Source organism: Oncorhynchus mykiss, chromosome 2, assembly GCF_013265735.2.
Source record: "Oncorhynchus mykiss isolate Arlee chromosome 2, USDA_OmykA_1.1, whole genome shotgun sequence".
NCBI classification, from domain to species: Eukaryota; Metazoa; Chordata; class Actinopteri; order Salmoniformes; family Salmonidae; genus Oncorhynchus; species Oncorhynchus mykiss.
This window is the reverse complement of record NC_048566.1, coordinates 23,026,238-23,170,416: the sequence shown is the minus strand read 5'-3', so window position 1 is coordinate 23,170,416 and position 144,179 is coordinate 23,026,238. Positions and strand designations below refer to the sequence as shown.

Genomic DNA, 144,179 nt, shown 5'->3' with positions numbered 1-144,179 from the left:
GGAACACTTAAACAACACAATGTAACTCCAAGTCAATCACACTTCTGTGAAATCAAACTGTCCACTTAGGAAGCAACACTGATTGACAATAAATTTCACATGCTGTTGTGCAAATGGAATAGACAACAGGTGGAAATTATAGGCAATTAGCAAGACACCCCCAATAAAGGAGTGGTTCTGCAGGTGGTGACCACAGACCCCTTCTCAGTTCCTATGCTTCCTGGCTGATGTTTTGGTCACTTTTGAATGCTGGCGGTGCTTTCACTCTAGTGGTAGCATGAGATGGAGTCTACAACCCACACAAGTGGCTCAGGTAGTGCAGCTCATCCAGGATGGGACATCAATGCGAGCTGTGGCAAGAAGGTTTGCTGTGTCTGTCAGCGTAGTGTCCAGAGCATGGAGGCGCTACCAGGAGACAAGCCAGTACATCAGGAGACGTGGAGGAGGCCGTAGGAGGGCAACAACCCAGCAGCAGGACCGCTACCTCCGCCTTTGTGCAAGGAGGAGCAGGAGGAGCACTGCCAGAGCCCTGCAAAATGACCTCCAGCAGGCCACAAATGTGCATGTGTCTGCTCAAACGGTCAGAAACAGACTCCATGAGGGTGGTATGAGGGCCCGACGTCCACAGGTGGGGGTTGTGCTTACAGCCCAACACCGTGCAGGGTGTTTGGCATTTGCCAGAGAACACCAAGATTGGCAAATTCGCCACTGGCGCACTGTGCTCTTCACAGATGAAAGCAGGTTCACACTGAGCACATGTGACAGACGTGACAGAGTCTGGAGACGCCGTGGAGAACGTTCTGCTGCCTGCAACATCCTCCAGCATGACCGGTTTGGCAGTGGGTCAGTCATGGTGTGGGGTGGCATTTCTTTGGGGGGCCACACAGCCCTCCATGTGCTTGCCAGAGGTAGACTGACTGCCATTAGGTACCGAGATGAGATCCTCAGACCTCTTGTGAGACCATATGCTGGTGCAGTTGGCCCTGGGTTCCTCCTAATGCAAGACAATGCTAGACCTCATGTGGCTGGAGTGTGTCAGCAGTTCCTGCAAGAGGAAGGCATTGATGCTATGGACTGGCCCGCCCGTTCCCCAGACCTGAATCCGATTGAGCACATCTGGGACATCATGTCTCGCTCTATCCACCAACAGACTGTCCAGGAGTTGGCGGATGCTTTAGTCCAGGTCTGGGAGGAGATCCCTCAGGAGACCATCCGCCACCTCATCGGAGCATGCCCAGGCATTGTAGGGAGGTCATACAGGCACGTGGAGGCCACACACACTACTGAGCCTCATTTTGACTTGTTTAAGGACATTACATCAAAGTTGGATCAGCCCGTAATGTGGTTTTCCACTATAATTTTGAGTACGACTCCAAATCCAGACCTCAATGGGTTGATAAATTTGATTTCCATTGATCATTTTTGTGTGATTTTGTTGTCAGCACATTCAACTATGTAAAGAAAAAAGGATTTAATAAGAATATTTCATTCATTCAGATCTAGGATGCGTAATTTTAGTGTTCCCTTTATTTTTTTGAGCAGTGTATATAGATCCAGTCCATTTAAAAAATTGGAGGCTTCTTACACTTCAGTGTTGTGATGCAAAAATTCAGGCTAAATGCTTGGCGCATAGAATTAAAAAGGTATTGTCAGATATTATACATCCAATCAGACAGGTTTTGTACATGGACCATACATTGGAGATAATATGACAGGTACTGGAAATAATAGAATACTATGAAATATCATAAACCTGGTTTTCATCACTGATTTTGAAAAGGCTATTGATAAAGTACGACTGGAGTTTATATGTAAATGCCTAAAATATTTCAATTTTGGAGAATCTCTAATAAAATGGATTAAAGCTATGTATAGCAACCCTAGGTGTAAAATAGTAAATTACAGAAACATCTCAGAAAGTTTTAAACTGTCAAGAGGAGTAAAACAAGGTTGTCCACTATTGGCATATCTATTTATAAATCCCATCGAAATGTTAGCCATTAAAATTAGATCCAACAATAATATTAACCTTTCTAGCACTAGCGGAACCCCTCGACAACATTCCACTGAAAAGGCAGCGCACAAAATTCAAAAATATTTTTAGAAATATGTAACTTTCACACATTAACAAGTCCAATACAGCAAATGAAAGATAAACATCTTGTTAATCTACCCATCGTGTCCGATTTCAAAAATGCTTTACAGCTAAAGCACAACATATGTTAGCTCACCGCCAAGTCGAAAAAACACACAGCCATTTTTCCAGACAAAGATAGGAGTCACAAAAAGCAGAAATATAGATACAATGAATCACTAACCTTTGATGGTCTTCATCAGATGACACTCATAGGACATCATGTTACACAATACATGTATGTTCGATAATGTGCATATTTATATCCCAAAATCTCAGTTTACATTGGCGCCTTACGTGCAGTAATGTTTTGATTCCAAAACATCCGGTGATTTTGCAGAAATACTCATAATAAACATTGATAAAAGATACTAGTGTTATTTACAGAATTAAAGATAGACTTCTACTTAATGCAACCGCTGTGTCAAATTTCAAAAAAACTTTACGGAAAAAGCATAATCTGAGAACGGCGCTCAGAACCCAAAATAGCCAGAGGAATATCCACCATTTTGGAATCAACAAAGTTAGAAACAACACCATAAATATTCACTTACCTTTGATAATCTTCATCAGAAGGCACTCCCAGGAATCCCAGTTCGACAATAAATGACTGTTTTGTTCCACAAAGTTCATAATTTATGTCCAAATAGCCACTTGTTGTTAGCGTGTTCAGCCCAGTAATCCATCTTCATGAGGCACAGGGACTTCATCCAGACAAAAACTCGAAAAGTTCCATTACAGTCCTTTAGAAACATGTCAAACGATGTATGGAATCAATCGTTAGGATGTTTTTAAAGATTGGCATAAGATACTATTTGAATGGGTGCCTCTGGAATATCTGACATGTACATTGCATTCTAAAACAGAGCAGTTCTACAAAGTATGGAACCTTATCTAAATGACCTAGAACCTGAGGTATCAGCTATTAAGCTGCAAGGATTCTCTTAGAATGGTGGGGATCTATGTATTTCAAAACTACGCTGTACGTTCCATGTGTGGAACCTAACTTCTTGGTTTAAACTGAGCTTTTTTGTCAATTTCTGTTTGTAAGTTTGTTTAAAATGTATGTATTGAGAGACGCAATGATGGGGATGGGGTGAGAGAAGCAGCGAGTGGTGTACGTATGTATGGGTGTCTGTGTGTGTATGTGTGTGTATGTATATACAGTGGGGCAAAAAAGTATTTAGTCAGCCACCAATTGTGCAAGTTCTCCCACTTAAAAAGATGAGAGGCCTGTAATTTTCATCATAGGTACACTTCAACTATGACAGACAAAATGAGAAAAAAAAATGCAGAAAATCACATTGTAGAATTTTTAATAAATTTATTTGCAAAATATGGTGGAAAATAAGTATTTGGTCAATGACAAAAGTTTATCTCAATACTTTGTTATATACCCTTTGTTGGCAATGACAGAGGTCAAACTGTTTCTGTAAGTCTTCACAAGGTTTTCACACACTGTTGCTGGTATTTTGGCCCATTCCTCAATGCAGCTCTCCTCTAGAGCAGTGATGTTTTGGGGCTGTTGCTGGGCATCATGGACTTTCAACTCCCTCCAAAGATTTTCTATGGGGTTGAGATCTGGAGACTGGCTAGGCCACTCCAGGACCTTGAAATGCTTCTTACGAAGCCACTCCTTCGTTGCCCGGGCGGTGTGTTTGGGATCATTGTCATGCTGAAAGACCCATCCACGTTTCATCTTCAATGCCCTTGCTGATGGAAGGAGGTTTTCACTCAAAATCTCACGATACATGGCCCGATTCATTCTTTCCTTTACACGGATCAGTCGTCCTGGTCCCTTTGCAGAAAAACAGCCCTAAAGCATGATGTTTCCACCCCCATGCTTCACAGTAGGTATGGTGTTCTTTGGATGCAACTCAGCATTCTTTGTCCTCCAAACACGACGAGTTGAGTTTTTACCAAAAAGTTATATTTTGGTTTCATCTGACCATATGGCATTCTCCCAATCTTCTTCTGGATCATCCAAATGCTCTCTAGCAAACTTCAGACGGGCCTGGACATGTATTGGCTTAAGCAGAGGGACACGTCTGGCACTGCAGGATTTGAGTCCCTGGCGGCGTAGTGTGTTACTGATGGTAGGCTTTGTTACTTTGGTCCCAGCTCTCGACAGGTCATTCACTAGGTCCCCCCGTGTGGTTCTGGGATTTTTGCTCACCGTTCTTGTGATCATTTTGACCCCACGGGGTGAGATCTTGCGTGGAGCCCCAGATCGAGGGAGATTATCAGTGGTCTTGTATGTCTTCCACTTCCTAATAATTGCTCCCACAGTTGATTTCTTCAAACCAAGCTGCTTACCGATTGCAGATTCAGTCTTTCCAGCCTGGTGCAGGTCTACAATTTTGTTTCTGGTGTCCTTTGACAGCTCTTTGGTCTTGGCCATAGTGAAGTTTGGAGTGTGACTGTTTGATGTTGTGGACAGGTGTCTTTTATACTTGATAACAAGTTCAAACAGGTACCATTAATACAGGTAACGAGTGGAGGACAGAGGAGCCTCTTAAAGAAGAAGTTACAGGTCTGTGAGAGCCAGAAGTCGTGCTTGTTTGTAGGTGACCAAATACTTATTTTTTTCCACCATAATTTACAAATAAATTCATAAAAAATCCTACAATGTGATTTTCTGGAATTGTTTTCTCATTTTGTCTGTCATAGTTGAAGTGTACCTATAAAGAAAATTACAGGCCTCTCTCATCTTTTTAAGAGGGAGAATTTGCACAATTGGTGGCTGACTAAATACTTTTTTGCCCCACTGTATATGTATATGCATGTATATAAACATATATATATATATATATATATATATATACGCAGGTATGTGTAAGTGATTGCTGTTTTTTTTGTCTATGTTGTTGTGGCTCTTAATATGGGTGAAAATTGTGAAATTCCAATAAAAAATACTGTTACAAAATACCCTGTGGGTGTCCTATTTTCATCTTTCAGTGGCTATGCGTTGCATGTATTAGCCTACACAGGATGTGTCTTCATTATTCTATGTATTCTTGGGGAGTGAGAGAGTACACTCAATGGAGAGAACAGTAGAGAATCAGACCAAAGGCCTTGTGTAGGCCTACTATTTTCATACCACCCCTTGGTAGCTCTCATGACCTCTCTGTGTAACATATCTGATGTATTCATATTCTGTACTGTAGTCATATGGTCAAGAAGAAAGCCTGACTTCCATGTGCAGAATGGAGTGGTTTGGGAAATTCCAATTGAAATTAATTTAAAACATTTTTTAGTGTTATTTTAATATTGCAAAATTAACATATTTAAATAGAGTAACAACAAGTGTATAGTATGTTTGACATTGTTGTCCATTGTTTCAATGTCCCAACAGACTCAGAAATGAGACTACAGCTTAAGTTCATTTTGGACAAGTTTTTCCCAATATTCTAAGAGTCAGATGTATTCTTCCAGTTTTCACTTTAGTGTGTACTGCCCTACCAAGCAAAAAGGCAATAACTGTGTGGAACTGAGAAAAAATGTTTTCATTTACCTTGGTTTCACAGTAACCTACTGCAGTTACTGCTAATATGACCCCCATTTTCTCCAAAACACAATACAATAGTGGCAGGATACCACATGAGGAAGCATGTATTTAATGTTGCAAAAATTACATGAACTAATTTTTGACCAAATGAGCAGTTACTGCATTTTTGCTTGGTTGTGCAGTATAGCTGTCCATGATAAACAGAAGTCAATGGTTATTTCCTGGGTAACTCAGGAGTTCTGGTCTTCCACAAAGGCTGGGTTACACATCTCTCCCCTGTTAAGACAGAATCTGCTAGTCTGAGGGCATATGGGCAGGTGGACGTAACGGCTGAAGCTGCTCCTAGCGAGATGCTCCAGCTTGTTCCCGGCACAGCCATGCTTGGGGACCGCCAACAAATCCTCTTCCTGTTTGGCCAGGCAGTCCTCCAGCTTGGCCTTGTCCTCCTTGCGGCTGCCCCAGGACAGCTTCCCAAGAGGGTGGGACATGTGGCCGCTGGACACTCTGTTTCCCATGGGACAGGAGGAGGTTACTGTAGACAGGTAGAGGGGTAGTCTGTGGATCACAGAGCACATGAGATATAGAAGTTAAACACACTGTAATCAGTGTCATGTGAGGAAAAAGGACATATACTGGTGCTAGTTGTTAAACCCACTTACAAATGCTGCCTGCCAACAATTGTACGAATGTGTTGAGGGTGAGATGTCATGAAAACATAATTAAGCCATAAAAACTGCAGCAATGTAATTTCTTACCAGTGGTTTTGCCTCCGTGGTCAGCAACTGATGGAGAAGTGGGTGACTTACTCTGTTTATGGCAGAGGTCCTGTAGTCCTTAGAGAGGTGTGAATGGGCCTCGTCGCCATCAAACAAAAGGTTTCACTCAAATCTATTTAGACAAGATGAATGTATCAATCAGAGGATATCTGATTAGTTGAAACAATACCACTTCGCTTCATCATTGCTGATGAATGCATTTGGCTCTCAATCAATTTAAGATTGGTGGTACAAAATAATGAGGAAAAGCACAGGTATTTCAAAATATGTAACTTATAAACTTGCAAATATTGTAAAATGTAGTGAAAAAATGAGAGAAGGTGATATACACGCAACTGGCAAGTGGCTGACGTGGGGCCCAGCATGATGACTCAATCACGATTTAAGACATTGTTTGGATAGCTGACCATTTGTGGACTATCACAGGGGTCAAACAAACCTTATCTGTGGCAATCTCAAGGAAGGGAGGTTCCCACAGAAGTCCTGGTAGCACGGACACTGTTGGAGCTGTGAATACAGATGAAAACATGAAATCGACAAAATTAATTGAATTGTCATGTTTGGATAGTTTCAAGAGTTCATAAAGAGCTATGCATGTTGATATGTTTTATTGTACTTTATAAACTGGGTGGTTTGAGCCCTGAATGCTCATTGGCCGAAAGCCATGGTACATCAGACTGTATATCACGGGTGTGACAAAACATTTATTTTTACTGCTCTAATTACATTGGTAACTAGTTTATAATTGTAATAAGGCACCTTGGGAGTTTGTGGTATTTTGCCAATATACCACGCTGAGGGCTGTATCCAGGGCCTCTGCGCTGCGTCGTGCATAAAAATATCCCTTAGTCTTGGTATATTGGCCATATACCACACCCCCTCTGGTCTTACTGCTTAAGTGCTATTGATGTATTGTTACAGAGAAACTGTTATTTTGTCTGTCGGATGGCAGATACGTAGCTCATAGAGGCACAGGGGTGTGCTCCTATCATTTCAAATTAGTTGATTAGAATCTGGGTGTGGGTCTGGGTGTTCCTGTCTTTTGTTTTTACTAGCAAGGTGCCAAGAAATGTTAATTGAGGTTGGGAGTAGGTTTCTGCTTGAAATTGGTTAGATTCCTCCAGAGACGCACAAGGCCTCTTGCATTTATTCCCATAATATTGGAGTCAGATTGATGAATGTAGTTTATTATTATATTCAACATCATTTCTACATAATGGCTGGATGATTTCTACACCTAACATTGGTGCATTGGATTCACACTCCTCTTGCTCATCATTCAGAATTCACATAAACATATGTAATACCTTCCGCAAACCAACAGGAGGAGATGTGGTGATTTACAGAGGCCCCCACAACCTGAGAAGAGGAAGACAAGTGGAGACAGCAGCTCATTGGTGACTAATAATTACTTCTGCTTGACCTATATATTCTTTGAGTACTTATAGTTGATTTCTGAAGTTGATTTATGACAACAGATGTGTGTTTTTCCACGCACAGTAGATCAATGTGAAGCAGAGTGTCCCAGTAAGAACATAAACTGTGGTAGAAAAAGGATGAAAAATAACTCAGAAGTAGATTGGGAGATTCAGGAACAAACATTACAGACTATATTAAAAGGAAATGAAACACAGATATTTTTATTTGATCACATTTACACTGTTCATATTTAATCTGATCTGGAGGGTACTTTACTTTACAGTCGTTGTATTCTCCATCTCAAGTACATACAGTATATCTCAATATGGCCTGTTTTGACAAATTACAGTATACTCTATCTGTCTGTACATTCAAGGGGACCACAGAAGCACCGTGCTGGCCTGAGTGTCAGTTACACATAAGTGGATTACAGTTGAAAGGAGCAACACAAAAACAATAATATACTGTATATACGCTTCTCAACTATTACAACTGTATAGCCATTCATATCAGGCTTATTCTGAATCACCCAAGCCATAGATAAATACCAACGTCTCGTAAAAGTCATAACACTAAAGGCTTAACCCAAATAAGAATGTACCATTTTCTTTAGCCTTTAGAATCATAAAGCTAATTAAAGCTAACAAATATAAACAGTCAGCTGTTCTGCTACATTGGGTTAAATTGTTAATATTTTACTGGAACCTTTAACAGACTGAGTACCATGGCTTCTGAGCCAGCTGACTCCCACATGCCTCTACAGAAAACCAGATAAGAGACAACAACAACACCTCTATTGTTTTTTTATATATCCTTTGTATTTAGGGCAAAGTTCTTCTCAGATCTCAGATACCTACTGTAAATGTCAACAGTTAGCCTACAGTACATACCTCCATGTTGCCATATACAGTTGAAGTCGGAAGTTTCCATACACCTGAGCCAAACACTTTTTTTAAAAAATTTATTTTATTATTATTTATTTTTTTTACAATTCCTGACATTTAACACAAGTAAAAAATCCCTGTCTTAGGTCAGTTAGGATCACCACTTTATTTTAAGAATGTGAAATGTCAGAATAATAGTAGAGAGAATGATTTATTTCAGCTTTTATTTCTTTCACCACATTCCCAGTGGGTCAGAAGTTTGTAGGCCTCCTAGCTTGCACACACTTTTTCAGTTCTGCCCACAAATTTTCCATGGGATTGAGGTCAGGGCAATGTGATGGCCACTCCAATACCTTGACTTTGTTGTCCTTAAGCCATTTTGCCACAACTTTGGAAGTATGCTTGGGGTCATTGTCCATTTGGAAGACCCATTTGCGACCCATTTAACTTCTTGACGGATGTCTTGAGATGTTGCTTCAATATATCCACATAATTTTCCTACCTCATGATGCCATCTATTTTGTGAAGTGCACCAGTCCCTCCTGCAGCCTAGCACCCCGACAACATGATGCTGCCGCCCTTGTGCTTCACGGTTGGGATGGTGTTCTTCGGCTTGCAAGCCTCCCCCTTTTTCCTCTAAACATAACGATGGTCATTATGGCCAAACAGTTCTATTTTTGCTTCACCAGACCAGAGGATATTTCTCCAAAAAGTATGATCTTTGTCCCCATGTGCAATTGCAAACCGTAGTCTGGCTTTTTAATGGCGGTTTTGGAGCAGTGGCTTCTTCCTTGCTGAGCAACCTTTCAGGTTATGTCGATATGGGACTCGTTTTTACTGTGGCTATAGATACTTTTGTACCAGTTTCCTCCAGCACCTTCACAAGGTCTATTGCTGTTACTCTGGGATTGATTTGCACTTTTCGCACCAAAGTACGTCTCTAGGAGACCGAACGTGTCTCTTTCCTGAGCGGTATTGCGGCTGCATGGTCCCATGGTGTTTAAACTTGTGTACTATTGTTTGTACAGATGAACGTAGTACCTTCAGGCATTTGGAAATTGCTCCCAATGATGAACCAGACTTGTGGAGGTGTACAATTTTTTTCTGAGGTCTTGGCTGATTTCTTTTGATTTTCCTTGAAGTCAAGCAAAGAGGCACTGAGTTTGAATCTAGGCCTTGAAATACATCCACAGGTACACCTCCAATTGACTCAAATTACATCAATTAGTCTATCAGAAGCTTCTAAAGCCATTACATAATTTTCTGGAATTTTCCAAGCTGTTTAAAGAAACAGGAATTGTGGAATTGGAACTGAAACTGGAATTGTGATACAGTGAATTATAAGTGAAATAATCTGTCTGTAAACAATTGTTGGAAAAATTACTTGTGTCATGCACAAAGTAGATGTCCTAATCGACTTGCCAAAACTATAGTTTGTTAACAAGAAATTCATGGAGTGGTTGAAAAACAAGTTTTAATGCCTAAGCGTAAGTAAAGCTTCCGACTTCAACTGTATCTACTGTAAATGTCTGCAGTAGTCCTACAGTACATACCTCCATGTTGCCATATAGGTGATTGTTGGTGTAGTAGTTTGTGAGGATTTCATTGCTGGTGTCTTTCTGCTCTTTCCTGTGGATAGTTAGGACCACTCTCAGATGCATTCTCTTCAATTGAGAAGACACAAGAGTGAATGTAGGCTAATGGCCTTTAGCAACTCAGCAAGGATTCAAGGTTATGATCACAGACATAGCCACAGGAAGTCGGGTGCTGCAGCACCTCCTGATCAATCAGAATAAATAAACAAATTAAATAATAATAATAATAATACACACTGAACAAACTATATCCAGGCTGTATCACATCCGGCCATGATTGGGAGTCCCATAGGGCGGTGCACAATTGGCCCAGCGTCGTCCGGGTTTGGCCGGGGTATGCCGTCATTGTAAATAAGAATTTGATCTTGACTGACTTGCCTGGTTAAATAAAGGTTAAATTAAAAAATGTGAATGCAACATGTAAAGTGTTAGTCCCATATTTCATGAGCTGAAATAAAAGATCCCAGAAATGTTCCATACACACAAAATAGTTACTTCTCTCAAATGTTGCACACAAATTTGTTTACATCCATGTTAGTGAGCATTTATCCTTTGCCAAGAAAGTCCATCCACTTGACAGGTATGGCATATCCAGAAGCTGATTAAACAGAATAATCATTACACAGGTGCATCTTGTGCTGGGGACAATAAAAGGCCACTCTAAAATGTGCCATTTTTTTGTCACACAACACAATGCCACAGATGTTTCAAGTTTTGGGGGAGCGTGCAATTGTCCTGCTGACTGCAGGAATGTCCACCAGAACTGTTGTCAGATAATTTAATGTTAATTTCTCTACCACAAGTCGCCTTCAAGCCGCAGACCACGTGTAGCCAAGCCAACCCAGGACCTCCACATCCGGCTTCTTCATCTGCAGGATCGTCTGAGACCAGCCACCTGATGAAAGCATTTATTTCCAATGTTCCCTCTAAGCTGTGCACGAGTAGCCCCGAGACTGCCGCTCAGCTTCCCCGGGACTGCCGCTCAGCTTCCCCGGGACTGCCGCACAGAAATATTAGCCCACAGAGAGAGAAGCATGAGATTGAACTTCACTCAACTTTCTAGAGCAGTGGTCACCAACCAGTCGATCGCGATCAACTGGTCGATATTCAAGGCATTCCTAGTTGACCACCCAACATTTCTGTAAAAATAACAACGATAAAGCCTTGTTTTCCTATTTATTTTTATTTGTCTCAGGTTATTGGCGGTAGGTGCACCCAAATCAGCTGCCCTGCATGCCAGGTAGGCGAGCTGTTGCCATTTTGAACCATTTCATTTGTCTGAAGGCACAAACTCTGCCTTCCTGGGGGGCCCAGACAGCAAATTAAGTGCACGAAAGGTCTACTGCTGGCCAATGAGATGGCTCAGATGACGATGTCTGCAGGAAAGTAGCAGGCATTAAAGACAGCTACAGCAAAGTTGATACTGTGAGATTTAAAAAATGTTTCCAACATGACTAGAGAGAGACTACACAGCAAAGACATGCTGTTTTAATAAGTGAGTTCATGTTTCAGTTCTTACTCAGCACTATCAACACTTTGTATTCAACACTTTTATAAGCCATAAAATGTGCATTCTTCCTACCCATACAAAAAAAAGATTGCCGTTTTGAAACTGCAGTAAAAGTGCATAACCTGTAGTCAACTGTAATATTTTGGACACAGTAATTGCAGCATACTGCAGTTCTACTGCACTCTAACTGCAGTTACACAGTGCTCTGACTGCAATCATTTTTCATAAGGGTATTTTCACTCAGCGCCACAAGCACTTTTTTTCCCTTTCATTTTTTTTTTTTTACGTCTCATGGAATGTAGCCCTACATTGAACACCACACATTGGATGCTACTGGAGGCTGAATGATAGAACAGCTATTTCCATGTTAAAATGTTATAGGATGCATTTTCTCCACTGTTTTTGATCGTAAGCCACTTTGCTAGGCCTTTGATATGATCAAATAGCCACAGTAGCCTGTGCTTCAAATGAGTGGTATTGTACAGCTCTACAGTGGATGGTCATCCAACTGGTAATTACTAGTTAAATCGGCCATGAATCCACTTGTGACAAGACGAATGGAAGCTTGTTGTGTGCAACAGGGAAGGGCAATTAAATGCAAGATTCACAAATCATTTTTAAATTGTTAAACATTTCTAGCCTATCTATCTATGGGTAACAGGGTTGCCGTATTATGCTAGACCGGCTCAGTTTTTCACCACAAAACACCCCAAAAATTGCCAAAAGAGTATATCCAGCTCACCTGCTTTTACACTATAATTTAAAAAGGAATAGTTCCACCATATTAAAACGAGAGTCCAGTTCATGTAACAGACAAAGGAATCACTTTTCACATAAAATAAATAATCATCTTCAGAAATAACTTTGTCAAAGCAACAAAATAACTAGGGCTTTACAATGATGGTGAAAACTGAGTAGTTTTGGGGTTACTGGGTTAAAATCGTTCTAGAAGTCATAGGGGCTTCATGGAGGGACATGAATTTTGAAATTTTTGTAGTAATTTAAATGCATGTTAGTGTTTTTGGTTTGTGTCAAGTACAATAAAAATGTATTTTGACTAAATATATTGTAGAGGTGGCAGCCTGTTAGAAGACTTTGAGGCTTTTTGGCCTCACATGAGACGGAATGTCATGCCAGTTAATGTGTTAGGTTGTGTTCTGTAATTAACGGTTCAGCTTGTGCACAGTTCTGCAGTCTTAATGAGACTGACATAAGTGTATGTGATATCAAAGAGCGTGAATCACCCAAGCCATAGATCATTTAAAAAAAGACTTGTAAAAGCCATAACAAAAAGCCACAACCCAAATAAGAATGTACCATTTTCTTTAGCTTTTAGAATCATAAAGTTAATTAAAGCTAACAAATATAAGCAGTCAGCTGTTCTGCTACATTGGTTTAAAATGTTAATATTTTACTGGGACGTTTGACAGACTGAGTATCATGGCCTCTGGGACAGCTGACTCCCACATGGTCCCTGTTGTGTTCATACGTTAGCATAGACTGAATCATCTCAACCAACACACTCATATGGGTCGTCATCCTCTTCAGCCTACAGGAAACCAGAATGGAGAGATCATCATCATCATCATCATCAACACCTCTATTGTTTTTTTTATATCCTTTGTACTTATAGCAAAGTTTGTCATGGAAATTGCAAGATTATGTAATAATGCTTGTATTGCATTATAATGGTTGTTTTATTCGACAGAATAGAGTATTCTGTTAACTATTGTGTGTGTTCTACTGAGGATGGGCCTCTGGGAGATAACACTGACAGAGGAGATTTACGATGTCTTTGGGTGATAAAACCTAAAGAGCATTCCAGAGAACATGAGGTAATGTTTGTGATATACCGTGTGATATACCTCTCTGGAAAACATGAGGTAATGTATAGCACAAACATTACCTCATGTTTTCTGGAATGCTCTTTAGGTTTAAATAAATAAATAATAACACTAACAGCTTTATGAGAAAACAAACATTGAAACCGCTATGATCTGTTTACAGATATTTTAGGGGCTATTTTATACAGAAAATGTGTATAAAACCTGTAAATACGGTATTCACAATTATATTTAATCATGTTTACAGCAGGTTAACAATGATTATATTACACAATTTCTGATATATCACATGCCTTACTTTTATTTCCCTATGCCTCTACTGCCATTCATTCCAATTAGACTGGTTTGAATTTTTCCCTGACCACAATGCTGCCATTTTCATACCGTTCTGGAACTTTGAGGGTTTATGACATAGTCCCTCTAGTAATTTAATAGGATCTCTACGGCTGTGACTAGGTAGATATATTTCACTAATCTGTCCTTTGATATTGATAAAGGTCATTAGTCACTCCCAATTCTAAACACAGTAAAAGTTCCAAGAAGAAATGCTGCATATATCCTATTTTTTTTATATTTAACTTTCATTTAACTAGACTAGTCAGTTAAAAACAAATTCTTATTTACAATGACGACCTACCAAAAGGCAACAGGCCTCCTGCGGGGATGGGATTCAAAATAAAAATAAATGAAATAAAAATATAGGACAAAACACACGTCACGACAAGACAGACAACACAACACTACAAAAAGAGAGGCCTAAGACGACAACATAGCATGGTAGCAACACATGACAACATAGCATGGTCGCAACACAACCTGGCAGCAGCAACACAACATGGCAGCAGCACAACGTGGTAGCACAAAACAGGGTACAAACATTGTTAGGCACAGACAACAGCACAAAGGGAAGAAGGTAGAGACAACAATACATCACACAAAGCAGCCACAACTGTCAGTAAAAATGTCCATGATTGAGTCTTTGAATAAAGAGATTGAGATAAAACTGTCCAGTTTGAGTGTTTGTTGCAGCTCGTTCCAGTCACTAGCTGCAGCGAACTGAAAAGACGAGCGACTCAGGGATGAGTGTGCTTTGGGGACATTTAACAGAATGTGACTGGCGTTGTATGTGGAGGATGAGGGCTGCAGTAGATATCTCAGATAGGGGGAAGTGAAGCCTAAGAGAGTTTTATAAATAAGCAACAACCAGTGGGTCTTGCAACGGGTATACAGAGATGACCAGTTTACAGAAGAGTGTAGAGTGCAGTGATGTGTCCTATAAGGAGCATTGGTGGAAAATCTGATGGCTGAATGGTAAAGCACATCTAGCCACTCGAGAGCACCCTTACCTGCCAATCTATAAATGACATCTCCATAATTTAGCTTGGGTAGGATGGTCATCTGAAACGAGGTTAGTTTGGCAGCTGGGGTGAAAGAGGAGCAATTACGATAGAGGAAACCAAGTCTAGATTTAACTTTAGCTTGCAGCTTTGATATGTGCTGAGAGAAGGACAATGTACTGTCTAGCCATACTCTCAAGTACTTGTATGAGATGACTAGGTTAAGGGCAGAGAAAGCTTGTTAGACACAAAGAAAGCTTTGTTGTAGAGTGTTTAACACAAAACCCGGGGAGGGGCCAGTTGAGTATAAGACTGTATCATCTGCATATAAATGGATGACAGAGTTTCCTACTGCCTGAGCTATGTTGTTGATGTAAATTGAGAAGAGCGTGGGGCCTAGGATCGAGCCTTGGTGGCAGACAGTGGCTGAGACAGCAGATGTTCTGACCTTATACACTGCACTCTTTGAGAGAGGTAGTTAGCCAACCAGGCCAAAGACCCCTCAGAGACACCAATACTCCTTAGCCGGCCCACAAGAATGGAATGGTCTACCGTATCAAAAGCTTTGGCCAAGTCAATAAAAATAGAAGCATAACATTGCTTAGAATCAAGGGCAACGGTGACATCATTGAGGACCTTTAAGGTTGCAGTGACACATCCATAACCTGAGCGGAAACCAGATTGCATACCAGAGAATACTATAGGCATCAAGAAAACCAGTCAGTTAATTATTGACAAGTTTTTCCAAAGCCTTTGATAAACAGGGCAAAATAGAAATAGGCCAATAACTGTTAGGATCAGCATGATCTCCCCCTTTAAATAAAGGACGAACCGTGGCTGCCTTCCAAACAATGGGAACCTGTCTAATTGCATAGTATCTACAGACAGTACATTAAAGATAAAGATTTTCACTGAAAGTACTATTATATTGTTTATTGATTGACTACGGTTTTCCAAATCTTCCAACAGTGCTAATTTTAGAGTTAATTGGAGATAAATGATTTTTCAGCCATTCCTGAACCTGTGACCAGAAATAAGCGACATAGGGGCAATACCAAAATAAGTGATCCAATGATTCTGTTTATTTGCAGAAAAATCTGCAGAGCGGAGATTGTCGTATGCCCCATATATATAACATTCGGTATGCAGGAAGAATTTTGAATAAGAATTTGAATGGAAAAACTTGAATCAAGCGCTGTTTTGCATATCAGTTCATAAACCACGTGCCATGGAATCAGCACATCGAAAATCTCTTCCCAACTATTTTGCAACCTATATGGTGCCGCAGTCAACATTTTGGTCCTCAAATAAAACTTTTTTTCAATTATCTTTTTTGACAGTATTGTTCTTTAATAAAGGCAGACAAACAAGTTCCTTACCTTCTTCTACTTCCACTTGCGTCCTCCATTTTTGCAGTAATTCTGCAATCAGCTTATTGTAATTTTGGGTAGAACAAACATTTCCATATACACTATATATGCAAAAGTATGTGGACACCCCTTCAAATTAGTGGATTTGGCTATTTCAGCCACACCCACTTCTAACAGGTTTATAAAATTGAGCACACAGCTATACAATCTCCATACACAAAGATTTGCAGTAGAATGGCCTTACTTTAGAGCCGAGTGACTTTCAACGTGCAACCGTCATTGGACGCCATCTTTCCAAGTCAGTTTCTGCCCTGCTAGAGCTTCTCCGGAAGCGGCTAGGAGCAACAACGGCTCAGCCGTGAACTGGTGGGCCACACAAGCTCACAGAACAGGACCGCCGAGTGCTGAAGTGCGTAGCACGTAAAAACACTCACTACGGAGTTCCAAATCTCCTCTGGAAGCAACGTCAGGACAATAACTGTTTATCGGGAGCTTCATGAAATGGGTTTCCATGGCCAAGCAGCCACACACAAGCCTAAGATCACCATGCGCGATGCCGAGCATTGGATGGTGTAAAGCTTGCCGCCATTGGAGTCTGGAGCAGTGGAAATGCGTTCTTTGGAGTGATGAATCACGCTTCACCATCTGGCAGTCCGACGGACGAATCTGGGTTTGACAGATGCCAGGTATACGCTACCTGCCCCTTAGTTCCAGTGAAGGGAAATCTTAATGCTACAGTGTACAATGACATTCTAGACGATTCTGTGCTTCTAACTTTGTGGCAACAGTTTTGGGAAGGCCCTTGCCTGTTTCAGCATGACAATGCCCCCATGCAAAAAGCAAGGTCAATAGAGAAATGGTTTGTTGAGATTAGTGTGGAAGACCTTGACTGGCCAGCACAGAGCCCTGACCTCAACACATTGGACAGCTTTGGGAGGAATTGGAATGCTGACTATGAGCCAAGCCTAATCGCCCAACATGGGTGCTGACCTTACTAATGCTCTTGTGGCTGAATGTAAGCAAGTCCCCGCAATAATGTTCCAACATCTAGCGGAAAGCCTTCCCAGAAGAGTGGAGGTTGTTATAGCAGCGAAAGTGGGGACCAACTCATATTAATGCCATGATTTTGGAATGAGATATTCAACTCGTAGGTGTCCACATACTTTTGGTAATGTTTGTTAACTGCACATGTGACATAACTCCACCTTTCCTATTCATAATATCATTAACAAAGACCATTTCTTTGTAAAAAAAAAATGTTTATCAATTAGTATATTTGAATTTAACCATATTATTTGTTATACTATTTGTTGTGCCTTTTCTGGAGGATGAAACTGGAATTGCAACCAGCTTTGTATGGCTTGTTATAGAAAGGGTAATATTTTGAAAAAGGTTCCATTTTCAAGTAAGTGAAAGTGAAAGGTAATCTGGATAAAGGGAAAAGGGCAACGTTTTAACAAGGGGGTGATACATTCTTACTAATCTACTGGAGAACCAGTTCTGGTTTAAGTATAACCTTTGTATGACTGATGCTTTTAGTGAGAAGTTTAATGCATTAATATTGAATAATTTTAGCCCCCCCGAACTCATATTCATTATATAAATAACAAAGAGCTGCAGTCGGTTTTGGAATGGGTGGCAAGTAATACGATAGTACTGTCACGCCCTGATCTGTTTCACCTGTCCTTGTGCTTGTCTCCACCCCCCTCCAGGTGTTGCCCATCTTCCCCACTTATCCCCTGGGTATTTATACCTGTGTTTTCTGTCTGTCCGTGCCAGTTTGTCTTGTTTGTCAACCAAACCAGCATTTTGGTTCACCCCAGTCGCTCTTTTCTTGCCCTCCTGGTTTTTGCCCATTACCTGTCCTGACTCTGAGCCCGCCTGCCTGACCACTCTGCCTGACCCTGCCTGCCGTCCTGTACCTTGGATCCACTACTATGGATTATCGACCCCCTGCCTGCCTTGACCTTTTGTTGGCGTTCCCCGGTTGTTCCAATGAACATTGCTACTTCAACACAGTCTGCACTTGGGTCTTACCTGAAACCTGATAACTACTAAATATTTCAAAAACTTAAAGCATTGTATTTGGGACAAACCATTCACTAAACCCTAAACCTCAACTAAATCTTGAAATGAATATTGTGGATTTTTAAAAATGTATTTATTCGTTGCCTTATTGGAGGGGGAAGGAGGTTGTGAGAATAGTCAGCTCATCTATTCAGTAATTCATATACTTTAATTTACAAAATTCATCTTGTTCATCAATTAGGCATTGGAAATACATTAACACTTTACACATCCAGTGACATATTTAATTGTAAGTATATTTCTGCCATGTTAAAAATGGGATTCAATAGCCTTTTTATGTTGTACAGAATGTTAAAATAATGTGAAAGCTAACAATGCCAATGATTTGAAGCAATGTACAACACTTGCTTAGATTGGCAGATGCCTCACCAAACATCCATGCCTCACTGACTCACAGGGCCTTGAAGAGAGAAGAGGGTGGGTATGTGTAGGGGTTATGGGTGTGGGTTGTGGGTGTGTTTTTTTTATGAGAGCTGTCCCTAAAATAAAATGGCTATAGTGCATTCCACAGGTGGCTGCAGCATTACGCTAGTGGGGGTGGAGGGGTTGGGTTAATCCTACACAATGTGAAGCCCCAAGGGAGTGTCTAACGAAAGGGGCTATTCAATCAAATCCATTATTAATACACACAACAGGTGTATTGTGGAGACTGGGGAGTGGGGAGACTGGGGAGTGGGGAGATGGGGGGTGGACAATGACAGGGAGGCTCCTGTTACGATGGAACTAATAAATATAATGAGGCAATGCCCAGAAGAGGAAAGGGGGGGGAGAAGGGGAGGTAAGGAGGTGAAGGCACGGTGTCTCTCAGTGGAACAGGGCCACAGAGACCATGGATGTCACCAGGAGCAGGAGGCTCAGTCCGATGCTCTGGGCGTTGTTACACAGGTTTCCCTCGCAGCACTTCATGTCAATGCCCATGGTGGGCCCCAGCGCTCCTGACATGTCTCCCACACAGATGCTCTTGGAGGCACATCCTTTCATTGTCATCTTCTCGCCACCCATGTTCACTAGCAGCACACATAAGACAATGTTACTGATATTCTCAAGACTCAATGCTTCAAAGGTTTTTATTTTAAGGCTTTCCCAAACCTTAACTTAACTAATCAGAATAAATGCATAAACCTAAGTTTAACCCTATCCCCAACCTTAGCCCTAACCTTAACCATTGGGAATGAATGCCTAACCTTACATGTTAGTTTAACTTTTAAGGAGTTTCACTGACAGCTAAGATCACCACATGGCGTAATTAAAAGTTCAGGCCATGACGTAATTCTGTTGCTGCAGTTAGGCCACAGGTTGGAGGTTTATTCGGAGATTGGAAAACTTTCAGTGCAGTAAACATTCAATTAAAATACTGTACATCAAGTTTTTACTTGCTCAGGGTAACTGCATGCTATCAGAGACCAGGACTATATAACCACACATAATTTCAAGCACTAATCATCAGAGTTATCATATGTATTATCATACATTTGAGATGTGGAGACTCTGCCACATGGTCTCAGAGCATTTCATATTATTCTGTACGTAAATCTGAGAACTCAAGTTAGTATGAAATGTTCCCTTTCATATAGTATGAATTCATTTGTGGATGTCCCTCATCCATTTTGTATAATATGTTGCAAATTGCAATTCGTACAATATGTTACAAATTGCAATTCGTACAATATGTTACGAATTTTCAAAATGTGCAATATGTTACGAATTTACTAAACATATGATATGTTACAAATTCAAATTTGTTGTTGCTATCATTACCTATGTGGCTAGTTGGCTAATCTTATCTAGCACTAGGGGTTAGGGTTAGGAGTTAGGGCAAAGGTTATCTAAAAGGATTAGGGGAAGGGTTAGTTAACATGCTAAGTAGTTGCTAACTAGCTAAAATGCTAAAGTTGTCAGTGATGAGATACAAACATGCACCCTTTGGGTTGCTAGATGTTCGCATTATATGCCCACCCATCCACTCTGACCAACCACCCTCCTAACGTGTTTGCCTTAAGTAACATTCTATCTGATGTAATTATACCAAACATAACATATTATCCCAATTATGGGTGTCCCGGATTTACGTGTACTATGTTATGTCTAGTCTATGAGATCTGTCAGAGACTAAAGGAAGAGGTTTAGGAATGTAAAGAATGTGCGGATAACGGCGCGCCATTAATCTGACACACTACCTATTGTTGAGATACAGCGGTCCTCGTCTCCCACACAGCTCAGAGCGCTCGTGCAGTCCGTTCCGGTACAGGTGAAGCACTTCTTGCCATTAGGGGTGGTTTTAGTAGTTTCTACAGGATAGATGATTCCACTTTTCACTCCCAGCTCACCACAAACCAAAATAGCTTAATTATATTCCTTATTACAGCCGAATTCAATTATTCCTCTATGTTGAAAAGACTTGGCAGCTGTTAAATCATTTCGCTAAATAAATAATTTGGTTGTATTTCATTTTTAGGTAGACATGCCAATTTAAGAATTGAGTTAAAGTCTAATTCATAAACTCAAACTTTCCTCATAGAACTGTCAATGAAAACAATTCATTTCAACTCAACCTTTCAACATGCTATCAAATCGAATGTTTTAATAGTAGCATTTACTGACGCTACCAGACAATACATTCTCATTGAGATAGTTACCAGGGATGCTTTGGGAGTTGCAGAGGTCTGTATTGCAGCATGTGCTGGCGATCATAGTGCGCATCATTCCAAAATTCACCGATGCAGTGAGACACTGTTCAGGCACGGAGCAAGACTTCAGGTTCACATCGGATAATGTTGTACCACCTGGAAATAGAAAGAATAGGTCGGGACAAGCAAATACAGGTAAAAAAAATGTTTTGTCGTCAGGCTAAAACTTGTGAGCTAAATGAACCTGCCTTTAATTTACCCATATAGGATGTAATCCGCGTGTTTCCACATTGGGTTGGACAGTCAGTCTCCTTGTCCGTGCATGCTCCCGATTCTCCTGGTGTGCACTCAAAGCACTTGAGTGAATATGCTGAGAAGGTGAAAAGTTACAGCATCCCATTACTTGAAATTCCGTTCATAAATTATCAGGGATATAATAGACGAAAATGTGGACACTGTTCTTTGGCTGAAATGCATTTGTCATTCAAAAGGTGAGTTGATCAATGCTGTTGAAGTTAGATGTATTGCATCTTCATTATAGTTCCAAACTGTTGGTTATAGGCTAAACTGAAATTGCAAAAACGTTTAATAATTGCTGAACTTGATCTTCAAAGCAGTAATAAGTAATAAAAAAATATATGGGCTATAGCTATATATATATAAATATATATATATACATATAGATAGATAGATAGATAGATAGATAGATAGATAGACATTTAAAATAAATGATCATCAACATGCAATTCTTACCTTTGGGGAGTAGCAAGCTCACAAGGATGGGTACAATAAGGTACATTTTGACTTGGAGCTGAAGGAGGTGAAATGATTTAGTGTGTGCCAAGTTACAGCATTTATCTGTTATCATTTAGAGGTGTGGTATGTTTGTCGAGAAGCATCCACACTCAGAGCTATCAAAATCCAATGTGTTCAATAATTGAGCTTTGAATACAGTGTTCTGTTGCAAAACATACAATTTGTAGAATGTGGCAATTTTTTGAATTTTCACATTTAGTTTTCTGTGTTTTTACAGCCTGGAATTAGACCGCATTCCCTTTTTACTTTTTCACTGCTCAGTGCTCTGTAAAAACCTTCACAATTTCAAAATAAAAAAATACATGTAAAAAAAATATAATTTTATTTTTGGATAGGCCTCCACCAACTTTGCACACATCTTTCACAATTTCTCAAAGTCAATCAAGTTGTTTGCAGATCATTGCAGTCAAAAATATGACAGCACCATTGTGAATATGATTTTATTCCTTTTTATTTATGCTGTTGTGTTTACTGTTGTTAAATCTATCTTTTGTCATTTGCAACGAGAAAACACTGATTTAATAACAGCAAATAAAACAAGTTAAATTATAGTCACAATGGCGCTATAGGTGACTCAGGAGTTTCCACTGTCTTGTCTGGGTAAGAGACAGTTTTCTTTCAATAAGAAAGTGTGGTTTTGGACTTGTGTTTTGTGTTATAGTCCTGCTAAAAGGAGAAAGTCTCTCCCAGTGTCAGGTCTCAAGCAGACTGGATCAGGCCTAAAGGCGTCAGCATGCTTCAGATCGTCTGGCGGCTAGCCAAAGTTGGCTAGGTGAACCAAATGAGTGTGCTTGCATACTCCAAGACCTTCACTTGAAAAAACAAGAAAAATCAATCAATCAATCAAATGTATTTATAAAGCCCTTCTTACATCAGCTGATGTCACAAAGTGCTGTACAGAAACCCAGCCTAAATCCCCAAGCAGCAAGCAATGCAGGTGTAAAAGCACAGTTGCTAGGAAGAACTCCCTAGAAAGGCCAGAACCTAGGAAGAAACTTAGAGAGGAACCAGGCTATGAGGGGTGGCCAGTCCTCTTCTGGCTGTGCTGGGTGGAGATTGTAACAGAACATGGCCAAGATGTTCAAATGTTCATAGATGACCAGCAGGGTCAAATAATAATAATCACAGTGGTTGTAGAGGGTACAACAGGTCAGCACCTCAGGAGTAAATGTCAGCTGGCTTTTCATAGCCGATCATTCAGAGTATCTCTACCGCTCCTGCTGTCTCTAGAGAGTTTAAAACAGCAGGCCTGGGACAGGTAGCACGTCCAGTGAACAGGTCAGGGTTCCATAGCCGCAGGAAGAAGAGTTGATACTGGAGCAGCAGCACAACCAGGTGGACTGGGGACAGAAAGGAGTCATCAGACCAGTTAGTCTTGAGGCATGGTCCTAGGGCTCAGGTCCTCCGAGAGAGAGAGAAAAAAGAAAGAAAGAAAGAAAGAAAGAAGGAGAGAAAGAGAGAAAGAAAGAAAGAAAGAGAAAGAGAGAGAAAAACAGATAGACTTGAAAGAGCATACTTAAATTCACACAGGACACCGGATAAGACAGAAGAAATACTCCAGATATAACAGACTGACCCTAGCCCCCCGACACAAACTATTGCAGCATAAATACTGGAGGTTGAGACAGGAGGGGTCGGGAGACACTGTGGCCCGCCCGACAACACCCCCGGAGAGGGCCAAACAGGCAGGATATAACCCCACCCACTTTGCCAAAGCACAGCCCCCACACCACTAGAGGGATATCTTCAACCACCAACTAACCATCCTGAGACAAGGCAGAGTATAGCCCATGAAGATCTCCCCCATGGCACAAACCCAAGGGGGGACTCCAACCCAGACAGGAATACCACGTCAGTGACTCAACCCACTCGAGTGACGCACCCCTCCTAGGGAAGGCATGGAAGAGCACCAGTAAGCCAGTGACTCAGCCCCTGTAATAGGGTTTGAGGCAGAGAATCCCAGTGGACACCGTAGCGTACGTGTAGGTATGTACGGCAGGACCAAATCGGAAAGATAAGTAGGAGGAAGCCCATGTAATGCTTAGCAGTAAACCTTGAAATCAGCCCTTGCCTTGACAGGAAGCCAGTGTAGAGAGGCTAGCACTGGAGTAATATGATCAAATAGTTTGGTTCTAGTCAAGACAGTGGTCTAAGGCTGAGTTCAAGCTCAGGCTCTGTCGCAGCTGGCCGTGACCGGGAGGTACATGGGGCAGCGCACAATTGGGAGGGTTTGGCTGGCAGGGATCTCCTTGTCTCATCGCGCACTAGCGACTCCTGTGGCGGGCCGGGCACAATGCGCGCTGACCCGGTCACTAAGTGTACGGTGTTCCCTCTGACACATTGGTGCGGCTGGCTTCCGGGTTGGATGCGCGCTGTGTTAAGAAGCAGTGCGGCTTGGTTGGGTTGTGGACACATGGCTCTCGACCTTCGCCTCTCCCGAGTCCGTACGGGAGTTGTAGCGATGAGACAAGACAGTAACTACTAATAATTGGATGCCACAAAATTGGGGAGAAAAAAGGGGGTCAAAATATATATTTTTTTCTTTCAAAAAAAGATTCTAGCTGCCGTGTTTAGCACTAACTGAAGTATATTTAGTGCTTTATCCGGGTAGCCGGAAAGTAGAGCATTGCAGTAGTCTAACCTAGAAGTGACAAAAGCATGGATACATTTTTCTGCAAAAAAGGGGCAATAGTACTGTTTGTCCATTTTGAAACGCCGTAGTCAGAATTAATCTAACATAACTCAAGAAATCTGTCATTAATGTAAATTATTTCAGAAACTAGGTGTATGTCGCACATCACTACTTCACATGAGAGGCATTTTAAGTTTTTTTTTTTTTTAATCATCAAAATGCGTTTTTTGGCAGAAATATCTTCTGGAACATCATACACAAACATGTATGCCATCTGTATATACAAGTTAAATTACGAGCGTAGTTGGTTTAGCCATGGGAAAAGACGGGAACCTTCCCACTAGCCATGATTGGCTGAGATAATGGGTGGGCTGGACATGCCAAGAGATTAGTTCGGATTGGTCTAAAGCGAAAGAGAACACTGTTGTATAAAACTGGATTACATCTTCAAACTAAGGGCAACCATGGCATCTGTGACAGAGAGGGAGAAGTGTTCATCCATGTAACATTATACGGGTAAGAGAGTCTAACTAGCTAAATTTTGAGATATTATACGTTTCCAGTTTTGTCAGAAAGTTGTTTTCATTGCAAATTAAAGAGTACCATTAGCTAGCTAGCTATCATTAGCTGGGAGGCTGGCTTACTAGCTAAAGTTATGTGCATGATCTGTGTAGTAATGGTATTCGTATCTCAAAGTCATTTGCATTGCTAGTTATAGCCTACTGTTAGCTAGCTACCTAACATTGAACATTGGCATTATGGTTAATTGTTTAGCTAGCTAGCTACATGTCTAAACAATGCAATAAACCATTTCACTGTACCGTTTACACCTTCTAACAAGCTAGAAACTAACCAAAACATTGTTTAGAAAGTTGCTTTTAGTTGCCTGGTTCGCTAGATTGACATATACTGAATTCATTTTTAAATGGATGGGTTTATTCGTGTTTGCATCAGTTATTCTATTTTAGACCCCCAGGCTGCTGATGTCATGCAGCCTGTCAATTTTGTAATTATACAATAATTACAACGACAAGTTTGATGTTGGACGACAATAGAATGTTCATGATGTCTCTGTGATAACTGTATACAGACATGTTGATAGAAGTAGTATAAACCATTCTTGATCTTAAAATCTTTGGTTGTACACTAACATACTCACTGTTTGGTTCAGTATTTCTCAATAAAAAAAAAAGAATGAAAATGAGTGGAGAGATTTAGAGGGTTACTCAATGAAGTGTTGTGTTGGCTTTGCCCCAAATGTAACACTTTGTATTTTGGCTTTTTTGCAGTACTAAGTGCCTTGCTGCAAACATGCTTTGGAATGGGTTTCTCAGCACAGGCTTTCACTCTGTCATACAGGCCAGTGTGAAGCGACTGCGATATTGTTGATTCATCCAAATGCAGTTTGGCGTTTTTTGTCATGAATCCTGTTCTGGAGACAGCTCTACATAGTGGTCACTTGCTGGCACCCCAACTTTAACCCTAACCACACAACTAACCCTAATGCCTAACCACATGTACAGTATTACCTCGACTAACCTGTACCCCCACACATTGACTCGGTACAGGTGCCCATTGTATATATAGCCTCGTTATTGTTATTTTTATTGTTTTACTTTTTTTTGTACCTTAGTTTATTTAGTAAATATTTTCTTAACTGCTGGTTTAAGGGCTTGTAGGTAAGCATTTCACGGTAAGGTCTACCTGTTGTATTCGGCGCATGTGACAAACAGCATTTGATTTGACTACTAACTACTACTAAATTAAGACCAACAAGCAAGTTATTTACAATATAAGACATTTTGACAGAACACAGACTTGAATTGTATGAATATGCATGGCATGAGACTGATGGATTTGTTTACTGTGTTCTACTGTTTTCTTAGTTATTTGCTTCTTGCCTTTTTCTGATAAGAGAGACATTTGGACAGGAGTTCATGTTGACCTGACGAGCAATGAGGAGGATGGCCTGCAAAACGGCAAACCAGTGTGGCTTTGTCAAGAAATACAGAGCTGCTCATAGAGGGACCATAGCTAATTGGCGAGCCACACCACACAGATCATGTCTGGGGACTTTTCGTCAAGGCAACATAGATCCCATGGGCCCCTCCACACTATAGCAGCCCTTTAACCCTAATTGAGATTCGCCATGGGCAAAGCTGGATGACTCATGTCATCTCTCCCCCTTAACCCATGTATGCAGGTAAGAACCACATTCAAAATTCAAAGATGAATGAAAGTATTTTCAAAAGAAACAAGCAGAGTACATGCAGGAGTCATCCAGCTTGGCCCAGGTTGCCTCCATGGGGGTTACTTTAGTTTCAGGCCCTGCTTAGACTAAAATTAAATCACATTTTTTTATACCTTGGAATGTTTACTTACAAGCCCTTGACCAACAATGCAGTTCAAGAAATAGAGCAGCAGTATGAAAACAAAAGGGGGGTGGGGTCAATGTAAATAGGCCGGGTGACCATTTGATTCATTGTTCAGCAGTCTTATGGCTTGGGGATAGAAGCTGTTAAGGAGCCTTTTGGACTTAGACGTGGCGCTCCGGTACCGCTTGCCGTGCGATAGCAGAGAGAAAAGTCTATGACTTGGGTGACTGGAGTCTTTGACTATTTTTGGGGTCTTCCTCTGACACCGCCTAGTATATAGGTCCTGGACGGCAGGAAGCTCGGCCCCAGTGATGTACTGGGCATACGCACTACCCTCTGTAGCACCTTGTGGTCGGATGCCATACCAAAATTGAATACAATTTTATTGGTCACATACACATGGTTAGCAGATGTTAATGAGAGTGTAGCGAAATGCTTGTGCTTCTAGTTCCGACAGTGCAGTAATATTGTTGAAGAAAAGGCAATATTTTTACATCCATTCTCAGAACATTTTAAAAACTTTGAACGGTCAGGAAACATATGGCTTCATTCCCAGAACCAATTGGAAACAAAAAACGTACATTCCCACAACTTCCAAGGAACCAAATGTGCTAGCTGGGAAGTGCCTGGCCACAAACAAGATGCATGCTTTAGAATGGGTTTTTCAGTACATGCTTTCACTGTTTTCACTCTGTCTTACAGGCCAGGTTAGCGTTTTTTGTCATGAATCTTGTTCTGGAGGCAGCTCTGCATATTGGTCACTTGCTGGCACCCCAAATTTAACCCTAACCACACCCTAACCTTAAATTAAGACCAAAAAGCACATTTTGGTTTTCATGAATGTTTACAATATAGCCAATTTTTTACCCCTTTTTCTCCCCAATTTCGTGGTATCCAATTGTTTTTAGTAGCTACTATCTTGTCTCATCGCTACAACTCCCGTACGGGCTCGGGAGAGACAAAGGTTGAAAGTCATGGGTCCGATACACAACCCAACCAAGCCGCACTGCTTCTTAACACAGCTCGCATCCAACCCGGAAGCCAGCCGCACCAATGTGTCGGAGGAAACACTGTGCACCTGGCAACCTTGGTTAGCACGCACTGCGCCCAGCCCACCACAGGAGTCGCTGGTGCGCGATGAGACAAGGATTTCCCTACCGGCCAAACCCTCCCTAACCCGGACGACGCTAGGCCAATTGTGCGTCGCCCCACGGACCACCCGGTCGCAGCCGGTTACGACAGAGCCTGGGCGCGAAACCAGAGTCTCTGGTGGCGCAGCTGGCGCTGCAGTACAGCGCCCTTAACCACTGTGCCACCCGGGAGGCCATCAATATAGCCAATTTTGACTGTGCAGCTGGCCCATGTTGCCGAAATAGCTCAGTTCTGCCTCAAGGAGAATACTCATGATATAAAATACAGTATATACCTGCTATCCAGACACAGTTTAGTTTCTCCAACCTCAGCGATAGTAGCTGTGACAAAATGAGCATCTGTGTTTAATTACATCTTTTTAGATGATACTGTACCAGAAAGCCAAAGAATGGGTTTGAGAAGGAAATTATCAGGGCTGGATACAACCCAAAATAATTATTGAATGTCAATCTTATGGAGGAAGTCAGGAAAGCTGTTGAGAACGCAAGAGTAGCAGCAAGCAAAGCAACATGAAATGAGGGGCTTCCTAATGAGGCACTAGTTTCCTAATTTACTGCCAGTTCTATTGTCAAAATGGTATCCGCATAATCACTGCTTTCAGTGTACGCACCCAAAATTTCCTCTCCCTCTACAGTGTATACATTCTCTTTAGCCTACTTTGAGTGCTGACATCTTGTCTTTGTCTGGTGGCCAGGTGTGTGTTATTTTTGCCTCATATTGACCCAATCAAAGCCATTTCCTTTGTCTCCATGCGTCAGACCTGCTGTTTACAGTATCTCTCGCTCTGGTTTGTGGTCTGCACATCTATGCCAACCTACATCTGGTTCTTGTAACTGTTTGTGCCCGTGGTCTGCATACCCGTCTCCCTGAGCATGAATAGGCCCATGTATGGACACCAAGCCCCCATAGGGTGTTTGCCTTGTGCCTAGAGGCTGACAGCTGTTCATCATCCAGACAGGAAACAGTGGCAAGTCTAGTGACGACTGCAGAAGGAAATATGTCCAACAGATCAACAGTGACATTGAAACCAATGTAAATTGATATTTCAAAGTATTTAAAGGTCCAATGCAGCCATTTTCTCTCAATATCAAATCATTTCTGGATTGTTTTCAATTAAAATTGTTAAAAATACATTTGTATTTATTTTTATTTTTTATTTCACCTTTATTTAACCAGGTAGGCCAGTTGAGAACAAGTTCTCATTTGCAACTGCGACCTGGCCAAGATAAAGCAAAGCAGTGCGACAAAAAACAACAGAGTTACATATGGGATAAACAAACATACAGTCAATAACACACTAGAAAATCTGTATACAGTGTGTGCAAATGAAGCAAGGAGGTAGCGCAATAAATAGGCCATAGTGGCAAAATAATTACAACTTAACAATTTACACTGGAGTGATAGAAGTGCAGATGAGGATGTGCAAGTTGAAATACTGGTGTGCAAAAGAGCAGAAAAATAACAATAATAAAAAATATGGGGATGAGGTAGGTAGTTGGTTGGATGGACTATTTACAGATTGGCTGTGTACAGCTGCAGTGATCTGTAAGCTGCTCTGACAGCCGATGCTTGAAGTTATTGAGGAAGATATGAGTCTCCAACTTCAGTTGCTGCTGAAGAAAAGCAGGCCCAAACCATGATGCTGCCACCACCATGTTTGACAGTGGGGATGGTGTGTTCAGCTGTGTTGCTTTTACGCCAAACATAACGTTTTGCATTGTTGCCAAAAAGTTCAATTTTGGTTTCATCTGACCAGAGCACCTTCTTCCACATGTTTGGTGTGTCTCCCAGGTGGCTTGTGGCAAACTTTAAACAACACTTTTTATGGATATCTTTAAGAAATGGCTTTCTTCTCACTCTTCCATAAAGGCCAGATTTGTGCAATATACGACTGATTGTTGTCCTATGGACAGAGTCTCCCAACTCAGCTGTAGATCTCTGCAGTTCATCCAGAATGATCATGGGCCTCTTGGCTGCATCTCTGATCAGTCTTCTCCTTGTATGAGCTGAAAGTTTAGAGGGACGGCCAGGTCTTGGTAGATTTGCAGTGGTCTGATACTCCTTCCATTTCAATATTATTGCTTGCACAGTGCTCCTTGGGATGTTTAAAGCTTGGGAAATCTTTTTGTATCCAAATCCGGCTTTAAACTTCTTCACAACAGTATCTCGGACCTGCCTGGTGTGTTCCTTTTAACAGACCTCTGAGACTATCACAGTGCAGGTGCATTTATACGGAGACTTGATTACACACAGGTGGATTGTATTTATCATCATTAGTCATTTAGGTCAACATTGGATCATTCAGAGATCCTCACTGAACTTCTGGAGAGAGTTTGCTGCACTGAAAGTAAAGGGGCTGAATAATTTTGCACGCCCAATTTTTCAGTTTTTGATTTGTTAAAAAAGTTTGAAATATCCAATAAATGTCGTTCCACTTCATGATTGTGTCACACTTGTTGTTGATTCTTCACAAAAAAATACAGTTTTATATCTTTATGTTTGAAGCCTGAAATGTGGCAAAAGGTCGCAAAGTTCAAGGGGGCCGACTACTTTCGCAAGGCACTGTACATAAATGTCAAATATTTTTTTAATCAAACCCATTATCCTGGCGTTGCGCCATGCTCTACCAACACAAAGACCAAAATGCTTCAAGCACCTGGTGGAAAGGTGCTCTATAAATCCAATTCACTGTTGTTATTATCATCTACCTGTTCCTGGGCACGTCAGGAATGTGTTGTTCCATGTTCTGATTGGGAGCTATTCCATGAGAAGATGCACCTGACAATCTCAATCCTCTCCCTAAACCAAGCCCTGTTTCAGAAGTATCAACGTGCGATGCCCGTTCATTTATCTTTATAATAAGAAAGTCTGCACATGTCATATTCTTCTCCCAAGTGCTTCAATTTGACCTGCACCTGGTACAAGGTGCTCCTCCCGAACGTTAAGGACCTTCTTTCTCTATTCATATAATTTATTGTTTGCAACAGGGTGTGCCTATCGCTCACACTGACTTCTAGTATTGGTACATGACACATGATCCAATCCCTGCTGACTAACGGGTGCTGGTCTTGTAAGTGCCCTTTATACTTTTCAATAACTTAAACTAACAGTGTGGTCTCCATGTTCCTAAGACTTATAGCTAAAAGTATTGAACTTGTCTCAAATATATCTGTTCAGACACAAACCTGTCTTCTCTAATGGGGGAAGATTTCTGCAGTTTCACAATAAATTGAGTTTTCCCTTCTGTTCTTGATCCAACAAGGATCATTGATGTTTAGTATATTCTAATAATATTTCTCCCAGAGATGGTATGAGGACTCAGGAAATCTGACGGCCCATGTAATCAAACAACAATGATGTTATTTGTCTGGACAAAAAAATGAAGTGAATTTAAACACTTAACCCTAGTTGTTCCTGTAAGTCACTCTGGATAAGAGTGTCAGCTAAATGACTGAAATGTACATTTAATTTGTCCAATAGAACAGAATTTAACAGACTGATACAATGTTTTTCCTATGATTGCAACAATGTCATTGGGGTGTCTGGCAAAGCACACCAATTTTGCACATCCTTGCATCCTAATGAGTGATGAGGGGACAAAGAAATGGGACAGGAAGCCAAATAACACAAAGAACACTTTGCCCTTGAACTGAAGCTAATATGTCAAATATTTACAAATGATTTACATTTGATTTGGTTGGTGATATTAGTTTGTCACACTCCTGTTTTTACTTTCATTTACTCTGCAAATGAGTTGTTAAGTTTCTATTCCTTCAGTTACATTTTCAGTCAACCTCAAACCTCATGTGATTGGCCCTACTTTTTGAATTGATAAACCCTGACCACTTTCCTTTCTTTCCTTGTGTGGTCTATAACCCACATGTTATTAAGATTCTGTTTCTCTCAGTTATGTTTTGTGTCATGAGCCTATTTCACAACTTCCTGCAATAAATAGCGGGCTCTGTCTGTGTTGCTCCTATTTGTTATTGTTTGATTCCGGGAAAACGATCTGGATCCCAGTCAGAGGAACTCACTGCCGATACCTGAGGGCGTTTTTTACAGTTTTTTCCTCGTGTAATAGACACCTTAGGGAAATTGGCTGCTCTGTGGTTGCGTGAGAATGAAAAGATTTTTCAAAGCCTATTACCCTGACAGTGCTAAATTCACCTTTTCATAATCATTCCAAGTTCATTAACCCACATTTAATACTGCCCTGTCATTATTACAGCATATTTACATTTACCAAAAAAGCAGATAGACTAGGGATCTTGTTTTTGAATAGAAATTAATTAAAGTAAAAAATATTGACTGAACAATAAATCAAATGAAATGTTATCGGTCACATACACATGATTAGCAATGTTAATGTGAGTGTAGCGAAATGCTTGTGCTTCTAGTTCCGACAGTGCAGTAATAGCTAACAAGCAATCTAACAATTCCACAACTACTACCTACTGTCATACACACAAATATAAGTAAAGGGATGGAATAAGAATATATACATATAAATGTATGGATAAGCGATGACCGAGCAGCATAGGCAAGATGCAATAGATGGTATAAAATACAGTATATACATATGAGATGAGTACTGCAAGATATGTAAACATTATTAAAGTGGCATTATTAAAATGACTAGTGATCCATTTATTAAAGTAGCCAATGATTTAAAGTCTATGTAGGCAGCAGCCTCTCTGTGTTAGTGATGGATGTTTAACAGTCTGACGACCTTGAGATAGGTGAGATAGATGTTAACAATACTGTTATTAAGAAGGTTAAAAATAACCACTGAAATGATTGGGGTCTTATGTCCATAGCCACAGTAAGTAGGGGTGCTGCTGCAACCCCTGAAAAATAAAAATAAAATATTTTTCTGAAAAGTAGTGTACTGGGACTTTAGTAGTCCTGTATTAGCGGACCAATATAGCCGTCTGCAGCGCAGGCAACATTTCCAGAAAATTCAAATTAAAGGTACACTAAATTCAAATGGATGGCTTTAGATAAATGTACCCAAAACCCTATTGAATGTAAACTCCATGAGCAACTCTGATGGCCAGCAAGTGGGAGGGTTTTCAGGTGTTTAATTAAATTGATTCAGTGCACACAAGGGAACCACACCTGCAAAGCTCATTATGCATAAAGTAAGTCTGAATACTAACTACTGAGAAGTGCGTAGGGCTGATTGAAGTGGATTTAACAAGTGACATCAATGAGGGATCATAGCCTTCACCTAGCTAGATTCACCTGGTCAGTCTGTCGGGGAAAGAGCAGATGTTCCCTACAGTGTATGTAGACACTGGTGTGGTGCTGTTATAGAATAAAGCCTAATGTTAAAAAGTAGCTCTTGAAAGACAAAGAAAACAATATTTTTAGGGGTGATGTCATTATGTCCAGCTGTTTTCATCAATAAGATAGTTCAATGGAAACTCACCCTAGCAGACAATTGTCGCATCTATTTTCTATGCAAACTTTCTAAATGTCGACCCCAAAAAATAAATCACTGGACAAGTTAATGGAAACATAGTTACTGTTGTGGTTGTACATGTATTGATTTTATTTGTTTGAGTATCATGGTGTGGAGTCTCCTCAGGTGTTACTCATCTCCATTTACAGTACCTCGCTATGATTTCCCCAAGCTGGGGGAGACGATGGAGAAGGAACTTCCATTCCCAACATGAAAATCAACCAGAGGAAGAAAGAGGCTCTCCAAGCCAACATATGGAGATCAGCTCTTGTATCTGGCTGTTGCAGCAATACAGTACCAATTTCAGGTCTCTCCTTTAGTGTAGATATAACCATCTTGGTAAGGGAGATCAGAATGTACTATCAGGCTTTTGGTCTTAATAATGAGTCTCTGCAGAGCCTTGCTGATGAGCATGTGTGCCAGTGGAGGAGCTGAAAGCAGTCCTGAAGTCCCCTCTGAACAAGGAGATGAGACAATACGCATCAAGACTCTGACCAAGGCATCTGGGCCAACATCGATGGTGGATGAGTACTTCTTGAGTACCATTCCAGTCTTGGGCTCCATAAGGTATGTCTTATGGCACCACCACATGCTGAAGATCTGTCTGAAGATGCACAAAATTTACTGAAGAAGACTCTGAAGGATGATGATGGAGAATGTCAGAGACTGTTTTGATTGTGTTTATCAAGATCGAGGGATGTTTTTTCATAAGTGCCATTTATTATATAAGGAAAATGTATATTGCCCAAAAATATACATGAAATTCCTTTTGCATATCCATACCAATTTAATCTCTATAACCTACAGCATGAAATCTATTCTTTTTTAAAAGGATTCTATCACCACCATGACAGTCAGATGATTGCATAATCCTAAAATGTTTTTTTTGCTTCTGGATTTGAAACAAATCCTAGTTAATACTTAATATTACTTGCCTGAAATGTAAAGGAGGTGGTTTACACAGGATTTTATACTCTTTCAGAATGTTCTTACAATATTCTTATGTTATTACATCAGAAGAAGGGAGAAATAACAGAGTATATCGGTTTAATGTTAATGATTACATCATATTTGTATAAATTCTTGTAAAGTTGCAGAAGTGTCTAGTCCTGAATCTCAGCTCCATCTTTACATAATAAACAAATCAAAACATTTCAGGTGAACAGGTAACAAATACTTTAGACAATCACACATTTTGAAATAAAAATGAAGCACCGCTGTATGCTTCAAGTAAATATTACTTTCACCATTTGCATCATGTTAGTCAGAATGTATCTTTCAAAGTCAGTCATTTTCTGTACCATCTGAATCTAACACTTAGCAGGGTTATTTACTGTCACATTGACACCTGAATCTGATCAGCTGTCCCCTTTTCTCCCTCTGTTACAAAGACACCAAAGTTGAACTATCTGTAGCTCCATGAGATGAGATGAGATGGACCTCTCCTCAACATCAAGCACCTCATATCACCACTGACTGAACCTGTAAGCCCAATAGTACTGGCACTGTCCATCTTCAGACCCACCTCACTCTGTCTCTTCTGGTCCTCATGTAGGACAGGGACATCCATTTCCTCCAGTATATTCATAACAACAGGTTGACATTGTTGCTAGGCCTGTAGACGACTGTATTCAGACAGGGCTGAGGACTTCTTCACCCCGTCCCAGATGCGAGCTGCATAGTGAAACCTGTCACAACATAACAGTCAAACATATTTTCGAGTACAGTTTTGCCTAATTTCCAGCTAATCACAAAATGTATACAGTGAGTGACAGACACGCCAACACTTGTGTCCCTCTGTGCTTCCCTTACCAGTTCTTCTCTGTGAGAATGGTGTGTGACAGCTGACAGCGGGACATGGCCAGGATTTGGCTGCGGAGCTTGGAGACCTGAGAGGAGAAGGTGGGGTGTCCTCTGTAGCCCGGGAGGAGAGAGAAGAGGGGGGCGGCCCCGGACCCTAGAACAAAACACCAAGACACAGACATGGGGAATCAGTATCACAAAGGAATGAGAGAGGAGAACATCCACAAATATAGACAGAAGTGTGTGAAAACTAAGACATGGTATTTGCTCTGACCTGCTTTGGTTAGAGCGTCCTCCCCCTCATTCTCCATGAGGGGCAGCAGGAACATGTTGACCTCTGTTTCCAGGTAGTCGCGGTCCAGGCCAGGGAAAATGTTACAGTCCAGCATGGACAACGTGCCTGCATATAGAAACCAGAACATGCTAACTAAACCCATGTCTGCACACTTTATGGGGCTTTTTAATGACATTTGTCACTGCTTTACACTTCTCACCCTTCAAAAACATGCACGTGCAGGAATCCTAATATAGAAACAACACAATAGTATAGTGTTTAAATATGTGAAAGTTGTGATAAGCCTGTTGGTACATCCTCTCCAGTCTAACCTTTGTATTTCAGATGGGAGTGGGCCATCAGCTTGTCCACTGCCATATGCATCTTCTTCAGGTTTCTGGGACAGAACTCATCACGACTAGATTTGTTCTGCAGGAACACTAGACAACAGAACAATACATTATTGAGCGTTCAGTACACTGAGCCGGAACTAGAGTGTGTGTGCGTCTGTTTCTGCGTCTGTCACCTATGTGAGGGTAGTACTCTGATCCCTCTTCGTTGCCAGAAGAACCAGTGCTGTCGTGGCTGGCTGAGGGGGTGGAGGGCTTCAACATCTCTGCTGTCTGGAGGAACCTGGTCAGAGACAATATCATCATCACCACAGAGACACTTCATACAACCTGGTCAGAATATTCACACAGCACAACAACAACATGAATATGATATCAGAACATTCCCAATGGTGTGACAGGACACGAGGTTGTAAAACATTTCCCCAAAAATATTTCCATGGTGATGAGTGGAAAAGGTAATGCCACAGGCAAAATACACTCAGACACGGAACACCACCCTCCAATAATGATCCTACCCGCCCTGATTTGAAAACCCCATGATAAGCATTAGTGAATCAGTGCTAATGGACTCTTTTTTTCCAGACAGGTGGGGTGGTTACCTGTAGAGGTTGATGTCAGTGAACCAGTCTTGAATCACAATGACCACGTGGCACACTGTGAACAGGAAGGCAGTGATCTGAAGAGACTGATTCAAAAAGAGCAGAGGTGAAAGAGTGATTTATAACACCTTAAGAGAACAGTAGAACTTACAAGCCGACTTCAACATACAGTATGGGAACACGTTATGCAAACAGACAGATGTTTTAAGACTCAATCCTAAAACTGGATCAGATTAGACAGGAAGTAGCTCTCCTTTAGAGCCCCCGTTGCCCAGTGCCCCCTGCTGGCCCCTCACTGACCTGCATCTCCACATAGGTGTGAGGGAGGTTGTACTCTGGAGGCAGCTTGCGGTCGTTGTTGATGAGGTGATCCAAAATGGAGGGGCTGAGAATGGGCTGGAAAAACACACAGGGAAGAGGAACACATTGGTATAGAACATAATTTTGGAGCAAGAGGAATGGTACATGAATAAATACCAAATTAGAGATACAGCAAATTGCCTTAACCGCTGATGCTTTAATCTGACCTGTGTGTCCAAGAAGATTACTCTTTCCTGGGTAATGTAGAAGTCAATACCAGTGCTCTGGTTCCCTCCTCTCTCTTTGATCTCCTGAGTCTGAGCCCTGAACACATAGCCCCTACACAAACACACAGATACAACCATCTGTTACCGTTTACTTTCATATTGAATTACATTCGTTTAGACTATAACAATATACAACACAATATTCCCTGTCTTTATAGATGGAAAGAGCTCCATGTAAGGAGGTGCCAATAGAACAATACCTTTGGTCTTCTTCAGGTGCGTTGGCAGACAGGAGAGACATGATGGTGGATTTCCCTGTTCCCTGCAGGCCAATGACTCCCACTACCAACATGTCTGTCTGGTCCCTTAGGTACTGTAACACAGGACAACACAACATGTCTGTCTGGCTCAGTGTTCCTGAGCCAGACAGATGTGTAGCAGTGGGGAAAAAGGTCGCAGTGGAGGGGGTTAAGAGGTGGGTCCGGATCTCCCCGGAAAATGTTTGTGTTGAAGGACTGAGAAGCACATTTCTTGTGATTTTTTTAAAAAGCCCATTCTTCTCCAAAATGAATGAAAATAACATTATGCTGACACCATCTAAATGATCCTTTCCACCTTCAGAAGTGAGCCCAATAATATATTGGTACAATTATTTTAATATATTGGACCATGCATGGTCAATATTATCAGGTATGGTATTAGCGATAAGCATTATCACCTGTAGCCCAACCAAAAAAAGGCATAGCGTCTAGAAATAAATTGGCTGAAGCATGGTGTCACGACCTGCATTTACCCTATTGAGCTAATCATTAGCTAGATCCCAAAACTTCTTTAGGCTAGGGAGTGTTATTTTCACGTCCGGATGAAAAGCGTGCCCAAAGTAAACTACCTATACTCAGGCCCAGAAGCTAGGATATGCATATTATTAGTAGATTTGGATAGAAAACACTCTGAAGTTTCTAACACCGATTTAATGATGTCTGTGAGTATAACAGAACTTATTTGGCAGGCGAAACCCAGAGGACAAACCATCCAGGATTTTTATTTTTATTTTTTTGAGGTCACTCTTTTCAATGGGTTTTCTATGGTGATCTGGATTTCTAAGGAACTGCTTGCAGTTCCTATCGCTTCCACTGGATGTCAACAGTCTTTAGAAATTGGTTGATGTTTTTCCTTTGTGTAATGAAGAAGTAAGGCAGTTCAGAATGAGGGTCAAATGAAGTGAACTGTTTGTTAGTGTACACTTTGTTTTTGTCCGGTATTGAACACAGTTTATCCCGTCTTAAATTGTATTGATTATTTACGTAAGAAAATACCTAAAGTTGTATTAGGAAAGTTGTTTGAAATGTTTGGACAAAGATTACAGGTAACTTATGAGAGATTTTGTAGTCATTTTGCGCATCTTGGAACTGGTGTTTTTCTGGATGAAACGTGCCAAATAAATGGACATTTTGGATATATAACGACGGAATTAATCTAACAAAAGGACCATTTGTGATGTTTATGGGACATATTGGAGAGCCAACAGAAGAAGCTCGTCAAAGGTAAGGCATGAATTATATCTTTATTTCTGAGGTTTGTGTCGCGCCTGGCGGGTTGAAATATGATTGTTGTATGTTTGTATGATGGGGTGCGATCCTCAGATAATCGCATGGTTTCCTTCGCCGTAAAGCCCTTTTGAAATCTGACATGTTGGCTGGATTAACAAGTGTACGCCGATACCGATTATTGGAGGACCAAAAAAAGCTGATATTGATTAGTCAGACGATTTTTATTTATATATATATTTGTAATAATCACAATTACAACAATACTGAAGGAACACTTATTTTAACTTAATATAATGCATCAATAAAATCAATTTAGTCTCAAACAAAATGTTGGAGAAGAAAGTAAAAGTGCAATAAGAAGTTAAGAAGGGTAAGAAGTTTTAGGTTGTAGTTATAGGTCTATTTCTCTCTATACCATTTGTATTTCATATATCTTTGACTATTGGATGTTCTTATAGGCACTATAGTATTGCCAGTCTAATCTCGGGAGTTGATAGGCTTGAAGTAATAAACAGCTCAATGCTTGAAGCACAGCGAAGAGCTGCAGGAAAAAGTAGGAAAGTGCGTTTTGAATGAATGCTTATGAGCCTGCTGCTGCCTACCACCGCTCAGTCAGACTGCTCTATCAAATATCAAATCATAGACAATTAAAATAACACACAGAAATACGAGCCTTAGGTCATTAATATGATCAAATCCAGAAACGATAATTTCGAAAACAAAACGTTTATTCTTTCAGTGAAATACGGAACCGTTCAGTATTTTATCTAATGGGCGGCATCCCTAAGTCTAAATATTGCTGTTACATTGCACAACCTTCAATGTTATGTCATAATTATGTTCAATTCTGGCAAATTAATTACAGTCTTTGTTAGGAAGAAATGGTCTTCACAGAATTCGCAACGAGCCAGGCGGCCCAAACTGCTGCATATACCCTGACTCTGCTTACACAGAACGCAAGATAAGTGACACAATTTCCTTAGTTAAAAGAATATAAATATTCTTATGCATGTTTAAAAATATATACTTGTGTATTGATTTTAAAGAAAGGCATTGATGTTTATGGTTAGGTACACCTTGGTGCAACAACAGTGCTTTTTTGCGAATGGCTTGTTAAATCGTCACCCGTTTGGCGAGGTAGTAAATTAACAGGCACCGCATCGTTTATATGCAACGCAGGACAAGCTAGATAAACTAGTAATATCATCAACCATGTAGTTAACTAGTGATTATGTTAAGATTTATTGTTTTTTTATAAGTTAAGTTTAATGCTAGCTAGCAACTTACCTTGGCTCCTTACTGCACTCGCGTAACAGGTAGTCAGCCTGCCATGCAGTCTCCTCGTGGAGTGCAATGTAATCGGCCATAATCGGTGTCCAAAAATGTTGATTACCGATTGTTATGAAAACTTGAAATCGGCCATTCCGATTAATCGGTCGACCTCTAATGGTGTTGTCTGGTTTTTCTATTCATTTATTTTGCAAAGGAAAAGTTCATGTGGACTGTCCTAGCATCTTCAAAGTGCCACAGCTAAATGACTGCAGCAGAAACACTGATCTGGTCCCTTAGATACTGTAATGCAGGACAATAAATCTGTTACACAACATGGAACATGTTGCCTGTCTACAGATATGTCACACATGTGTATGGCATGACAACAATAATCAGAAGAGCTTTACCTCCATGGCGCTGTCACACCAGTTCATCTGATCGTCCACCAGCTTGATGCTGTGCTTCATCTTCTCAGGGGGGACGAGCTTGGTCTGGCCAATCACAGCTGTAAGTAATGTGCATGTGTTAGAGATTGTATTCACTGCTACAGTAAATAAACACTTATGATGGCTAGGGTAATGCTGATGACCAGTATTGACTCACGGTCGACAGCACCGCTGGAAGCAGCTGCTCCCATGCCTCTGTTTTGGATCTGGTAGACAGGTTGGGTAGGGCGCTGGCCCTCCCTCTCTAGCTTTGAGGCCCCAGAGCCAGAGGCCGGGGAAGCCACCTCAGGAGGGGTCCCTGGTTTCCCCCCGTCCTCCCTGGACTTGATGAGCATGATGGGCTTCTCCAGGGCCTGGCCTCCACTGGTGGGTACACTCTGGGAAGGCTTGGACTGAATCAAAACAAGAGCCAATGCATTATACTTGTTGTATTTACTGCCAAGAACCATGCATCTGAATTCATTAAAACCTTTAGTCAGCTTACAGACAACAACCTTCAGTAAGAGCATCTCTTTTTACCCGTTCTCCAGGGGGTTTGGCCAGGATGATGGGGGTCTTCTGAAGGAGTGGTCCTGGAGGCTCCTCACTGCCATCCTTCAAAGACCAGATGACAACTACAATAAACTAAGGTAGCCCATATAGATAATTTTCCCACATAGGAAAGCCTTGCACTCTTGTCCTTACCCTGCGTTCTCTGGGGACATATTCCCGATCTCGACTGGGACCAGAGAGGTTTTGCCCCGGGGGACCCACATCCCTGTCTCGGCGTCGCCTTCTCCTCCTTCCCTGTCCGTACATGCCAGGTTGACTGTGGCCAGATTCTGACATGTTGCACACTGTGGTCAACTGTCAAAATAACACAGGAACAGATAGCTACAACATCAGTTCAAATGTAATGCATTCTGATCTACTGAAATGCAGTGGCTAGCTACAGTAACATATTTGGGTGGAATGGATCTGAGGAGTGGCTCTTTTCATACTTCAGGGTTCTTAAAAGCGGAAGTAGCTGCAGGTGGGTAGGCGCACTTCCGGCAACAGAAATGCCAATGGCGGAATTGCGAAACATACGTTTTTGTAGTGTCCCGCAGTGCTCAAATTCCAAACATAAACAGACATATTTCCCCGAACAATGATGAACTGAAGTAGTAGTGTGGGCAGGAAATTAAGATACGTCGAGGAAGAACATACGGTATATTTGCAGCTTACATTTCAACCCTAGCGAATATCTTCCTACGTCAGACCGCAAGGGTCTGAAGCCGGGGGCTGTTCCTAGACATTTTCAATGGAAGGACTATCATCCCGCAACTACCTGAATATAAAAGGGCAAATGCTCGTCTTGGAGTTGATGTTCGAGAAACCGAGAACCAGGAGCCGGACACTTAACTGCTCTTGTGTTGCTGGCGACCACGACTATGCGAAACCTCCTCCTCTTGTTAACGTTAAGTGGTGAATGTCTATTATTAGCTAAATCAACTCGCTGTCCAGGTAAAGTGGACGGGAACATTTTAAATATAAGATATATATACACTACATGAACAAACCATAGAAATTACGATAGTTTTAGCCGGGGAAATTGCAATGATTGAATGAACGCCACTAGTCTTTCCAGGCCAACGACGCATATATTTAAAACACGTTCACTCGTCTTTCATTTTACAATACATATAGCTATTTCGTTAACACTTACATTGTGCGATTAATTTGGTTTTCAAGAAGGATTAGCTAAATGCTTTCCAGATAGAATCCACAAAACGGAAACAAAATCAGATGGTAACGCTGAAGTACAGCTCTCAAATTCTTTCGTTGGGAAACGAAGCCAGCTGCATAGGTTCCGGGCAGTTCAACGTGGTTTTGCTGCACGACAGGGGTCTTATTCATTACACCAATACGATAGTTTTTATTTGATATATTCAAGTAGGTAGGTGCTAGGTCCCGTCCCGTTTCGTTTGCTCTGTTTTCTTCCCTTTGGTTTTCAAACGGTAAACGCTTTCCGTTGCAAGACGTAATGAATACACCCCATAATTCCATGTTTTGTACACCGATTGGAGTTCCAACATTTTGTAAATGCAGTGTAAAATGTAGCACCGTTCATGTAGTTCAGGCATACTTTTAGCTAATCATGTTATATATATATATATATATATATAACAGACCTGGCATGCAGGAGAAACATGGTGTCACAACAATTTCAGATGGATTTTGAAATGTCCTCTAAATGAACCTAGAATAAATCATGTGAATTGGCTTCAGTGCACAGATTTCAAACCATACATGCATGTGTAATGAGCCTGTGCCATAAAAACCTTGTTATTTTGTTGTAGAGGGTTAATATACAATATTTAGTCTTATTTACATATACAATATTTAGTCTTATTTAAATATAAATATTTAGTCTTACACCCTGGTAAAAATATCAAAACTGTATTCCTCCGACTCGTCAGGAAAGCATGTAGTTTATTAGGCTACAGATTACATTAATTATGATGAACTTCAGAGTGGTGAAGTGCATGGTAGTGCATCTGTAGAGTTGAAAATTAGATGGAAACCCATTTAACTTGTATTTTTTTATTCAGAAAATGGGAATTTAACAGCAAATTGTATTTTTACGCACAGTATTTTATCTGCAACAAATACATTTGGTGGGAAAATGCGCACATTGTTTTTATGCGGATTTTGGAATATTCACATGATAATCTGTCACCAATTGGATGGAAACCTAGCTAGTGATGCAAAACTGAAGAAATAATAATCAAATAGAACCACGTGCATTTTTGTAGGCCTATATGGTATGATATCATGATCTAGTGCAGGAAGGTTTTATGACTATGTAATTGTCATTAGATTGTGCCATTAGGTTGTAGAGAAGATAAGTGTCCTACACATAACCTAAAAATAGTAATTTAGCTACTTAACAACAATATCGTCCTATTGTTACTAATTTAAATTCCTCACTTAGCTAATACAATAGTCCTAATAATATAATAAGTTGAAATGGCATCACATTCAAATCCTCAATTATTGTATGCCCTTATGGACAGGGGTTACATTATGGTAAACAAAGGTACAGTGTGTAGTTTCTACAGCAGTCTTTCAACTTGCAATAGAAGTATGTGTAGCCTAATTATGAATGTGTTTGTTTATTTGTTAGTTTTTTTGTAAATGTGTGGAATTCGTTTAAATAAAATATGAATTCTGGGAGTTGTAGTATAGCGTTTAGAAAGATGGCCACTGGTGCATACTGGGAGCTGTAGGCTTCACACTGACTCCACCCATTCCTGTTAAAACAGGAAATAGAGAATAAATGATGGAAGCCAAAGAAGGGATCATTAACGTTTTAAAAATGACTTAATAAAAGGTAATGTTTTTTGAAATGTTGCTACAGTTATGTACAATTCGTAGTAGGTGTTAGCTAGGCAATTTAAGTAATTTAAATGAATGAATCATTGTCAATTTCGCACGTGCACCAAACCAACGACATTATCGAATGGGGGAACGCGTTCTCTATTGATAACAACAACGTTGAGCGCGTCATTGCTTTGGAGAAAAATTGTTACGTCATCCTCACATTTGAGAATTAGCTTGTACGTTAGTGAGCGATGTAGCTACACACCTGTGTAGTTTAGAGTACATCATTGGAATAACAACTTGTTGTATCATATCTTGTTATGGGTGTATTCTTGACGCTATTCTGTTGCAAAACGTTTCGTAAACGGAAGCAAACGAAACGGGTGGGACTTACCTGCATTTGTCCAATTTGCAATTGTTTGGACTAGTGATGACACCCTAGGTTGTCTGAATAAAAACATTTGATGATAACTTGTGAAATAGCAATCTGCGTTTCCCAGCTAACGGTAACGTTAGTACTAGCAGATCGGAATAGGCGACAGTTCCAAGTAGCTAGTAACGTTAGTGTTTAGCTGTACAATATAATGGAAGTTAGCAACCCGCTTGGTCAATATTAGCAACGTTTTGCAGAAACTGAAATTAGTACTAATATTTTGCCCTTGAGAGTTGAACTATCACAGTAATACCGAAGATACTGGTAACTAACCCTTCTTCTATCTGTGATACAGTAGTAGCAAGTTATTCTGACTTAATTCATGTCACTATATCATCTGTGTGTCTGTGTGTGGATTTCTGTTTGCTTACTTTGTGTCACTCAAAATGTAGGGAGCCAGTATATGGTTGCTATGGAGATGGCTGCTGAAGACATAGTGATTCAGGAGACCCTGGGGGCAGAGGTGGAGCTACTGGAGGATATGAACAAAGCCCACAAGCAGAGTCCACCGGTGAGTTGTTTAAACAGAGCTGATACAGGCCAGAGACATTAGTTATCAATGATATCCTATCAGTGTTCACAGTGGTATGTCATCCATCCCAAATGATGTACAGCGGGAGAGTACATATCATTTTGATAGGTGTCAATTTAGATACTGATTAGTTGGATGAATTTTTCATTATTTACATTTTTAAACCAAATTCCCTTTTGGTCAATTCAGTCTGGCATGGAAATGGAATTGGCTCTGTATCCCTCTTGAATGGATCCCTATCTATACTTCTCTCTTTCCTCTCTCAATGCCTTCTCCATCAGCTGCCTTGTTATTTTTTCTTTTTCTTTTCTCCTCTGCAGGACAGGGAACACTCTGAAAATCCCAACTTTATTTCTACTCCTGTACACTTGGTACTTTTGATATGTTTTTCTTTATGTGGACTATTAAAGGAGACGTTCACTCTTTTGAAATAAATCTGTATTTTGGATGTAAATGACATGTTATTGAAGTTCCCAGACATTTCTTTTTGCGATTTCACTTGTTTTTGGGAAGTGTACCCCAACAGCGATATACTTCCTCATACTCGTTTAGCAGTTACAAGGGCATTATAAAACGTGAACAAAGGCTCCAAAAACACTCAAGTACATATTTTTAGAAACAGCAACTCTCTCAGTATAGTGATGCAGGTCTTTAGATATTCTACACATGAAATTGTGTGATCCAAACTTTATCCGCACCGTTATATTCCATTTTGTGTGACTCAAGTGATACTTCTCTGTGTAACCCATGATACTTTTCCATGTGTGTATGTGCAGGCTACATGGAGAAGTGGCACAGATGGATAGGGGAAACTGCTCGAGTCGCACGAAACGTTGGTAGCCATGAAGTGCTTTTAAAGGCTGGTCATGGCTCACATCAATATTATCCTCCCGGATACCCTAGACCCACTCCAATTCGCATAGCGCCCCAACAGATCCACAGATGACACAATCTCAATCGCACTCCACACTGCCCTTTCTCACCTGGGCAAAAGGAACACCTATGTGAGAATGCTGTTCATTGACTACAGCTCGGCGTTCAACACCATAGTGCCCACGAAGCTCATCACTAAGCTAAGGACCCTGGGACTAAACACCTTCCTCTGCAACTGGATCCTGGACTTCCTGACGGGCCGCCCCCAGGTGGTAAGGGTAGGCAACAACACATCTTCCACGCTGATCCTCAACACAGGGGCCCCTCCGGGGTGTGTACTTAGTCCCCTCCTGTACTCCCTGTTCACCCACGACTGCGTGGCCAAACACAACTCCAACTCCATCATTACGTTTGCAGACGACAAAACAGTGGTAAGCCTAATCACCGACAACGATGAGACGGCCAATAGGGAGGAGGTCAGAGAACTGGCAGTGTGGTGCCAGGACAACAACCTCTCCCTCAGTGTGAGCAAGACAAAGGAGCTGATCATGGACAACATACAGGAAAAGCCGGGCCGAACATGCCCCCATTAACATCAACGAGGCTGTAGTGGAGCGGGTCAAGAGTTTCAAGTTCCTTAGTGGTGTCCACTTCACCAACAAACTATAATGGTCCAAACATACCAAGACAATCATGAAGAGGGCACAACAACACATTTTCCCCTTCAGGAGACTGAAAAGATTTGGCATGGGTCCCCAGATCTTCAAAAGGTTCAACAGCTGCACCATCGAGAGTATCTTGACTTAGGTGCATCACCGCCTGGTATGGCAACTGCTCGACAAAGGCGCTACAGAGGGTAGTGCGTATGCCCCAGTACACCACTGGGGCCAAGCTTCCTGCCATCCAGGACCTATATAATCGGTGGTGTCAGAGGAAAGCCCATAAAATTGTCAGACTCCAGTCACCCAAGTTATAGACTGTTTTCACTGCTACCGCACGGCAAGCGGTGCCGGAGCTCCAAGTCTAGAACCAAAAGGCTCCTCAACAGCTTCTACCCCCAAGCCATAAGACTGCTGAACAATTAATCAAATGGCCACCAGACTATTTACATTGTTGTGTTCAGCGATTGTGACAGATAAAGTTTGATTTGATAAAGGTGTGATTAAAGTTCGGAATGACAGAATATCATGTGTATTGCTGGTGGGGTAAGTTTCTCAAAAACAAGTGAAATCTCAGTGTCTGCATACTTCAATAAAATGCCATTTACATCCAAAATACAGAACTTATCCTTTTAATAAATTGATTAAGAAAAACTACTCTGGCTGTTAGGCTTTGAATATGCTGTTTCCAATGCTCTATTTATTGACATTCACTAGTCCCTGCGTCATATGTAAGCAATTGGCAAACAATAATATATTTGTGGTCAGTCAATAGTCATCACTTTGTAAACTATTGATTGATTAATTTACTCACTTTGTCTCTAATAAGTCATTTTGCTGTGAATTGCAGGAGATCCCCAGGTTTTCTGTGCCACGCCCGTTCTCCATGCCAGAGGACTCGAGTGACGATGACTGTGACCTGTCAGGGGACAGCATCTCTGCTTACGGCATGCATTCCATGGAGCTGGGGGGAAAGTGCTGGGAATGTGGCGTGCAATTCAAGCCTGGCCAGGAGTTGATCGAACACTTTGAGAGCCACAGGTCCAAGGTCTCAACGTCCTGCAACATCTGTCAGGTGACTTTCAGTCGCACAGTATCACTGGCTATGCACCTAGTCAACGCACACCCAAACTCAGTCCTCCATTGCAGTAACTGCCAGCTGTTTTTCAGCAACTTGTGGGATCTCAACAAGCACATTGGAATACACTTGTTCACCGAGTTGTTAAATACACCCCTTGAGGACATCTCAAATAAGGACTTGAATAGCAGTGAAGAGACTTTAAATGGACAGTATACTCTACCTTCAGCCTTGGCCGTCAAACATGAGGACAACTCAAATGATGTCTTGAATGGCAGTGAGGAAACTTTAAAGGGACATTATACTGTACCTTCAGTGGTGGCTCTTGACCATGAGGACACCTCAAATGATGGCTTCAATGGCAGTGAGGAGACTTTAAATGCACAGTGTACTCTACCTTCAGCAGTGACCCTAGACCATACGTATAGCATGGAAAGCGATGGGAGAATGACAAAGACCAGACATAGGCTGGAGGAGGAGGAAGATGTCAAACCAGACCCTTCCACTCTGACCCTAGGCCCCTCCATTCTGACTCCCTCACTGAGGATCCGTGTCAAACTGGAGAGAGGGGTTGAGGTTGATGGCGCCCCCCTCCAGTCGGATGAGGGTATCAGCGATGGAGAGGGGAGTGAACATAGCGAAGACACTGAGAGTGCAGGAGGAACAGACAACGACAGGTTAACAGAGAGCAGCGGAGAAACTGATATCGATGAGGAGGACATCAGGCTGAGTGAAGAAGAGCAGGAGGAAGTTAAAAGCAAACGGGAGGATAGGAAGAATGACATCCAGAGCGAAAAAGAGGACGAGGATGCTGAGATGCTTATTGACCAAGAGGGTGAGCCCTCCTCGTCTGAGCGGGAGTCAGAATTTGACCCAGAAGAGTTATCAGATTCTGACTCGGGGTCCAGCAGCACTGGGGAATCCAGTGGGTCTTCTTACACTCCTGTGCGCACACGGAAAGCCAAGACCCGGCCATCCCGGACTAAGCAGCCCCAGACCAAGTTGTCCCAGGTCAAGCCTTATTATTGCATCTATTGCACCAAAGGACCGTATCATAATATGGACTTTCATGTGAAGACCTGCAATATGAAGGACTTTCAATGCTCTTTATGCCAAGCCGTCTTCCCTACCGAGATGGCCATGTTGGACCATGAGGTTCGGACTCACTCTGAAGCCATATCGGGCCAAATGTACACCTGTGAGTTCTGCCGTCAGGTCTTCCCCGATCTGGCCATCTACAAAAACCACAACTGTCCTAAAAAAAACACATCCCCCCCATATGTCCCTGATCCCACTACGTGTATCCATTGTGGAACAGGGCCATTCACTAATATGGATGTCCATTTGAGAGGCTGCAGTTGGAAAGGTCTTACATGCACTGAGTGCAGGGTACTCTTCCATAATAGGAAGGCCCTGCAGAACCATAACGTTTCAGTTCACGGACAGCTTTCCACTATGTGTGCTGTTTGCGGCAGAGGGCCATTCACTGATATGGACTTCCATTTGAGGAGCTGCTCTAGGGATTGGTCCTTCCAATGCTCTGAGTGCAAAGTCCAATTTCCTTCAGAGAAATCCCTGGTGGACCATAATCTTCAATATCACAGTGCCACATCAAAGACCTCTGACCAAGGTGTCTGTGTTTATTGCGGCAGTGGACCATTCACTAGTCTGGACATCCACATGAGGACCTGCTCTAAACAGAAGGGCTTAAAATGCTCTGTGTGCAAAGTTTTTTTTCCTACTGAATCAGTCCTGGCTGATCATATGGTTTGCTATCATAGCACCCCATATCATGTCCATAGCACCCCATACCAAGTCCAGAGCATCCCATACCAAGTCCAGAGCACAGACTCAGAGACCCCTGAAGGTACCTGTCTCTATTGTGGCAGAGGTCCATTCACTAGTCTGGATATCCACTTGAGGACCTGCTCTGGGAAGAAGGGCTTCAAATGCTTTGTTTGCAACGTTTTCTTTCCTACAGAGACAGCCCTGGCCGACCATAAGGTTCTCTTTCACAGTATCCCATCAGAGACCCCTGACAAAGGTACCTGTGACCATTGTGGCAAGGGGCCATTCACTAATCTGGACAACCACATGAAGACCTGCTCTAAGAGGAAGTGCATCCAATGTTCTGTGTGCAAGTTTTTCTTTCCTAGTGATGTTCTGGCCAACCATATGATTTCCTATCACAGTACCAAATCCCGAGTTCAGAGCCCAGTCACAGAGACGCCTGACAAAGGTGCCTGTGTCCATTGCGGCAGAGGGCCCTTCACTAGTCTGGAACATCACATGAAGTACTGCAATAAGCAGAAGGGCATCCAATGCGTTATGTGTAAAGCTTACTTTCTTACTGAGGGCAGTCTGGTGGACCATATTGTTTTGGCCCACGCTGACAAGCTGGTCACCCAAGCTGGTGGGTCCTCCGCTACGACTTTCACCTTCGTACCCATGGCTATCTCTACAACCTCAGGCCGGCAGAGCCCCAGTAGCTCCACCCTGATGTGTTGCAGTAGTGGAAATAAGGAGCTGAAACGACTGCCCCCAGTCCCTGTGGCTGATCAGGGCCTCAATGCAGTTGGACCGCTAACAGCTGCTGGACAGTCTACTGTGTCTCTGCCTAGAGTGATGCTGTCTACCACCTCCTCTTCCCAGCCAGCTGTTCCTGTGGTGGCCACCTTGCTCTTTGACAACACTGGTGGTGGTGGTCCAGTGAAAATGGCCAGGCTGGTCCCAGTGGCCCCACAGACCAACCCTCCCAAACCTCAGGTCACGGCACCCACGCAGACTAACACAGCAAAGCCCCTTGGGCAGTTCTCTAACCTTCTGCAACAGACTGTCCATCAGGCAAAATCTGTCCAACAGCAGACACCCAGGCCCATTGCCCTAGCCATGGACCCTATCAGATCCCCCACCACCCCATCCCCTAGACCTGTCTCAGCCTCTGCCCCGGGGAAAATCACCATGATCCACCTCTCACCTGTCCATACCCCCCCTCTAGCGCAGTCTTCCCCCCTTACCCATGCCTTTGCCCCAGCCCCTCTAAGCATCATGTGGATGTTTGTGAATAGAAGTAAGGAGCTGGCCCTGGAGAAACGCATGAAGATGAGCTGGCGCTCCAAGTGCACCTACACCTGCCGCCAGTGCGGCGCCGTCTCGCAGCAGCCCTCGCTCAGTGTGAAGCACCGCTACCTCCATCGGGGCTCCCGGCGGTACCGCTGCACCTGTGGTAGGTCGTTCCTGCGGCGGCTGCACCTCCTGCGCCACTACCTCCAGCACGCCCAGGCCACCCGCTACATATGCACTGCCTGCGGGGAGACCTTTGACGGGGCAAAGTGCCTCGCACAGCACATGGTTGGAGCTTCCAACACGACTCGATGTCCAGGTGACAGCATAACTTTGAAGTTGAGGAAAGAGTGCCGGATGCCCTTCTCCTGTCACTGTGGGCAGGTGTTTTGTAGGCCCGCTGCTTTTCTCTGGCACAAACTGAAAAACACCCAAAGGACTTAACACTGAAATGGGCCCACAGCAGGGCCCTATTCAAAGCAGTGGTTTTTCCATGGCTCACACAGACAGGCAAGCCTATCATTTACTATGCTTAGGGATAGAAGAGGACAATGCAGTTTGTGGACTTGTTTGACTTTTTTCACTGTGAATGAAAGATGATTCCTTATAAAATAATCTATGTATGTATTGGTTTAAAATGTGTTTTCACTTCCACTAAAACATTGTTTTTACCAAAAATACAATCATATTAAAATGATATATTTGACTTGAGTTGTCTTTGTAAGAGGTCATAGGTTATTTGTACATTAGAAGACTAAAGCATTATCATTAATTCGGTTCCATGAGATGGCAATATTATTATAAGTAGGTTATGATTTAGCTGGTGGAACCATACTCATTCAAAAACTTCCAATCACCAATGGCTTTTAATTGTCAGGAAGACCAGAAAATGTATTTACAATGCATGGTTTTATCATGGGCAAAAGAAAACCTATAAACGTTTCACTTCACATTGTTTTTGCAGAATCTAAAAAAACAAAATATATATTTTTAAGAATTACATATCTTCACTCCAGTTAATGAAAATGCAGAAGTCCAGTTTAAATACAACCATGGGAATAGTTGTCCCCACAAGGTGCTTGATTTAGTAATGCCCCAGATTACCAGCCTTACCATTGGGGCTGGAGAACAAGTACAATTTGTTGATTCACAAAGTGAATAACATAAATTATGCAAATAAGACAATGCTGTGCCACTGACCCATATTTCCCCATTCACACTTGAGTGCAACATGTATTGACAGCTGTGTTCTAAAAATGCACCCTCATTTAAAGACTGGCCACTTGTAATACTACCTGTGTAGTAAGTATAATTTGGCTGTTACTAGTCCAAAACAATCCATGTCACACAAGTATTGTTTGGTAAAAGATTTCAAAAGTATTCAGATTGTGATGATGTATTACCCATAGGCTGCCACAGAGACCCAAGAATATGATGTCGTTTGACATTCATTCATGTCTATGACTGGTGTGTGATTGTCATGCATGTACATATCCTCTGGGGGGAGCTGTCACATCAGAATTAGAATAACAGTGAGTAATGTCTCCATGTACTTTATGCAGGTTGACGTTTATTGTCGTGAGTCTTGCCCTGGAGGCAGAACTGAGCGGTTTTCCCCTAGATGGGGCAGCTGCAAAGTCGAAATTGCTATATTGTAAAAATTCATGAAAACAAAAATTTGGTTAGGCATGTTTAGCAGTGTGGTTAGGTTTGAAATCAGATTTTATGACTGTGGCTGTCCCAGATAGTGACCACTCTGCAGAGCTGCCTCCAGTACATGAGTCGTCCCAATAAATATCAGCCTGCGTACTTTATTAGGCTATGCCACTTGTCTCTTGATCTTTATGAGAACAGCTTAACTATGTAAACTGACTGCTTCCCCATACAATCATCCTTAAGACAACAATATATGTCAGGCCTTAACCGTCTAGATTAGTTCTTTATGCGAAAGTCTACTTTGGTAACTCCACAGTACCTTAGGGAGTGTTTGAGTGTTGAGTCATGGCAACTGACTAGCAGTTTATCCCTCTGACTGAGGCCGTGTGAAGAGAAATTGTTTTATTTCCTAATCTAACAAAATGGAGAGGATTAGAACAGTTAGAGAACAGAGATGTGTATTTTATAAGAGACCAGCAGCTCTCTCTAGTAATAAGGCAGTTGTCTCATACACTGGTGCCTCTGAGGATGTCACCGCTTTATACTTCCTGTTAGGAAAAATGTGTGGAATAACCATTGTGTTTTACTTGTGGAAAAATGTATAATTGAAAGACGCTTTGAGGAAGGCTGTCAATACTGAGTGGCATTCAAAGAAATGTCCCTCACATTTAAAAACGCTGTTTAAACCTCTTGTTCCATAGGAACCAGTCATTATGTTTAGGAGCCTCCAATGTAACTTGTAATACTAATAGCAGGAGTTAGGGGACATACTTTACAGAGCCATCAGTGGGTGAACCCATAGAGCCCCTCCCTCTGAGATGACACAAACTACAGAACCAGAGGCCGTGTTACTGGAGTTCTTGAGATTGTTAACGCAATACTTTGTACATTAAACACATCTGATAAAAATACACCAGTCATCTATATCAGACCCCGCTGTAGTAAAATGAAGTCCTTTTTCTTTTTTGTCTTTACAAGTACGAGTCTTTGTGTAGGGTCCATTCAGCCGCTGGGTCAGAAGACGATGCCAGCCTTGGTCCTGGCAGTAGTCCAAGTGGTGCCGCAGGTCAAATGTTAAATGCAGCTTTGGGGGGGAAGAGGATTCCCATCCCAGTCTGATGGAAATTACAGAAGGCTGGTAGCATCCATCTTTAGTCTTTGGGAAAGGCCTGCAGCGAGTGTGGTTCACCCAACCACACAGCCACGAGTCACCTGTAGAGAGAGAGAGAATAATTAGAATCTACAGTACAGATTATTCTCAAGCATGTTCATATCAAGTTTTGTTGTGAAAGTTAAAGGTGCTAGACTTTTGTCTTTTTTTTTGCATTGTAATGTCAGAAAATGTCCATAATATTTCTGTCACTAATAGTGAAATGATAGTGTTTCACACTATTACTTACCCACCAGTGTTGTGATTGGCAGGGATATTCGCCTATTAATTTCTACTGCCGGAGCAGCATCTGTTGTCACACTGTGAAAGCTGTTCTGACTTTGTGGATGTGTTATCGAGTTGACACTTCAGTTTATGTGAGAAAACAAGCACTGAATAGTGTAGAGAGTCATTGTACCATCTAAACGCTGTGAAATATATTTTCAATAATAAAAAAAAAAACATTTTTATAGCTGTTTAAAGCTGGTGGACCAAAACCGAAAGTAACAGCTGTAAAAACAATTCTTTTTTTGTTATTGAAAATATATTTCTCAGCGATTTCACAGCAATTTAGTACAATGATTCCTTACACTATTAAGTGCTTGTTTTCTCACATAAACGGAAAATGCAACCAGGAAATGACAGAGCGATTTCCACTAGATAACAGCCAGCCACAAAGTCAGAACAGCTTTGACAACAGATGCCGCTCTGGCTGGAGAAATCAATAGGTGAATATCACAGCCAATCACAACACTGGCGGATAAATAATACTGTGAAACTATCATTCCACAATTAGCGCCAGATACGGTATATTATGGACATTTTCAGAAATTACATTGGGAAAAAATCTATTTAAAAAACCTATGTGTTGCACCTTTTAAGGCCTACTGTAAAAACTGCTTAGGCTGTGAAATGGTCTAATCTCAGGGTTGTGTTTGAATTGTGGTTGTCTTACCTATACCTGATATACAGTAACGGTTGTGGTTGTGTTAGCTGTAGCTGATAGGAGTTCTGTATTTGTATTTATTAAGGATCCCCATTACATCGCAAAAAATAAAACACTACATCATACAACACATTATTACACCACTACTCTACCACTACATTCAGTATCTACAATACAAAATGGATAATACCACAATACAACAACATTACAATGTATGTGTGTCTGTGTGTGCATCTCTTTACAGTCCAGGTTGTTCCATAAGGTGTAGTTTTATCTGTTTTTCAAATCAGATTTTTACTGCTTACATGAGTTACTTGATGTGGAATAGAGTTCCATGTAGTCATGGCTTTATCGGTGTCTGTTCTGGACATGGGGACTGTGAAGAGACCACTAGTGGTATGTCTTGTGGGGTATGCATGGGTGTCTGAGCTGTGTGCTAGTCGTTTGAACAGACTGCTTGGCGCTTTCATCATGTCAATACCTCGCACAAAGACTAGTGCTAGTGATGCAGTCAATGTCTCCTCTACTTTGAGCCAGGAGAGATTGACATGCATGCTATTGATGTTAGCTCTCTGTCTACATTTAAGGACCAGCCATGCTGCTCTGTTCTGGGGAAACTAATTTGCCAAATGTCCCTCTTTGTAGCACTTTACCATATGACTGTGCAGTAGTCCAGCTGCAACAAAACTAGGGCCTGTAGGACTTGTTATGTTGGTAGCGATGTCAAGAAAGCAGAGCAGAGTGTTATTACGGACAGACCTCTCCCCATTTTAGCTATCGTTGCATCAATATGTTTTTACCATAATCCAGTTTATAATCCAGGACAGTTTATAATCCAGGATTACACAAAGCAGTTTAGTCTCCTCAATTTGCTCAATTTCCACATTATTCATTACAATATTAAGTTGAAGTTTAGGGTTTAGTGAATGGTTAGTCCCATATACAATGCTTTAAGTTTTTGAAATATTTACTAGCTTATTACTTGTCACCCATTCTAAAAACTGACAGCAAGTCTTTGTTATGTGTTGCAGTGATTTCACTTGCTGTGGTAGCTGATTTGTATGATGTTGAGTCATCAGCATACATAGACACATAGGCTTTACTCAGTGCCAGTGGCAGGTCATTAGTAAAGATTGAAAAAAGTAAGGGGCCTAGACAGCTGCCCTGGGGAATGCCTGACTCTACCTGGATTATGTAGGAGAGGCTTCCATTAAAGAACACCCTCTGTGTTCTGTTAGACAAGTAATAATACATCCACAATATAGCAGAGGATGTAAAGCCATAACACATACATTTCAGCCACAGATTATGATTGATAATGTCAAAAGCTGCACTGAAGTCAGACAAAACAGCTCCCACAGTTTTCTTATTATCAGCCAATCGTCAGTCATTTGCTGTACATGCTGAATGCTCTTCCCCATAAGCGTGATGAAAGTCAGTTGTTAATATGTTTACTGTGAAATAGCATATATCTAGTCAAACATAATTTTTTCCAAAAGTTTACTAAGGGTTGGTAGCAGGTTGACTGGTTGGCTGTTTGAACCAGTAAAGGGAGCTTTGCTATTCTTGGGTATCATAATTACTTTTGCTTCCCTCCTGGCCTGAGGGCACACGCTTTCCTGTAGGCTTAGATTGAAGAGATGGCAAATAGGAGTGGCAATATTGTCCGCCATCATTCTCAGTAATTTTCCATCCAAGTTGTCAGTCCCAGGTGGTTTGTCATTGTTGATAGACAACAATACTTTTTTCCCCTCATCCACACTCACTTTACATAATTCAAAATTAAATTGTTTGTCCTTCATAATTTAGTCAGTTATGCGTGAATGTGTAGGTGCAGAGTTTGTTGTTGGCATGTCATGCCTACAATTGCTAATCTTGCCATGAAAAATCCATTAAAGTAGTTGGCAATATCAGTGGGTTTTGTGATGAATTGATTCAATGAAGGATGGAGCTGAGTTCAGCTTTTTGTCCAAAATGTCATTTATGGTGCTCCAAAGCCTTTTTACCATCATCCTTTATATCATTTAGCTTTGTTTCATAGTACATTTTTTTGTGTTTTTGTTTCGTTAAGTAGAATTTTTTATTTTATTTAACCTTAATTTAATTAGGCAAGTCAGTTAAGAACAAATGACGGCCTGGCCAAAGGCCTCCTGCTGGGACGTAGGCTGGGATTAAAAATAAAAATATAGGACAAAACACACATCACGACAAGAGAGACAACACAACACCACATAAAGAGAGACCGAAGACAACAACACATCATGGCAGAAACACTGGACAACAACACATGACAACAACACTCAATTTACAGTAAGTTTGCCAACCGGCTGTGCAGCCAAACTTATTTGCCATTCCTTTTGCCTCATCCCTCTCAACCGGGGATTTAACAGTTTATACATTCATTTTCCTAATGGGTGCATGCTTATTAGTACAGTGCCTTGCAAAAGTATTCATATTTTGTTGCATTACAACCTGTAATTTAAATCGATTTTTATTTGAATTTCATGTAATGGGCATACACAAAATAGTCCAAATTGGTGAAGTGAAATTAAAAAATGTACTTTTTTCAAAACGTTCTAAAAAATAAAAAACGGAAAAGTGGTGCGTGCATATGTATTCACCCATTGCTATGAAGCCCATAAATATGATCTGGTGCAACCAATTACCTTCAGAAGTCACATAATTAGTTAAATAAAGTCCACATATGTGCAATTTAAGTGTCACATGATCTGCCATATGATCTCAGTATATCTACACTTGTTCTGAAAGGGGCACCACCAAGCAAGCGGCACCATGAAGCCCAGGGAGCTCTCCAAACAGGTCAGGGACAAAGTTGTGACATACAGATCAGGGTTGGGTTATAAAAAATATCAGAAACTTTGAACATCCCACAGAGCACCATTAAATCCATTATTAAAAAATGGAAAGAATATGGCACCACAACAAACCTGCCAAGAGAGGGCCGCCCGCCAAAACTCCCAGACCAGGCAAGGAGGGCATTAATCAGAGAGGCAACAACGATACCAAAGATAACCCTGAAGGAGTTGCAAAGCTCCACAGCAGAACCAACACTTATCATCACCCCGAGAACCACATCCCCACAGGGAAGCATGCTGGTGGCAACATCATGCAGTGGGGATGTTTTTCATCGGCAGGGAGTGGGAAACTGGTAAGATTTGAAGGAATGATGGATGGTGCTAAATACAGGGAAATTCTTGAGGGAAACCTGTTTCAGTCTTCCAGAGATTTGAGACTGGGATGGAGGGGGGGGGGGGGGGGGGGGGTTGAATAGTAATGCCTGCTCAAGTTTTCTGTTGTTTTTATCTTATTTCGGTAAAAAATATTTTGCATCTTCAAAGTTGTAGGCATGTTGTGTAAATCAAATGATACAAACCCCCCAAGAATACATTTTAATTCCAGGTTGTAAGGCAACTTGGCAATAGGAAAAATGCCAAGGGGGGTGAAAACATTCGCAAGCCACTGTAAGTGGAATAAGCAATTTCAGAAATTCATCAAGTGCAACATCAGGTTGCTCCTCATTGCACACGACAAACCAGCAAATATTATTTACATCTTCATCATAGGAGTCACTACAAAACCTTGGTATCACTATATCTCTTATGCACTATATTAGGCCCAGCCTTTGGAATTTTGGTTTTCCTACATGTAGCTTCTGTATTATGATCACTATATCTGATGGATGTGTAGATTTCTGCAGCATTAGTAAAGATGTGATTAATACATGTGGATAATATCATTCCTATGCTGTTTGTAAATACAGTGTTAGGTTGATTGATAACCTGAACCAGCTTGCATGCACTTGTTATAGTTTGAGGCTTTTTCTTGAGTGGACAGCTTGGTGAAAGCCTGTCAATATTTAGGTCACCTAGAAAATATACCTCTCTGTTGATATCATATACATTTTCAAGCATTTCACACATATTGTCCAGATACTGACTGTTAGCACTTGGTTGGATTGTGGTTGGGTTAACTGTACCTGATATACAGTATGTGATGTGGTTGTGTTAGCTATACCTGACCTCAGGGTTGGGGTTGTGTTAGCTATACCTGATCTCAGGGTTGGGGTTGTGTTAGCTACACCTGATCTCAGGGTTGGGGTTGTGTTAACTACACCTGATCTCAGGTTTGGGTTTGTGTTAGCTATACCTGATATCAGGGTTGGGGTTGTGTTAGCTATACCTGATCTCAGGGTTGGGGTTGTGTTAGCTATACCTGATCTCAGGGTTGGGGTTGTGTTAGCTATACCTGATCTCAGGGTTGGGGTTGTGTTAGCTATACCTGATCTCAGGGTTGGGGTTGTGTTAGCTGTACCTGATCTCAGGGTTGGGGTTCTGTTAGCTATACTTGATCTTGGGGTTGTGTTAGCTGTACCTGATCTCAGGGTTGTGTTAGCTATACCTGATCTCAGGGTTGGGGTTGTGTTAGCTGTACCTGATCGCAGGGTTGGGGTTCTGTTAGCTATACCTGATCTTGGTTTTGTGTAAGCTGTACCTGATCTCAGGGTTGTGTTAGCTATACCTGATCTCATGGTTGGGGTTGTGTTAGCTATACCTGATCTCAGGGTTGGGGTTGTGTTAGCTGTACCTGATCTCAGGGTTGGGGTTGTGTTAGCTGTAACTGATCTCAGGGATGGGGTTGTGTTAGCTATACCTGATCTCAGGGTTGGGGTTGTGTTAGATATACCTGATTTCAGGGTTGGGGTTGTGTTAGCTATACTTGATCTCAGGGTTGGGGTTGTGTTAACTATACCTGATCTCAGCGTTGGGGTTGTGTTGGCTGTACCTGATTTCAGGGTTGCGGTAGCGCAGGGCCTGTGCCAGCAGCTCAGAGGTCTGTTGGAAGCAGTGGCCCAGCTCATCTAACTTCTGCTCCATGGAGATGATGCGCTGCTCCAGCTCCCGGTAAGAGTTGTTCCAGTTGGCACTCAAGTCGCACATAATCATCTGCATCTGTTCACCATCAATCAACCAACCAAACAAACAACCAAACATGATCATCTGCATCTGTTCACCATCAACCAAACAAACAAACAAACAAACAAACAAACAACCAAACATGATCATCTGTTCACCATCAATCAACCAAACAACCAAACATGATCATCTGTTCACCATAAATCAACCAACCAACCAACCAAATAAACAACTAAACATGATCATCTGCATATGTTCACCATCAATCAAACAACCAAACAAACAAACAACCAAACATGATCGTCTGTTCACCATCAGTCAACCAAACAAACAATCATACAGACAATTAATCCATTTATCCAATGCTTGTTGTTTTGTGCTTCTTATAGTTTTTTGTCATAACAACACAAGCATGCCTAACAAAATCCAGACATGGAATTCAGATAAACCCAGACTTAACCCCGGATGAGCTGAGGGTGACAGTGGCAACTATCTTGGGGGAAACAACTCCCTAGGGTAGTTATAACATTGAGGGGAACCACATACGTCACATGTACATATCTCCCTCCTAAAAACTGTCTCCTGTGACCGTTTCTTTCTCATAAATTGGCTCCTGTGTTTGATATACATATGAGCTGGACTTGCACAAATATATCAATCAATTTCATTAATAAAAATGCTCACAACCCATTAACTACAGCCACTTTCTTTAGTTGTGCATTCTTTGCCAGGTATACTGCCCATTAGCTAAAAAGCTCTGAGTCTAGGATTACATCACAGAGTGACTTGAACCTTCTGCTAAACCTCATGGTCGTTTTATAGAGTTTTATGTGTCTTTTACAGACATTTTATGTGTCTCAACACCTATTAATAAATTACACAGCAACTTTAATATACTGGATAATGGTCTGTGTAAGAGTGTGGTTATTACCTGGATCTGGGTTATCCTGCGCGTGGTGTGTGTGTTTGTGTGTGTGTCAAACATGTCGACACAGTTCTGCCGTGAGTTGTTCTAACCTACTGTATGGTGTGGTTGGTTTACCTTGGGCAGGTCGACCATCTCACTGGCGTAATCTCTCAGCTTCCTTTGTTTAAGGCGCAGGTGCCGGAATCTGTCCAAAACAGACAAAGGACATAGCAACATCTTAGTATGATAACAGTGTGATAGAGACCTTAAATAAATGCCTGGGCCTGAAGTAAAAAACAGTCTTCACTGCCACCAGTACACATTACAGTATGTATATAAATCTGACTGGGTAGTGTGTGCACTGTAGAGGGTCCCCTTCACTGAACAAACACAACACCCCTTACACTAACAATTACACAATCCCTTGGCTTTGAGAATAGCTGAGGTACATAATAAACAGTTGCTTCAGGCTTAAAGCGGCAATCAGCAATAGAAACAATAACATAGCATCCTCCCTGCCCCTGTTTCTGTAAAAAGCTAAGGGATGGAGCTGGAGAAATGAAACCACTCACATTCATAGACAGAGCTATGGGTGCAAGAACTGACCATCCATGCTATCAAAATTATAGTTTTACCTATGTTTTGAGGCTATATAGTGTTTGTTTACATTTACATTGTTTAAAAACATTGGATTAGAACAAGCTTATATGTTGGGTTCTGACCAGGGTTGGTTGTCACACTTTGTACTCTTGTGTGTATTTCTCAGCACTAGTATATCTTACAAGATTATTTTTCAATGTTCAGAGAAAGACCAAGGTCTTCGGTTGAAATGGGGACCCTTTTTATCCTCATATTTATTCTAACATGGAGTTCTAAGCCATCAAACACACTCTGTCCACTTGTGACAACCAGCCCCATGTTTGCGGGGTTGGATACAATGTTTGCTAGAAGTTTATTCATTTTCTAACAGGAAATTAAGCAGTATAGCATACAGTCTTACAAATAGCCTTTCCTTGATTGAACGATATTCCTGTCAAAATTCAGAATTTTATGTCGTGAGAATAACATATGACATTCTGAGTAAATGTGTATGTAAGTTTAGTTCATTAGGATCCCCATTAGCTACTGCACATGCAGCAGCTACTCTTCCTGAGGTCCACATAAAACTGACAAATACATGACAAAGTACAGAACAGTTGCCCTCAGGACCACCTCAATTTGTTCGTGCATGGACTCTACAAGGTATCAAAAGCATTCCACAGGGATTCTGGCCCATGTTGACTCCAGTACTTCCCACACTTGTGTCAAGTTGGCTGGATGTCCTTTGTGTGGCGGACCATTCTTGATACCCAAGGGAAACTGTTGAGCGTGAAAAACCCAGCAGCGCTGCAGTTCTTGACACAAACTGATGTGTCTGGCACCTACTACCATACCCTGTTCAAAGGCACTTAAACCTTTTATCTTGCCCATTCACCTTCTGAATGGCACACATCCATGTCTTAGTTGTATCAAGGTTAAAAATCCTTCTTTAACCTGTCTCCTCCCCTTCATCTATACTGATTGAAGTGGATTTAACAGACATCAATAAGGGATCATAGCTTTCAACTGGATTCACCTGGTCAGTCTATGCCATGGAAAGAGCAGGTGTTCTTAATGTTTGTATACGCAGTGTATATTCATATTCTTATATACAGTACAGTTAAATCAGATCTTTAGAAAGAGGAGAGGTGCTGTGACACAGTACTGTATGTTTATTAGTAATGGTGGCAGAGCATTCCATGATGACATGGCGCTATACATAACTAAGCAACGCATAAAATCTGTTTTTGGTTTGGGTACCGTGAATAAAACCCATAATGGCGTGTCTAGTGGGCAATGTGTATTTTTCAAGTGTATGCAAAGAGATTATACAAGTGGTTAGGCATATTGTAACATACACCTTTCTTAAAAAGACTTAAAGAGAAGTAGTCAATTTCTCCTCAACCCTCAACCATGAGACTACCATGCATGTTGTTGATGTTAGTTCTGTGTGTGCAGTTAAGGGCAAGGCACACTGCTTTGTTTTGAGCCAGCTGCAGCTTTGTTAAGTCTTTCTTTGCTGAACCTGACCATATCACCGGACAGTAATTAAGACTGGACAAGATCAGAGCCTGAACAACTAGTACAGTTGCTCTTTGTGTCAAAAACGCAGAACATCTTTTTATAACAACTTTGTCAATATGACTTGACCTTGATACCAGACCATCCAATGTTACTCCTAGGATGTTAGCTTCTTCAACTTGTTCAATGGTCACATCCTTTACGCACAAATCCATTTAATGTTTAGGTCTAAGAGAATGTTTTAACCAAATATAATGCTTTTTGTTTTAGATGCATTTAAGGCCAGTTTATTATTAATTACCCATTCTGACTGTAACTCCTTGCTAAGAGTCTCAGTGAGCTCACTGGTTGTAGGTGCTGATGTGTAGAGGTTGCATTCTTGTAAACAATAGAGAATAGTAACGGCCCAAGGCAACTGCCATGATGGATACCGCACTGTGCATATCTGATGTTAGAGAAGCTTCCATTAAAGAATAGTCTCTGAGTTCTATTTGATTAGTAACTCTCCAACCATGTGATGGCAGGTGATGTAAACCCATAACACTTTTTTTCAATATGAATTATGATCAATAACATCAAAGGCTGCACTGAAATCTAACAATACAGCTCCAACTATCATCTTACTATCCATTTATTTTAGCCAATCATCAGTCATCTTAGTCAGTGCAGTACAAATCGAGTGCCCTTCCCTATATGCACAATGAAAGTCAGTAGTTAACTTGTTCTTTGAAAAATAGCATTGTATTTGTTTAAACAATTTTATCCATCCGTTTACTAAGAACGGGCATCAAACTGATTGGGTGGCTGTTACAGCCAGCAAAGGTTGGTTTGCTATTTTTAGGTACTGGAATGACTTTAGCTTCCTTCCACGCCTGTGGACACACACTCCTTTAGGCTTTGGTTAAAGACATGGCAAATAGGAGTGGCAATACAGTCTGATACCATTCTCTATAGTTTCCCATCTAGGTTGTCTATACCTGGTGGCTTATCCTTTTTGATGGAAACCAATAGTTTTCCACCTCTTCCACACAAACCTGACCAAATTCAAAGCAATCATTCTCTTTCATAATTAGATCTTCAATACAATGGTATGATGGTTCACTGTTCAATGTTGTCATTTCACTTCTCAGTTTGTCCACTTCACCAGTGAAATAGTCATTGAAATGATTGGCGATATCAAAAGGTTTTGTCAGAAATGACGCATGAACTTCAATGAAAATGTTTTTTCTGCCCATAATATAATTTAAGGTACAAATACTTTTTCTGTGGGTGTGTGTTAGAAATGACAACGAAGGGAGAGAGACAACGAAGGGAGCTCTTTATATCACAAGCACAAAAGAGCTTGGGATTTTATAACGGAGCTGATAGTGACAACCTACTTAATATTCCATGTGACAACCATACCCAACAGTTATCACATGACTTGACCTAGGAACTCATAAATAGGTTTGAAATATAGCTCTCCCTTTCCTATTTTCAACAAGCATAATTGTTCAAGCATTTACAAAGAAAACACCTTTTATAAAATCTTTTTTTTAAAACTTTAATCTATGAAAAACATAGACATAAATTGACCAGGTGGATGAGTTATTTCAAAGAATTCACACATTTTAACCTTAAATAGACAGTGTATTACACAGCACCATTGACATTGGGAGTAATTAGCACTGTGACAACCAACCTGTGAGACAACCAACCCCAGTCTTCCCTACATATCATTCATTTATAAGTCCAAAAATGGATGTAGCAACTGCAGGTTGACCCTTTAAGTTTACCATGTTTGGCTCTTAGATACTGTCAATAACTCAACATCCAGGAGCCCTGCTTTGTGTTCGGGATGGGTAGATTAGAGAAATGTCTGTTGCTCCAACGTTATCAACGTTTAAATTTTGATTCTAAGTTGGATGAAACCAGAACTGCCCCAGAAAAACAGAAACCAATTTTACAGGGAACTTCCATCAAGTACTCATGTGCACTAAAATGTTCTAGTGGGGATGCCAGAGCCAAAGAACCGATGCATAAAAGCGTGAAAAAGTAAAAACAAAATTAGTCTCTAAATAGTCTCTTAACTGTTTGGCTCTGTCTCCATTCCAAGGTGCTGGAAGTTCCTCCTCATGCTTTCTTTCCACCATGTATTTATAGTGGGTCTGCTAACTGTACAACAGGAAATGTAACCCCTCCACCCTTACGGGCATACTCTCTCTCTCCCACACACATACACACACATGGACACACACACACTATTATGAAGTCCTGCTGCCTGATAATGACTCACACATTCACACGTCGAAGCTTCCTAGTTTCCTATTTGTTAGGATCTCCTGTGAAAGAGGTCAGGCAACCCCACACCTCACTCCACTTGTTATTAGCAGGAAGGCTAGAATACATATTGTCAAACAACATGGATGAACAACAATGAAAGTAGACATGAGGAAGCAGGCAGAGGATGTCAAAGTTCCCAAGTGCTATTATGGCGAAGGAGCAGTTGTGAATTGACTTCACGTGATAGAAGTTCCTTCCTCTGAATTCTGTGTTAAATAAATGTTTCACTTTTTGTGAGATGACCATTGTCCAGTTATTTTAGTCACGAGAGCTTTTGTAAGAGTGAGACTATGTTTTCTCTGTACTCGATTCTAAATTCAAACTGTACTATTGTCAGTGAGTGTATCCATTTGATTGATGTCTAAAGTCGATTTGACATAGTGGCATAATCTTTTACCAAGGGTGTGGAGTACCAAGCTTGTTTTGCTGGACCGTAGCATCCAAACAAAATAGACTCAGCTATGGTGTTGACAAAGAGTTAATAACCCATAAAACCAGCACAACACACACACACACACACGGACACACACACACACACACACACACACACACACACACACACACACACACACACACACACGCACACACGCAAGATATTGAGATTATTGATTGAACTTTATTGTGCATGTGCAGCATCTCCACGACCCCACACATGACTCAAGTTCACAGATATACACACTATTATGAAGTCCTGCTGCCTGATAATGACTCACACATTCACATGTTTAAGCTTCCTAGTTTCCTATTTATTAGGATCTCCTGTGAAAGAGGTCAGGCAAACCCACACCTCACTCCACTTGTTATTAGCAGGAAGGCTAGAATACATTGTCAAACAACATGGATGAACAACAATGAAAGTAGACATGAGGAAGCAGGCAGAGGATGTCAAAGTTCCCAAGTGCTATTATGGAGAAGGAGCTGTCATTCAGATTTATTTTTCTGTCAAACACAAGCAGTTTTTTGTTAACTTTTCCGGTGTTTCTTAGTTGTGAATTGACTTCACGTGATGGAAGTTGCTTCTTCTGAATTCTGTTAAATAAATGTTTCACTGTTTGTGAGATGACCATTGTCCAGTTCTTTTAGTCACGAGAGCTTTTCTGAAAGTGAGACTATGTTGTATGCTTACTCTATTCTAAACTCAAACTTTACTATTGTCAGTGTATCTATTTGATTGAAGTCTAAATTTTACATAGTGGCCTAATCTTTTACCAAGGGGGTGGAGTACCAAACTTGTTTTGCTGGACCGTAGCATCCAAACAAAATAGACTCAGTTCAGTGTTGACAAAGAATTTATGAACCATAAAACCATCACAACACACACACACACACACACACACACACACACACACTTTAGACGGCTTAGTGTTCTGAATGGTCTCTAAATGTATTGCTATTCTTCTGTTCTCCAGTGTTCCTGCAGAACAAATCTAGTCGAGATGAGTTGTGTCCCAGAAACCTGAAGAAGATGCATATAGCAGTGGACAAACTGATGGCCAGCTCCCATCTGAAATACAAAGGTTAAACTGTGATGAGGACTTACACTCTGATGGCCTCCAGTAGGCACCTCTGGTGTCTGCGGTGCTCTCCACTGTTGCCCTTGGTCAGGTTGGTGCGGTGCAGCAGCCAACACTCCCTCAGCACGTTGGCAGCAGCATGGCGGATCTGGGACAGACAGAGCACCAACATCTAGACCCAGTCAATAAAACCTGCAGCCCTAACGTGTACGTGTGTGACACACACTCCTTTGTACAGCATGACTGTCACAGCTGGAGATAAGAGTATATGGAACTGTGATGCATTAAGCTAACACTCATGTTTATAAAAGGATTAAGTTATAAAGAATTACCACACTAACTGGAAGGATGACAGCATGTCATAGCATGGTTTCATCTTGGGGGCATGTTTATATCATGGTGCCATCTTGGGGACATGTTTATATCATGGTTTCATCTTGGGGGCATGTTTATATCATGGTTTCATCTTGGGGGCATGTTTATATCATGGTGCCATTTTGGGGACATGTTTATATCATGGTGCCATCTTGGGAACATGTTTATATCATGGTGTCATCATGGGAGCATGTTAATATCATGGTGCCATCTTGGGGACATGTTTATATCATGGTGCCATCTTGGGGACATGTTTATATCATGGTGTCATCTTGAGAGCATGTTTATATCATGGTGTCGTCATGGGAGCATGTTAATATCATGGTGCCATCTTGGGGGCATGTTTATATCATGGTGCCATCATGGGAGCATGTCATAGCATTGTTTCATCTTGGGGGCATGTTTATATCATGGTGCCATCTTGGGGACATGTTTATATCATGGTGCCATCTTGGGAACATGTTTATATCATGGTGTCATCATGGGAGCATGTTAATATCATGGTGCCATCTTGGGGACATGTTTATATCATGGTGCCATCTTGGGGACATGTTTATATCATGGTGTCATCTTGTGAGCATGTTTATATCATGGTGTCATCATGGGAGCATGTTAATATCATGGTGCCACCTTGGGGACATGTTTATATCATGGTGCCATCTTGGGAACATGTTTATATCATGGTGTCATCATGGGAGCATGTTAATATCATGGTGCCATCTTGGGGACATGTTTATATCATGGTGCCATCTTGGGGACATGTTTATATCATGGTGTCATCTTGAGAGTATGTTTATATCATGTTGCCATCATGGGAGCATGATAATATAATGGAGCCATCTTGGGGACATGTTTATATCATGGTGCCATCTTGGGGACATGTTTATATCATGTTGCCATCATGGGAGCATGATAATATCATGGAGCCATCTTGGGAGCTTGTTTATATCATGGTGCCATCTTGAGAGCATGTTTATATCATGGTGCCATCTTGGGAGCATGTTTATATCATGGTGCCATCTTGGGAGCATATTTATATCATGGTGCCATCTTGGGAGCATGTTTATATCATGGTGCCATCTTGAGAGCATGTTTATATCATGGTGCCATCTTGGGAGCATGTTTATATCATGGTGCCATCTTGGGAGCATATTTATATCATGGTGCCATCTTGGGAGCATGTTTATATCATGGTGCCATCTTGGGAGCATGTTGGGAGCATGTTTATATCATGGTGCCATCTTGTGAGCATGTTTATATCATGGTCCCATCTTGGGAGCATGTTTATATCATGGTGCCATCTTGGGAGCATGTTTATATCATGGTGCCATCTTGGGAGCATATTTATTTGCTGATTAAACTGCTGTTATGAATTGAGAGGCAGTCCATGGTTAACGTTGATGAAAACAATGTTGCCTTGTGCAGAACTGGGTCAGGCGGGATGGGCTGTACACTAATGTTTGCTACATGCAGGGATAGCTAAAAACGTAAACGGATGGACATGTACCCGTCATACAGGGAATAATATTTGAGGATGTGAATAGGCATCAGTGGGCCATATGTCGGTTACGGAAACATATTCCTCTTGTTTCTCTTTGATTCTATTAGTGTCTGCTCTCCTTCCTGACGAGGACACTGTAACTGCCTATCTGAGCCTGGTGAAGTCACTCCAGCCGGGCCTTGTCTTGTGTTGTCCTGTGTGTGAGGTTGTTATTGGGGGCCGTCAGGGGCCATGCCCAGATGTCTTTCCTTATTCTTCCTGTCAACGTAAATCAGGGCAATGACGAACAGCTCCGCAGGGACGCACACACACACACCAAACAACTACAAACAGACGTAAGGATGCACCCAGTGAGAGGATGTGTTCAGTGCCAGGGAGGAAGCAGTTACATCCTCAGCAGACCTATAACCTCACATCCTCACACTGACAACACACTGCAGCCTGTAGCCAGGTGTAGCCTACACCCTACACTGCCAACGTAGCGCTCAGCTAATGCTCAGTCAGGTCAGTGGATTTCAGAGAATCCTGCCATACACTACTTACATATTCGAGAATGATGGATATTTGGAAATGGATATGGAAATCATGCTTGCATCTTCCGTTGTGCTCGTTTATTTTCAGGTTGTTGATTTTCCTTCCCGGCGATAAGCAAGCAGATGGATCCTGTCTGAGGCTTCAACATGAAGTAACCCCTCAACAACATACACTCGCTCACTGTGTCCTCATTTGAGGCAGTGAGTATATACACATACACAACACACACATCATCTTATCCAGTTTCCAGTCGGTACGAGCACCTCGTCCTGGACTGACACAAATCCCTTTCCTGACAGGGACACTATTGTTTCCTCTTTTTGACGCCTTTTGGAGGCTATTAAGAGATTGGCGGGCCCCACCTCACAAGCCCCCCCCCCCTCCCCCCAGTCCTTTTCCCACACTATCCTGTCCTCTGGAATGCCCTATTTAAGGAAACAAATTATATTATAAAAAGACTCCAAAATCATATGCAGAAAATATCTCTGCATCCACCCAGGAGGCCTCATCTGTTGTGTCAAGGGTTTTGTTTTTCTTGTGAGACCGAGGGAACCTTTGAAGGGAGCTGGCTGCTTCCGGTTATCAATGCAGGACAGTGGTTTGGATCTTCACAGTATGTTTTTCTTATCATTCAGTTATTGGAAATATGGGGATAAATGACTCCTTGAACGAAGAGACACTCACAACATGTTTGTTCATTATTGTCATTATAGAGCCAGGTATTTCTACTGACCCTGTGACCACCTGACCAGGAAAAACTCCCAACCCTTGTAAAGGTTAGAATTAGGGCCCAGAGTTTTCCTGACTAGTTGGACACATGGGATATGGAAAAACTCTGGTGCAGTCGTTCTCCTCGTCTCACCCGTTTGGAGATCTGGATGTCCATCATGAAGAAGTGCACATGTTTCTCTCCTTTGTTCAGCGCCAGCTTCTTGGTCATGACGGCCACCAGCATGGCGGTACAGGCCACACCCTGAGGACAGACATACAGACAGTCACACCACCGTCACCATGATTACCACCACCGCTGTTTGTCATCCTCCTCGTGTCCCTTTGTGACCCGTAAGAGCGGGAGTCAGAGTCGGAATTAACAAAATGATCATGTCAACATTCAAAATTAGCCCTATAGCTTCAGGTCTGCTTGGCTAACATCAAGATAGACACCGCAATTCCTTTTCAAGAGGTTATTAAATAGTTGTGACTTGCTATAACTTGTACAAATATGGTGGGCCTATTTTGCCTATTTCGCCAAATAATACTAGTTACACTGAATTGACCTTATGTTTATGTGAGAGTGAAATTGTTAATCATATGCCACTGTGCCACTGATATAGTAGTATGGTTTACTCTGAGAATAGCATTGTGCTATTGCTGGATAGGGAACAACTAAGTGCTGACGAATGCTCAGGAACCGCACAGGGTGAATCAGAGTGACTTGGCACTAAAAGTGACTATATTTCAGTGTGGTACAATAGTCTCAACACACTAATTCTTACTTTGAAATCGTAGACTACACCTCTAACCTATGGGGGAGATATAACATACAGTTGAAGTCGGAGGTTTACATAAGCCTTAGACAAGTACAATTAAACTCAGTTTTTCACAATTCCTGACATTTAATCCATGTAAAAAATGTCCTGTCTTAAGTCAGTTGAGATCACCAGTTTATTTTAAGAATTGGAAATGTCAGAATAATAGTAGAGATAATTATTTATTTCAGCTTTTATTTCTTTCATCACATTCCCAGTAGGTCAGAAGTTTACATACACACAATTAGTATTTGGTAGCATTGCCTTTAAATTGTTTAACTTGGGTCAAATGTTTTGGGTAGCCTTCCACAAGCTTCCCACAATAAGTTGGGTGAATTTTGGCCCATTCCTCCTGACAGAGCTGGTGTAACTGAGTCAAGTTTGTAGGCCTCCTTGCTCGCACACGCTTTTTCAGTTCTGACCACAAATTTTCTATTGGATTGAGGTCACGGCTTTGTGATAGCCACTCCAATACTTTGACTTTGTTGTCCTTAAGCTATTTTGCCACAACTTTGGAAGTATGCTTGGGGTCAATGTCCATTTGGAAGACGCATTTGCGACCAAGCTTTAACTTCCTTCTGCTCAGCAAGGCTTCTTCCTTGCTGAGCGGCCTTTCAGGTTATGTCGATATAGGACTCGTTTCTCACATTGGATATACTGTAGATACTTTTGTACCCGTTTCCTCCGGCATCTTCACAAGGTCCTTTGCTGTTGTTCTGGGATTGATTTGCACTTTTTGCACCAAAGTACGTTCGTCTCTAGGAGACGGAACACGTCTCCTTCCTGCGCGATATGACGGCTGCATGGTCCCATGGTGTTTATACTTGCGCACTATTGTTTGTACAGATGAACGTGGTACCTTCAGGCATTTGGAAATTGCTCCTAAGGATGAACAACACTTGTGGAGGTCTACAATTTTTGGTTGACTGATTTCTTTGGATTTTCCCATGATGTTAAGCAAAGGGAGTTTGAAGGTAGGCCTTGAAATACATCCACAGGTACACCTCAAATTGACTCAAATGATGTCAATTAGCCAATCAGAAGCTTCTAAAGCCATGACATCATTTTCTGTCATTTTCCAAGCTGTTTAAAGGCACAGTCAACTTAGTGTATGTAAACTTCTGACCCATTGGAATTGTGATACTGTGAATTATAAGTGACATAATCTGTCTGTAAACAATTGTTGGAAAAATGACTTGTGTCATGCACAATGTAGATGTCCTAACCGACTTGCCAAAACTATAGTTTGTTAACAAGAAATGTGTGGAGTGCTTGAAAAAACTAGTTTTAATGACTCCAACCTAAGTGTATGTAAACTTCTGACTGTAGTTAATTTACCATTGAGTGCAATTTTCTATCAATATGTACTGTAATTGCACAAAGCTCACAGTTGTACCAATGTGTATCTACCTACACTGTAATTGCATTGTACCTGCCAGTGTAATTACTGTGAAAATACAGTATATGGTTTTAGAGACACAGTGTAATCATATCATTTAAAGATTAGACTGGTTTGAAAATGAAAACTGATTTTTACCTGTTTTCCTTCCCTTGTTTGCATTAGTAAAAGAGAGAGAGAGATAAAAGTCTGATAAAGAAGAACAATCATATTAGCATGCACGCATAGGCTCACAATGAAACACAGGTTACAGTCTGGACACAGAGATAATGCTAAGAGTCATTCAGATGGATGAATCACAAATCCTGCGCTAGTCCCCTGTCCTCTCCTAAGAGCTTCCTAACATCAACCAACCCACTCACTGGTATTGGGAGGGGCATGGGCATGACTAGAACCAAAGATTCCGTGTGAATCTGTCCGAGTGTAATCTGGGAATTTTGAGAGACACAACATCCTTCCCAGGGATCCATTCACACCCCACTGATAGGATGTGTGGTGAGCACGTTGCTCTGCTCACCTCCCCAACACAGCTGGGGCACTACCAGAGAGGCAGGCTAGCCCAGGATAGAGGTGTTGAGCCTAGGGGTCCTTGACAGCCAAGAGCTACAGGTGTGAGTACTGCTTCACTCATTGTCCAAGAGAGCTGCCCTGTTGGGAGTAGGAAACATTTTTCTTCCAAGTCATGGGCACAGGTTGGCACGCCCTCCTGTTCCAGTGGTGCCAAAGGCTATAAACTACCTAAAAATGGAAATGGTGGAAAGTTTCCCCTTAAAAAAAGGGGAAAGCTTATATAAACAAGGGGAGAGGGAGAGAAAGAGGAGTGAAGGATCATTTTCCACTGTGTCAGGGAGGTGTCTCAGCCTGGCTCTCAGCGCCCCTCTGTCGGTCTTGTGACTCTCCGTCGCTTATCTGTTCGGATCGGAAACGGGCAGATCTGAGGTGAGGAAGAGAGCCAAGTCCTTACAGCCCAACAAGCAGAAAACACCCAGATACCTCCCTCCCTCTCCCTCTCTCCCTGTACTAGTCACATGGCCCTAAACCCTTCGAAGTGCAAGATCCTGTTGGTAACATGTATGAGAAACCTGTCCCTGCATGTCCCCTTATGAAAAATGGGAAAAACCTGCAAGTCTGTGAAAGTGTGAAATTCCTTGGAGTCATTGTGCAAAACATTCTGCAGTGGGACGAACAAATCGATTCTATGATTCGTAAGGGAAGTAAAAAGTTGTTCTTCCTACGTCAACTTAAAATATTTAACTTTCCACAAATGGACCTGGTCGCCATCTACGTTCAACCCTGCCTAGAGTATACCGCAACAGCTTGGGACAGCTTCTTGACTCAAGCCCTCTCTGAGCAACTCAAGCCCATACAGAAGTGTGTTTGCAGAACCATCCCTGGCACGGCATATCCTGGAAACAACAATGCTCTGTCACTATCACTGCCCTCACTTCATGAGAGAAGAGTGAAACTGTGCCTGGACTTTGCTTTCTCCCTGTTCAAGTCCCCCTTCAGAGACTTGATACCTGCCTGCCGAGGACAAGTGTCAGACAGATCCACCTTCTCTCTATTCCACATGCCAGGACTGAGAGATATAAAAGTCGCCCATTCCATACCTATATACAGTACCAGTCAAAAGTTTGGACACACCTACTCATTCCAGGGTTTCTTTATTTGTACTATTTTCTGCATTGTAGAATAATAGTGAAGACATCCAAACTGTGAAATAACACATATGGAATCATGTAGTAACCAAAAAAGTGTTAAACCAATCAAATTATATTTTATATTTGAGATTCTTCAAAGAAGCCACCCTTTGCCTTGATGACAGCTTTGCACACTCTTGGCATTCTCTCAGCTTCATGAAGTAGTCACCTGGAATGCATTTCAATTAACCCTTGTGTTGTCTTCAGGGTAAAATAATGACCCGCCGGTATGTAACAGCAGAGAAAACGCCCTAAATTATATTTTTTCAACTTGAAATTGTATGACTTTTCCTAGAGTGACCCCAACATTAGAAAAAGTGAAACATCACCTTTGTTCATATTCCCATGTGAGCTTTACACCACCAGGGTACAAAGATTGTCTTAGGGTCATTTTAGACCCGGCAGTTATAAAATCATTTACAAACCACACACACACACACACACACACACACACACACACACACACATACACACACACACACACACACACACACACACACACACGCAAGATATTGAGATTATTGATTGAACTTTATTGTGCATGTGCAGCATCTCCACGACCCCACACATGACTCAAGTTCACAGACAAAATAAATAAAAAATCAGACAAAATAAAACAAAATTTCAGACAAAATAAAAATGTCTTGAAAGCATTGTCTACTAATGGGGAATACAGTCAGAGGCAATAAAGGTAGTGCAGTTGACAGTCCCCCCAGTTCTCTCTCTTCGTGCCATGACTGCACGGTTCAGTGCCCAACAGGTCGTAGATCAGATTTATTCAGATGTCCAGGAGGAACAAGAGAACAAGAAGAAGATGAGGAAGAAGAAGAAATCCCCTAAGCTGACAGACATTTTTTGTCAAAGAAGAAGCAAAATAACATGGTCCTTGTCACCATATGACAACCAGGGCAGGATGGCAGCACAAAATGTCATAAGGATGACCACAGGGCCCACAAGACATGCAGTTTCTCATGCCCAGGACATCGCCTCAACATTCTACATGTTCATCACACCAGCCATCGAAAAAATCATCCTGGAGATGACAAATTTGGAGGGATGAGATTGACCTGTGTTCCTACATAGGGCTGATAATCTCAGCGGGTGTGTATAGATCCCGAGGTGAGGCTACATGAAGTCTCTTGGCAGAGAGTGGAAAGGTGATTTTCCGTGCCAAAGTCTTTCACACTTTCTCAAGAATGCTACGATTTGATAACCATTAGTCAAGACCTGCAAGACGTGTGAGAGACAAACTGGCGGCCATACGAGAGGTCTGGGAGAAGTGGGTGAAGCGTCCGCCATACCTCTACAACCCTGGGCCAGTGGATGAGTAACACTGAAGTAACAGTGGATGAGCAACTGATTCCATTCAGAGGTAAACTTGTATTTTCATATCTGTAATGTAAGTGATTTTCACTGTTCATTTTATTATGTATTGCTGTAATATCATTAATGTATGTGATTGTTTTCTGTGACACTGATTCTAATTACTGATAGTGATCTCTTTTGTCAAAAGGTCGCTGCCCTTTCCGGCAGTATCTGCCCAGCAAGCCAGCAAAGTACGGCATCAAGATATGGGTGGCCTGTGACGCACAATCCAGCTACGCTTGGAAGATGCAAGTCTACACAGGGAAGCCGACCAGTGGAGGCTCGGAGAAGAACCAGGGGATGCGGTTGATGTGACCGACATACTGAGGCGGCACAATCTCAAGTGTGACAATTTCTTCACCTCGTATGAACTCAGCCAGCATCTCCTGAAGAGGAAGATCACCATGGTTGGCACAGTTAGAAAGAACAAGACTGAGCTCCCCCCTGCACTCCTCACAACAAGGGGGAGAGAGGCCTTCTCATCAAAGTTTGCCTTCAACCCCACCACCACTCTAGTTTCTTACCTCCCAAAGAGGAACAAGAATGTGGTCTTCCTGAGCATACTGCACAAAACGGCTGAGATCAGTGATAGTGAGGACAGGAAGCCAGCCATCATCCTAGACTACAACCACAACAAAGGAGGCTTGGACAACCTGTACAAGGTGATTGGAACTTACAACTGCAGGAGGATGACAGCCCGCTGGCCCCTGGTCATCTTCCATAACATCATTGATGTGTCCTCATACAATGCCTGTGATATGGAACAAGATCAACCTTACCTGGATGCCTGATAAGCAGAACAAGAGGAGGGTGTTCCTGAAGCACAGGGAAAGGCACTTGTAACACCACACATTCAAGGAAGGGAACGCTTCCCCTGCACAGCAGCCTCTGCAGCGCTTGTGAAAGCTGTTCAGGGGGCTGAATCTTGTCCTGATCCACCTGAGGCTGCAGCTGAGGCAGGCAAGAGGAGGAGATGCCAATTCTGACCCCAAAGAAGGACTGTAAAATAAATACTATGTGCTGCACATGTGAGAAATACATCTGCAAAGTCCATGCACACACACACTTGCATACTGTCCTACATGTGCTAATTAGAGTTGATTGATTTTTGTACTTCACGGTTTTGTTTTGTATTTATTATTTTATTCTTATTTATTGTTGTTGTTTATACACCTCGTGGGTGGGGGCAATGGTTCAAAAAAAATGGGAGAAGACTAGTATTACAGTATACAAGAATATATCACTATGTTGCCAAAAAATGTCAAGGCTGCTATTGTTTCCCTTCAGTAAAATCCATTCAAACTACTTTCTGCAAATTTCTGATACTTTCTTAGGCTTTACAAGTGCTATCTCTTGCAAAAAAAATGTTTTACACCTATGCAGTACCTTTAGGAATAATAATAATAATAATAACAAACCTCTACTTTAGTAAAGAAAACAATTATGACAGGTGTGTTGTAATAAAAATGTGTGGTGTCCACTGATTATATGCAGTCTTTCTGCATTGGGAAGAGAGAAAACCCCGATATTTACAAAGTTTGTGATGAATGGCAGGTTGTTTCTTCATGCAAAATAGATTTGGGGTTTAAAATTCAATTAAGCTGCTTTATTTTAGGGGTAATTTGTTACTCTTAGGACAAGTGGAGTATACAAACAAATCAAAACATATTATATTATTCAAAGTAGCCAGCCTTTGCCTTGATGACAGCTTTGCACACTCTTGGCATTCTCTCAACCAGCTTAATGAGATAGTCACATGGAATGCATTTCAATTAACAGGTGTGCCTTAACAGGGGTGGTATTCAGAAGATAGCCCTATTTGGTAAAAGACCAAGAACAGCTCAAATAAGCAAAGAGAAACGACAGTCCATCATTACTTTAAGACATGAAGGTCAGTCAATGCGGAACATTTTAAGAACTTTGAAAGTTTCTTCAAGTGCAGTGGCAAAAACCATCAAGCACTATGATGAAACTGGCTCTCATGAGGACCGATAAGCCATCCCATCTGCTTAGTAGTACTATCATTTATTTTTCAACAGGACAACAATGACCCAAAACACACATCCAGGCTGTGTAAGGGCTATTTGACCAAGAAGGAGAGTGATGGAGTGCTTCATCATATGACCTGGCCTCCACAATCACCCGACCTCAACCCAATTGAGATGGTTTGGGAAGAGTTGGACTGCAGATTTAAGGAAAAGCCGCCAACAAGTGCTCAGCATATGTGGGAACTCCTTCAAGACTGTTGGAAAAGCAATCCAGCTGAAGCTGGTTGAGAGAATGCCAAACGTGTGCAAACTTGTCATCAAGGCAAAGGGTAGCTACTTTGAAGAATCACAAATATAAAATATATTTAGATTTGTTTAACACTTTTTTGGTTACTACATGATTCCATATGTGTTATTTCATAGTTTGGATATATTCACTATTATTATACAATGCAGAAAATAGTACAAATAAAGAAACCCTGGAATGAGTAGGTGTGTCCAAACTTGACTGGTACTGTAGAAAATAGTAAGAATAAATAAAAATATTCTTCCATTGTAAAAACCTATCAAATCTTTGTACTCAGCATCAACCTACTTAATTGAGATATTGGCCTATATTCTTACTGGTGAGGGTCCATTGTCTTGTGAACAATGGCAGTTGAATATGACAATATATCATATTGAAACTCCTTTGTTCTTTTCTATGACAGAACAAGACCTGAAGTGTATTATTTAATGTCATTTCCATGGCATCCAGACTGCTTGAACATAAGAGTTACAGCACTTTCACAAATTTCAAATATGTTTACAGTGTTTCAAATGAGCTTTTTTTCTACTGCGTGTACCTTTCTTACCAGTGGGTGTAACCAAAGTGTTTGAGTCACAGACATAACAATACATGAGTCAATAACCACACTGCTTTCGTCGTTCGACAAGAGAAAGGTCATATGTTATCATGTAGAGCACATTGGGGCTGCATTCTGTAAGAAACGTGCTATAAAAATAAAGTTCAATACTATCAGTGCCTGTACTCTTTGAGTTCACCCATAAAACCAGTAAACTCACTGTAACCTTTCACATCTCCCCCTCCCCTCTGCTCAATGCCAAGACATCTACTCCAATGTGTGTGTGTGTGTGTGTGTGTGTGTGTGTGTGTGTGTGTGTGTGTGTGTGTGTGTGTGTGTGTGTGTGTGTGTGTGTGTGTGTGTGTGTGTGTGTGTGTGTCACTTCTCTGACCCATTACTCAACACCCCTTATCTCAGAGGTGTGTGAACAACCAAGACATTGTCAGGTATTCTTCCCTGAACATGTCATATACAAGCTGATAGTGGGGAACACGATAATACAAATACTATCACAGTGGTACAATAGTGTTAAATTCATTTTCAGAATAGAATAGAAAAGCTTCAATATGAAAACTACAGCTACTGTACTTTAAGACATCATAGCATGCACTGGCAACACACAGGGGGCACATGCTGTAATGTAGGAAATTGTAAGCATGCCATAATGGAAAATAATATAGAAAGAGGCCAAGACAAGAGAGATCGATGGGAGTAGCGACAGGCAAACAATGAGTCAGCAGCAACAGTACTGTACATGGCGTGCTCTCTGCATGTACCCAGCAACTAACCGCCAGCATCAAAGTCAAAATTGGGACTGGGTGGCACCAAGCACCACTGTATTTCTACTCTAAGTAAATCACTTTCTGCAGCCACTTCAACGTAATAGGTACTTACAAAACAACCAACTCAAGAGCACTGACTAGTGTTTCAATTTCCCTCTATTCTTCTTCATTTGATCACCCTGTTGCAGAATAACCTACCTGCAATGCAGTGTGTCTGAGGTTTAAAAAGGCTTCTGAAGTTTGTAATTTCCACCTTGAAATTTCAGACATGATTTTCCCTTACAAAAAATGTATCAACCCCTACAAAAATATCCATTAATTAACTAAAATCCATTTCGTAATTCACATTTCCTGTTGCTGCAGGATTATTGCCCTGCTGTAGCAAACTGGCTCAAATTTTGATCATACATCTGTACACCTGCAGAGACATGAAGCCATGTACAGTACATGTATATTATTTAGCCTGTCTACTTTACAGTAATGTTCTGCTTTAAAAAGCCATTGTAACCTTTAAGAAACAAGCTTTATCATGCTTTGACACTCAGGCTAGAAACTTTATTTTCCCTATCTCTCCATTCTCCCCTCCCCATATAGTTACCATGACTCCATATAGTTACCATGACTCCGGTGAAGAGGCACACCACTTTTCCACAGCTGGTTTTGGGGGACACGTCCCCGTATCCCACTGTGAGGAAGGTGATGGCAATGAGCCAGAGAGCCGTGTCCATACGACCAGTCTGCTCCTGTGTCTGCCTGTAGAGGGCCACACACCCTGGGGTCACTCACTACATACACAGATACATATGTCTTACATGAAGATATTCATAGATTTTATCGATATTATATAGACATTACATTACTAACAAGATCAGACCAATAGGTAAAACAAAAACAGAGATATATTAAGTTGTCAAATTTGATTGTCAAGAACTCCAGTCATTTTATTGTGTAACTATTTTTTCTATATTTTTTTTAACTTTTGTTTATTTAGTAAATATTTTCTTGACTCTATTTTCTTAAAACTGCATTGTTGGTTAAGGGCTTGCAAGGAAGGATTTCACTCTAAGGTTGTATTCGACGCAGGTGACAAATAAAATTTGATTCAATTTGTTTTGAGATTTAGAATCTTTATGGGCATCCAAAGATCAAAGTGTTGTAGTTACAGTTAGACTGTGAGCATCTGTTTATCTGTCAGTGGCTGTGGGGTCAAGGAAGGACCTGTTTCAATTCCAGAAAAGAGAAAATGGAAGTTGAATTGTCTGGACAGATGGTGAAATTGACTCAAAAATGTATGACTTTTGTAAGTTGTTGTTTTCTCAGAATCTATTTCAAAACTATTCCAATTCAATTTTCATCTTAAGTCTTCTATTGCCTACAGGGAAGTTATAACGCATTATACCTGTCGGGTGTTACTCAGAAGTCTTACAATCTGTCAATCATCAGATCGTATAACCAAAATGTCAGTTTGTTTAACATGCAGCTTGATTAACTAACACGTTTGATTTTCTCTATGTAACTGAGATCTAAGAATCCCATCCCATTGTAAGTTCAGCCTTAACAAATGACCTCACATTGGCCACAAGCAGACTTCAGAGGCCTAGGATGGTATGTGTTGGCTCGCAATGAAGAGTAATTTTTCGGAGTAACTCAACAGAAAACTATCAACTTTGAATCTGTTATTAGACATCCTTTCTGAATGGGAACTCAAATTGACCATCAATATTTGAAGTAGAGTGAGCAATTGATTGCCCCAGTCTGTTTGTAATAAACTTTGTAGGGATGTGTGTGTACGTGTGCGTGTTTCTGTGCTGGCAGTAGTAATGTGTTATATTTAGATTTTTAGCAAACTATTTTCATCTCTCACTGTGTGTCCTCTTTTTCTGTTCTGTCTATCACACAGACGTCTGTCTGTGCCTGTGTATCTCAAACAGGAGATTGTGTGCGAGTCATGCAGTGTGTGTGTGCATGCATGTGCATGTGAGTGTGAGCATGCGTGTGAGCATGAGTGTGTGCCTGCGTGTGTGCGCCCCTCCACCCTACCTCTCACAAAGCGTGAGCATCCAGGAGGCGATGAGCCAGAACAAGAAGATGAACACCATCAGCGTGCGCGCCGGGTACTTGTTCATCAGCACCTTGAGCACGAAGCGGAACGTGAAGTTGATGTTGTTGAGCGAGCCGATACTCCTATAGGAGGCACTGAGCAGCACCTTGCTGTGCAGTAGGATCGTCCTGTGGACCAGGTACAGCCTGAGGAACATCAGTGCCGACAGTAGCAGCTCTGTGTCCAACAGCGCCTCCCCGTGGCGGGAGGACACACACAGCGGCGCCGAGTTGGAGGAGTTGACCTCTACCCCCTCCCTGGCGATGGGCGCAGGGACACCCACCTCCCAGTAGGTGCCCACGGGATGGATGGCACAGACCAGCAGCTCCAGGGAGATGCCCAGCACCCTGCGGCTTGTCATGGCGATGCGCCAGTCCACCTGGTTGTGGTCAATGATGAAGAGCTGGAGAAAAAGTGAGGGGTCGGAACAGGGGCGACAGGGGAGATAGAAGGGGATGAGGGCGATTGGAAGAGCCAGAGGGATAAGGAGAGTTAGAGGGAGAGAGGGGGAAAGAGAGTGAAAGATAAATAAAAAGAGAAAGAGAGAGAAATTGCAAGAGGGAAAGGGATTGAGTGGGAGAGCGAGAGAGAAGTAGGAAAAGAAAATGGAAAATTGTTCATTTGATTTGAATCATTAAGTAAATGCTGATGATTAACTATATGTGGGAATAGGAAGAACAGCAACGACAGAAACATGATGCCAAGGCAAACAAAGTCCCACCCAAGCAGATACGGAGGCAGTGAAAGTCAAGATTGTGGGGGTTGTAGGCGACACAAGCCCTCTCTGACTCACAAGTCTTAGATTCTAAATATAATCCTGTCTGATCCTAGTCTGACATGACACAACTCCAAGAAATCACTTTATTATATCACTAAGGAAAACGAAAACCAAATCCCGCGCTGGCCAAAACCTCCAATTCTTGTCGTTTTGAGGTTTCTTCGTAACTCTTGATATTTGAAACTGCCGTAAGCATATTAGAACACTCAGTTCGTAGTCTTGTTGCCCTTGACTGACTTTCCCATTGCCCAATCACCAACCAGTTCCTGCAGCAGAGGGGGAACTTCAGTCACACTCTTCCCCTTGATATTGCCACACCCTTCCCTTGATATTGCCACACCCTTCCCTAATTGTTGCCACACCTTCCCTTAATATTGTCACACCCTTCCCAAGATATTGACACACCTTCCCTTGATATTGCCACACCTTCCCTTAAAATTGGCTCGCCTGAAGCTTGTTGGTGAAAGTTAATTTCCTTACCTTTCACCTGTGTTTATAGAAATTCAACTGTACCTCCATCTCCTGTGTTCTTATAGACCAACCTCAAAATACAGTCCTTGACCAACCAACCCTAACCAGTTTTTATGATCGGGCTATCGTGGTGGAAAGGACAACAATGGAGTACAGATTCCCAGCTGACTGAGGGCTCATCTTCAGATAGAGAATGAGGGAGATTACACATCAAATCAGGTGGATGGAAACGAAGAAACCATCCATCCCAGTCCCACTCCAAGCCTCATTTCAGAAATGGATTGGTCCAAAACTCTACAATTACCTATTCATATGAGCTCAAGCCTAAACTCCAGTTCCTTGTGCTCTACCTTCATTCCCAGCCTCAACTACATTACCCTTTCAGTCTACAACTCCACCTCCACTGCAGTACCCTTTTAGACTCCACCTCCATTTCCACTGCATTACCCTTTCAGACTACAACTCCATCTCCACTACAGTACCCTTTCAGACTACAACTCCATCTCCACTACAGTACCCTTTCAGACTACAACTCCATCTCCACTACAGTACCCTTTCAGACTACAACTCCATCTCCACTGCAGTACCCTTTCAGACTACAACTCCATCTCCACTGCAGTACCCTTTCAGACTACAACTCCATCTCCACTACAGTACCCTTTTAGACTACAACTCCCATCTCCACTACAGTACCCTTTTAGATTCCAACTCCATCTCCACTGCATTACCCTTTCAGACTACAACTCCCATCTCCACTACAGTACCCTTTCAGACTACAACTCCATCTCCACTACAGTACCCTTTTAGATTCCAACTCCATCTCCACTGCATTACCCTTTCAGACTACAACTCCATCTCCACTACAGTACCCTTTTAGATTCCAACTCCATCTCCACTGCATTACCCTTTCAGACTACAACTCCCATCTCCACTACAGAACCATTTCAGACTACAACTCCATCTCCATTGCAGTACCCTTTCAGACTACAACTCCCATCTCCACTACAGTACCCTTTCAGACTACAACTCCATCTCCACTACAGTACCCTTTCAGACTACAACTCCATCTCCACTACAGAACCCTTTCAGACTACAACACCATCTCCACTACAGTACCCTTTCATACTACAACTCCCATCTCCACTACAGTACCCTTTCAGACTACAACTCCCATCTCCATTGCAGTACCTTGTGCAGTCCCATATCTAACTTACTAATGGTAAGTTTGTCAGGTCTGCAGTAGTCAATGGAGTCACCCTAGCTCCAGTCCCAGGGACCAGCCAGGCTCCTGTGTAAGGTTACCCTGTGCCCCCTAACACAGAAGACCCAGTACCTCCAGTGGTCAGTGGGTCAGTACCTAAAGAGGCAAGCTGACCTCACACTGTGGCTGGTGGCCCATTCCAGTTCCTGTGGACAATGGCCAACACCTCCACCAGTGGCCATCAAGCAAACACCTCCACCAGTGGCCATTAAATCAACACCTCCACCAGTGGCCATCGAATCAACACCTCCACTAATGGCCATCGAGACAACACCTCCACCAGTGGCCATCGAATCAACACCTCCACTAATGGCCATCGAGTCAACACCTCCACCAGTGGCCGTCGAGTCAACACCACTAATGGCCATTGAGTCAACAACACCACCAATGGCCATCGAGTCAACACCTCCACCTGTGGCCATCAAATCAACATCTCCACCAGTGGCAATTGAGTCAACACCTCCACCTGTGGCCATCGAGTCAATACCTCCATTTGCCATCATTTAATTTTAGCGAATCACACAACGGCAAGGCATGGCTCTGTGCTTGTGATGTGCTAGTGTATTGGGGAGGGTTAGGGGGAAGTTGTTGTGGGAGATTATTGGTTGGTAGATTAAGACAATTAAGCCATTGCCTATACGCCGGGAGTTTATTTTTATTGGCTAACGAAGGCCAAGTTTGACGCGTTGGTCCACCATACTCTTACCTTATTTGGGCAGAAGTGTTTGGACATTTTATTAATCTGTGGCTAATCCGTGTGGCATTCTGACAAACATTACAGTTCATTTCAGTTCTTTGTTGGTACAAGTTATTTTCCTTGTCTTTTATCTTTGGGAACGTTTATAGAACTTCAACTGTACCTCCATCTCATGTGTTCTCATAGACACACCACCTGGGTAGCCCACACCCACACCACCAGCAAGCCAACGTAAAAAAATACTGTCAATGGTGTGCGTACTGGAAGCGGAGTCAGTTGCAGGAGAGCAGAGAGTTGTGAACAGGCGAACACTTTATTTAGGCAGGAGAAACCAACAGAAGGACGCCACTGCGTCGAAACCTCCATCCAATATGCCAAAGTGCAAAAATGCGCAAACAATCACAATAATAATGTACATACATACCTCGTGAATAATATATATCACGGAAAACGCACACCAGAAACAGCGCGTCAAAAATGACACGTAACACGAAACAATCACACACAAAGACATGAGGGGGAACAGAGGAATAAATACATGCAGTGTGATTGGGGAATGAAAACCAGATGTGCAGGGAACAAGACAAAACTAATGGTTAAATGAAAAATGGAGTGTCGATGGCTAGCAAGCCGGTGACGACGACCGCCGAACAAGGAGAGGAGCCGACTTCGGCGGAAGTCATGACAAATACAGTCTATTACCAACCAATCTTAACCCTGCATTTTTACAATTAGAAAGTCTTGTTCTTATTTGTACATTGTTGTTATACAGTATTTACCGGTAAGCAAATACAATTGCCTTGAACATTTTGGAGATTTACAAAGAATTATACATTTTCAATTCCTGTGTGTAAACACTACGCACCTGTGAGCCTTATTAAAAGTATATCGCACACAGCAGAATGAAAAGAGGCCCCCCGGTAATGCAAATGATCTGCCACCAATGAAGAGGGCTCTTTATATGTAACTGAAAGGGGAGGGAGTAAGTGCTACTCATACTGGAATTTATCCAAGCCAGAAGCTGGGCCTGTCACTCTACAAGCAGGGCCATCGGAACCCAATGGGAATGGGAGCTGGTAAGAGGCTTAGGGTTGGAGATCATTTAGAGACAGGTGATGATATTGACAGCCCATACCCATGGGAACGTGTGTTTAGATACTCACTAGCGCCAGGGGACCCCAGCCACATATCGCTCTCTCCGCCTGCACACCGTCCTGAACACTGCTTACATGATGATTAAGAGGGGTATGTCCATTTTCCTCTTCCTATTTTTTCTTTCTATGCTTCATTTCTCTGATAATGTCCTTCTCTTTTCTGTGTTTTTTTGAGAGTGAGAAAGGTTAACGCTAGGTTGCGCTGCCCGGCATGTTTTGTTTTCAGCCTAAATTGGGCTGCCCAATGCACAGCCCAAAAACGAGAACCTCCACCCATGCTTGAAACCTCATCTCCCTTATCTCCCCACAGCACTTGCGCAGAGCACCCCCTCCTCTCAGATAGGCCTACCCATGGATGTCAACCTAACAGGCGTTTAAAGAAGGGGCAGTGTGCCCTGAAAACCCTTCTGGCTGCCTACCCTTTTGTCTAAAAACGTAATCATATACTGCACTGAGTAGTACATAAAATATATCTACTTCTGCACAGTCTTCACACTTGCACTAAACCTGTTTATCATGTTACCCTGTTGACTTCTATACTGACCCTGTACCCTGTTGACTTCTATACTGAGCAGTAAGGACATGGAATGACTGTCTTAACATATTGAATTTCAGTGTCTTCACCAAAGTCCTGGCACCTAGTGCATTGACAAGGTATTACAGAGCAGGGATGAAAATAAGACGACCACAGAGAACTGTACAAATCTCAGTGGATTCGAGTTTCATCAGGGGGAACGTGCATGTGAGTGTGTGTAAGCCACTGCATGGTTATTTACTAAGAAGTCCTGCTGACAGTATGTGTGTGTCCTCAAGATATCATCAAGTTGCATCAGAGTTTTTTGTCACCAATCGATGAACGAACCAACGGCTGAATTTTGGTAGGACCGCCACACAATTTGAGCAATTCACTTCCAGATCAAGAAGAAGTATCAAAACAAAAAACACCTTGCCGCCCTGCCACCATAGGCAGGACCAAAAAATGCAGCCCCCCACAAAACTAGAATAGTCCCAGTAAGCAAAATGATGTTTAAAATATATATTTTCCAGATGTTGAAGTTAGGTTTAATTTAGGTTCTGAATGCAAGGTGAAAATGTATTTTCCATATGTTTAAAATACACATTTTCCAGGACGTTGAAATCAGGTTCATTTTCGGTTCTGAATGAAAGTTGGAAAAAATGATTTACCAAAACCAATGTCCGTGGATGTGGAAATCAAGGCCGGTCCGGAACTGCACCAAAACATTATACTTGCACGGCCGGCCCGCTCATTAGGCAGGACTACTGCACCAAAAAAAGACGTCCACAAGGCTAATCAATTTGGCTATTTAAGCTCTGAATATCAGCTACCCAACTTCATCAGGAGTTAGCTCGAGACGATTTGCAATGTGTTTACCCAGCAGGAAATGCAGAAGGATTTTATTTTTTGCTATGATCAGCTTGTCAAAAAATGACTGATACAAACTTGAAACCACTGATCATGACAATTGGGTGAAACTCCTGGACAACAGTTGTGATTGTCCGTTCCATATTGTCCATTTTACTTTGACCTGTCTTGTTTTTAGGATATGTTGTTTGTTAACATGACAGCGCATTTCTTATATGATTGAGCGCCATTTAGGTTAGGCTATTTGATCGGAAAAACCTGCATGATGTAAAATGTGTCTGTCTCTTTACATTATCATACATTTTATCTCTAGCCTGTAGGCTACAGCAAAGGTCATACTCTTTTTACAGTAACCTATATCTGCTACATGATTTATGTTCGATTTTTGACCAAATGTTGGTGGAGCGCTGCAGCGATGTGTCTCTCCAACAGCACCCTGGAGAGGCACGCTGGGAATAGACAAGCAAGATGTTTCGCATCCCTGCCTTTGACAAAGTGAGCACTGCTTATCAAAGGGAGGCATCATCCCTCACCTAAAAAGCCCATATGCCACTGGTTGAGAGAAATTGTAATTGTTTTTAGGCAGAATTATGTGAGGTTTTATGTGTTGTTGTTGGAGGTGCGTCTTAGACAGTTTAGCTCAGAAAATGCCGCCCTCGTCAATCATTAGGCAGGATTAGTCCTGGCTAATGAGCGGGCCGGCCATGCAAGTAGCATTCATAAAGGAGAGAAGCACCTTTAACAGTATGTGATTTAATGTAAGCCCTTTCTTCAACTCCTCCGTCCAAAGAGTAACTAACACAGTTCCCTCCAAGGCTGCACAGTCAGTAATGGGGTCAGAGGTCAGAGAGAACATACACTCACCCTGATGTCCTTATAATGGAAGGCTACGATGAGAATCAGAAGACACCCAGTGGACATGCTGATGGAGCAGTTGATGATAAAGGCATAGCGGGAGCCCTGGGGAGGAAGAGGAGGACAGACAAGATAAAGACATTAAAGGGAGGTTTAAAGTTATTCCAACAGTGCTTCTGTTTTCAATTATTTTCCATTTAGCGTTTTCCAGTAGCAGTGTGTTATTGTCAGTGGAATGCTCTGACCTTCAGCCTCCGCTGGACACGCACACTGATTTGGTGACAACTTTATAATGTGTGAGATACACATGCACCCTCACGAACACACGCACACACTTGGGCGGCATATGATAAAGTCGGCCTATTGACCTGGCATGATATGAAGTATTGACTTCAAGTGGACCACCAGGTCGTGCAACCAAATAAGATGAGTGTAGACCTACAAAGCTCTTAGCTGATGCATTAAAACGATCTTTATAAACTAGCAGAGCCGGCCCTAGCCACTAAGCGGCATAAGCGAACGCTTAGGGCCCCGCGCCTGCTAGGGTGTCCCCGACCCCCAAAAAGTATAGTTTTTTTGTTTAGTGGTTATTTTAGAAACTCAGTCAGGGTCTCAACTTACTGTTGAGAGTTAGAATAGTAGAATACACAAAGTGCAATTTCAAAATTTGGTTGTGCATAAGTAGTTTTTGTAGTTCTTGTTATGACTGAGACTCACTCAATTAGCACGTCGGCTAACTTTTTGCATATTGGTCTAGCCAGCTATATAAACTAGTAATCGTGTAATCATGGTTGAATTACCCAGGGGCCCTGATTTCGAGGGGACTCCCATTGATTTTGTTATTCGCTCTCAGTCAGATATCATATTAACACATAAATCTAACATTTATCTCCTCCCTATAGCAAAATGAGTACAATTGCATGAAATCTGTTTTAAAATGGCTAAATCTTCTCTCCGCCCCATGGCAAAATGGGTAGGATTGCATGAAATTAGTTATAAAATTGCTAAATATTCTCTCCACCCTATGGCGGAATGCCACTTAGGGCCCCAAAAAGGCTAGGGCCGGCTCTGTAAGCCAGTTACTAACCAAGTGAGAGGTGACATGCTATCCAAGGGGCCTAAATCAGTTTATCAACTTTATCAAAACCTAAAGATCATGGTATATTTAGTTAGATGAAAGAAAAAGAAACAGGATTTGGCTTCTGTAGCTATGAGCATAGCCGCTGGAAGTGGGGGTGCTGAGGGTGTTGCAGCACCCCCTGAAAAATCAGAATTAACAAAAAAATATGAATACAAATAAAAATAAAATGTGAAAACTTAAAAACATATTTTCACAAAATAAATACTACTATTAGCGGACCGATATTGACATCTGTAGCAATGGGCATACATTTTTTTTTCAGTATCTCCACTTTGGGGGGAAAAAAGGTAGTTGTATGATTGAGAACAGTATCTTGTTGGATTCAATAGTTGCAATTGTAAGAGTTGTTGCCTTGTCTTTTTCTCTGCGATTGTCATTCTAATAGAATCCAGAAAGAACAATACCCTGTCATCAAACATTTCCATCACCATGAAGAAAAACAATGTGCAATACAGTAATTTAGACATACAGACATCAAGTGGTTTATGATGATGTGATGTGATGATGGTGCTTTGTTGGTAGAACATAGCGCTTGTAAGGCTTGGGTTGTGAGTTCAATTCCCACAGGAGACCAGTACGAAAATGTATGCACTCACTACTGTAAATTGCTCTGGTTAAGATCGTCTACTGAAATGTAAAATGAATTAATAGGCCGTTTCAATTTACACATAGAAATAAGTTGCATTTGCAGAGTATTTCAAGAAACTGGAAAACATATATCAAACAAGTATTTTTATATTCCACAAGTACAATATTATCAGATTAACTGTTTTGTACAGATAATTATCAGACTAAAGTTACAAATGCTGGTAAACACTCAAATACAAATAGATTTAGTTTAAATATTTTCACAAAAGTAGTGCACTGGGCCTTTACTAGTCCTGTATTAGCAGACCTTCAGCGCGAGCATACTACTTCCCGCGAATTATGCAATGATATGTCAACACATCTGATAAGTAGGCTATGAGTGTCTTCATAATTGACTCTGTGAGTAACTATCACTTGACTTCACTGTACTTGAAACGATCGTCTCGACAATAGGCTAAGTGATAAAAGGTGTGCTGTTTATTGCGATGACGTCCACGCAGGCAACTGATGTAACCTCGATGAAAGTTTTAACGGGGAGTTAATTTAATGATGGGTGGTTGGAGTTTACAGTCTAAAAGATATAATTGCAATTTTCAAGACAACGTTAGGGAAACTTCAACGCAGAAAGGTGGTATGGTGTGACGTGCGTTGGCAACGTTGATTGTTTTCCACAATTTCACTTGTAGCATCTGCATCATGTCTAATTTTATCCCAAGCCTAATTGGACTCCATTATTAGACCTCTATCACATGGAGACCACAGCACGTTGCTTGCTTCCAGTGTCTAAATTTGTTTTGTAATATTTTCCCTTTGGAAACAGAGTAATTTCAAGCCTTTTTGAAACGACCTAATTTGTAGTAACTGTAACACTGGTTGTTTATCCAGGCCTTGGACATACAGAAAGGCCACCCAAGACCAATGCAGGCCAGAATCCATCCCAACAGCCTTTAGACAGACGCTGTGAGTAGATTATGTGAGTAGAGCCAGAAACATTCATCATAATTCTGAATTAATTATTAAAAGAAAGAAAACCCTGCTGTTGATCACTTTTGATAAGGTCTAGTTGATTTGCAACAATATCCCTGGTGTGCTGTGTTCCGTGACAATGGCACACCCAAACAGCTGTTAGGCCGTCGTTTGTTTTGTTTTTACAGTCACAACATGATGATGTTGTATTTGCTTTACTATAGAAACACATCCTCTTGGCACACAGTCAAACCTGACGCCATATAACTTGGGAAAACACCGAGCAGATTAGCGGATGCAACTAACTAGATGGTCACACTCCAAGATCCCTTTCTGCCTTATCAGTCTGGCATGCTGACCCAAAGACCTTGACAATCAGCCCAGCCTCAGCCCAGCCCCCCTTCTCCAGGAAAGGTGAAACTCTTGCATTATTCAAACAGTCTCTAATGAAACACAAATGATGTGGAAAGATCCAAAATGACCGTGGGCAACCTGAGAAACACTAGCTGTGAAGGGAAACAAATGTGGAAAAAGTACCACAAATAGCACATTTTCCTCATCCTGCATAACCTGGTTTCCAAGGGAAAGTATCCTTAAATACACTGTCATGCAGAGAGGGTATACCAGGCATCTGAGCATCCAGTTATCTCACTCATTATGTAGCCATGCATTTACAAAAATAATAGTTTGGCAAACTCAATTGGTTTTCAAAATCAAGATAATGTTTAGGGGAAAATGCATGGAAATGCCTGCCCGGGTAATTGCCAGATACATCAGCATATGGAGCTGTTTGCAACATCAACTTCCTACAGGCCCAGGCTCACACTGCGTGTCAGCCTAGTTGGAAATCAATATTTGATCAATCATGACAATCATATTAATCAAACAAACAGATTGGATCTCCTTTTACTGAAATCAGCCTGATTTAAACAGTCTGCCTGCTGCACTCAGCAGTTTTCACTTCATTTGCCTTGGGATCATTACATGGAGGATTTAGGTCAGCTGGACATGGGCTATAGCTTGCTCATCTAGCTGTAATTACCTCTAAGTATAGGGACCTCAGATTGGATCTCCTTTCACTGAACGGCCTGGCAGGTATAACCAGCCTGAATGATTGTTTCACTCTATTGTTTTCGCTTCACTTGATAAGAGAAAGTGAATTGAAAAATTGGCGAGTGGAGTGGTCAGGCTGGTTACACCAGGGTAGGAAACACCTACCTTATAGTGTTAAGGTGGTCTGACATTTGGTTGCATCATGGGTGAGTTGCTGAGAGTCTCTTTTCTACTTATGGACCTGGCACGTATATTCTAGAACTTCAGTGGGACGGAGTTAAAAACTGCTTGATTGTGTGGACTGGTGTTGTTATCCACCCTAATCTGTATGTTGATGTGAAGAGACGGCAGTACCAAGCAGTGGTTCTGGAAATGGGTTCATAATCAGAAGGTCACCGGGTTTAAATCCCAGGTATGGGTTATGCTATTGTTCTGTGATGCAAGTCATGCTTGTTTAACGGGTCTGTTAATCAAGGAAATGGTTAAGACAACAATTAGACACGCCGTTCCGTTCTCTTCCTATGAATGGACTGGATATAGTATTTCTGTACATTGATTAATTTAAGGACTTTGTGGTAGAGCTACAGGGCACATAAAGGTTGATAATAGCATTCATGATCTTTATGTTGTATCAACAGCACCTGTTTTCTGTCCGTCTGACTGACCACATCATGTCAAATCACTTAAAGATTTTGGCAATGAGACCCTTTCTACTTCCCCAGAGCATGCTAGCAGTTACCCATAGACTTCCAGTCATTGCGCTAATGCTAGTTAGCATTGGCTCGTGAAACTACATCCAACTTCCTTCCTACTAGACACAGAGACATAAAAATGGCATCCAAAAGTTCATCTGACTGTGGGGAAGTAGAGAACAGGCCTCATTGCCAAAATCCCAAAGTATCTCTTTAACATGTTAATTATCCATGCAGAGGTTGATATTCATTCTCCACAAAAGGGGGGTGACATTCACTCATAAAAAAAGCACAAATATTGGTCAGTAGGTCTGTGACCTATTCTTAGATAGACTCTTTTTCTTGAGCAGCCTGGTCAGAGTACTAGGGCTATACACAGGATATCTGGTTCCTTGAGATAGTTGCTACTATTCAATGAATTTCTGTGGTGGCCTGGCCAGCAGTAGGTCAGTTGATTCCTACAGGTTTCAGTTGTATTACATGCTGCTGTTGAGGCTTGCGTTGCTGGTCATTTGATCACTTGTCAGGTGGGGACAAGGTATTGAACCCTAAAGAGGTCTGTAGAGCACCAAACCAACATGGTCCCTGTGCCATCCCTGTGGTGTCAAACAGGTGTAGTTAACGATTAGGTAGAGAATCCATCTAATTTATTTTACTTATTACAAGGACAACCTTGGTGTTCTCACCACTAGCCTAATCAACAGTAATTTGCTAATCATGATGGTATTTGCTGTTCTAAGGGAATCATATATTGTGAGCTTTCCAAATACAATGTACCACTGACTTTACTCTCGCTTTCTCTGGCACGTAGCAATGACAGGTCAACAAGTGTCTTAGACTAAATCACTTTTTTGGCACATGATAACTTGTCTCTTCATTAATCAAAATATGTGAGCTGAGAAATTATGAATCTGTTAAATATCCATAATGGCCTGTGCAAAGTGGCAATAGTGGCATATGTATGACACCTGTCTTTGATCCACTGAATGTTATCTTTCTGAGGGAAGCCTTGTACTTCAAGTTCACTGTCTGATCTTAACATTTTTAAATAGAAACAGCTCTTTCAGTTCCTCTTGAGTGTTCACACTCAACTTGAGTGTTGCAAGACTATTGTGTCGGTCCACTTTATTTCACTGAAACTAAAAACCTTCAGCAAACAACTTTAATAGCCAGGGATTTGTTATACTTTCCTTGATAAATTAGTTAGCATTGTTATATTTTAACAGTCTTGTTGAAAGTGAATTTTACGGAATGTGACGTGACCAAAATGACTTACTGGTTGGTAAATCAACGGGCACAGCTCCGCGTGCAGTATCATGAGCAGTGTCCCAAGCAGCGCGGTGCCCAGAGCCCAAGCGCACAGACGCTTTTTGTCCTCCAATAAAACCTTTCTATCTCGCAATCTATAAAGATTGCCCCCCTCGATTTGAGGCATACGCTTCCCAGGGTGGGACAGCGGTACAGATATCTCAGTCATGTCACCGCCGTTTCTGTTGATCACTCCATCGCAATTGTCAACTTTGGAGTTGAGGTGCAAATTTCGGGTTGTCATCTCCATGTCGCGTTGGCGTCGGCTGTGTCCGCTCTCCGTGTTTTCGTCCTCTGATGCCTCGTCCTCTCCCTGTCCAGCCTCCCCTCCGTCCGTGCTCTTCCCCGGATTGCGGGAAGGTATACCACGATGGGCCAACTGTGTCCCAGGTCCTCCTCCTCCTCCTCTCTGTGGATCATGAAAGTAGCGGAATAAGGACTGTAAAACTAACTGTACGCGCTCACCTGAACACGAACAGCGAACACCTCCACTAGCGGCATGGGATAAGCGCACCAATGATAGTTGACTATTGCGCTGTTCTTATTTGCAAGGGTTATGAGGTGAGAGGGCGCCATAAAAAGTATATCTCTCTCTCTTTCTTTCGCTCTCTGTGTGTGTGTGTGTGTGTGTGTGTGTGCACGGTGGTGGAAAAAGTACCCAATTGGCGTACTTGAGTAAAATAATATAGATACCTTAATAGAAAGTTACTCAAGTAAGTGAGTCACCCAGTAAAATACTACTTGAGTAAACGTCTAAAAGTATTTGGTTCTAAATATACTTAAGTATCAAAAGTAAATGTAATTACTAAAATATAATTAAGTATCAAAAGTAAAAGTAAATAATTTCAAATTCCTTCTTTTAAAGCAGATGGCACAATTTTCTTGTTTTTAAAATATATGGATAGCCAGGGGCACAGTCCAACACTCAGACATAATTTACAAAATATGCATTTGTTTTTAGTGAGTCAGCCAGATCAGAGGCAGTAGGGATTTTCCTGTCCTGCTAAGAATTCAAAATGTAACAAGTACTTTTGGGTGTCAGGTAAAATGTATGGAGTAAAAAGTGCATTATTTTCTTGTGAAGTAAAAGTTGTAAAAAAGATAAATAGTAAAGTACAGATACTACATAAGTAGTACTTTAAAGTATTTTTACTTAAGTACTTTACACCACTGTGTGTGTGTGTGTGTTTGGCTGGTCTCGCATATGTAGGCTAGCCTACTCATTGGATAATTATAGAGGTTGGTAATTGCATAAGATACAGGATGTAAGGGTTTTATGACAGGATGATCAAATATGATAATTTCAGATGGTGAGGGTCAATCACCAATTCAGTTGAATAACTATTTTAGCGTGTCGCTCTCTTTTTTTAAATCCCATTTTGATTGGCTTTTCACTGATGTGTCCCATTTAATTACAATACTGATAAAAACATATATTTAAACAAATCCAGCAATCCCTGTCGAAACAAATTGGTTTAACAATACCACAATACTGTGTGCTCCCAAAATGCTATTCTGTAGCCTTCTAGAATGAATTAATACATTTTGGCATTATCAATTGCAAATAAGCTGTCACATAGGCCGCCAATAACAAGCACATTATAGACTAGTACTGTTGTTATTTACCTGTGTATTGACATGGTGAGCCTATTCTCAAACGACACTTTCACAGTTCCAGGGTGACCTCTGGTGGATAAAGGAGTAGTGTGTTTATTGAGATAAAGGGCCAACGTTATACAGTATGTAGCCAACTATTTATTGTCAGACCCACATTTATATGAGAGGGATTTTCAGTCTCTCTTGAATAAAACTGCATTGTTATTATTTTACAATTAATAAATGTCCCGTGGAATGTAGACGTCATCTCATAATTTTTTTATTTTGTTTTGTACTGTTCTCAGATGTCTCAACCACTAAACTCTAGAGATCTTTATCTCTCCCCAACAAACTGATGCAATAAGTGACATTTAGATAACAACCCCCCTCCTTCACCAGACATTTAAATAACATTCCTCAAAATGCCTTGAGCTATAGTGTAGAAAGTGCCCCACCTCCATACACACACACTCAATCCCCATCACCCCCACACAACCTCTCACACCATTTCCTAGGTTCTGTGCCTGGGAGGAACAGCGTCATGACCTTGGGCCATGTGACGCACCCCACACGGATCCTTCCGACAGGGTATCCTGTGCTGGGCTGCTGCTGACGACAGTGTCACTTCTCTCACGGCTCTAAGTGACTGGTTGACCGCCTCAGAGTGGCTTTCTGCTGGACCTGACCTGGTCTCTGTATCAAGACCAGACCTGGTATCTGTAACAGGACCTGACCTGGTCTCTGTATCAGTGTCCAGGAGAGGTTGTGAAAACAGGGTTATGGTTAATTGGTGGAGACTGATTTGATAAATACTGGGCCCAAGGCCAACATAATAAACTATATATACAAAAGTATGTGGACACCCTTTCAAAAATGTGTGGATTCATTCAAGGTTTTTCTTTATTTTGACTATTTTCTACATTGTAAAATAATAGTGATCAAGACATCAATATTATTAAATAACACATATGGAATCATGTAGTAACCAAAAAAGTGTTAAACAAATCAAAATATATTTGAGATTCTTCAAAGTAGCCACTCTTTGCCTTGATGACATCTTTGCTGGAATTTCTTTCCTTAACGTGTTTGAGATCAGTTGTGTTGTGACAAGGTAGGGGTGGTATACAGAAGATAGCCCTATTTGGTAAAAGACCAAGTCCGTATTATGGCAAGAACAGCTCAAATAAGCAAAGAGAAATTACAGTCCACCATTATTTTAAGACATGAAGGTCAGTCAATCTGTAACATTTCAAGAACTTTGAAAGTTTCTTCAAGTGCAGTCCCAGAAACCATCAAGCGCTATGATGAAGCCGGCTCTCATGAGGATTGCCACAGGCAAGGAGGACCCAGAGTTACCTCTGCTGCAGAGGATAAGTTCATTAGAGTTACGTGTAAAAAACGTCTGTCCTTGATTGCAACACTCACTACCGAGTTACAAACTGCCTCTGGAAGCAACTTCAGCATAAGAACTGTTCGTCGGGAGCGTCATGAAATGGGTTTCTGTGGCTGAGCAGCCGCACACAAGCCTAAGATCACCATGCGTAATGCCAAGCTTCGGCTGGAGTGGTGTAAAGCTCACCGCCATTGGACTCTGGAGCAGTGGAAACGTATTCTCTTGAGTGATGAATCATGCTTCACCATCTGGCAGTCCGACGGACAAATCTGGGTTTGGCGGATGCCAGGAGAACGCTGCCTGCCCCAATGCTAGTGCCAACTATACAGTTTGCTGGAGGAGGAATAATGGACTGGGACTGTTTTTCATGGTTCCGGCTAGGGCTCTAAGTTCCAGTGAAGGAAAATCTTAACGCTATAGCGTACAATGAAATTCTTCCAACTTTGTGGCTACAGATTGGGAAAGGCCTTTTCCTGTTTCAGCATGACAATGCCGGTGTGGATGAACTTTGAAGAGATGGCTCCGGAGGGGATGGCTGCCGTTTTATTGGCTCTTAACCAACCATGCTATTTTGTTTGTTTTTTCACATTGTTACTTATTTTGTACATAATGTTGCTGCTAGTGGCCGGGGACTTTAATATAGGGAAACTTAAATCAGTTTTAACTAATCAGCATGTTAAATGTGCAACCAGAGGGGAAGAAAACTCTAGAACACCTTTACTCCACACACAGAGACGCGTACAAAGCTCTCTCTCGCTCTCCATTTGGCAAATCTGACCATAATTCTATCCTCCTGATTCCTGCTTACAAGCTAAAATTAAAGCAGGAAGCACCAGTGATCGGTCTATAAAAAAGTGGTCAGATGAAGCAGATGCTAAACTACAGGACTGTTTTGCTATCACCGACCGGAATATGTTCTGGGATTCTTCCGATGGCATTGAGGAGTACAGTAAGTGCATCGAGGACGTCGTCCCCACAGTGACTGTACGTACATACCCCAACCAGAAGCCATGAACTACAGGTAACATTCGCACTGAGCAAAGGGTAGTGCTGCCGCTTTCAAGGAGCGGGACTCTAACCCGGAAGCTTATAAGAAATTCCGCTTTGCCCTCCGACAAATCATCAAACAGAGAAAGTGTCAAAACAGGACTAAGATCGAGTCGTACTACACCGGCTCTGAAGCTCGTCGGATGTGGCAGGGCTTGCACACTATAACAGACTACAAAGGGAAGCACAGCCCAGTGACACAAATTTACCAGACGAGATAAATAACTTCTATGCTCGCTTTGAGGCAAGTAACACTGAAACATGCATGAGAGCATCAGCTGTTCTGGTCGACTGTGTGATCACGCTCTCCATAGCCGATGTAAGACCTTTAAACAGGTCAACATTCGCAAGGCCGCAGGGCCAGACGGATTCCCAGGACGTGCACTCCGAGCATGCGCTGACCAACTGGCAAGTGTCTTCACTGACATTTTCAACCTCTCCCTGTCTGAGTCTGTAATACCAACATGTTTCAAACAGACCACTATACTCCCTGTGCCAAAGCACACTAAGGTAACCTGCCTAAATGACTACCGACCCCGTATCACTCAGGTCTGTAGCCATGAAATGCTTTGAAAGGCTGGTCATGGCTCACATCAACACCATTATCCCAGAAACCCTAGACCCACTCCAATTTGCATGCCGCAGCAACAGATCCACAGATGATGCAATCTCTATTGCACTCCACACTGCCCTTTCACACCTGGACAAAAGGAACACCTATGTGAGAATGCTATTAATTGACTACAGCTCAGCGTTCAAAACCATAGTGCCCTCAAAGCTCATCAGTAAGCTAAGGACCCTGGGACTAAACACCTCCCTCTGCAACTGGATCCTGGACTTCCTGACGGGCCGCCCCCAGGTGGTAAGGGTAGGTATCAACACATCCGCCACGCTGATCCTCAGCACGGGGGCCCCTCAGGGGTGCGTGCTCAGTTCCCTCCTTTACTCCCTGTTCACTCATGACTGCACGGCCAGGCACGGCCAGGTTCCATTCTGGGTTGGAGCCCATTTTGCCATTCACTCCCATTTTGCCATACGCTGCCTAAAGGCGGCACAGCCATCTCCGAAACATCTGTCTCCAGGATTAAGTACGGCCTCGGATCTCTGCCGCCACGTATCATGACCTCCTAGAGGTTTTCAGCAAGGCTCGTGCTACCTCCCTTCCTCCACATCGTCCCTACGATTGTGCTATTGACCTACTCCCGGGCATCATACCGCCTCGAGGTCAGCTATATTCCCTGTCCGGACCTGATACCAAGGCCATGGAGGAGTACATCGAGGACTCACTGGCTGTTGGGAGCATTCACCCTTCTGCCTCTCCTGCCGGCGCCGGATTCATCTTTGTGGGGAAAAAGGACAAGAACCTGCGCCCATGTATTGATTATATGGGTTTCAATGATATTACGATAAAAGATCTGTACCCTATACCACTCCTCTCGCGCACCAGTGACTCCTGTGGCGGGCCGGGCGCAGTGCTAACCAAGGTTGCCAGGTGCACGGTGTAGCCTCTGACACATTGGTGCGGCTGGATTCCGGGTTGGATGCGCGCTGTGTTTAGAAGCAGTGCGGCTGGTTGGGTTGTGTATTGGAGGACGCATGACAGTCAACCTTCGTCTCTCCCGAGCCTGTATGGGAGTTGTAGCGATGAGACAAGATACTACAACAATTGGAAACCACAAAATTGGGGAGAAAAAGGGCTAAAAAAAAAGATACAAATGTTTTTTTTTAAAAGAGATCACTCACCAATTTTGAGTTTGCTATTCACAAGAAACATTGCCTGATGTGAACCATGCCTCGAACAAAACAGATCTCTAAGATTAAGAGTTGTTGACTTGCATAAAGCTGGAAAGGGTTACAAAAGTATCTCTAAAAGCCTTGATGCCCATCAATCAACGGTAAGACAAATTGTCTATAAATTGAGAAATTTCAGCACTGTTGCTACTTTCCCTAGGAGTGGCCATCCTGCAAAGATGACTGCAAGAGCACAGCACATAATGCTCAATGAGGTTAAGAAGAATCCTAGAGTGTCAGCTAAAGACTTACAGAAATCTCTGGAACATGCTAACATCTCTGTTGACGAGTCTACGATACGTAAAACACTAAACAAGAATGGTGTTCATGGGAGGACACCACGGAAGAAGCCACTGCTGTCCAAAAAAACCATTGCTGCAAGACTTACATTTGAAGTCGAAGTTTATACACCTCAGTCAAATACATTTAAACTCTGTTTTTCACAATTCTGACATTTAATCAGAGTAAAAATTCCCTGTCTTACGTCGGTTAGGATCACCACTTTATTTGAAGAATGTGAAATGTCAGGATAATAGTAGAAAGTGTGATTTATTTCAGCTTTTATTTCTTTCATCACATTCCCAGTGGGTCAGAAGTTTACATACACTCAATTAATATTTGGTAGCATTGCCTTTAAATTGTTAAACTTGGGTCAAACGTTTTGGGTAGCCTTCCACAAGCTTCCCACAATGAGTTGGGTGAATTTTGTCCCATTCCCCCTGACAGAGTTGGTGTAACTGAGTCAGGTTTGTAGGCCTCCTTGCTCGCACATGCTTTTTCAGATCTGCCCACAAATTTTCTATAGGATTGAGGTCAGGGGATGGCCACTCCAATACGTTGACTTTGTTGTCCTTAAGCCATTTTGCCACAACTTTTGAAGTATGCTTGGGGTCAATGTCCACTTGGAAGACCCATTTGCGACCAAGCTTTAACTTCATGACTGATGTCTTGAGATGTTGCTTCAATATATCCACAGAATTTTCAATTCTTCATGATGCCATCTATTTTGTGAAGTGCACCAGTCCCTCCTGCAGCAAATCACCCCCACAACAGGATGCTGCCACCCCGTACTTCACGGTTTGGACGGTGTTCTACAGCTTGCAAGCCTCCCCCTTTTTCATCCAAACACAACAATGGTCATTATGGCCAAACAGTTCTATTTTTGTTTCATCAGACCAGAGGACCAGAGGATTCTCCAAAAAGTACGATCTTTGTCCCCATGTGCAGTTGCAAACCGTAGTCTGGCTTTTTTATAGCGGTTTTGGAGCAGTGGCTTCTTCCTTGCTGAGCGGCCTTTCAGGTTATGTTGATATAGAACTTGTTTTACTGTGGATATAGATACTTGTGTACCTATTTCCTCTAGCATCTTCACAAGGTCCTTTGTTGTTGTTCTGGCATTGATTTGCACTTTTCGCACCAAAGTACGTTAATCTCTAGGAGACAGAGCCCGTCTCCTTCCTGAGCGGTATGACGGCTGTGTGGTCCCATGGTGTTTATACTGTTCAGATGAACGTGGTACCTTCAGGTGTTTGGAAATTGCTCCCAAGGATGAACCAGACTTGTGGAGGTCTACAATTGTTTTCTGAGGTCTTGGCTGATTTTCCCATGATGTCAAGCATAGAGGCACTGAGTTTGAAGGTAGGCCTTGACATGTATCCACAGGTACACCTTCAATTGACTCAAATGATGTCAATTAGCCTATCAGAAGCTTCTAAAGCCTTGACATAATTTTCTGGAATTTTCCAAGCTGTTTAAAGGCACAGTCAACTTAGTGTATGTAAACGTCTGACCCACTGAAATTGTGATACAGTGAATTATAAGTGAAATAATCTTTCCGTAAACAATTGTGGGAAATATTACTTGTTATGCACAAAGTAGATGTCCTAACCAACTTGCCAAAACTATAGTTTGTTAAAAAGAAATTTGTGGAGTGGTTGTAAAATGAGTTTTAATGATTCCAACCTAAGTGTATGTAAACTTCCGACTTCAACTGTAAGTTTGCAAAAGTGCATCTGGATGTTCCACAGCGCTACTGGCAAAATATTCTGTGGACAGATGAAACTACAGTTGAGTTGTTTGGAAGGAACACACAACACAGTGTGGAGGAAAAACCTCATCAAGACATTTTGCAGGAGAATGTAAGGCTATCTGTCCGCTATCTGTCCGCCAGTTGAAGCTCAACAGAAGTTGGGTGATGCAACAGGACAACGACCCAAAACACATAAGTAAATCATCAACAGAAGAATATACGCCTTCTGGAGTGGCCCAGTCCTGACCTCAACCCGATTGAAATGCATGACCTCGAGAGCAGTTCACACCAGACATCCCAAGAATATTGCTGAACTGAAACAGTTTTGTAAAGAGAAATGGTCCAAAATTCCTCCTGACCTTTGTGCAGGTCTGATCCGCAACTACGGAAAATGTTTGGTTGAGGTTATTGCAGCCAAAGGAGGGTCAACCAGTTATTAAATCCAAGGGTGAACCCTGCACTGTGATTGTTTACACGGTCTGTTCAATACATGAACACGTATAATTGTTTGTGTGTTATTAGTGTATTGTTGTGACCTAGATGAATTTCAGATCAAATTTTGTGACCAATTTATGCAGGAATCCAGGTAATTCCAAATGTTTCACATACTTTCTTACCCCTGTACATATTCTCTCAATATACTACAGTATACACAAGGTAACAGATTGCAAAAACACAGTTTGATTTTAGAAATCGGTTGATTTAATGTTATGTGCTGACAAGACAGAGAGATAAGTATAAAAACTGACACAGCTTAACATAAACATTAGCATGACCAATTGTCTATCAGATACAGTAATAATCGTGTGAACAGAGTACTGCTCTGTACTCAGAAGACGTGAAAAGGCAGTTCATAACATTGAATAAATATGCATCCAGAGCAGATCAATGGGCCAATAAAAGTTTGTATAAAAATAGAGAATATAAGTATTAAGTTATGAAAACACCTATTCATATTAAAGCTAAACATTTGGATCACCCAAGCATTTTTCATTTCCAGTAAATAAAACTATTTACAGTAAATCCATGGAAGACTGATTACACAGGAGTGAATACAGTTCAGTTCAGACCCATTTTATCCCAGCAATCACTCAATCACATTTATTTATAAAGCCCTTTTTACATCAGCAGATGTCACAAAGTGCTATACAGAAATGCAGCCTAAAACCCCTAACAGCAATCAATGCAGCACGGTGCCTAGGAAAAACTCCCTAGAACAGCAGGAACCTAGGAAGAAACCTAGAGAGGAACCAGGCTCTGAGGGTTGGCCAGTCCTCTTCTGGCTGTGCCGGGTGGAGATTATAAGAGTACATCGCCATTAAGGACAGATTGTTCTTCAATCTGGCCTAAAGCAGACTAAAGATTTCTAAAAAAGGAAATTATAAACAAATAACTATTAAAATTATACATGCACCAACACTACAAACTTTATCAAGATATATAAAATAGAGAATATACATAAATATGCGTGGAATTTGACTTTACAACAAAGTGTTGGTACCACCCATAGGTGGAAAAATAAATGACAACAAATTCCAAAAAACAAATGTGGTTGATAATTACTATTTCTTAATAGGTTACAGTATGTACAAAAAGCTTCTGGTTGGTCTGTTAATTATTATAAAATAGAGAGAGGTCTGTACTTGACAGATAACAATCACAGTCCAATTAACTACCAGGTAGAAACAAAAAACAGATGTGTTTTTAGGCCCAGCAGGACCATGATTGGGCAGCCCTGGCCTATATCCTACAGTGCACATTCACCATTTTGATGCTTCATAGAGGTGACAGATGAAAAGGTAGTCTATAATATTTAAAAAATATATATAAAACCATCAAAAAAGCTTAGGCTTTCAGCTTATTGCTGAGGATTCCTGAGATGTTATGAGCACCCAATGAAGGAATACCCCTCTAATCAGGCACTGATTTAAACCTAGGACACCAGGTGGGTGTAATTCCTTATCAGGTAGAAAAGAAAGCCAGCAGGCTCCGGACCTCGCGGGGTAATACCACTGGAATACAGTATCACACTAAACTAGTCAATATGCAACAGACTGTCTAGCAGGCCTACTCTAGACACTTCAGCAATATGAATAGACTACTTTTAATCAGCGGATTACCCTAAACCAAAACACACTGGCAACCCTTAGGGAAGTGCCTGTAGCAATATTTGCTAAATGCCTGTTTTAGTATATTCCTTGTTTACGTCAGTGGCAATTCTACCTAAGAAAGTTACATAGAGGAAATCCCCAAAACTGATTTTCACCAAAAATAAGAAAAAGAAGTGTACAGCAATTAAAAAATGATAATGAAACAAGATGTGCTCCCCGCTAACCCTTCAAATATTTTGTCAAACTATCTTAACTGCGCCTCACCCACACCTTCAAAAACCTGCATAGACCCATCGTGATTGGCTCATAGGTACCTCTCCCTCTCCAACCAGTTGGTTTAGCTCTTCACAGCCCCCCATGGCTGCAGAGTGGCATAAGGCATGATGAACTGCGGGGGTGGCTGGGGCAAGACGTAGTAGCCGAACGCTGGGGGAGGCGGAGGCGCGTATATTGTGGTGAGGAACACAGGACCCTTCTTCTTGTACGTTGTGGGCCACACAGGGGCAGGGTGGTAGTAGTACTGCTGAGAGGTGGGCTGGAGCTGGAGAGAGAGCGAACAGAGGGAGAGAAAGATCTTAGATAGGATTCTGATTATAATTCATCTTCATATCAATAATCAGATAGTACTTAGAGAGCACTTCTTCTGTATGTGTAGGATCTGGTGCTACGTGAATCCACGTGTCCACAGTGCTACATTGCGGATGTCAGAGAGAGAGATGTGGTACCACATTAACCACTCTGGGGTAGGGGGCAGTATTTTGACATCCGGATGAAAAGCGTGCCCAATGTAAATTGCCTGTTACTCAGGCCCGGAAGCTAGGATATGCATATAATCGGTACATTTGGATAGAAAACATTCTAAAGTTTCAAAACTGTTAAAGTAATGTCTATGAGTATAACATAACTGATATGGCAGGCGAAACCCAGAGGACAAACCATCCCAAAACAACAATTTTCAGCTTACCACTATTTTTAATGGCTAGTATTTTAATAATAAGGCCAAATCCTCCCATATTGCAGTTTCTAGGGCTTCCACTAGACTAGTCTTTAGAAAGAGTTTCAGGCTGGTTTTTGGAAAAAATTGTAGTTTTTCTAGGTGGCTCCCATTTTGGCTGTAGTGTTTCCAAGCTCGTGGAGGAAAGGGCGTTCTTTCTTATTTATCTCCGGTAAGGAACATACTATTCTTCGTCTTAAATTGTATCGTTTATTTGCGTATTAGGACACCTAAGGTTTGATTATAAACGTTGTTTGACTTGTTTGGAAAAGTTTATTAGTAACGTTTGGGATTCATTTTGTATGCACTTTGATGGAGGGAAACTGAGTGGATAATTGACTGAAGCGTGCCAGCTAAACAGAGTTTTTATGGATATAAAGAAGGACATTATCGAACAAAAGGGCCATTTGTGGTGTAACTGGGACCTTTTGAAGTGCCAACAGAAGAAGATCATCAAAGGTAATGCATTTTTTATATCGCTATTTCTGACTTTTGTGTCGCACCTGCCTGGTTGAAATATGTTTTTCATGCTTCTGTATGCGGGGCTCTGTCTTCAGATAATCGCATGGTTTGCTTTCGTCGTAAAGCCTTTTTGAAATCTGACACAGCGGCTGGATTAACAAGAAGTTAAGCTTTACTTTGATGTATAAAACATATATATTTTCAAGAATGTTAAATATTTGAATTGAGCATTTTTGAATTTCGAGCTCTACAATTTCAGGGACGCTACCGTCCCACGTACCCTAGAGAGGTTAAGGTAATGTAGATTAACAGAAAAGTTCTTACCAGTGTTTTGGTGACCTTCTGTTGAGCATGCTCCACCCTGAACCTGTCCCGAACCCTGGGCATCATGGCAATCACACAAGGTATGCCCTCCACCTTCTCTTTCTTTCCCTCCTTCTCTTTCTTCTTCTCCTCATCTTTTCTTCCCACCGTCTCTCCATCCTTCCCCTCGTCCTCTGTGTCTGTGTCGCTGGAGATAGTAGAGCCACAGTCAGACGAGGTGGCGGAGTGGTAGTCGGACGTATCCAGGTCGACATCTTTGTCTCCTTTCACATCTTCCTCTTCTCCTTCTTTGAAACGAGCTACTGTGAAGTACCTGCAGTTCTCCCCTGACCTGTGAGAGAGGAAAGAGAATACATTAGTTTCTGTAACAAAACCTATAGACAACCTTGTAGCCCTTTCCTGCAGTCAAATGTCCTAGTGGCTTCATGGGTGGAATGTTATTAATATTTTTCATAATCAAAAAAGCCGCCACAAATTGGGTGTTTTTTTAATATTTCAGTCTTCTGTGATGTATATAAAGTCTAATATTGGGATGCAAACTCTAAATTGAATAGATTTCAACTCTATATCTGATTTGGAACAGGTGTCTTATTTTTTTAAGCCCATAACCATGTGTGTGAGGTGTATACTTTTGTTTCACAATAGATTTGTTTAAGATTACCAAGAAACACTCTGTGTGACCCTGATTTAGTCCACTGAAGTAAAAGGTTGAAGGGTGCAACAGTTTCACTTGTATCAACCCATCTCACTTGGGATCATTTCCTCACTGTAGTTGGTCTCACCCTCCTCCTACCGTAACTTGATGAGTCATCACATAGTGGGCAGGTTCGTACAACACATGCATCATGATGATAAATATGGTACCTCCAGAGAGCTGACTGTATGACTGTACAATGAATGATGAATGAAAGCCTTCCTCTGCCTTCTGTCTCTGAGACTGAGTATGTCACTGTCTCACTGTGTGTGTACGTCTGTGCACGTGTGAGTAACATAGTGTGACTCACCGTGCGCACACCTCCAGTGGGTCGATCCACAGCGCAATCTCACATGGGAGGCCCAGCTCACTGAGTTTGAGCTTGCTCTCCTCACACGCCTTCAGCACCTCCTCATCACACGGCACCCCCTCGCTTACCCTGATGCACCTAAGAGGGGTCAAAGGGCAGAAATCTGTTCACCTGTACCAGTAAACTTATCCTCATATTTTTGTCTTCTCAGAGACATCCAAATGACATAACAACCCAGTTACTTCCCTTCTTTAATATTTCACTTCCCTTGTTGTTTACCTGAATGCCTGTCCTTTGTTGGGGTTGTCGGGGTACCAGTGGTCTTTGAATTTGTTGACCAGAAGTTGCCGCAGCTTTTCAGCAAAAGCGTCAGCTTTGGTGCCATCCAAGCCACCCTGCTCCACGGCTAGGAGCCTCAGGAAATTCACCCCGGCGTTGACCTCTCTCTTCATCGTTTCTGTGAGGAAATAGGTGCAGAAAACATTAGTCTATCCTGTAAAGCTACTCAACTAATTTAGAAGATTTGAACCAACTGTACAGCATGGGGGAAAATATTCCAAAACTACAGCGTGTGTACAATTCACAAGCCACCACCACTATCAACAAAATTATTTTCTCAGTTTCTCAAACCCTAGTATAGCCCTATTTCACAGTCTACCTTTCAATCTAATGTAGGGCAGGAGGAAGTCAGCTCCTCGGATAAGACCACTTCCTAGAGTATTTAGCCACTGTGTGCTTTCTATTATCATTACCTTCAGACCACACTAGAGGTATATGTTCAATGTACGCAAGTCAGACTGGCCTTCTGTTGTTGAAACAAACTGGGAGCCAAAGGTCGTAATTTGTATACAGGCAAACAAGATGCAAAAAGACTCATAGGCCATGTTGGCCTATGAATATGTCACATGCTTAAAACGTGTCAGATTCAGGAACAGACCAAAGGTACAGTATGTGCCTTCTGATCAATTCAGTCTGTTTCTTCTCAATAGTGCCAGACAGTGTCAGATTGACACAGGGGAGAAGGTACAGTACAACCCCTGCCTACAGTACAGGTCAAAGAAGTGTAATGTTTGCCAGCTTAGCAGAAACACTGAGCCAGTGTAGCTGATTAGCCATCATGAAACTACGTATGTGAGGAGTGCAAGTGTGTTGACTTCCTGCTCTGGTTTAGTCGAGGTGCGAGGGTTAATTGTTGTTGTTAGTGTAGACCTGACATACAGAGAGAGTCAGGGAGAATCTGGTTGCATCAGCTTGAGGAAGGCGTGACAATTATATTCCACCTTAAGCATCTTCCCGGAGGTGACAGACTTTGTCTGGTGACAGGGTAATGACTGTATGTGTGTGTGGTCGTTGAAATTATTAGGAAACAACATTGATTCAACCAGTATTGTCCCAGTGGGGTAGGTTCAGTGAGCTTATACAGTTTGTAACCACATTGTAACTTATATTCATTACATTATTACTTCACAATATTGCTTTCAGATGCTTTTGATGATCACATAGTACTCTGATTGTATCTTAGTGAATAACAGAATGCATTTTTCATTAGGACTCTACCAGTACACGGTCACAATTCCTTGAAGAACTCAGTGTGCCTCAGGATGTTATGTCGAAACTCTCTCCCTCTATCTCTCTTTCACATAAACACACGCAGACAGACACAGATGCACACTACAAACAGTAACCTCAGTCTGAAGACAACTCTCTACACCCAGCTGACGATGGTTTTTCAGCTAGGATTTCCTGTTTCAGATTGCTGGCATAACTGAAAAGCATTTGCAGGTGGTGCCTCTAGTCTGCACTCTTAAACTGCCTCGTCCCACCGCCGGTGGAAAGAAAGACTGATAGATAGGCAACAGGATATTTACAGGGGGGGGGGGTGACAGAATGGTATTCCTTTTTACCTTAGGGGTGGGTGTACAGAAGAAGGGTAGACTATTTGGTTATATGTGATCCCGTCTAAAAATGTGACATGGACCAATTTCAATGGACTGAAAAGCCCCAAAAACCCAATAGGAATGTCAGTGAGACGTGGCTGATGTAATGACCTTAATTTGAGCGAGTTTGCTACAGCAGGAAAATAATCCTGCATCAACAGGAAATGTGAATTATTATGTGGATTATAATTAATGTATGTTTCTGTAGGGGTTGATACATTTTCTGTAAGGGAAAATCAAGTCTGAAATTTAAAGTGGAAACTATAAACTTCAGAAGCCTTTTTAAACCTCAAAAACACTAAGTTTAAAATGTCCTGTAGTGCAGAACAGTTCTCCTGCAACAGGGTGACCAAATGAAGATCCTACATCTTTGCAGAAATACAGTAACAGCCTGTTACAGACAGACTATCGACTCATCACATTGTTCTGACTGATTAGTTCCCAGTCTGACCACTTCTCTAACTTCACAGACACATAATGTCTTTCAGTCTAATAATATCAACCACAACTATCGCCACATGTTTGTTATTTTTCAGACTGCACAGAAACATATGATCTTAATTTGGCCTGTATTGTCACAGCAAGATAATCCTGCAGCGACTGGATTGGAACGTTTAGTCCATAATGTTGGTCGATCGGTGGTTCGGCTATTAGCTGACCGAAGGTAGGCTACATGAAAAGTATAATATTGTTAATATAACTGTGTGTTAGTGTGCTCCTCTGTATTTCCTGCGGTGCATTTCAGCAACAACAGAGTGATCAAATTAAGATTCTACAACGGTAGAGCCATTTCTCAAAAGTGTAACTAACAGACACATATTTTGTCCACTGCTGTACATCACTGAGGACATTGAGAGGCAAATTGAGAGACATGAGCATCTCTGAACTTGGTAATGTAGGTCTTGTGCAGTATCTAGGCCAGGGCATGCAATGGTGAGGGTTATCAGGTCAACAGGTGGTGAGAAGTTTAATTCTGTGCGATGCTCCACTCCACTCTGCAGTCTAGTGTGAAACCTCTTACAGCTCAGAGAGCTGAACTCATGTTAGATAATGGCCCAGTCATTCCGGCGCCGACAGAGATGGCCGCCTCGCTTCGCGTTCCTAGGAAACTATGCAGTTTTTTGTTTTTTTACGTGTTATTTCTTACATTAGTACCCCAGGTCATCTTAGGTTTCATTACATACAGTCGAGAAGAACTACTGAATATAAGATCAGCATCAACTCACCATCAGTACGACCAAGAATATGTTTTTCGCGACGCGGATCCTGTGTTCTGCCTTACAAACAGGACAACGGAGTGGATCCTATGCAGCGACCCAAAAAAACGACTCCGAAAGAGAGGGAAACGAGGCGGTCTTCTGGTCAGACTCCGGAGACGGGCACAGCGCGCACCACTCCCTAGCATTCTTCTTGCCAATGTCCAGTCTCTTGACAACAAGGTTGATGAAATCCGAGCAAGGGTAGCATTCCAGAGGGACATCAGAGACTGTAACGTTCTTTGCTTCATGGAAACGTGGCTTACTGGAGAGACGCAATCCGAAGCGGTGCAGCCAACAGGTTTCTCCACGCATCGCGCAGACAGGAAAAAACATCTTTCTGGTAAAAAGAGGGGCGGGGGCGTATGCCTTATGACTAACGTGACATGGTGCGATGAAAGAAACATACAGGAACTCAAATCCTTCTGTTCACCTGATTTAGAATTCCTCACAATCAAATGTAGACCGCATTATCTACCAAGAGAATTCTCTTCGATTATAATCACAGCCGTATATATCCCCCCCCAAGCAGACACATCGATGGCTCTGAACGAACTTTATTTAACTCTCTGCAAACTGGAAACAATTTATCCGGAGGCTGCATTCATTGTAGCTGGGGATTTTAACAAGGCTAATCTGAAAACAAGACTCCCCAAATTTTATCAGCATATCGATTGCGCAACCAGGGGAGGAAAGACCTTGGACCATTGTTACTCTAACTTCCGCGACGCATATAAGGCCCTGCCCCGCCCCCCTTTCGGAAAAGCTGACCACGACTCCATTTTGTTGATCCCTGCCTACAGACAGAAACTAAAACAAGAGGCTCCCACGCTGAGGTCTGTCCAACGCTGGTCCGACCAAGCTGACTCCACACTCCAAGACTGCTTCCATCACGTGGACTGGGAGATGTTTCGTATTGCGTCAGATAACAACATTGACGAATACGCTGATTCGGTGTGCGAGTTCATTAGAACGTGCGTTGAAGATGTCGTTCCCATAGCAACGATTAAAACATTCCCTAACCAGAAACCGTGGATTGATGGCAGCATTCGTGTGAAACTGAAAGCGCGAACCACTGCTTTTAATCAGGGCAAGGTGTCTGGTAACATGACCGAATACAAACAGTGCAGCTATTCCCTCCGCAAGGCTATCAAACAAGCTAAGCGCCAGTACAGAGACAAAGTAGAATCTCAATTCAACGGCTCAGACACAAGAGGCATGTGGCAGGGTCTACAGTCAATCACGGACTACAGGAAGAAACCCAGCCCAGTCACGGACCAGGATGTCTTGCTCCCAGGCAGACTAAATAACTTTTTTGCCCGCTTTGAGGACAATACAGTGCCACTGACACGGCCTGCAACGAAAACATGCGGTCTCTCCTTCACTGCAGCCGAGGTGAGTAAGACATTTAAACGTGTTAACCCTCGCAAGGCTGCAGGCCCAGATGGCATCCCCAGCCGCGCCCTCAGAGCATGCGCAGACCAGCTGGCCGGTGTGTTTACGGACATATTCAATCAATCCCTATACCAGTCTGCTGTTCCCACATGCTTCAAGAGGGCCACCATTGTTCCTGTTCCCAAGAAAGCTAAGGTAACTGAGCTAAATGACCTACGCCCCGTAGCACTCACATCCGTCATCATGAAGTGCTTTGAGAGACTAGTCAAGGACCATATCACCTCCACCCTACCTGACACCCTAGACCCACTCCAATTTGCTTACCGCCCAAATAGGTCCACAGACGATGCAATCTCAACCACACTGCACACTGCCCTAACCCATCTGGACAAGAGGAATACCTATGTGAGAATGCTGTTCATCGACTACAGCTCGGCATTCAACACCATAGTACCCTCCAAGCTCGTCATCAAGCTCGAGACCCTGGGTCTCGACCCCGCCCTGTGCAACTGGGTACTGGACTTCCTGACGGGCCGCCCCCAGGTGGTGAGGGTAGGCAACAACATCTCCTCCCCGCTGATCCTCAACACTGGGGCCCCACAAGGTTGCGTTCTGAGCCCTCTCCTGTACTCCCTGTTCACCCACGACTGCGTGGCCACGCACGCCTCCAACTCAATCATCAAGTTTGCGGACGACACAACAGTGGTAGGCTTGATTACCAACAACGATGAGACGGCCTACAGGGAGGAGGTGAGGGCCCTCGGAGTGTGGTGTCAGGAAAACAACCTCACACTCAACGTCAACAAAACTAAGGAGATGATTGTGGACTTCAGGAAACAGCAGAGGGAACACCCCCCTATCCACATCGATGGAACAGTAGTGGAGAGGGTAGCAAGTTTTAAGTTCCTCGGCATACACATCACAGACAAACTGAATTGGTCCACTCACACAGACAGCATCGTGAAGAAGGCGCAGCAGCGCCTCTTCAACCTCAGGAGGCTGAAGAAATTCGGCTTGTCACCAAAAGCACTCACAAACTTCTACAGATGCACAATCGAGAGCATCCTGGCGGGCTGTATCACCGCCTGGTATGGCAACTGCACCGCCCTCAACCGTAAGGCTCTCCAGAGGGTAGTGAGGTCTGCACAACGCATCACCGGGGGCAAACTACCTGCCCTCCAGGACACCTACACCACCCGATGTCACAGGAAGGCCATAAAGATCATCAAGGACATCAACCACCCGAGCCACTGCCTGTTCACCCCGCTATCATCCAGAAGGCGAGGTCAGTACAGGTGCATCAAAGCTGGGACCGAGAGACTGAAAAACAGCTTCTATCTCAAGGCCATCAGACTGTTAAACAGCCACCACTAACACTGAGTGGCTGCTGCCAACACACTGACACTGACTCAACTCCAGCCACTTTAATAATGGGAATTGATGGGAAATGATGTAAATATATCACTAGCCACTTTAAACAATGCTACCTTATATAAATGTTACTTACCCTACATTATTCATCTCATACGCATACGTATATACTGTACTCTATATCATCGACGGTATCCTTATGTAATACATGTATCACTAGCCACTTTATACTATACTATGCCACTTTGTTTACATACTCATCTCATTGTACATACTGTACCCGATACCATCTACTGTATCTTGCCTATGCTGCTCTGTACCATCACTCATTCATATATCCTTATGTACATATTCTTTATCCCCTTACACTGTGTACAAGACAGTAGTTTTGGAATTGTTAGTTAGATTACTTGTTATTACTGCATTGTCGGAACTAGAAGCACAAGCATTTCGCTACACTCGCATTAACATCTGCTAACCATGTGTATGTGACAAATAAAATTTGATTTGATTTGATTTGATTTGATTTTTTACTGGTTGCCTCATCTGTCATCATAAACTTTGCATATTAAAGTGCCATTATCGCTGTCATGACTAAATCATTCACCACCTTATTTAGACTGGATTGATGTGGACGTTGCTCATGATTAGATTAGAATATGTTAGGACCACTGAGACCAGAATTAAACATCTTCCTGTCTATAAATGCCATTTTTTCAGTTAAAAAATGTAATGCCATGAACAAATCTGCATTCTGCTAAGACCCTCATCTATGTCCTAGATCTGTATGTCCTAGATCGGTGGTTCCCAAACTTTTTATAGTCCCGTACCCCTTCAAACATTCAACCTCCAGCTTAGTACCCCCTCTAGTCAGCGCACTCTCAAATGTTGTTTTTTGCCGTCATTGTAAGCCTGCCACACACACACTATACGATACAGTCATTAAACATAAGAATGACTAAGTTTTTGCCACAACCCGGATCGTGGGAAGTGACAAAGAGCTCTTATAGGACCAGGGCACAAATAATAATATGAGAATAATCTACAATTTGGCTCTTTATCTAACCATCTTACATATAAAACCTTATTTGTTCATCGAAAATGGTGAGTAACTCACCACAGGTTAATGAGAAGGGTATGCTTGAAAGGATGCACATAACTCTGCAATGTTGGGTTGTATTGGAGAGAGTCTCAGTCTCAAATCATTTTCCACACACAGTCTGTGCCATTATTTAGTTTTCATGTTAGTGACGGTCGAGAATCCACTTTCATATAGGTACAAGTTAAAAAATAATTTCCAGAGTATAAATCCAGTAATGTACACACCAATGGTGGCACTTTAACTGGGGAGGGCAGGCTCATAGTAATTGCTGGAACAGAATTAATGGAATGTTTGATACCATTCCATTCGTTATTATGAGCCGTCCTCCCCTCACCAGCCTGCTCTGGTACACACACGGTTAAAATAATACGTTTTGAGAAAATTGTGTTTTTTAAACACAACTGAAAACTTCAAGGAGTTGGTCTGATGTGACGTTATTGGCATCCTCTCTTGCTTGAGGGAAAATAGAGGACAATAGAGGACATCAACCACCCGAGCCACGGCCTGTTCACCCTGCTATCATCCAGATGGCAAGGTCAGTACAGGTGCAGCAAAGGTGGGACCGAGAGACTGAAAAACAGCTTCTATCTCAAGGCCATCAGACTGTTAAATAGCCACCACTAGCTGGCTACCACCCAGTTACGCAACCCTGCACCCTAGAGGCTGCTGCCCTATGTACATAGACATGGAACCACTGGTCACTTTAATAATGTTAGCATACTGTTTTACTCATTTCATATGTATATACTGTATTCTGTATATACTGTATTCTAGTCAATGCCACTTTGACATTGCTCATCCTAATATTTATATATTTTTAAATTCCATTGTTTTACTTTTAGACTTGTGTGCATTGTTGTGAACTGTTAGATACTACAGCACTGTTGGAGCTAGGAACACAAGCTTTTCACCCACAATGACATCTGCTAAATATGTGTATGTGATCAATATAATTTTATTTGAAGATGAAATACCCCCCCCCCCCCTTGTTTAATGTCAAGATAAACCTGGACCTCTTATTGAGATGTGCCTTTTGTAATAAATTAGGTGATAAAGAGGTGAAAATGAACCTGGTTGTGTCTTTAAGTCAAGTCAGATCTGTAGGTAAATTGCATTTACAAGCAGATCAACCGTTCCAGAAGCAGAGTCTTTGAGTGACAGGACACTGTGGCCCATTGCCTCTAACAGACAAAGCAGTAAGACTGAGGTGTTGGTATTGCAGCAACCCCTGTATTGATCTTTGTGTAAAGACCGAGACATGACCTCTCTACAGCCCAATAACAACATACATGTCAGTCCATGTTGTGCAAGGGTGAGAAAGTTGACATGGTGTCCCAATAATCTGAACCAGTCCACCTAGCCTAACAGTTCCATAACTTATATAATAAAATGAGTGAACACTGGCAGTGAGAAGCTTCAGTGTTATAATTGCTGTCTGTATTTCTTTGAGACCAGTTAATTAATATCTGTTGTTGTGTAATATGGCTGCTTGGAATATTATGGTTATAGCACAGTAATGTTATAGCAGCATATACAATACATTAGATTGTTGGCCCATGCCATGTGGTGAGTCTTGTTGATAGCAAGTTCATGTAAATTGCAAGAAAACAGCTGAAACTTCAGATCTAAAAGAGTGGATTTGAGTGTCCTATAGCCCGGCCACGTGCTTCCTGAGCCCATGGAAAGAGTCCACACTGCAGAGATTGGATACATTGTAACACTTGAACTCAAGTGATTGCTATAATGTAACTTGTGAAGAACATTAAATGGTTATCATTTAGAGATCACACATCCTATAGGCTACACGTCAAACAGATTTCAGATTGGGTTTTCCGTTCAGCCGTGTTTTTTGTAATTTTCCGCGTTGTGGTGGCGACTTTGTTTTTACCTCGTTCGAAAACATTGAACAGGGGAGTGGGTTCTCAATGCGGAAATTCCCCCATGTAATTGGAAATTCAAAACGTTTACTTGAATAGATTCTGCGTTTATCCTAAAGAATAAGTTTACATTGTTTAAAATATACAAACTTCAATAATATTCCGATTTGGGAATAAAAAAGCTAACAACAATTAAACTAGGCTACAATTAAATTATTACATGCTACAAGGATTGACTTGGTGAGTAGGCTGTTGTAATTGCTGTAATTTCTAGTCATTAAGCAACATTTTCCCAAAATAATAAATACATTTACAACGTTTGTAATAACCAAACAATTACCAAGTTATTTAAATCACACGTGAAAAGATCCTACATTTGTTTACAAAATTATGTTTCAATCACATCAAAAGGTTGACTTACAAATATGGTAAACTTCTCAATATTTCTCCCTTACCTGTATAATAACAGCAGTATTTTAAATATCCAGTACAATGACAATTGTCTCTATTTCCTCTCTATATTGCTGTGATCAGACCACTTGTATAGTTATCGGCACATGTTGCTTCCTTGTTCTCTTTAGTACAGTCAAAGCGATCCACGTTCCTGGTTTTGCGTTGGTCTTTGGGAATATCTCAATTGCCTTCTCCTCGCGTCCTCTCGCGCTCGTCTTTTCTCAAAACCCATTGGATGAAAAAGCAAGAGGTCCCGCCCCTCTGACCCTCTCCTCCAATGGGTTTTGATAAAGAGACGAGGAGAGAGGACGCGAGGTATCTGCAATTGAGGTTTTCCATCTGTTGCGTAGGAGGATCTGGTGCAAGCGAGACGTAACACCGTCAATATGACTCACTTCCTGGTTCAGTGCTATGAGCAATATGCTGACTCCCTTTTACTACACCTTGAGACTTCCACTACAGACCATATATGGTAAGCCCGGGTGAACTGAGGGTCTTCTACTATCATAGGCTATCATTCAAAAACATGTAAGGATGAAATGTAATTCTTACCATGTTATAACGTTATTATAGTACTAACCAATTATTATTTATATTGATGAATAGTAGGCCTAACAACATTTGGCTTGTAAGAATACTACAACAACAGCCCCTTAATGTAAAATGTCAGTCTACTCAACTTGAAATCCATCTGTGATAAGCTTCCATGTTCATTTCAAAGTTATTTTGACCCTATGTAAGTGTGAATGTAGTGACTTCCTAGGCCTGCATGTTGGTACCATCAGTCGTCTCTGACAACCAGATGACCCAATGATCACTCGGCTACACAGCTGATGCCTCCCGGACTCTTCACTAACACGACTAGAAGCCACTACTTCGTCGGATTCCTGCCGTAAGCTCTGGACCTTTGCATCGGATCATTGCAACTAGCTAGCTGCTACTGAGTGGCTATAGTGGCTAACGCCCTTGTCCCGAAGCTAGCACCAGTTAGCCTTGAGCCAGGCGCATCTCCCGGCTAGCAAACTAAATTACTCCAGCTACCTCTTTTGCCAATTGGCCTGGACCCTTTGTCGACACGGAGCCCCGCAGATCCATCACTACTGGTCTGCCGATGTAATTCCATCCGATGTGCCCTCAACCTGCCTTTGTCGGACGTCGATGAAGACGCTTCTGCTAGCCACGGCCTGCTCACTTTATGAACGCTGTGTCTCACGGTTGCTGGCGTAGTAACGACTTCCCTGTTTCATCTATTGCTGTTCACCTGGCTACATAGCTGATGCCTGCTGACTGTTCCAAGAATCACGGTACACCATTTTGCTTGTTTTGTTTATCTGTCGGCCCCAGCCTCGAACTCAGGCCCTGTGTGTAGTTAACTGACCCTCTCTGCCCATTCATCGCCATTTTACCTGTTGTTGTTGTCTAAGACAGCTAGTGCTGTCTTACCCGTTGTCTTAGGTAGCTCCCAATCAACACCTGTGATTGCTTTATGCCTCACTTTGTCTCTCTCTAATGTCAATATGCTTTGTATACTGTTGTTTAGGGTAAGTATCATTGTTTCATTTTACTGCGGAGCCCCTAGCCCCACTCAACATGCCTCAGATACCTCTTTTGTCCCACCTCCCGCACATGGGGTGACCTCACCTAGCATAACTAATGCCTCCAGAGATGCAACCTCTCTTATCATCACTCAATGCCTAGGTTTCTCTCCACTGTACCCACACCATACCATACCCCTGTCTGTACATTATGCCCTGAATCTATTCTACCATGCCCAGAAATCTTCTCCTTCTATTGTCTGTCCCCAACGCACTAGGCGACCAGTTTTGATAGCCTTTAGCTGTAGCATCCTACTCCTCCTCTGTTCCTCTGGGTGATGTCGAGGTTAACCCAGGCCCTGTGTGTCCCCAGGCACTCTCATTTGTTCACTTCTGTAACCGGAAAAGCCTTGATTTCATGCATGTTAACATCAGAAGCCTTCTCCCTAAGTTTGTTTTACTCACTGCTTTAGCACACTACGCCAACCCTGATGTCCTTGCCATGTCTGAATCCTGGATTAGGAAGGCCAACAAAAATTCTGAGATTTCCATCCCCAACTACAAATTTTCCATCAAGATAGAACTGCCAAAGGGGGAGGAGTTAGCCTGCAAAGTTCTGTCATACTTTCCAGGTCTATGCCCAAACATTTCGAGCTTGTAATTTAAAAAAGTGTATCTCTCCAGAAATAAGTATTTCACTGTTGCCAACTGTTATACACCACCCTCAGCTCCCAGCTGTGTCCTGAACACCATACAGTTGAAGTCGGAAGTTTACATAGACCTTAGACAAATACATTTAAACTCAGTTTTTCACAATTCCTGACATTTAATCGTAAAAATTCCCTGTCTTAGGTCAGTTAGGATCACCACTTTATTTTAAGAATGTGAAATGTCAGAATAATAGTAAAGAGAATGATTCATTTCAGCTTTTATTTCTTTCATCACATTCCTGGGTCAGAAGTTTACATACACTCAATTAGTATTTGGTAACATTGCCTTTAAATTGTTTAACTTGGGTCAAACGTTTCGGGTAGCCTTCCACAAGCTTCCCACAATAATTTGGGTTCATTTTGGCCCATTCCTCCTGACAGAGCTGGTGTAACTGAGTCAGGTTTTTAGGCCTCCTTGCTTGCACACACTTTTTCAGTTCTGCCCACACATTTTCTATAGGATTGAGTTCACGGCTTTGTGATGCCCACTCCAATACTTTGACTTGTTGTCCTTAAGCCATTTTGCCACAACTTTTGAAGTATGCTTGGGGTCAATGTCCATTTGGAAGACCCATTTGCGACCAAGCTTTAACTTCCTGACTGAAGTCTTGAGATGTTGCTTCAATATATCCACATCATTTTCCATCCTCATGCTGCCATCTATTTTGTGAAGTGCACCAGTCCCTCCTGCAACAAAGCACCCCAACAACATGATGCTGCCCTCCCCATGCTTCATGGTTGGGATGGTGTTCTTCATCTTGCAAGCATCCCTCTTTTTCCTCCAAACAGAACGGTGGTCATTATGACTGAACAGTTCTATTTTTGTTTCATCAGACCAGAGGACATTTCTCCAAAAAGTACGATCTTTGTCCCCATGTGCAGTTGCAAACCGTAGTCTGGCTTTCTTATGGCGGTTTTGGAGCAGTGGCTTCTTCCTTGCTGAGCGGCCTTTCAGGTTATGTCGACATAGGACTCATTTCTCCCCCCTCCTCAAAGGGGGGGACACTCTAGACCCAAACTGTTACAGACCTACAGGGGGGCAAACAAATATTTAGTCAGCCACCAATTGTGCAAGTTCTCCCACTTAAAAAGATGAGAGAGGCCTGTAATTTTCATCATAGGTACACTTCAACTGTGAAGACTTACAGAAAACGTTTGACCTCTGTCATTGCCAACAAAGGGTTTATAACAAAGTATTGAGATAAACTTTTGTTATTGACCAACTACTTATTTTCCACCATAATTTGCAAATAAATTCATTAAAAATACTACAATGTGATTTTCTGCATTTTTTCCCCCTCATTTTGTCTGTCATAGTTGAAGTGTACCTATGATGAAAATTACAGGCCTCTCATCTTTTTAAGTGGGAGAACTTGCAATATTGGTGGCTGACTAAATACTGTATACACTGTATATCCATCCTGCCCTGCCTTTCTAAAATCACTGACCATTTCGAATCCCACCGTACCTTCTCCGCTGTGCAATCCGGTTTCCGAGCTGGTCACGGGTGCACCACAGCCACGCTCAAGGTCCTAAACGATATCATAACCACCATCGATAAAAGACAGTACTGTGCAGCTGTCTTCATCGACCTGGCCAAGGCTTTCGACTCAAAAGTCAATCACCGTATTCTTATCGGCAGACTCAACAGACCAACTACTTCTCAGATAGAGTTCAGTGTGTCAAATCGGAGGGCCTGTTGTCCGGACCTCTGGCAGTCTCTATGTGGGTACCACAGGGTTCAATTCTCGGGCTGACTCTTTTCTCTGTATATATCAATGATGTCGCTCTTGCTGCGGGTGATTCCTTGATCCACCTCTACGCAGACGACACCATTCTGTATACATCTGGCCCTTCTTTGGACACTGTGCTAACAAACCTCCAAATGAGCTTCAATGCCAAACAACACTCCTTCCGTGGCCTCCAACTGCTCTTAAATGCTAGTAAAACTAAATGCATGCTCTTCACCCGATCGCTGCCCGCACCCGCCCGCCCGACTAGCATCACTACTCTGGACGGTTCTGACTTAGAATATGTTTACAACTACAAATTCCTACACTGTAAACTCTCCTTCCAGACTCATATTAAGCATCTCCAATCCAAAATTAAATCTAGAATTGACTTCCTATTTTGCAACAAAGCATCCTTCACTCACGCTGCCAAGCATACCCTCATAAAACTGACTATCCTACCGATCCTCATCTTCAGCGATGTCATTTACAAAATAGCCTCCAACATTCTACTTAGACTGCATCCAATTTGCTATCACAGTGCCATCCGTTTTGTCACCAAAGCCCCATATACCACCCACCACTGCGACCTGTATGCTCTCGGCGGCTGGCCCTCGCTACATATTCGTCGCCAGACCCACTGGCTCCAGGTCGTCTATAAGTCTATAAGTCTTTTGCACGCCCAATTTTTCAGTTTTTGATTTGTTAAAAAAGTTTGAAATATCCAATAAATGTCGTTCCACTTCATGATTGTGTCCCACTTGTTGTTGATTCTTCACAAAAAAAATACAGTTTTATATCTTTATGTTTGAAGCCTGAAATGTGGCAAAAGGTCGCAAAGTTCAAGGGGGCCGAATACTTTCGCAAGGCACTGTATATCTCTGTCACACCCTGACCTTAGAGAGCCTTTTTATGTCTCTATTTGGTTTGGTCAGTGTTTGATGTGGGGTGGGCATTCTATGTTCTTTACTTCTAGGTTTTGTATTTCTATGTTTTGCCCGGGTATGGTTCTCAATCAGGGACAGCTGTCTATCGTTGTCTCTGATTGGGAATCATTCTTAGGCAGCCTTTTCCACCTGTGTTTGTGGGTGATTATTTTCTGTTTTGTGTTTCTGCACCTGACAGAACTGTTCGTTGTCGTTTTGCTCGTTGTTATTTTGTTCAAGGATTTTGACAATAAATCATGAACACTTACCATGCTGCGCTTTGGTCCACTTCTTCCACCAACGACAAGAGTCGTGACAATCCCACTGGTCATCCCCAAAGCCAACACCCCCTTTGGCCGCCTTTCCTTCCAGTTCTCTGCTGCCAATGACTGGAACAAATTGCAAAAATCACTGACGTTGGAGACTTATATCCCCCTCACTAACTTTAAGCATCAGCTATCTGAGCAGGTTAACGATCGCTGAAGCTGTACATAGCCCATCTGTAAATAGCCCACCCAACTACCTACCTCATCCCCATATTGTTTTTATTAACTTTTTTGCTCTTTTGCCCACCACTATTTCTACTTGCACATCATCTGCACATCTATCAATTCAGTGTTAATTTGCTAACTTGTAATTACTTCACTACTATGGCCTATTTATTGCCTTACCTCCTTACTCCATTTTCACACACTGTATGTAGATTTTTCTATTGTATTATTGATTGAACTTTTGTTTTTCCTATGTAACTGTCACGTCCTGACCTTAGTTCCTTTTTTATGTCTCTGTTTTAGTTTGGTCAGGGCGTGAGTTGGGGTGGGCATTCTATGTTGTGTATTCTAGGTTTTGTATTTCTGTGTATGGTATGGTTCTCAATCAGGGACAGCTGTCTATCGTTGTCTCTGATTGAGAACCATACTTAGGCAGCCTGTTTTCCCACTATGGGTTGTGGGTAGTTGTTTTCTGTGTCTGTGTTTTACCATACAGAACTGTTTCGGTTTTCATTGATTTCGCTTGTTCTTTTGTATTCAGTGTTCGGTTATATTTCATTAAAATATGGACACTTACCACGCTGCGCATTGGTCTGATCTTTCCTACTCCTCTTCAGAAGAGGAGGAAAACCGTTACAGTAACTCTGTGTTGTTTTTTGTCGCACTGCTTTGCTTTATCTTGGCCAGGTTGCAGTTGTAAATGAGAACTTGTTCTCAACTGGCCTACCGGGTTAAATAAAGGTGAAATAAATAAATAAAAATGGAGAGGAACCGGACACAGACTGTTGAGATCCAGCCACAGTGCTCTCAAGCAGGTGAATGTGGATGAAATATATATAATATAGCATTTATAAAGGTAAATGACTGTGATATAAAGCATATATTATAAATAATAATAATAATTTATTATTAAACTTCTATAGCGCTTTTCATAACAGAAAGACATCTCAAAAGCAAAAAAACAAACAATCAATACATCATGAGTAACCTAGCTATAGCTAGCTTTGTCAAGCAATACATCATCATGGGTAACCTAGCTATAGCTAGCTTTGTCAAGCAATACATAATGAGTAACCTAGCTATAACTAGCTTTGTCAAGCAATACATCATCATGGGTAACCTAGCTATAGCTAGCTTTGTCAAGCAATACATCATGAGTAACCTAGCTATAGCTAGCTTTGTCAAGCAATACATCATCATGGATAACCTAGCTAGCTAGGTCAACCAATAGAGGTCAAGTCTTTGAGCGCATGCATCCTCCAAAAATGTAGAGGGTCAGTTCATGGCTTGATCAGCTTAATGTGGTTAGGGAGAGTTTTGTTGAGATGGAGTCTGATGATGATCTTGTAGAGGGCTACTCTGGGAACCAGCCTGAGTCATGTAGCTACTGGACTTCTCCTCCTTCACAATATGTGGCACCCACTTGGGTGATGCCTTAGCAGCTCTAGGCGACAGAAAGTTTACCACACGGTTCAGAGTGGTAGCCAGTCGTCCTCACAACGAGCCCTCTGCCTCAGCACTGCTTTCCTCCACTGCATTTCCTTTTCCTCTCAAGCTTCAGGTGACTCCTCAATTGATGTTTTGCATTTCAACACTGGAACTCAAGTCATTGCTATAATGTAACTTGTGAAGAACATTGAGGTATTTAATGAAATGGTTATCATTTAGAGATCGCACATCTTGAAGTCTACACGTCAAACAAATTTCAGATTGGGTTTTCCTTTCAGCTCGTGATGTTGTCATTTTCTACATTTTGGTGCCGACATTCTCATATACCTCAAGCATTATTGACTCCTCAATTTATGTTTTCAAAAGATCAGGCACCAGCGGCCAGGTGAAACAAAAAAAGCTGGTACAATGTCCAGATGCATCATTCAAAGAAAAGCATTATTAGTTAGCTAGCTAGCTAGCCTAGACAAAAAAAGTTGACTTGTCAGTCTCTCTGCAAATCTGTAAGTCTGTTGGTAAAAACCACCAGATATATGCAAAATATGTTGATGTTATAAAACATGTAACAGCTGATTAAAAAACAACATAAAACAAAATATACTGTACCTGTCAAAGGTTTGGACACAACTATACATTCAAGGATTTTTTATTTATATTTACTATTTTCTACAATGTATAATAATAGTGAAGACATTAAAACTATGAAATAACACATATGGAATCATGTAGTAACCAAAAAAGTGTTAAAACAAATCAAAATATATTTTTGATTTTAGATTCTTCAAAGTAGCCACCCTTTGCCATGATGACAGCTTGGCATCTCATCCAGCTTCATGAAGGAAATCCCACAGGCCAGGTCATATGATGCAACACTCCATCACTCTCCTTCTTGGTCAAATAGTCCTTACACAGCCTGGAGGTGAGTTGGGTCATTGTCCTGTTGAAAAACAAATGATAGTCCCACTAAGCCCAAACCAGATGGGATTGCGTATCGCTGCAGAGTGCTGTGGTAGCCATGCTGGTTAAGTGTGCCTTGAATTCTAAATAAATCACAGACAGTGTCACCAGAAAAGCATCCCCACACCATCACACCTCTTCCTCCATGCTTCACGGTGGTAACCACACATGCGAAGATCATCCTTTCACCTACTCTATGTCTCACAGAGGAACCAAAAATCTCTAATTTGGACCCATCAGGCCAAAGGACAGATTTCCAACGGTCTATTGTCCATTGCTCGTGTTTCTTGGCCCAAGCAAGTCTCTACTTATTATTGGTGTCCTTTAATAGTGGTTTCTTTGCAGCTATTTGACCTTGAAGGCATGATTCATGCAGTCTCCTCTGAACACTTGATGTTGAGATGTGTCTGTGAAGCATTTATTTGGGCTGCAATTTCGGAGGTTGGTGGCTCTAATGAACTTATCCTCTACATCAGTGGTAACTCTGGGTCTTCCTTTCCTGTGGCGGTCCTCATAAGAGCCAGTTTCATCATAGTGCTTGATGGTTTTTGCGACTGCACTTGAAGAAACTTTAAAAGTTTTTGAAATGTTTCTTATGGACTGACCTTCATGTCTTAAAGTAATGATGGACTGTCGTTTCTCTTTGCTTATTTGAGCTTTTCTTGCCATAATATGGACTTGGTATTTTACAGAATAGGGCTATCTTCTGTGTACCACCCCTACCTTGTCACAACAAAACTGATTGTCTCAAACGCATTAAGAAGGAAAGAACTTTTAACTTTTAACAAGGCACACCTGTTAATTGAAATGCATTCCATGTGACTATCTCATTAAGCTGGTTGAGAGAATGCCAAGAGTGTGCAAAGCTGTCATCTAGGCAAAGGCTGGCTACTTTGAATAATATAATACGTTTTGATTTTTTTAACACTTTTTTGGTTACTACATGATTCCATGTGCTATTTAATAGTTTTGATGTCTTCACTATTATTCTGCAATATAGAAAATAGTAAAAATAAAGAAAAACCCTTGAATGAGTAGGTACGTCCAAACTTTGACTGGTACTGTACGTACAAATGTACAGGAACTCTGTGCTTAGGCTGCTGCTAGGGCGCCATGGCGACTAATGAACTGCTGCGACCTATTGGTCCTAACTGCTGGAGCTGTGGGTCTGATTTCTGATTGAAGAAATACAGGCTAAACTCTCTAACTTTCTCTTTGACCAGCAGAGGGCAGGCTGGTCTGTTTCTCATGTTCCATTCTCTCTCTCTCCGTCACTATTTCTCTCTCTCTCTCGTATCTAATTCCGAGTTCTAATCCCCCCCCTCCCCCCCACACACACACACACACACTTAATCTCTTCACATTCAAATTCTAGGGTGGCTCAGCGGCTAAGAAGGTGACGTCACCTTAGCAGGATCTGGCCAGAGAACAGTGTGTTAGATTGCTGTCTGGTCTCTCCTTCACTCTCTCACCCCCCTGCTTCCCTCCCTCCATTGGATCATAGTCCCTGTTCCAGATGCCAAGTCAAGTGGAAATGATCGCAGAGAGAGAGAAATGGAGAGAGGGAAGGTGGGATGGGAGAATGAGAAAGAGAGAGGATAAAGATATTGTAGGGTCACTGTGGTCTGTCGAGAGTGTATCTGTTGGAATATTAATTAACGACAAAAGGAATATTTAACAAAGTCTCTCTCTCACTCTCTCTCCTTCTCCCCTCTGCTATCTTCCCTCGGCTCTCTGCATCTCTGTTTCTCTCTCTCCCCATACATTTTCTTAGCCTACGTCTCAGTGGGCCATTCCGGTCATTGACGGCAAGACTGATTGCATTTTTTTCTCAATGCTTATAAACAAGCAATTCATTTGACCAAAGAGCCACGAATCGTTTGGCTTCCTGCTCCAATCAGGACTGACAGAGAGTGTTGAAAGCCAAGACTGGTCTGGCTCCTTAGAGCTCTTAGAGTAAGGCCCTCCACATACCTAAAAGGAGAGGTGGGGATTCAAGAGAGACAAAGTAAGGTGAAGTTCACTCAACTACGTTTAGGCATCTCATACATTGTTATACATTTGACACATGGTACCAGGGGTGTAGGAACGGGTGGGCCTGGGTATTCACACACATGTATGTATATATATATATATATAATATATATTTTTTTTTTATGATCTACTTGTCATTGTTCCAAACAGGACATTATTTATTTTTTACCCAAGCACTGTACTTGAGTTGGGCAGGAGCTCACCAGAACTGGGTACCGGCATCTTTTCTTCTGCTTGAGTTCCTGCACCTCCTATAGAATATTATCTCAAAAGTATTGAGGAGTTCCTGCACTTAATTATAAATGGTACCGGCACCTATTTCAGTCCAAGTCAAGCACTGGCCTAAACATGCATGCACCATCAACAAAAACTTATTTTTTTGTCTCATACACACATTTAGCAGATGTTATTGCAGGTGTAGCAAAATGCTTTTGTTCCTAGCTCCAACAGTGCAGTAATGTCTAACAATACACTGAAATCTAAAACGTAAAAGAATGGAATTAAGAAATATAGAAATATTAGGACAGACAATGTCGGAGTCCGGAGTATAAATATATATGTATGTGTATGTAATGGGATGTATAGACAATATGGACAGTATATGGATAGAATATGTAGTACAGGCCGTGACCGGGAGGTCCGTGGGGCGACGCACAATTGGCCTAGCGTCGTCCGGGTTAGTGAGGGTTTGGCCGGTAGGGATATCCTTGTCTCATCACGCACCAGCGACTCCTGTGGCGGGCCGGGCGCAGTGCACACTTACCAACTTACCAAACATTATTAAAGTGACCAGTGTTCCATGGCTATGTACATAGGGCAGCAGTCTCTAAGATGCATGCTAAAGTAACCGGACGGGGGCCGGCTAGTGGTGACTATTTACCAGTCTGATGGCCTTGAGATAAGCTGTTTTTCAGGCTCCCGGTCCCAGCTTTGATGCACTTGTACCGACCTTGCCTTCTGGATGGTAGCGGGGGGAACAGGCCGTGGCTTGGGTGGCTGAGGTCCTTGATGATTTACTTGGCCTTCCTGTAACACCGGGTGCTGTAGGTGTCCTGGAGGGCAGGCAGTGTGCCCCCGGAGATGTGTTGGGCAGACCACACCACCCTCTGGAGAGCCTTGCGGTTGCGGACGGTGCAGTGCCGTACCAGGATGGTACGTGCTCCCTCTGCTCTTTCCTGAAGTCCACGATCAGCTTTATTTGATGTTGAGGAGATGTTATTTTCCTTGCAAGACTCTGCCAGGTCCCTCACCTTCTCCCTGTAGGCTACTCGTCATTGTTGGTAATCAAGCCTACCACTGTTATGTCATCTGCAAACTTGATGATTGAGTTGGAGGCGTGCATGGCCACGCTGTCATGGGTGAACAGGGAGTACAGGAAGGTGCTGAGTATGCACCCTTGTTGGGTCCCTGTGTTGAGGATCAGCGTAGTTGAAGTGTTGTTGCCTACCTTCACCACCTGGAGGCAACCTGTTGGAAAAGCATTCCAGGTGACTACCTCATGAAGCTGGTTGAGAGAATGCCAAGGGTGTGCAAAGCAAAGGGTGGCTACTGAGAAGACTCTAAAATATAAAATATATTTTGATTTCTTTAACACGTTTTTGGTTACTACTTGATTCCATATGTGTTATTTCATAGTGTTGATGTCTTCACTATTATTCTAGAATGTAGAAAATAAAGAAAGGTATGACTGGTACCATATATGACTGTGCTTTGAGTGTTGCTAGTGCATGCATGTAATAGCAGTCATTCACAAAACATAGAATAGTTGAATCTGCTCTTTTTGATACAGTACTATATAGACATCAAAATGTCTTACCTGCTTGTGACTCTGTAGGAGAATTAGCATAAGTCACTTTCTGGCACTCCTTTTTTGGCTTTCCGTTTCACCTCTGTGTCAATTCCAAGCTGAGCTGTTCATTCTTCATATACAATTTAACAATTGATAATATTCTCACCAATCAGACTATTGTCATTTTAATCTTGTCTTTAAAACTAACTACATTATCATATGTGTGAAATTAGTTTCGATATAGTTTAGGTGTAGTTTAGATGGGCCATCATCAGCTGCACATGCCTGACGAGTAGGGGGCAAAAATGACACATTCTGTTTGTGATATTAAGATTCTAACAACAACAGTGTGTTTGTTAGACTTATGTAGTTCTAGTCTCATAGTCTATTAATTATAGGCCTATGGTTTATTATGTGTAGTTCTATGTTAGTCGAATGTTAAATGCAAGTAATGGATTTACGTAGGCCTACAAGACTATTTGGTCTGTAACGCAAAATAACATGTTAGTTGGTTTGTTGTGTGCGATCGATTGCAGTATTGTATAGGGCAGGCTTTTATGATAATTTAATGACGATTTGAGTGCCCAAATTTTGGCCCACCTAAATTCTTGCTGGCCCTGCCATCAACGTAGTTCTGCCTACGCCACTGCATGGTACAATATCATTTTACCAGACAAGGTCTTCCTCAGGCATGGTTTGGATTGCCATCGTCATACTGTAGCTCTCTTTGGGTTATCGTATGAATTACTTGTGGTTCTCTTCTGTATTTGGTATTTCTCTGGCGAGCAACCCTGCCCTTGTTTCATTACAATGAAGGAATGCAAAACAAGTATAGCATCTCCCTGTGCATTTCTCGCCGGATCACAGATCCTTGATCTGGTACTTCTAAAACAACTGCTGGGAATTTGGAGACCTGACCTCAAATTCATATCGTTTATCTGCCATAGTTTGGGCATCAACCACTCTATGAATCCGCCTGGTATCAATGAAGCCCACGCGCACACGGCCACATGCAACCTGCTTCGCCTTTAAAAACATATTGATTTCTCCAATTCGCAGAGAGCTTTAATGCGATCGATAGCCCTGGCCTTCCAAGATCAGCGGCTGTATAAGCATCCCTTCCCCTAACACACACGCCCGTCTCTCTTCCCCTCAGGTAATGATTGTCCTTGGGCAGGAGAATAGTTTGTCTGCATTAGGAGTGAAGTGTTTCTAATGGAATTGGGTCTCTCTCCTCCTCCCCCACCCTCCCCCACCTCACCCCTCTTCTGGGTCTGTAGTAATGTGGTTATGTTCAGTGAATATATATCGCTGCTTTAATAAAGGTGAGAGGGATTGGGGCACACCTCTCCTTTGACCTTTAACATCCACTTGGTTTTCCATCCATCCCCCGCCCTCCCTCCCTCCTCCCTCGCTCCTTCCTTCCCTCCTCCCTCGCTCCTTCCTTCCCTCCTCCCCCGCCCTCCCTCGCTCCTCCCCCGCCCTCCCTCCCTCCTCCCCCGCCCTCCCTCCTCCCCCGCCCTCCCTCCCTCATCCCTCGCTCCTTCCTTCCCTCCTCCCCCGCCCTCCCTCCCTCCTCCCCCGCCCTCCCTCTCTCCCCCAGCCTCGTTACGACTCTCCGTCAGTATGGATCGATAACAGTTTGTATTTGCAACGCATTAGAGGCCTGCCTACCTCCGTGCTACATTGAAAAAGGAGGCTGCCTGCTCATTTTGGTGCTGTGCGGTCAAATCACACCACCCAGATTGAATAGGTGACGTGTGTTCCAGACGTTGTTCTCAATGATCGGACTCTGTATTATGTTTCATAATGTTCACACCTAGTTTATATTATAGCTCCTCCACTGTTCCTATCCATCCTGTTGTTATCTTATTTCATCCTCCAGCCTTGTTCCCTGTTCCTCTGACCCAGTCTTATCCCTCAATGGTCAGTATGGGAAGGAAAGGTGGTAAAGGGCAACATGTATGAATGAACATTGGAACCACTAAGAGATATATACTGGTCTTTTCTATTGCTGTTTTTATTAGAGTGTAGTTGGCCATGAACAGGCAGTGTTCTGTGCTTTTCCTCAACAACTGTTTTTTAGCACCAATCCACACACTCTATAATGTACCTGTGTGGAACACCCTTCAACCAATCAGAATGAAGTATGCAGCAAAGCCGTAGTTAGAGCCTATCATCATTGGCTGATTTTACAGGCTGATTTTATATGCATGTTTATCAAAACACATGAATGTAAAAGTACATACCTAGTGCCCCTGAGATGAACCCTTTACATAAAAAGCAGTTGTTACCATGGTGATCTAGTGCTGTTTCACAAGTTAAGGATAGCTTTTCTGTACAGTGTATGATTCCATTTAGTAGTTTTAAACCAACAAATAGACATAGCATATTGTCTTTTTTCCCACCAGTAAGATTATTATGTCAACACTAATCTCATGTACTCTCACACACACCTGTGCACGCACACGCACATGTACACACGCACATGTACACACACACACACACACACACACACACACACACACACACACACACACACACACAGTCACAGTCCTAGACCAGAGTTTTGTTCAGTTCGGCCTTCTGAGCAAAATCACTAAATGAAATACAGAAAAATGGATATGAATAAGAAAATGTACTACTTGTGAACTTAACCTTGGGTTTTGAGATATATTTTTGTCCTAAATTGCACTTTGTTTTTGAAGTTCAAGTTTTTATTAAAATAAATAAGCGATACTTCAATGTTGTAGAGGGACATCCTAACAACATGATGATCCAAGATAGTGACATTTCCTGAGTAGTTCAGCCATAACCTTGAATTAATTTTGACAAACTTTTCCCCTCCCCCTATCTGTGGTTCTCTCAGTCCATTTGTGCCCCTCCGTCCGTCCCTCTCTCTCTTTCTCGGTCCCTTTCTCTATCTCTGTTTCTCGCTCTCTCTGTTTCTCTCTCTCATTCTCTCTATTTTTCTCCTTCTCTCTCACTCTTGCTCTCTCCTCTGTCTGTGCCTCTCACTAGCTCACCCCCAGCCTGCTGGCTGTGTCTGCTGACTGTGTATGCTGATTGTGTCTGCTGACTGTGTATGCTGACTGTGTCTGCTGACTGTGTATGCTGACTGTGTCTGCTGACTGTGCCTGCTGGCTGTGTCTGCTGACTGTGTATGCTGACTGTGTCTGCTGACTGTGTCTGCTGGCTGTGTCTGCTGACTGTGTATGCTGATTGTGTCTGCTGACTGTGTATGCTGACTTTGTATGCTGACTGTGTCTGCTGGCTGTGTCTTAGAGTGTGCTGGGGGGCCAGCAAAGGGGAAATCAACTGAGGAAAGCTTTCAGAGTTCAAGTGCACGACCAGAGAAACGTTTCTGAGTTGGACAAAGGGAGAGAGGAAGGGAAGGAGAAATGGGAAGGCGAGAGGCTGAACTACTGACAAAGCAGCTGAGGATAGGGGAGAGAGCATGAGGGTCATTTTAAAAAATGGGTGAAATTTGAGAAAAATATTTGTGAACGGAAAAATCTTTTAAAAAATGTCCATCCCCTCCCCTTCCCTCTCTCCACTTATACACTCATCTTACCCTCCCCCTAAGATATTCCTTTCAGAACCACCCCTTTTCTCTATTTCTCTCGCTCTGTCCCTCCCTCTCTCGCTCTCTCCTCCATTCCTACCCCACTTGCACACACACTAGATGACTGACGCCCTCTTACCCTCCCTCTCTCTCTCACCCTCGTTTTCTCTCTCTCTCCAAGCTCTCTCCGCTACACCACCAATACTTTTTTCTCTGGCTGCGGTGTGTTTGTGCTTTAGTGAGTGTATGGCGAAACCGGTTCTGTGCTGATCCAGCTTGTGCGATCCCATGCACAGAGCCAGGAGCAGCGTACCTCTTGCCAACATCCTGCCTCCACTCTGCTGCCTTTTCTGCTTTGATTTCCCACTGTCTGCTTTTCCACCAGACCTTTTCTTTCTTTAACCCTCTGCTCTCTTCCAAGAATGATCTAGGAAGAGGGGAAAGAAATAAGAGAAAGGTGTCTGTGTGAAGGGGAAATGAGGAGGCAGAAAAGGAGAGAGAGAGGGGAGAGGACTAGAGAAGACTGGAGTTAGGCTGCAACACGAGAGGCAAAGCAACGAGGAGAGGGAGAAAGAAGAGAGCAACAGGGATCGAGGGATGATCGAGGTGGAATCGGGCCGAAAACGCAGGAAAAGGAGGGAAAAATTGCCAGACTCATCCGACCTCTGCTGGTATTTTTCTCATCCTTTTGTTATTCACATACTTTCTTTTTAAGTGTTTCTGAAATGATTTGTTTCCTTTACGTTTCTCTATCTATCTCTCATGGGTTTCTCTTTCCATGTCTTCTAGGGTTTTCAGCGTTGCTTGTCTTTCTTCTTGTTTTTAAAAAGTGTCTCTGTCCATGTGTGTACTTTAGAACCCTTTCCTTCCTCTCGCTCCCATCGGAAGGTTTTCCTCCGTCCTTCCACGTTTCTCTCTCGCCCAAATGAAATGCAAAGATTGCTTTTGTTTTATTTTGTTTTGATACTTTCGCTTGGATTTTCCCATTGAAAGATGACATAGTTCGAACAAAAACTATGTTGGAAAAGGTGAAACTGAAATTGGGGCCCAGTAGTGACGCCGAAAGGGAGGGAAGAAGGGGGAGGGGGGGGGCCTAATTTTCCTCCGTTTTTTTGTTTGTTTAATCTTCGTGTGTATGGGTGTGTAAGTGTTTTATCGTCGTAAGCTTCGTTCAATTATTGTATGCATATTTTCTGCACAGTTTGGAGTCATTTTGTTGTGTTTGACATAATATTTAACTGGTAAAAAGGCGACATTGTGAAGTGAATGTAGTTCTCTTATAGGGGTATCCCCATCTCCACTCTCTCTCTAACTCGCTCCTCGTTCTCCCCTACTTCCTGTCTGTTTGTGTCCTCAATACATCTGTCTGTTAGTCTGTACATAAACACATCTCTTCTGAATGTGTTTCTCTATTTATCGACTAATATGGCACACTAGCTTACAGCAATCTCTGTGGGCCTTCTCTGTCCATCCCCACACTATTGGCTTCCACACTTGCTTCCATTGTTTGATTTACACAAGTCGGTATGTCCCTCCGTTCAGACTTAATTTCAGAGGCCAGAGTGTGTGCTGTGTGTATATGGATGTGTGTGTTATATTCTCATTCCATCCCAGCTCTTAGCCGCCCTGTACATCTCCATGGAGACCCGCTATGTTCTCTCGGCCCCCGTACCTCGGCCTCTTCGCGGGCGCACAAAGACACCCCCGGACGTCGCCCTGCCAGGGTGTAAAATTGGTGAAGGGACGGAGAGGAGGGTACCCCGATTGGGAGTTGTCGGAGGGTGACGGCGGGGATGGATGTGGTCCTGATAGCCATGGCTAAGGGGCTTTGTGTCTGAATGGAGGTTAAGCTGGGGACTTAAGTATGGAGCTCAGGCCTAGACACCCCACCGCTACGGGCCTGCAGGCTTGGTTAATAGTGGGTAGAAGGGCTGAAAAGAAGGCCTGGCTGACTGGCTTTCTGAAAGGCCTGACTGAGATCTCTATTGTCTTATCAGGTGGACTGAAAGCACGGCGTAACGGTGCTCTCTTCTCCTTCCCCCAGTCTCGCTGAAGGTGATAGTCTATATGGTTTATACCATCATCTCAACACATAAGCAAACTAAGCCTTTATAGTTTAAGGTTTGTGTAAAAACCTCTCAGAGTGGATAATCATATGTTTACTGTATTTGTCGTTTTGTATTTTCACCTTGATGAAAAGGCATTGTACACTGTAGTAGAGAGCACCTTTTTGAAATTAAAATGTGTTGTTTGCTAGTCCAAAATCGCACATCATCACACTATGACGACATGGTGGATCCACGGTCTCACACCTCATATGACAATAGAAAAAAATGAGAGGCCAGTCAGTGCTGCTAGATATACAGCCTGTGATGATGGAATGCCACAGATCAGTTACCTTCCGTTAAATATTTGAACCGGCTCTAGCTTGACATCAGTTCCTCAGGCTCTCCCAGCCGTCCCAGCATCAGTGCTGCAGTGGAGGAGGCCAGTAATGTGCTTCCATTTATGAAGCGTAACTCATCCAGCACTATCAATTATACAGCTAGTACTTGTCTGCCTCTGAGAGGGGGTGGGCTACTAGCCTGCTACAGAAGGTACAACAAGCTACTGGGTCCACTATGGAGGGAATGACTGACTGACTGACTGACTGGCTGGGGCATAGATAGAAAAAGCAGCATGTGACCATCATGGATGTATTCCCACTCTCAGGATCCGGGTGAGAGAACCCCCCCCCCCAGAATCATTGTTCCAGTTGTGTCACTATGTGTCTGCTTCAGCTTGACGAGGACACAGACCACTGAAACAAGGCAGAACCAGACGAGCTGCGAGTTCTGGTTTGATTCATATAGCCTATTGGGGCCTTTTTCATAAATACTGAATTATTTGTGTGTTTTTTTTTCATACAGTGCTTCAGTCCTCCAGTGTCTCTGTGTGTCTGTTGCCGTGGGTAAATTGAGTTACTAGCTCATATTTTTTTTAGAGCACTCGGTAGCACACCTCGTTTTCGTCAATAAAATGGAATCAACATTTTTTTTCAATTGGATTTGATGTGTCCATACTGTGTATTGTACTAGCACTTAAGTCCAAGTTGTATTTGAGTGCATTTTGATGTATAGGAGCTTCGACATCAATTTGCGCATCAAATCAGCACATATGAAAGACCCAAGAGTGAGAGGTATGTGTGTGTGTGTGTGTGTGGGGGGGGGTATTTTAGACTTAGGCTGGGAAATACTTTACGCATATCAGGGTATATACAGTAGCAGAGAGGTGAAAAGGTATTATGATAAGTCAGGTATTATGTATCCAGAATGTACATTTTTATGGAACTAGAAAGCCTCTTTAACATCTCTTCGTACCTCTTCTGAAGTATTTATGCCATTGTGTTTAGTAATTGATGTTCTAATACCTTTAAAACATGTGTTTTAGCTTGAATTACACACATCACTTCAAATTACACCATTGTCATTGTTCGGACACAATATTACCTTCTCTCGGAGTCTCTCTCTTCGTGGACAACCCCTCGTAATGTTATGGGTATATGAATTGCTACATTCTTGTGGTACTGTACATTTTTGTGAAGATTGTATAGTGTAGTTTTGTCCTGTGTGTGTACTGTAGATTGAGGCGGTGGTAGTGGTGGTGGTGTGGGGGTTAAACTGTACAGGCGGGAGGAATGTGAGAATTCCTCAGTTCTGAATTAGTAGGTCACAGCTTTGCCTCTTACCTCGGCAAACTCTCTGCTCTCTCTTCTCCCTCTCCACCATGTCTGTCTCTCTCCTCCCCCACCCGCCCTCCCTCTCTCTCTCTGCTCTCTCTTCTCCCTCTCCACCATGTCTGTCTCTCTCCTCCCCCACCCGCCCCCCCTCTCTCTCTCTGCTCTCTCTTCTCCCTCTCCACCATGTCTCTCTCTCCTCCCCCACCCACCCACCCACCCTCCCTCCCTCTCTCTCTCTCTCTCTCCTCCCCCACCCACCCACCCTCCCTCTCTCTCTCTCTCTCTCTCTCTCTCTCTCTCTCTCTCTCTCTCTCTCTCTCTCTCTCCTGATCCTTCTGTCTCACCATGTTTCCTCCCTCCCTCCCTCTTTCTTTCTTTCTTTCTTTCTTTCTTTCTTTCTTTCTCTCTGTTCCCTTCTCTAGTTCTGATCCTAATCCTCTCCCCCTTCTCCCTCTCTCACAGACATCTAAGGCCCGAGGTGTTGGGGGTGGGTTGAAAAGGAAGTGAGAAGGGGAGACTGACTGTGTGTGTGTGTGTGTGTGTGTGTGTGTGTGTGTGTGTGTGTGTGCTGGTGCGCATGCGTGTGTTATATAAATCTAGCAGTACAGCTCTCTCTCACTCCTGCTTACAGTGCTTCTAGTCCTCTATGATTACTTGAGCTGGGTTCCTGAGGAAGGGCCATTATCTATGTCACCAGATTCTACCTGTTCCTATCATCTAGCTTACATGACATCTTCACATGTCCCGCTGGACTATCATGGTCAGTCACCACTGATTCAGCTCCCACTAACATTGAAATGCATATTGCTGATCATCACATGCCAGCATACCTTCCTGCTGACGCAAAGATTCCAGAACTATCTCGGGTCCTTCACAAGACTATTTGACAGACGAGGGGAGCTCCCAGAGATGCTGGTTGTGAAGCAAACACAGAACATTATCAAGATAGCACACGGAAACATATACAGCCATAAACATAGCATACACAGGCAGCGGCCAATACTGTCTATCAGATAACTCGTGGTGTATAGCATTGGTGTGGCGTGACTGTGAGTCAGGCCTGCTGGCTGGCTGTCTGGCTGCCATATTGACACGGCTCACAAGCCTTCACAGTCTACCCCTGTTCTCTGCTCAGCTATGCTCTGCTCTGCAGTACCATCAGTGGCGCTAGCCGGCCGTATTTACAGAGCAACACCCTTTGGTGCTATGGGACCTGGTGCCAGACGAACAGAGAAGGAGGGGAGGTGAAGAGGCAGAGGAAGGGAGGAGGGGAGGTAGGGTGGAGAGGAGGAAGAAAGGAGGGAAGGCGAAGAGGCAGAGGAAGGGAGGAGGGGAGGTAGGGTGGAGAGGAGGAAGAAAGGAGGGAAGGCGAAGAGGCAGAGGAAGGGAGGAGGGGAGGTAGGGTGGAGAGGAAGGGAAAGAATGGTGTCAGAAGCACAGGGAGGTAGTGCTGCTCAGTTGGTAGAGCATGGTGCTTGCAACGCCAGGATAGTGGGTTCCATTCCCACAGGGGACCAGTATGGAAAAAAAGTACATGTAAGCACTCACTACTGTGTCTCTGGATATCTCCATAGTTCAGACATGTCTTATAGTGACTGGCTGGACTTCCATGACCGCTGGCCCGTTTCTGAGTTTTAACTACCGGTCACGGCTGCAGAATCCCCAATTTAAAAGACTGTTGTGATACCCCCTGTACAATATTGTGACAAAGCAAACCAACCTTGTAGTAATTGATTGTTAATAGTGATGTAAAGCCTCCTGAGTGTGTCTGGGCGGTTGGTTGTGGTGGTAGGGGGGCTATAGGAGTGTCTGTGGGGGTCAGGGCTGGGAGATGAAAGGAGAGACTGTGGTTGGTCGCTTCATGCTTCAGAGGTTCCTCAGAGAGAAGGAGAGGTCAGGAAATGACCCCAAACACCAGGCGCATTGTTCAAGTTCAAGGTAAAGTTGAATGGCACTTTTCATTCCGTCTATGCAGCTGCCCTCCTCCGGCTGTGGGCTTTTTTGTAAAAGTGGTATTAATTGGGAGGAAATGTTGCTGTTGGGTCAAATCAGACGTTTGTGTTATGATAGCATAATTGAGAAGCAATTAGGTCAATATTAATAGCAATTACACGTTTGACTATTTAAAATTGCATGAGGGCTTGACCGTGTACCATTTGGGTGGCTACTTGGCTCAAAGAAGCAATCAGATAATTCAATTTGAAAAGTGTGTTTGGAGGTAAGTGAAAAATAGTCAGCATTTTACTTTTCAGAATAGCTATGGGAATAGATTTATTTCCAGAGATTTGATTGGAAATATGGCCCAACAAACATTGATATCTTATGTGAGGTCGTCTGATTGAGAAAACCCAACTCTCACTTCTGCCAAACTGCTGTAAGATCACAGTCCCAGATGTAGCTTTTTGTGTATGGGAGTGTGTGTAATTTGTGTGTGTTTGTCTATCTGTGTGTTTACCCACAGAGAAAGGAGATTACATGTATTTAATAGAGGATGAGTTTTGGAGGGGTGTTTGAAGGGGTAGGCCCGGCACTCCCTCCACGAGGGCTGACCCGTGCTCAGCTGCAGTGTGTCTATCCGTGCCCTCCCAAACCTCCCAGACCCCAGACAATGGGTCAGATGTCAGGCTGGGAAATACAACACTTCCCCTTCCCCTCCGCTCCTCTCCTCCTCTACTTCCCCCTCTTCTCTCTTCTCTCTGTTGTGTCTGGTGGCTCGTCAGGAGCTGTTCATTAACCCTTCACAGGGATCTTCCCGTCCGGCCCACCATCCAAAAATATAACATGTAATGTCTTAACCTCTCTATTTAGCAATTTGATATTTTGTCTTTCAGGATATTTATTGCATTGTCTAGGCCTGTTCAAGATGACTATACTATAGGAGGATAAATCACCAAAGAACAGGAATGTATAGACAAGGTTCACCCCTAAATTCCGCACACTGTTTATGTATGTGGTAAAGCCCTTGCTTTTCAAGGCTGTAATTGATGGTTTTGTACTCTCCGACTCTGTGCACAGTGCACACGTGCGCACACACACACATACTGTTCGCACATGCACACACACATACACACACACATAATTCTGGGTCTGAGTCACCCCTTTAACAGATAGTCAATAACAATACAGGAATGATTAATCAGGCCCTCTATTCCCCTCCTCCACTCTCTCTCCATCCCTCCCTCTCGCTCCCTCACTTCTCTCAACCCCACTTTCACCCTTTCTCAGCTAACTATTGATCTGAATGCATTTGCCTCCCATTTATCGCTCTAAACTCCCCCCTCTAAAGTCCCCCACTGCCACTGCAATGAGCAACCAGGCACAAAGACCCTCTCACACAGGAGAGTCTGACACACACGCACACATAGACACACGCACACACTCCATATGTCAATTTGTGTGTTAAATCGTGTTGATTGCATTTGATGTAAAATGATGTATTTTTTGCCCATTTACTGGTCCAGCTAAAGCAGCATGTTCATATAGGGTGTTTACACAGCCACACATATGCACAGATTGCTGAGGGAAAGTGTGAGGGGAGTCGTCAGAAAGTCCAGTAGTCAGAAATCGGCTGTATATTAATAGTATAACATAATATATGCCATTTAGCAGACGCTTTTATCCAAAGCAATTTACATCCATGCATGCATACATTTTACGTATTAAGAGGGTTAAGGTTAACTTCTGCAGTGTGGTGAATACTCATCACCTTTTTGTGTAAAACACACTAAGCTTTATACCTGAGTAACTACCTATGTAATTACCATTTTGCAGACTTGTAAGTCTACAGTTATACATTACAACCTAATTCCGAAATCAGTTGTATTAAATAAGACGTTTGGTAGAATGGACACTGATTTATAAAGCTTTACAATGTTTCGGGGATGCAGGTGCACTCTAAGCCTCTATGCAGGCATGTTTGAGTGTGTGTGTGTGTGTGTGTTTCGGCTCAACCTTTGTAAACCTATGGCGGGATTTAAAAAGGTTTGACTGACAGCTCCTTTGACCCTCCCCCTCATCCCCTAACCATTCTAGATGGTGGCAGTCAGGTTGCCATGACACCAGACTGTTTTGTCTGCCCTTTGACCTCCCGAAGGGGTGCTGTGGTCAGTCAGGCATTACATTTGAGGGGCGAATGGAAGGGGGAAAGAGGCAAGGGGCGAGGAGCGAGGAGTCGAAGGAGGGGGGCAGAGGGGCGCATTTCCTCTCTAAAACCGAGGTACAAAAGGTTCCTCTATACATCCGCTGTGTACACAGACATGGAGATGGAGAGCTGTGGAGGGGGAGGGAGGGAGGCATACTGAGACAAAGACACATGTGCACACAGACATGAAAGCTCGCTCGCTCTCTCTTTCTTTCTCTCTTTCTCTCCCTCCCTACCTCTCTCTCTCTCTCTCTCTCTCTCTCTCTCAGGGAGGAGGGTAAGTGAACTAGGCTGTGTGTCCCAGGGGGTGGAGGGGGTTATTATAGTCATTGTGCAGCCTCCCGGCCCGGCCAGCTGAAACCGTTTGGCTGCTGTGCCGTTTGAAGTTATATTTATCAAGCACAAGCAGGAGGCTCAGCTTATACACCGAGATCTGTGTCTTCGAATTATTGAGAATGAGGAAGAAAGGACACGTGTTTGTTTAGACGGTAAAGTGAGGCTTATTTTGATATTAGGGATTGGACATGTGTGCAGATGTGTGTCCAGATGCTTTCCTGAAAGATCAAAGAGGGAGAGGAGGTGTGAGACAGATTATATTTCAACACACTACGTTTCTGATACTTCTAATACCATGGAAAGTCTGTTCTTTAATGCCTATATATTTGACCAAAACTACCCATATCATTCACTGAGTGATACTTTCGTATATGCATATGATTGTCAAACATCTTCAAGTGGCCAATTAAATCTGGATAGCCTGTACAAAATATTGCCATTTTGCATTGTGATGAATTACCCAGTTATTAAGTCAATCAACCTGGCTAAATTGTAGAAATGCATTAATGAAAGCACTTGAACTGAATGAGACAGGCACTCTAGATGCTGAATGTGGATTTGAGTGAAGTTCTGCATGTGACGTTTATTCTGATTCATTTACACTCTATCTATAGTGCTGTATTTATGACCTCCTTGTACAGATCACACAGTATAGCGTTGATAGATGATTGTTCATTTCATTATTTTGCCTGTTTATTTACTGTAGATGGTGATAATTGATTGTGTAATTTAATCATTTTAATTGCAGCTGTGTTTGCCTGCTTTTCATTTCCCTCATTAGCAATGACCTTTTTCTGACCCATAGAAAATAGGGCATGGAGCGTTTCTCTGCTCTGAGCCCATATACTGGTGTCAAAATATTGATATTGACTATTAAAAGTGCACACCATCACCATGGCCCGAATCTGTGTACGTTTAAAAATTGGTCCTCATATATTGGTTTAATATGCCGTGCCAGATGCTGAGACAAAGAAAGCCTGTCAGAGCTCAGGAAGTTAGAGGAAACTACTTCCCAGTGGTAAATTCCCATTTCATATTTCCATTTCAATCATAATACTGATGTATACTGTAGTGTGTCGTACTGAACCATGTGTCTATCTAACTTCTGAAGCTGAGCAGTTAGAATTGACAGTGGCATTTAAAATGTCACACTTCAAAACACTGGCAGTGGTATTTCAATGTGTGCATTACGTTAAGTAGCTGTGCAATTACTTTCTTGACACTTGGATCAAATTGAAGCTGTTATAATATGTTGACTTATAATCTGTTGTCTGGAAATATCTGCCTCATTCATATAGAAATATCTGCCTCATTCATATAGAAATATCTACCTCATTCATATAGAAATATCTACCTCATTAATATAGAAATATCTACCTCATTAATATAGAAATATCTACCTCATTCATATAGAAATATCTGCCTCATTCATATAGAAATATCTACCTCATTCATATAGAAATATCTACCTCATTCATATAGAAATATCTGCCTCATTCATATAGAAATATCTGCCTCATTCATATAGAAATATCTACCTCATTCATATAGAAATATCTACCTCATTCATATAGAAATATCTACCTCATTCATATAGAAATATCTACCTCATTAATATAGAAATATCTACCTCATTCATATAGAAATATCTACCTCATTCATATAGAAATATCTGCCTCATTCATATAGAAATATCTACCTCATTCATATAGAAATATCTACCTCATTCATATAGAAATATCTACCTCATTCATATAGAAATATCTACCTCATTCAAATAGAAATATCTCCCTCATTCATATAGAAATATCTCACTCATCAATCATATGACTGGAAAACAACACTGTGTTTTTCCACAGCAGCTATGGTGCTGCACCTCTACAGTACGTCTCTCTCTAAGCCCTTGTGACTCTTTGTGTTTCAGTGTGGGGACCGGACCCATCACCTGACTGCCCTCTCCTGTCTTCCTGGTCCTCAGCAGAACAGCCATGAGGTAATATCCTCTCCTCCTCTCTACCTCCATCCATCATTCCATCCCTCACTCCCTGCACCCTGGGTCTGGGTCGTCATCATCCCTTCTAAAACCCATCAGTCTTTTAGGTCTCCTGTTTCTCAATCTGTTTTATCTTCTGTTTTCTGTCTGACAGACAGCTGTCTTGCTGCCTCTATAGAAAAGCTCTACTTTCCCATCTGCTTTATGGAGAACCAGGTCTCTTCACCTCCCTGTTTCTGGCATGACTCATGACTCATTGTGCTGTGGTGACTACAGTTTGCTTGTAAGACTCCTGGATTCTATAGTTTTAACATAGCTGTATATAGTCCATGTACAACAACTAGACTCCTGTATTCTATGGTTTTAACATAGCTGTATATAGTCCATGTACAACAAAGCCATGACTAGTGCTATGACTATTTTCTTCTCAATACTCTGCCTGCAATTACAAAAGATTCCTCTTTTAATATTTTTTAAATGTAATGTATTTGTATCAAAGACGCTATTACAACATTTGATTGAAATTTCAAACTCCACATTTGAGTAGAGAAACCTAGAGAAGGTTACTAGCCTGTAGTGTAGTGTGTATGTTAGCCTGTAGTGTACAGTGCAGTGTAGTGTAGTGTGTATGTTAGCCTGTAGTGTACAGTGCAGTGTAGTGTGTATGAATGCTGTTACCCATGGCTGTCCACTCGTCCACTAAAACTCTACAAACCTCCAGCCTCTGAAGCACACTTTGTGTAAATGTCAGAAATTCCATTTCCGCATCATGTAATGTAATGCACCCCGACTGGGAGGGGCCAGGGGCACGCCTGGCACACCAGCCTGGCCCGGGCAGAGATTGACAGCTGTGCCCTAGCAACCATTGGTTTGGCGCATTGCCAAGCCGCCAGGGGTTTCCAGGGAAGAGGTTCCCATGGCAACACTTATTTTGCCACTTTGGTTGGCGTACTTACAAGGTTGGCGTTGGGCAGATGAATGTGTGTTACAGCAACGCAGCTCTCAGCTTGAAAATCAAATGCTTATTCCAGCAGATTGGAGCTCTACCCGTCTGCACGGCACGGCATGGCATTACCATGGCGCTTTTAAATGATAGCTAAATTAGTCCCATCTGATGGTCTTTTACGCAGTAATCAAGGAGTGGCATTAGTGGCTTTTAATTAATTAATTATTTACCGTATAAAGTCTAACAAGGATGTTTGAATTTCAACCCTCGTCCAGTAATGTATCCATTCATTAAACGTCAAGGAAATAGTACAAGCTGAGATTGATTTCCAGACCAGACACTGCCCAGTAGCCTGTCTTCACTTCATCAACTGTCTCTCCATCCGACTGCGCTCGCTACTGCATTCACCACAATATATCTCTCCCATTCACACATCCTCTGGATGCACTGAAAGGTAGCTATGATGATCAGAGGGTTTTGAAGTGAAGGGTTGAATTGGGAGATGGAAACTGACAAAGTACTGTACGTAATAGTGTGGTATAGGTCTGTGAGGGTTTAGGAGTCCATTGCTGGCAGAATACTATGTAGGCTCCAACAACCTTCTAGGGGAAGAGGAAGGAGGTGGGTACGTAGAGAGAGGGTGACAAATAGGATAAGAGGTGGGAAACGAAGAGTGACGAGGGCGGGCGAGGAGAAAAAGGTCAGCCGAGTGGAGAGAGGGAGGGGCAAGCACTTTGGGACAGGAGAGAGGAACGAGAGAGGGTGATGGTGGAAAGGAGAAGGGGAGAGAAGCAGACAGGGGGGATTAGGAATTTGAGCACAGTCCACAAGGGGGGAGGGGCGTGAAGAGGAAGAGGACGGAGGGAGAAGAGAAAAATTCCACCTGGCAACGTTTGAATGGTTCCGCTGGCATAGCCATGGCAACCCTGCCATCATCTGATTGGCTGAGGGAGTGTTCTGAGGCTGGATGTGTCTATCTCGCTCTCTCCGTTCACACACCAGCCTCATCCACGGATAGCTAGCTATAGTTTGAGGTAAGGTCTGCAGAAAGATATGTGGGGCAAAACACAGTCACTGATCTTTATTTGTTTCCTTCTTGCTAATGTCATCTGACAACTTCTGGCAGGATGATAACCCTCGCAAGTAGCCTTCCCAAACTCCACATGCCACACAAACACAGACAGACTGCTTTTCAAAGGCAGAGAGAGACACAAACAATCTGTTGCAGAGCTACAGTCGCATAGCTACAATTTCACAGCTTCACGTCATGGCTTTAGCTGGGTACCTGGAGGGATTTGAACCTATATCCACAAGGCTGACGACATGCGTCAGTATTAATTGCACAGGTAGTACCGTTCACAAACTGGGGGAAGGCGGGCCATCATGGCACAAACACACAGTGTGACTTTGTCATTGCAGGCCCATTCATTTTAGAGCAGGTCACTGTGCTCCCTAATCAACCTTTACAGCAGAAATCCATTTAGCTAAATGAGTCAACTCGTTTGGTTAAAACCCTTCAGGGGAGAGGCTCCTGATAAACACAGAGGAACAATGACAAGAATCGTCTCAAAGACATTTCTGATTTTGGATTTGCAGAAGTAAGCACTTTAAAATGTATCAAATGTTCAATAACTAGATCAACTATAATTTTGCCTAAAGCTATTGTGACAGCAGCACACAGAAATGATGATGTAGCTGTTTTTGACTGTGGTATTTCTTCAATGTGTTTATATCATAACTACCAGAAGAGGATATGCAGCCACATTGTGTATATTGACAGTAAGAGATAATGCATTTAAAACCATTATGGGGTCAGAATAGATATTTCAGGCCACTCTGTAGTGAACTGGGTTAGGTAGCACTGTGTTACGAGACCAGCGTGATGCTTGTTAGAGCGCTGCTGAGAGGGAGTGGAGAGAAAGAGGGGACAAAGCAAGGTCAGTCGCCACAAGAGGGCAACAGTGCCCCAGAAATTATTGCAGTACTGGTTGGTTGTAGGAGTTGTGCACAGTTTTCTCCTGGCATTTATAATAACGATGTGCGTGTGTGTGTTGGTGTTTTCTGTCAAATGATATGTCTAAACTCCCCTAGTATGTATTGTATGCTATCATCATCACCAGACATGTCTATTAACAGACAGATTCTGTTTTGACCATTTAGACAAACAGACAGACCCACAGATCAGACAGGCAGACAAGACAGACAAGACAGACAAGACAGACAGACAGACAGACAGACAGACAGACAGACAGACAGACAGACAGACAGACAGACAGACAGACAGACAGACAGACAGACAGACAGACAAGACAGACAGGACAGACAAGACAATACAGAGATACAGATAGACAGACAGACAAGACAGACAGGACAGACAAGACAATATAGAGATACAGATAGACAGACAGACAGATCAGACAGGCAGACAAGACAGAGAGACAGATAGACAGACAAGACAGACAGGACAGACAAGACAAGACAGAGAGACAGATAGACAGACAGGACAGACAAGACAAGACAGCGAGACAGACAGATAAGGCAGACAGACAAACAGACCAGACAGATAAGACAGACAGACCGAGACAGAGAGAGACAGACAGCCCGACAAGACCGACAGACCTAGAGAGACAGACAGAGAGACAGACCAGACTGGTGAAGACGTGGCAGAGGGAGTGCTACTACAGAGTGTGCTGCGGTGTGAGGTAGTTGGTTGTATGGTTTCACATAATAAACAGCCCGGAGATAACTGTACAACCTTCTAGCTTTCCCCGCGGTGTCACCACAACCTACAGTAAGCACCCCTGGAGTCACACCATCAAGCCAACACTGTGGTAAGTATAGGACTGTTAGAGAAAGTACATGACACAACACAGAGAGGCTAGTTTAGGTCACTAACAAGACAACACAGAGAGGCTAGTTTAGGTCACTAACAAGACAACACAGAGAGGCTAGTTTAGGTCACTAACAAGACAACACAGAGAGGCTAGTTTAGGTCACTAACAAGACAACACAGAGAGGCTAGTTTAGGTCACTAACAAGACAACACAGAGGCTAGTTTAGGTCACACAGGACAACATTTGCAACGTTTGAAGAACAGACAATGTAACAGGACAACATTTGCAACGTTTGAAGAACAGACAATGTAACAGGACAACATTTGCAACATCTGCATGGAAAACATTTTTCATAATGTGATCCACAAGCCTTTTTTTCTGTCGCGGAAGGTTGAGTTGAGTTGGATTCAATTCAGCAAGAGCTGCCTCCTGTCTGGTCTCTTTTGCTTCCACTAGTATCATTCAGATCAGTCTATTTTTTTTTTTATTATTATTTTTTTTAAATTATTATTATCATTATTTTTTTATTTTACCCCTTTTTCTCCCCAA

At 42.3% G+C, this 144,179-nt stretch overlaps 5 protein-coding genes across 18 annotated transcripts; 1 reads left to right on the top strand and 4 right to left on the bottom strand.

The window, feature by feature from the left end:
* Positions 1-18,525: 18,525 nt before the first annotated feature.
* LOC110538332 (urokinase plasminogen activator surface receptor) lies at positions 18,526-21,912 on the bottom strand. Its single transcript, XM_021625084.2, has 5 exons — positions 21,846-21,912; positions 21,352-21,462; positions 21,102-21,248; positions 20,643-20,753; positions 18,526-19,472 (listed from the first exon to the last, which is right to left on the bottom strand). Exons 1-5 carry the CDS (start codon positions 21,889-21,891, stop codon positions 19,270-19,272), a joined length of 618 nt encoding a protein of 205 aa, XP_021480759.2. The 5' UTR covers positions 21,892-21,912; the 3' UTR covers positions 18,526-19,269.
* Positions 21,913-34,561: 12,649 nt separating this feature from the next.
* On the bottom strand, positions 34,562-42,181 carry LOC110538208 (SMG9 nonsense mediated mRNA decay factor). Of its 3 annotated transcripts, none has more exons than XM_021624878.2 (14): positions 42,043-42,181; positions 41,040-41,201; positions 40,875-40,949; positions 40,513-40,747; positions 40,317-40,414; positions 37,348-37,460; positions 37,088-37,199; positions 36,861-36,956; positions 36,561-36,646; positions 36,135-36,241; positions 35,941-36,048; positions 35,609-35,734; positions 35,344-35,488; positions 34,562-35,219 (listed from the first exon to the last, which is right to left on the bottom strand). In XM_021624878.2, exons 2-14 carry the CDS (start codon positions 41,181-41,183, stop codon positions 35,141-35,143), a joined length of 1,524 nt encoding a protein of 507 aa, XP_021480553.1. In that variant the 5' UTR covers positions 41,184-41,201; positions 42,043-42,181; the 3' UTR covers positions 34,562-35,140. The 3 variants fall into 3 exon arrangements, with proteins under 3 accessions (XP_021480553.1, XP_036798651.1, XP_021480562.1); XM_036942756.1 differs by lacking the exon at positions 42,043-42,181 and adding an exon at positions 41,562-41,696 and having other exon boundaries at positions 34,820-35,219; XM_021624887.2 differs by lacking the exon at positions 42,043-42,181 and adding an exon at positions 41,336-41,470 and having other exon boundaries at positions 34,820-35,219.
* LOC110538089 lies at positions 41,407-51,035 on the top strand. Of its 10 annotated transcripts, none has more exons than XM_036942638.1 (4): positions 41,407-41,544; positions 44,526-44,644; positions 44,986-45,036; positions 47,048-51,035. In XM_036942638.1, exons 2-4 carry the CDS (start codon positions 44,537-44,539, stop codon positions 50,780-50,782), a joined length of 3,894 nt encoding a protein of 1,297 aa, XP_036798533.1. In that variant the 5' UTR covers positions 41,407-41,544; positions 44,526-44,536; the 3' UTR covers positions 50,783-51,035. The 10 variants fall into 10 exon arrangements, 9 of the variants coding, with proteins under 9 accessions (XP_036798533.1, XP_021480383.2, XP_021480350.2 ...); XM_021624708.2 differs by lacking the exon at positions 41,407-41,544 and adding an exon at positions 41,666-41,793; XM_021624675.2 differs by lacking the exon at positions 41,407-41,544 and adding an exon at positions 41,713-41,840.
* A 150-nt stretch (positions 51,036-51,185) lies between these two features.
* Positions 51,186-93,071, bottom strand: kcnn4 (potassium intermediate/small conductance calcium-activated channel, subfamily N, member 4). Of its 3 annotated transcripts, none has more exons than XR_005035904.1 (9): positions 92,303-93,071; positions 86,596-86,691; positions 79,926-80,389; positions 78,484-78,638; positions 69,140-69,250; positions 65,894-66,015; positions 60,067-60,136; positions 58,894-59,060; positions 51,186-53,206 (listed from the first exon to the last, which is right to left on the bottom strand). XR_005035904.1 is itself a non-coding variant. In XM_036942767.1 (9 exons), exons 1-9 carry the CDS (start codon positions 92,582-92,584, stop codon positions 53,203-53,205), a joined length of 1,452 nt encoding a protein of 483 aa, XP_036798662.1. In that variant the 5' UTR covers positions 92,585-93,071; the 3' UTR covers positions 51,186-53,202. The 3 variants fall into 3 exon arrangements, 2 of the variants coding, with proteins under 2 accessions (XP_036798662.1, XP_036798676.1); XM_036942767.1 differs by having other exon boundaries at positions 78,503-78,638; XM_036942781.1 differs by lacking the exons at positions 86,596-86,691; positions 92,303-93,071 and adding an exon at positions 83,618-84,018 and having other exon boundaries at positions 78,503-78,638.
* Positions 93,072-100,869: 7,798 nt separating this feature from the next.
* Positions 100,870-114,636, bottom strand: LOC110538306 (maternal B9.15 protein). Its single transcript, XM_021625038.2, has 5 exons — positions 114,479-114,636; positions 105,365-105,542; positions 105,086-105,223; positions 104,082-104,412; positions 100,870-102,842 (listed from the first exon to the last, which is right to left on the bottom strand). The coding sequence occupies exons 2-5, from the start codon at positions 105,535-105,537 to the stop codon at positions 102,639-102,641; spliced, it is 846 nt and encodes a 281-aa protein (XP_021480713.2). The 5' UTR covers positions 105,538-105,542; positions 114,479-114,636; the 3' UTR covers positions 100,870-102,638.
* Between the last annotated feature and the right edge of the window lie 29,543 nt (positions 114,637-144,179).

Excerpts from the sequence above, each read along its gene's own strand:
- LOC110538332 (XM_021625084.2), bottom strand. The coding sequence starts at position 21,891 with ATGTACCTTATTGTACCCATCCTTGTGAGCTTGCTACTCCCCAAAG. Across the intron at positions 21,249-21,351 it reads GCGGATTACATCCTATATGG|GTGGTACAACATTATCCGAT; the intron begins GTAAATTAAAGG and ends TTCTATTTCCAG. Across the intron at positions 20,754-21,101 it reads CAACTCCCAAAGCATCCCTG|AAACTACTAAAACCACCCCT; the intron begins GTAACTATCTCA and ends TCTATCCTGTAG.
- LOC110538208 (XM_021624878.2), bottom strand. The coding sequence starts at position 41,183 with ATGTCAGAATCTGGCCACAGTCAACCTGGCATGTACGGACAGGGAAGG. Across the intron at positions 36,049-36,134 it reads AGAGTACTACCCTCACATAG|TGTTCCTGCAGAACAAATCT; the intron begins GTGACAGACGCA and ends TCTGTTGTCTAG. Across the intron at positions 35,220-35,343 it reads ATTCTCACAGAGAAGAACTG|GTTTCACTATGCAGCTCGCA; the intron begins GTAAGGGAAGCA and ends ATGTTGTGACAG.
- LOC110538089 (XM_021624675.2), top strand. The coding sequence starts at position 41,768 with ATGCGAAACCTCCTCCTCTTGTTAACGTTAAGTGGTGAATGTCTATTA. Across the intron at positions 44,645-44,985 it reads CCCACAAGCAGAGTCCACCG|GACAGGGAACACTCTGAAAA; the intron begins GTGAGTTGTTTA and ends TCTCCTCTGCAG. Across the intron at positions 45,037-47,047 it reads TTTCTACTCCTGTACACTTG|GAGATCCCCAGGTTTTCTGT; the intron begins GTACTTTTGATA and ends TGTGAATTGCAG.
- kcnn4 (XM_036942767.1), bottom strand. The coding sequence starts at position 92,584 with ATGGAGATGACAACCCGAAATTTGCACCTCAACTCCAAAGTTGACAAT. Across the intron at positions 86,692-92,302 it reads GCCCGTTGATTTACCAACCA|GGCTCCCGCTATGCCTTTAT; the intron begins GTAAGTCATTTT and ends CTTCCTCCCCAG. Across the intron at positions 78,639-79,925 it reads ATGCTCACGCTTTGTGAGAG|GCAGACACAGGAGCAGACTG; the intron begins GTAGGGTGGAGG and ends GGCCCTCTACAG.
- LOC110538306 (XM_021625038.2), bottom strand. The coding sequence starts at position 105,537 with ATGAAGAGAGAGGTCAACGCCGGGGTGAATTTCCTGAGGCTCCTAGCC. Across the intron at positions 105,224-105,364 it reads AACAAAGGACAGGCATTCAG|GTGCATCAGGGTAAGCGAGG; the intron begins GTAAACAACAAG and ends GACCCCTCTTAG. Across the intron at positions 102,843-104,081 it reads AGAAGGTCACCAAAACACTG|CTCCAGCCCACCTCTCAGCA; the intron begins GTAAGAACTTTT and ends CTCTCTCTCCAG.